Source organism: Chelonia mydas, chromosome 2 (genome assembly GCF_015237465.2).
Source record: "Chelonia mydas isolate rCheMyd1 chromosome 2, rCheMyd1.pri.v2, whole genome shotgun sequence".
Lineage (NCBI taxonomy): Eukaryota > Metazoa > Chordata > Testudines > Cheloniidae > Chelonia > Chelonia mydas.
This window is the reverse complement of record NC_057850.1, coordinates 172972412-173115758: the sequence shown is the minus strand read 5'-3', so window position 1 is coordinate 173115758 and position 143347 is coordinate 172972412. Positions and strand designations below refer to the sequence as shown.

General features: G+C 40.3%; 3 protein-coding genes and 2 gene segments (V, D, J or C); all 5 read right to left on the bottom strand.

The window, feature by feature from the left end:
- Positions 1-1650: 1650 nt before the first annotated feature.
- Positions 1651-16767, bottom strand: LOC102946119 (T-cell receptor gamma chain C region DFL12). Of its 3 annotated transcripts, none has more exons than XM_037890040.2 (4): positions 15954-16767; positions 4621-4926; positions 3064-3117; positions 1651-2243 (listed from the first exon to the last, which is right to left on the bottom strand). In XM_037890040.2, the coding sequence occupies exons 1-4, from the start codon at positions 16021-16023 to the stop codon at positions 2110-2112; spliced, it is 564 nt and encodes a 187-aa protein (XP_037745968.1). In that variant the 5' UTR covers positions 16024-16767; the 3' UTR covers positions 1651-2109. The 3 variants fall into 3 exon arrangements, with proteins under 3 accessions (XP_037745968.1, XP_043396516.1, XP_037745967.1); XM_043540581.1 differs by lacking the exon at positions 15954-16767 and adding an exon at positions 12195-12977 and having other exon boundaries at positions 4621-4957; XM_037890039.2 differs by lacking the exon at positions 15954-16767 and adding an exon at positions 8720-8845.
- Positions 16768-39342: 22575 nt separating this feature from the next.
- On the bottom strand, positions 39343-49735 carry LOC102943842. The segment is given in 3 exon segments: positions 39343-40053; positions 41050-41355; positions 48733-49735. Coding segments are annotated over 3 exon segments (519 nt in total).
- Positions 49736-54581: 4846 nt separating this feature from the next.
- Positions 54582-126749, bottom strand: LOC102935213 (immunoglobulin kappa light chain-like). 3 transcript variants are annotated; one of them, XM_043540571.1, is made up of 6 exons: positions 126572-126749; positions 126137-126453; positions 119317-119362; positions 57727-58032; positions 56487-56558; positions 54582-55273 (listed from the first exon to the last, which is right to left on the bottom strand). In XM_043540571.1, the coding sequence occupies exons 1-6, from the start codon at positions 126612-126614 to the stop codon at positions 55131-55133; spliced, it is 927 nt and encodes a 308-aa protein (XP_043396506.1). In that variant the 5' UTR covers positions 126615-126749; the 3' UTR covers positions 54582-55130. The 3 variants fall into 3 exon arrangements, with proteins under 3 accessions (XP_043396506.1, XP_043396505.1, XP_043396507.1); XM_043540570.1 differs by lacking the exon at positions 119317-119362 and adding an exon at positions 120463-120517 and having other exon boundaries at positions 126146-126453; positions 126572-126713; XM_043540572.1 differs by lacking the exons at positions 119317-119362; positions 126137-126453; positions 126572-126749 and adding an exon at positions 64184-67666.
- Positions 74904-131657, bottom strand: LOC114021475 (immunoglobulin kappa light chain-like). Its single transcript, XM_043540569.1, has 6 exons — positions 131505-131657; positions 131082-131401; positions 93443-93488; positions 78454-78759; positions 77200-77271; positions 74904-76019 (listed from the first exon to the last, which is right to left on the bottom strand). Exons 1-6 carry the CDS (start codon positions 131545-131547, stop codon positions 75877-75879), a joined length of 930 nt encoding a protein of 309 aa, XP_043396504.1. The 5' UTR covers positions 131548-131657; the 3' UTR covers positions 74904-75876.
- Positions 131658-133846: 2189 nt separating this feature from the next.
- Positions 133847-134579, bottom strand: LOC122464642. The segment is given in 2 exon segments: positions 133847-134265; positions 134522-134579. Coding segments are annotated over 2 exon segments (462 nt in total).
- Positions 134580-143347: the final 8768 nt, after the last annotated feature.

Here is a 143347-nt window from a genome sequence, read left to right as displayed (position 1 = left end):
TTCTGCTCATGGCTATGAACGTAGCTCCCATAAAAACAAACAGAGAGGGCAGAATCAGCACTACAAATCTAATTAATTTTTAAAAGTTTCCCCTCTTCCTGCTATCATGTTCAGGGTGTTGTGCAAACAAAATGAAATCATAGTAAAAAATAAGTCGCAACGGTAAGTATTTTTGGTAAATATTTTTCTTTAAAACCCAGGCCTGATTCTGAGCTGAAGAGCTATGATGATTTACATCAGCTGAGGATCTGCTCTGGTCAGAGCAAACTTGGCTTATTAACGTTAGTGGATTGTGCTGTGTCTTCTTGTGTTCTGGACTGCAACAGCAGCAATAGGGGTGTGTTTCGTTTTTTCTCCAAAATATAAATGTGTACTAGAGTCCATCGTAATTGTATATAAAATATTTAGTCCAAAGATAGCTTTGTAGGTATTTATTTTCACTTAAGCAGGCCAAGCTAGCCAATTTAAATACCAGTATGTTTGAAAAGTTTCAAGGCTAAGACATTACCTACTGAATAAGGGCCAGACTTATATTGAACAGTACATAGTATCCTAATCTATAACTAATCCTGTTGATTTCATTGGGCAAATTACTCTAAAATGAGTGGGAATGGCAGAATTTGGTGCAAAGTACTTAGTTTTCCTGCAAATGTTGTCATCCTTTGAAAACAGAAGTATTTTAGTTACAGTATGTTTTACCCACTTCCCTGTTCCATAGGAAACTTTTTTATTAAATTGTTTTGTTGGTTAAGTAATGGAAAACACATCCTATGTATGATTCGGGAAATAACACAGTTGTTTTCTTTAAAGAATTTTAACCTCTTCAGAAGTAAATACAAGTATGCAGAACCTGTCTAATCTTCATACAGGATGTGGGAATACTAAGAACATAGCTGCACAGGCTATTAAAGATATACTGCTAATTGTGTATATATGTAAAATACAGCTAATATGATTTTTCCTATATGGATACTGCAAGCATTCAGGGCCCAATGTGGTTGTACTTATGCCAATAATTTGCCCAGACTTGGATAAAAATTTTAGGACAGATTAATATTAAAGAAAATAAGGACTTGCAGAGTTTGGAGACGCGGAAAAGTTCAGAGTGATATCTGAGAACTCTTGCCTTTATTTATTGGTTTAAAATGAACTGTTTGAGCTTAAAGTATGCATTAAAGAGAGTATTTCACTTTTTGAAATTCTTTAGGCATGTACTGAAGAGGGTATATCCAGTTAAGATTGTATTTCATTCATTATAACTTGTATGTTGTTAAAAGATATAATATGGAAGTTTGCCATGTATAAGGCAGGTGTGCGTGTTTAGCTTTACCATTCTCTTCCAGACTTCCAATCATAGAATATCAGAGTTGGAAGGGACCTCAGGAGATCATCTAGTCCAACCCCCTGCTCAAAGCAGGACCAATCTCCAATTGTTTTTGCTCCAAATCCTTAAATGGCCCCCTCAAGGATTGAACTTGTGTATGTCTGCCTTGAAAAAACTGTTTAAAAAGTGTTTAGATTTCCTTTAAATAAATAAACAAACTGGACAGAATATTTTGTAATGCTGAATTTTATTTAAAATACATTAATCTTTCAATTTTTTAAAACAATTACTCATATTTCAAAGCCTTATTTTGTTTTATAAAGGAAATAAATGAAATTAATAGAAATGAAATGACAAATCATTTTAAATTACAGATTGGGACTCTAGCCCTGCAAATATTTATGGGACGAGTCTTCCCATTGACTTTGCTGAATGCAGTTGGCCTATCCACATCCAAAAAGTTCTTTGTGTGCACAAGTGTTTTTGCAGGATAAGAGCCTAAGAAACTGATCCTGCACTGCTTTGTGATGCAAAATTCCCATTGAAATCAAGGAGCCCTTTAAGTTCCACAGTTACAAAATTAAAATAATAAAATAGAAAAAATGAACACGTAAAACTGTGCGCTCTTAAGCAGAAGAAGCCATCTGTGCAGAGAAATAACCAACAAAATCAAATTGAAATGCATGTCTTAATATTTAGAGCAAGGTGTTTCATATGAACAGGCTTATTTCAAAGCAAAGTAAATTTCAGACACAAATGCTGAGGTTGGAAGGTGTAGGAGAAGTTTAAGGTTTCTTTCCCTGGCGCTTGATTGGACTTTGCATTCTGTATATGAAGAAGAGTACGATGACGTAGTACATGGTGCTTTTCAGGAGTAGGACAATGTATATTACATACGCCGTCCTGTGCATGAAACTCACTGTAATAGCAACACAAGATTTAAAAAAAACCCAGTTAATGGTGCATATTCTACAGCCTCAAAATAAAAAAAGTATAAAACCATGTGTCTGATAGTGGAAGGTCTATACAGTAATCAATTGCAGTAACTATATTGGCTAAACAGACTATGCATAAATGAGTGTGTCTGCTAACCAGGTCTACATTCCGAATATACCTGCTCATTCAGCAGAACTGGTAGAAAAGAGGCACTCTCAATGCTGGTATCGCTACTATCTGCTAAGGAGTAGGCATGATGCTAGTGCTTCTGGCACTGACAGTTTACAGTAGGGTGTTGCCATGATTTTAGGCCAAAATTTTCAAACCTGGATGCTTAAGTTTCTTCTAAGTCCATATTCAAGCAGCTAAATAAAAGTGGTTTGATTTTAAGACTTCCTGGTCACCCACAAATTACACTGAAATCAGTTGGGTCATCAAGCATTCAGCACCTTTACACACCATTTGAAAATTTTGGCCTTGGATACTTTTTATAATTTAACATGTTAAGTATTAGATTAAAGAACAGTTGCATGTGTCGGCTAAAGAAGAATGACACACGTGGCATGTTAACAGAGCACAACAAATCCCACCGAAACGTGTTTCGGCAGAACCTCTACAGTGTTTCACCTGAGCTGCCCATGGGCATTAGTTACTGGACACACTGCAAATGTTAACTTTCGGCAGTGAGGATAAATATGTGTGGACTATTTTAAAGAGAATATTTTCATTTTTGTCTGAACCATATGAAATAGTGCTTAATTCTTAACTATATTGTAGAGAGAATGAGAATTGGACACGATTACCTGTGAAAAGTCTGTTGGTACAGCCTGCTGTGGTTTGAGTCACTACGGAGGTGTCTGCAAGGGTAGAAGCATAACATGTAAAGAGGCTTTCATTGTCAAACGGGATTCTTGTTGAAAATTAACACACCCATTTCTTGACAGAAGTTCAAAGGAAAAAAAGATGGTAAAAGTATTATAACTACAGTGACTCAAATATGGAAAGTTAATATTTTAAAAAATGAGCACCGAGATTCCATCCAGAGTAAATGCTCTGTAGCACGTAGCTGATGTACAAAACCAACTAGAGATAAAACAGGAAAAATGCATATGCTCCTGCAAGTGAGTACTTGTATGCCTTATATCAAGATTTAGGTACTGATGTTGTAATCAGATCAGTCAGTGCAAACCTCTGTGCCTGTTAGGAGCTCACTTGAAGTCTTTGGCATTTGCATGGGTGCAGAGGTCTGGACTAGCCGATCTGATCGCAGGTTCTGGACGTTGGCCCTTCTGTGTATGCAAGTTTCTGTTCATGTCGAGCCAGATGCATTTTGTCCCACCAAATTACTCAGTTGTGTTTGCCCCTTTGGAATGTGTACGTATACTTGGGGGATAAAAACCTGGCCTCCTGAGGCAGCCTGAGATTGTTGGCATTCTGGGAAGGGGTGATGTTGTTTAATAGCTGTACAAGAGACAGAAGAAAATAATCCTGATCAGCATACGGTCTAAGGCCCATGTTTTAGGCATTTTGGATGTGCAAGGGGGGGGGGGGGGTCAATAAGCCTATTTTTCCATTGTATTTGAAATAGATAAATTTGTATATGCTCTTATTAATTGCCTCCATGCTGACTGAGACCTGGGGGTAAGATACATACTGCAAATCAATAAATAACCTTAAAATATATTTTTATCAGATGGCACTTTGAGAACTGAAATGTAAGGATAATAGGCCAGATTCTGAGCTAATATCAATTGGCCTGGCTCTATTAACTTGACTAGAGCTATGCCAGTTTACACCATCTGAGAATCTAGCTATCTGTGAACAGAAGTTGGAAAAATACCTATCCAATCAAAACAATGGAGAAAGATTTTGTTCTTAAAGATCTGAGATCTGGTATAGATAAGAACCAAACAGAAGTTACTTCTCTTATTTTCTCTTTCTCCTGCATTATCTTTTTCATTTTGGTTTGTGTAATTCTTCTGGTCTGCTGTAACAAGTTAGATGCTGTGTGTGTTATTACTTTTGTTGCAATATGTATCACTTGTTCAAAACCAAACACTGTAGGCCGGGTCCAGAGCTCCATTGACGTCAGTGGAGTTTTGATGCTTTACACTAGCTGAGGAGCTCAGCCAACATTTTCAGTCATTATAGAAAGATTTTAAATTGGGGGAGAGGAGCCAAAACTGAGCTTTGGATGGAGAAGCTTCAGTGACAGCCAGCTTATGGAGAGATGGAAACTAATAGTGACCTGGAGAGCGCAAACCCTTTCAGGAACAGTAATACATTTTACTCTTTTATTGTAAAGAAACAGTGAACTCTTTAAATATATATAGCAGTAGTTTTCATAATATAGTATATACCTGGAGATTCGATAGGGACAAAACCTTCTTTGCTTTCATGTTGATATTTGCAGTGATAATTCTTGCCGCTATTTTTATCTACGGTCAGCCAGCTGCTTATTGAGTATGAAAGTTGATTGTCATCAGGGGGCCAAATTTCCCCATGCACTGCATTTTCCTCTGCACTCTTCATGCCGTCTTCCCAAGTCACCTTAATGACATTTGGGTAAAAATCCTCAATGAGGCATATGTGTGTTACTTTCCCATCTTGTTCAGTAGAAGGAGGCAGGACCTGGATCTTCTTGGGATCGAGTTTTGCTTCTGTCTCTGGAATCATTTTAGAGAGAGAAATGAATGTGTTAGAAATTAAGTAAATTCAGAATTGCAGTATACATGGTATGCTGTGCTTTTGAAACAATAAAGAATTCACAGATTTGAAAGCGGAAGAGAGGCAATTTCATTTCTTGCATCCAATTCCTCCAACTTGCACTCAAGCCCACAATCTTAACTCTGAGTTCAGCATGGGAACGATATTCTGTTGCCAAATGTATTTGAACTATTTAAGTCTATAATATATTGTTACTGCCTATTAAATTGTGAAGATAGGAGTAAATTATCCACTTATGGGTTACAGCTTTAGGGAGCTGGAATTGCAGAAGTTTACGTGCTTGAATGCAGGTTTTTGTGGAACAGAAAACTGCCTACTAACTTAGCTTCCAAACTCAAAATGTATTAAACACTTTTTGAATGAATGCTGAGTACAGCTTTATGTTCTGGTTCATTTCAAAACATCTGTGACTTTGAAAATCTCCCCTTTATTTACCCAAAATGTGTATGTAAAAGACACCGTGATAATGAGAGGAAGGGTACAGCTACACCACAGTAAAAGACCCGCGGCACGACCACAACTGGCCCAAGTCTCCTGATTCTGACTTGCAGGACTGGGGTTGTGCTGCTAAAAATGGCAGTGTAGATGTTTAGGCTTGAGCTGGAGCACAAGCTCTGAAACCCAGCAAGGGAGGTGGCCTAAGAGCCCAGGCTCCAGTCAGAGCCTGAATGTCTGCACTGCAGTTTTTAGCACCAAAGCCTGAGCCCCACGAGCCCAAGTCAATTGACCCAGCCTCAGAGACTTGGTGTTACGGGATTTTTATTACAGTGTAGATGTACCTGAAGGGAAGGGTATTAAAGATTCCACAAACCTTTAATAAGGCCTCTCTCTTTAAGAATCACTAGAATATTCTATCAGGAGATACATTTGCCCTGAACTATCTGCATTTACTATTTAAGAACCTGGGTTAGCACCTTTCAAAAGAGAGAAAAGTAATCTTTACGCCTTTTCCACACTAAGAAACTGAACCTTTGTGAAAACATTTTTTATCAATTTTTCACCTTAAAATGATATAAGAACATACAAGATATATTGTAGTGCAGACCCAGCCGATACAACTTCGGGGAAACTGTTGCTGAACGCCATTTTGGGGAATTACAGTAAATACATTAACCTGTATCCCTCAATGACAAATATCAATTACGAAATTAGCAAGAATGATACGTCCTGAAATGACTTTGTTCATGTATTTGGCCAGTGTCATGGAGTATTATGCATATTGCTCAACACTTCTGAAAATCAAGAAACTTAAATGCCCAAATAAGTATTTAGGAGCCTAACTTTAGTCAACCACTTTTGAAAATCTTGATTATGAAGCATTATTAACAATGGAGCTCTCAACAGAACTCAGCGATCAAATCTTTGCTGAGGAATAGAGCTGTGGCTCTCAAACTGGTGACCCCTTTCACATAGCAAGCCTCTGAATGAAACCCCCCTCCCTTATCAATTAAAAACACTTTTTATATATTTAACATCATTATAAATACGGGAGGCAAAGCAGGGTTTGGGGTGGAAGTTGACAGCTTGCGACCCCCCCCCCATGTAATAACCTCGTGACCCCCTGAGGAGTCCCGACCCCCAGTTTGAGAACCCCTGGAATAGAGGGAATGTTGAATTTTATTTCATCCACGAGTTAGTGTAAGTGCATGAAATAAGACTGAACCAGGTCAGAAAAGACTTCCCTACCAAAATCATGATCTGTCTACTGCTGCTAATTTCTGTCTCCTATTTGTCACTGTGGGATACAACCAAGAGAATAAGGTTCCCAACCCAGCTAACTGCCAAAGAAGTTCTCTGCAGAACGAGGCAACATTCTCATGTTATAAATGTGCACCAAAAGGAAGAAACGGAAGGTTGTTGATATTTCAATAGTGTCAAAGGTCCCCAAATGGGCACCATGTATTCTGTGCATTTTCTATTTGTTCCAATACTTAATTGCAAGTGAAAAATTGGAGGCCATTTAACAAAATAGTTGGCCTATATTCCACAACACATTTAGTTGGAATTTTTAAAGGCAGTAAGAAGGGATTTAGGTGCCCAAATCCCTTTCAAATTCAGGTTCCTTTGATAATGTCAGCCATTGTCTTTAGTCAACTGAGACACAAATAGATTAGGCGCTGCTCCCACAAAGTCTTACACATGTGCTTAATTTTATGCTTTGTGAGTAGTCCCCCTGATGTCAAAGCTTGTGAAGGTTCCTTTTCTAAAATGGTTTCAGCTTATTTTTGTGCTGTCTGGCTATTCTAGAGTTTTCTGAAACTATTTGGAACTGAACCAGACTATAACCTTGTAATTAGGGTTGTGTCAAAAAGGATTTAAAATATCTTGAAATTAGAAGGAAATAGATAGCTGAAATGTAAGACTACCTAACCAAGAAAAATCTCTTCATTAAAGAACTCCCTCATTTTGGAAATTGTCACCAACTTAGGGAATTGATTTTTCTGTTCTTTTCAATTTCGATCCTCATGCTCCAGCACTAATTAGTTCAACATTTGAGGTTCAATCTTACATTCCATATAAACCATAAGCACCCAGGAATAAAGGATTGGGCTTGACCAGTAGGTTTACCAAATGATTTACTCACTCAAGTCTTGTATGTATTCAAAAAACCTTTACATAGCTTCCTGCCCAATGATGTTGTGCTTTGCAAAAACGAATGATTATTTCTGGCATTTCTCATTAGATGTTTTTAGAAATTGGAGTCACGTTTACATGTTGATACTTCTGCAAACATGTAGTTTTTTGTATTTGTACCTGGTTAGATGGGTGTCTATCCAATATAAAATCTGAATTTTGTACATATATAAGCAGCATGTGTGCGCGCATAAGTGGGCAAAATCTGTTTTAAGTATCTCGCCTCATTTTAGGCGAGATATAAAACCCCTTAAGGCCAATGGGCTTTTTTCCTTTGGCTTCAATGGGCTTTGCATAAGACACTTTAAGAAGATAAGACTCTTAATTTCCAAGTCAATTATAGTTTCCAGTGTGGAGCTACTTGTTGTTTTGGTCCAATTTAACTTTTCAAAACACCTCGCTTGTCTAAGTTATTTAAGTGGAATTTTTAACAAGGAAGGCATGCTGTAAAAGAATATACGTGATATATTCTTACTACTTTAAGTATCACTTCTCTTTTTTAAGATGGCAATTTACTTTGGGCCCTTTGGCTTCCCTCCTTGCTCAAAGGAAATTCCTATTAGTTTCAATGGGAGGTTTTCTAAAGGGAGAATTGCAGGGTTAAGTTGTAATTGACTCAGTGCTACCTCTTTTTGTGTGTGTTTGCAATCTGCATGCCACTTACAGGTAAACTATCATACGTAAATAACGCTGACGTACTATTTGAGAACAAAGTCCATTATGCCGTCAGAATTTATGAAAAAATAAGTAAATGGCATGCTTGTAATTTTAATTTTGCATTACGTGCTTGGTCCAGCAAAGTGCTGAATGCTCCTATGAAGTTCTGAACGCTTCTCATTTCCCACTGAAGCCAACGGACATTGAGGGTGCTCAGCACCTGGTATTATTTACACCCAAAAGAGAAAAGGATTGTTACGACATTTCTCTGTTGCTAGCCAGTGACTTTTGGTTTCATTAACATTAGTGTTGTTAATAAATTATTACACTCATAATAAAATTTTAGCCAGTGTACATTCTTGCATTGAGATAAATGATTGAGCTTAAGTTGATGGATTTTGCCATTATGAAACGTTTAAAATAGTTTGTCTGAAAACTTACTAGTTACGACAAGTTTTGTGCCAGTTCCAAAGATTTTCGCAGCTCCCACAGTGTTACAACTTACAACAAAAACTGCCCAAGACATGTCCATTCCGAGGGATCAGATCTGAACAAATATTGCTAAATAGGCACAACTGAGAGCCAGTTAATTCAAACAAGGAAATGGTGGAAATTTGAATACATAGAGCTTACACTGGTATTTTCAAATACTATATATTAATATTAATCAATACAGGGTGAGCTTACATTGGTGTTTTCAAATACTGTATATTAATATTAATTTGGTAGCTTTTAAATTCTGTTTAAACGAAAATCATTCATTTCACTGACAGAGAGGATCTGTTTGACATTTGAGACCTAATGTTGGACTTGTACCTATTTTCTCTTGCCTAGTGGATTGATGGAAAAGGGTATTTCAGTTAAGTTCTGCTGGATGCTCAGTGTTTTTGTCCCTGTACTGCCAGAGTGGTCAAATGGGGGCATTTTAAAAATGCTAATATAAATAAACATATCATTAGAAAAAATACTCATTTTACAGTACACTGTGACCTATCTCCTTTTCACAAGACATTGTCATGACATCTTTCCACCCACTAACTTCTTACATCTGCTGACTAATATGTACTTGTGATATGAGATGCTAAATCCTGGTCACCGCACTAAGCTGAGTAAAGGGGGTTTCTCTAGGAGAGCTACATGATGGATGGGAAGATGAAATCTTTCCCCCAACCTAGCTAGAGCATCATAGCCCAGGAGCTTCAGTAAAGTCCATGCAGTTGGCCACCCACTGAGCAGGTGGTTTGGCCAGTTGATTTCACTTGTGTCAGACCCACTGGCCATTCCATGCCCTCACCACTCCCCTACCCCCGATCCCCACTGTTCTTTGGTTTACAGGGGTACCCTAGTATTGCCTCTTTGGCTTGCACCCTGCACTGGATGGTACTGTGGATGTTCTCCTGGTCTGGGGCATTGACCCCTACACAGGAGAACAACCCAGCTTTGACTCAGGATGAGTAAAATACCCCTCTATATCAATAATTGTCAATGTGATCACTCATCTGTTTCACTCTCAACTCTGTACATTAACCTTATATTTCGATAGTAAAGACATTCATTCTTCTACTGTAGATTGCATATCACGTTTCCATTGTCCGTTATCCTTTTTGAATAAATTGTGCTCTGCAGTCTCTAATTTTATATTATCACATGTAATTTTTTCTCTATGCTACCATAGAACTTACTTGAAACAACGAGCTTTGTGCCAGAGCCGAAGACTTTGATATAATTATTGTCACTGTGTTCATGTGCTTTGCAAAAACTCATGGGCCAGATCATCAGCTGCTGGAAATCAAAGGTGCTCCACTGAGGATCTGGCCCATATAGCTTCCATATGGTCCAATATAGCTTCATATTATTTGATGTGCAATTGTGAACAGAAGTTGATAGAATCACTTTAATATACTAGGCTTGTGATTTAAATGGCTTTTCCTTACAAAATGGCAAATGCTTAATCCAGTGCAATCTATTGGAGTTTGGGGTGTCAGAGGAATACAGGATGTTTGGAGTACTTCAGGAGTGGACATGCGAAATAAGACAAAAACTTCAAATGCATTAGAATTTCCTCAGGCTGGGATCCCTCAGCATCACTTGAAAGTTCGATTTTTCTTCTAAACTGAATTTAGCACTTGTGAAAGGTGCCAAACTGACAGCACTGGAAACGGCCTACATTGAAAATACTTCAGCATTCTTCAACAGTAGCCCAGTGCTTAGTCATGCCGTTGTAAAATGTGATGGGTGATTTTGCACCATTGCTGGAGAATCTGTTTTATTTCATGCTGGATTTCTCACCTGGTCCTAACAGTGTATTTGAAACCTGTTTGCAAAGGTCACCTTTAAAGGATGAGATGGTAAATTATTCTTAATATCCCTTAAATTCTTGGTATTTCTGCTAAAAGTGCCAGCAACAGTGCCTATCGTGATGAAGTTTTTTCAGGTGGACACTTGTCCTCTGAAGATTCTTTGCTCACAACTGCACATCACTTTCTGCCATACATTTGGATTTGGTCTTTTAGGGCCAATGGGATTTAGATCAGATACTTCTATATTTTTTCTATAAAGAGTTTGTTATATTCAGTCAGTAAAGTCAAAAATCAATACCTAGAACTGTTTCAAAAGGCAGGAAACCAATTAAAACCAACCTTAGACTGCTTGAGAATCTTATCACCAAAATAATTATCAGTAATGGTAGCTCCTTTGTACTTTATAACTAATGATCTGCACTGATCACTCTGTTCTTAATGCACTTTGTTTTACAAAAACCCAAGAAACTTCCGTCATATAATGTCAGATATGTTCTTTTAATTAATTAATTACCTTTTAATAAGCATTCCAAATATTTTTGCATTTATTTCTTTCACAAAACTTAATGTAAAGTTTTGGTGAATTTTTTTTTCTTATTTTCAAATAAAATGACCGAGTGCTTCTGAAAGTTGCCATATACATAGCATTATAGCCTGAATCCCTTTCTACACAGGAGAGATACAACACAGGCAGGTACAAGGGAAGCTTCTTCACACCATCCCACCAAACCATGTCAATTTTGTCCTGGAAGGACAACCTCTAGGGCTGAGAGGGGACAGTTCAGTCTCCACATTCAATTCAGTGTTTGGCTTCTGCACTGAGCCTGCCATTAGTACCAGGTTTTTTCTAGAATATTACGTTCAGAAGAATCCAGTTATACCATTTTAATGTAAACTTCTTTCGTGATGACTAGATGCACTTTAATGGATATAATATGAGAAGCACCATTATTCCTATGTCAGGCTTGTTGACAGCACCAAGCTTGGTTCTGTTTTCAAATCTTTTTACTCATCTATTCCACTAAGCAAGAATTCTGAAGAATTCTGGTAGGTATTGACCCTGCTCTCACTTACACCGGTGTAAATCTGGAGTAGCTCAATTTTAAATGAATGGAGGGAAGTCAGTTTAAAAAGAGGAATGACTAGTGTGAGAGCCAAATCAGGACTCCTAAATATATATGACTTTAAAGGCAATTTCTGCTTCTTCAGTATCCTTGTAAATAATGTTGTCCCTGCTAAGAACTATGCTTATACAACATGGGTAAAATCCTAGCCCCAAAGTCATTGCCATTGAGTTCTGTGGAGTCAGAATTTCACCTTATGTTCTTAGAATGGAAAAGCCCCGATTCCCGTAATTCTGGAGTCAAATTCAGCCCTGGCACAAACAGCCACAATTTCTTTTGATTTTACTTAGAATTGTGCCGGGATCTGAATTTCTCCATGATCTTAGATTTTTTCTTTTCTCAGGAGGAACTTCCTTAGCCAATATTTGATATTTCTCTTTGAGAAGATATTTTATTACTGAAACGTTAGATTGTATCCTACAGGTTTAATACACTAATAAATCAAGTGAGCAATCTTAGCTCTTCATGCTGTAATAAATAATCTACACATATCACAGACCTGCTTCTCCATTCCTTACACAGTCAAAACAGCTGGTAAAGCTATGGGAGTTTTGCCTGTCAAAGAGTGCAGGATCTTATACAGCTAAGAGGATTTAGGAAAACCATCCATTTTAAACTATAATGCTAACTAAATTGTATCTACATTCTTAATACCACAGAATATTCACTGAAAGCAACATTCTGATCCTGCTCTGATATTTTTAGAATTAATTATGGTAGTGTATGTATTTTAATTGGCAGCATTAGAGCAATTTACCTTTAGTTGAGAGCTATAGGGGTACTAAGGTAAACTTGATTGTGAATTCAGGTTTAAAAATAGACTGACTGCTCTAGTTGATTTATATAAATGTGCAGAGCATGATTCTGTGACAGTAAGGACCTGATTTTCCTTTGTCCTGTGTTTGTGCAGTCAGTTATACCAACGCAAACTGGGGGTAACATGCAACTTAATCAGAATGGTAGCACTTCCCATCGACTTTTCATGAGCGTAAATGGCTTCCAAGAGCAGGGCAAAGAAGACTCAATCCCCAAGTATATATATTATATAATTGCAAGTGTCAGTTTGCCTGCAATGCCAAGGTACGTCACACAAGAGGACGATCTCTAGGGCCAAATTCTTTCACTTACACTGGTGTAACTACAACGTTTCTGCTATGAAGATACTGAGTACTGCAGAGATCGCTTCTTTTGTTTTAAATGAGAAGCATGATGTTGCTTCTTTCAGAGTTGTTTAATTTTATGCATATTTTTTGTATAAATGAATTAGAGTAATATCAAAGCTAAGACAAATTTTTGCAACTGGACAAAGAACCAGCATGGTTATGGTGGCACATCCTCTGAAAAATGACATTTAATAGCTGAAATATTAGAAATATTTATTTCCTTGAAAAAAATCTACTTTAAATCCCTCAGTAAATATTGCAGGTTTGCTGGGGTTGAAAAGCTGATGTATTTGGAATCAAATCATACCAGGTGCTAACACCCCTGACCTGCACTGAAGTCTACAGGAACTGATAGTGTTCAGCACCTCACATTAAGTGCTCAGTACTTCACAAGATCGAGCTAACAATTGTTGACCTTACCTGTAATAAAAAGATTTTCAATGATCACAATAAGTCTCTTTAGCTTTGCATTACTGTAATTACCACCAAACTTACCTGTTACAATGAGCTTGGTACCAGAGCCAAATACTTTGATGAGAACACCACTAGAAGTATCACAGTGAGCAAATCCTTTGCAAAATACTGTACAGATCTAGTATCTTTATATTGATGAACCAGTCGTTGTTGCTTTAAAAAAAATCTGATATGCTATTTAAATTGCTTTCTGGCCTTGCAATAAAATAGTAAATAAGGAGAGGGCATGTAAAATAATGTGAAAGCTGTGGAGGCGATTTTCAAAGGGGCAAAAGAAATTGAGATATGGTGAAGTTAGATGTACCATTGACAATCTGTCCCTAAAATTAATCTGATTCAATATGGTTTAGATTAGCTGTTACTAATAATTTGTGGAAAGGAACAAATTACTTTTAAAATTAGGGTCCACAGGCTGAGGTTATAAAATTAAGCCTGCATACTGCCATCATTCCATGATGGTGCACCTAATGATAACGATAGATTGAGGGTAGAATATAGCTCTTAAATTGGGTATATTCATGACAATTATTTTGGCTAACTTCTGCCATTTGGTGTAATCAGAAATATTCCCCAACAGAAAACATTTGCTCTTCAGAAATATTTGTTTGTCTCAAGGACTAGGCACCCAGCAAGGACCATTTAGCAGTATCTGGAGGGAAGAATAAACCTAATTAAAGACACAGAATTCTCTCAATCCCATGAAATCCAAACATGGCTGAAACATTTTAACAACTGGAAATTATCTTTAAAAAATTGAGGATTGTATTATTGGAACAATTATCGTATTTTGTTTAAAGGATTACTCTATCATGTATACCTTCTGTTTATGTAAAAAATAAGCACACCTCTTTATTCCCCATCAGTATCTGGAATCAACATGATTTACTGCATTTTGGCCTTGTTTTGGCCTTTAATTAAGCGCAAGCTTAAATACGTTGCTGAATATGAATGAAAATATGCTTAAGTGCCTTTCTGAACTGGAGCTTTTTTTAGGAAAGAAAACTCAATTGCATTAAGATATTCCGACTATAAGTACTTTTAATGCTACCTAATGCCCAGATCCTCCAAGTGCTGATCATCCTCAACTCCTATTTAAATGAATGAGCTTTAAAGAAGCTCAGCAACTGATATGACGGGGTGCTAAATATACGGTATTGTACAAAACCCATCAGTTCTACATTTCACATTCACTGCTAACAATGAGTGGTTCCACTTCAGAATATTTTTGCATAATCATCTCACAGCGTGACAATACCGAGCAAGCTCTCCAAACAATTTACCTCATTCTCATTGATTAAGCAAGCGTAACTAGTTCGTTCTGAATTAGAGAGACTAGAATGGGTGAAATCCTGACCCCAATGAAATCAACTGGAGTTTTGCCCTTGACTTTAGTGGGATCAGGATTTCACCCAGTATATTTATGAATAGCTTGATTTTGTCCTGGATAACAACCATAGTAAACACCCAGAGTAAATGAATGCTTTGAAAACATCTTGAGAAACTTACTTGAAACCAACAGTTTGGTGCCGGAGCCAAAGTACTTTTCTCCATACCCACATCACTGAAATCCTCTACAAAAACAAATGAATGCTCAAGGTATGAATTTCACTGAAGTGAAATTCTGACGTTCCTATTTTAAATACAAAGTCCACAGTCTAAACAAGGCTTGCTATCGGCGACTTAATTGTGGGAGTATTAAATTGAGTTTATGCACTTTGTGAATTCCTGTGCCACCTTCTACCAAAAATGTTTTTTGTTCCTTGAAATACAACTCGGCATGGAAAATTGAGTGGGGTGAATTGCTGGTCACCACACACTTTCATTAATTTCAGTGGATGAGCAGGATTTAGTCCTATGATCTTCAATGTGCCTGGATAGGAGGGATGGTCTTGTGGTTAAAGCACCATAGTGAGACTCAGGAGATTTGCCTTTTTTTCTGGCTCTCTCTTTCTGTCCTTTGTCAAATCACAATCTCTGTGTTTCACTTTACATTTTAACATGCTCTTAGTGTATAGTTTAGAAAATGACATTTGCTAAACAATGGATTATAAATACTGTTATGTACTCAACATTAACTAGCACTTGCATTATTGATTGGACTGTTTCTGTAGCTTTAATCCAATAAAGAACATTATACACAAAAGGGAAAAGATACTTTCAGTAAAACCACTTTCTGAGCACCTGAAGACTGTTGCACCTTCGGCAATTTTCCTCCGTTAATCATCGTACTAGGACTGATTTAGTCCTAACAATAACAAACTTTTTAATAATCCCGCACTTGCTAAATTGAAACCTGTGCTGTGAATTTTACACTTGCTGGCATTTGGACATTATTTTAAATTTAAATCTCTCCATTTCCCTCCTTCCCGATTCTTAACAGCTATTCAGTAAATATTCCAGCCTTTTACCCTTGTACTCACTTTACTCATTAGGATCATAAACTGCCCTCAGCGAACCCATTGGTGTGCGTGGGAGTTCCATACACAGGTCAAGAGCAATACATGGATTATGTGCAAATTCCTTTTTTAATATTCATTTATTAGGTCCAATGTTTTTGTCCGTTCCCTTGATTCTATTTACCAAAAGAAAAACAATCAAGAATAAAAATACTTACCCGAAACAACTAGTTTGGTTCCTGTGCCAAAGTACTTGATCCAGCTTGAAGTGTCACGTTGACTTTTCATTTTACAAGAAGCTGTGGTACTTTACTTATGGTGCTGTGTCCTTGCTCAAATATCCAGGCAGGCTAACCAGCAGCTGGGAAAATACTTCTTATGAAGCATTCCTGGTTTCTGGACTGCTTGGAGAATTTAATGAATTCACATTTTTGTGCCCTCATAAAGCTGATACAAATAGAATCACTGGAAAGAGAATTTATGTATGTCCTTGCAGCTTTTCTGTTAATGAATCCTCACTCCTTAAAATGGAAACTAGACTGTGGCTTCTATTTGATTTTAATGTTGTAAATAGACTGTTGGATCAGGCGGTTCTCAAACATTTTCACTGTGTGGTCCACATACTAAAAGAGAGTATGTCTCATGGACTACAACCCCTTTTCCGTTCCCAATAGCATTGACCATCTCCTCTTCCTCGCATCCGCAATCACATCACATCTCTGTAGTAATTGCTTACATGGAAAAATGATACCTGAGAGAGAATTTCATTCTTAGCTGTATTACTGAAATTTAATAGATGGTAATGAGGAGGAACCAGCATTATGTGATCATAGAGCTCTCTAGAGACACACACAAAGAAGTCTATGGACTGCAGCTGGGAGCCTGTACACCAGATACATATTTTGCTGTATGTTGGGATTGTTGCAGTTTGTGTTACCAATTTACTGGTATCTTTTCATATGGCTGCTGGGGAGGGGAAAAATATTTTCCTCTGCATACACAGACATTTTAGAACAGAACAGAGATAACGTCTGAGAAAGCCCACCTCATTTCAGACAAAAGGGGTGGATGACAATCTAGCAGTTGTAAGGGAACTAACCAGAGTATTTGATCTCTCTCACAGACACAGACACGGCCACCCCCAGCTCACTCACCTGCAGAATAATTCTGGGAAATAACTGACAGTGGGTAAGAAAAATAGAAAAGGAACATACAGTGAGAGGTTCCTCTCAAATGTACAGTGGTTGTGTCAAAGGGCTTGTCTACTACCCAAGAGTTTATTGGGAATATCTCCCAGCATTGCAATCATGCTGGTGAATCTTCCCTGGTGATCCCTGGGAGAACTGGTGTAGTGAGGGCAATAGCCTTCACTGGCATGTTACCACCGTGTCTTGTAGACCTGCTCTGAGCAGGGTTAAGTGACACCATCATAAAAACCAGCACTAACACTGCTGCACTTGGTGTCCTTGGTGGGGCTCTACTGACGTTAGTGCAACAGCGGGAGGTTTCACAAAATACATCCATTGTTGCCCCTCTACCTAGCAAATATACCAAGTCATGGTCACACATTATATAACATGGTAGTTGTAACATGATTTGGTCCTGCTGGTATGGAGAGAGCAAGACTGAATTTTAGCCATGGTCTAATCATCATGCATAATAACTTGCACTGGTGTTGTACTTTCTATCCAAGAATTTCAATGTACTTCAATGCATTAAGCTTCAATGTCTATGTGTGGCAGGTATTATTCACAGCAGGAGAAACTGTAACCCAGAGAGGATAAGTGACTTGGTCATGCAAGAAAGGGTGCGGAGGTGCAGAGGGCAGAGTCTTGGGAGAAAGAGGAGGAGGAGAAGAGGTTGGGGTCACAGTCCTGGTGCCAGCCGCCCCCCAGTTTCACACAGGTTCCAACACCTCTGTAGGGGCTCCCAAATTGGCCCTGGCCCTGGGCATGGGCTCCATGGGGCCATGCGTTAATCCACTACTGACTAGAGCAGAAGAATTGCTTATCACACGCCTGCTAATACACGGAAGAATGACATTCACTTTTCTCGCAACAGTGTTACATTGTTGACTCGTATTTAACTTGAGAGTCACTATGAGCCCAGATCCCTTTCCACAGTACTCCTTCCTAGGCAGTTATTTCCCATTTTGTATGTGTGCATTGATTGTTCCTTCCTCAGTGGAGTACTTTGCATTTGTTCTTATTGAATTTCATCCTATTTCCTTCAGACTATTTCTCCAGTTTCTCCAGATCTTTTAGAATTTTAATCCTATTCTCCAAAACACTTGCAACAGCAGGAAGGGAAGCTGTTTAACACCATTCCTTTTGTAGCAGCTTAAATAACCCTTGCTCATACCAACTGGGATCACCCTAATGCATCACCACTCTGACACTTCAGTGATGAGCGATAAATAACAATATAAAATAAGACATTGAAGGCTATAGACTACCAATGGTTTCTTTGCTAGGTTGTAAGGACTGGTCAAAATCTCCTCACTTCTAGGACCCAGAAGCAGTGAATAAAAGAGAAATAGAAGAATCATCCTCTCTCCTCCTCCTGTTGCTGACTTTTTCTATTTTAAATGTGTGACCATAATTATACATTAACATAGATGTTTACATTTAATAAAAATGGGTTTGTTGTAGGTGGATGAAGTGGTAAGAGACAGATACTGGCAGGGCCTGGATTTCAAGGTGCGTGATATAGACAAACATTTTAATTATAGATGGCACACTTTAGTGATAGTGTAGTTGGGTGGCTGCCCCACTCCTGCAGAACAGGGAATAAAAGCATCCCTGGAGAGGGCTGTGGCTGGGGAAAAGGAGTGAAATCAGGAAACAGCCACAGCTGTGGCTAGCTCACTTAGGGCCCAGCTGGCCCTGAGAAGAGGACTGTGGGCCAGGAGCTGAAGAGGAGGCTCACTCTAGCTCTGGAGGGAGAAGGGCTGTCTGCCTGGGAGCTGAAGATGCGGGAGCTGAGCTGGGGCAAGGGCAAGGGCAAGAGGAGCAGGAGCAGGAGCAGGAGCTCGAGCTCGAGCTCCAGAACTCCCCAAATCTTGGCGTTTGTGTGACTGTCCTTTGACCCCCACATTCCCCTGTTTGCCTCAGGCCCCACACCAAGTGGCATCGTGTCCTAGCACATGGGGTCATGGCACTACTTAGGTTTGGCTCATCGGCCCCTCCATCTCCATCGCCCAGTTTAGCCCTGGAAAGGTTGGGACTTATGTACTGGAGTGCTGTGGGGAGGAGGGGAAGAGTGTGGAAGGAGCAGTGTCACCAACCTCAGTGATTTTGGGGGCTACTTTTTACGTGTTTGCCAAAACCTCAAGTTTTGAGGCTAACAACACTGTTGCTGCTGCAGGCCACTTTAGCACCAGATGTGAGAGCAAGGACCCGCTCTCTTCTGTGTGATCAGTGCCTCCCCACCCCCGCCACTAGCACCCAGGGGATGAAGAGGTGGAGGAAGCAGCCTGACTGAGATTGCAGAGGGGTGAGGACTGTCTGTTTGTGTGTGTGTGCGGGGGGGGGGGGGTAACACAGGGAGAGACAGGTGCAGGAGCCAGAGTGTGAGAAGAAGCAGAGTGGGAGGGGGGAATGGTTGGCAGAAGTGGGGGGAAGCAGTGGGGTACAGGAAACAGTGCAGTGAGGAGGGGACAGGTGGGACAGCAGAGGAGGAAATGGACTGAGTTAACGGGTGGTGAATCAGACTAGAGGGAGCGGCAGAGGGAGGCATATCGGTGTGTATAGGCATGGATGTGGGGGAGGATAGGAGCTGAAGGGGAGGGGTGGATATGAGAGACCTGGATATGGATATGAGAGGGGGACAGAGACAGATTTGGTGCTGAAGGGAGGAGGCATGGTCTAGTGCTTAGTGCTAGCCTGGGACCTGGGAGACGCGGGTTTAATTCTCTCTTCTGCCACAGGCTTTCCATGTGGCTTTGGGCAAGTCACTTAGTCTCTACAGACTTCAGTTCTCCATCTGTAATATGGGCATAATAGTACTTCCTTATCTCACAGCAGTGTTGTGTGGATAAATGCATTAGAGATTGTGAGGCATTCAGATACTACCGTGGTAAAAGCTAGATAAATATGTTACATGGTTGGGTGCAGGGGATGAAAGAAATGGGTCTCTGACCACTGGGGAATCCTCCCCTGCAGTTCCTAGAATTGATTTCCTTTTGAGAAATAAATACTGGACAGAATTCTGCAATAATGAATTTTATTTAAAATCCATTAATGTTTCAGTTAAAAAAATTAGTCATATTTCAGAAGACTCTTTTTGTTTTATAGAGCAAATAAGTGTAATTAGTAGAAAGAAATGACAAATAATTTTACATTCTAGATTAGGACTCCACACCTGCAAATATTTATGAGACAAGTTTTCCCATTGACTTTACTGAATGCAGTTGGCCTTTCCACAACCAAAAAGTTCTTTGTGTTTTTGCAGGATAAGGGCCTAAGAGACTGGTTCTGCAATACTTTGTGATGCAAAATTACTATTGAAATCAAGGAGTGTAGCCTCAGCCCTGGAAGTTCCAGTTACAAAATTAAAATAAAAAAATAGGAAATATGGTCACATATAAAACTGTTCGCTCTCAAGCAGAAGAAGCCATCTGCGCTAATTAGAGAAATAACCAACCAAATCAAATTGAAATGCATGTCTTAATATTTAGAGCAAGGTGTTTCATATGAACAGGCTTATGGCAAAGCAAAGTAAATTTCAGACACAAATGCTGACGTTGGAAGTTGTAAGGAGAAATTTAAGGTTTCTTTCCCCGGTGCTTGACTGGACTTTGCATCCTGTATATGAAGAAGAGTACGATGATGTAGTACATGGTGCTTTTCAGGAGTAGGACAATGTATATTAAATACGCCGTCCTGTGCATGAAACTGTCTGTAATATCTACAACAAAATATAACAACAACAAGAACAAGTGGTTAATGTTGCATATTCTATAGCCACAAAGAAAAATAACTATAAAACCATGTGTGATAGTGTAAGGTATACATGATATATGATTGGAAATGCACTGAATGCATCTGATGAAGTGAGCTGTAGCTCACGAAAGCTTATGCTCAAATAAATTTCTTAGTCTCTAAGGTGCCACAAGTACTCCTTTTCTTTTTGCGAATACAGACTAACACGGCTGCTACGCTGAAACCTACATTTGTTCTGAATCTGTATCCAAGCAGCTGATCAGTGAAGTGGTCTGGTTTTCAGAAGTACTGAAATTACACTGAAATCAGTTGAGTCTTCAAGCTTTCAGCACCTTTACGCACCATTTGAAAAGTTTGGCTTTGAATACTTTTTGACATTTAACATGTTAAATGTTAGATTAAGGACCAGTGGCACGTGTAGGTTAAGGAACAATGACCCATGTGGCATGTTAACAAAGCACAGCAAATCCCACCAAAACATGTATTTCGGCAGGACTGCTACAACGTCTAACCTGAGCTGCCCGTGGGGATTAGGTTTTGGACCCTTTTGGTAACCCACAGCAGATGTTAACTTATAGCGACAGGTGCCGACTTTCTCCTTTCCAGGTGGGTGCTCCACCCCACTCCATTGCTTCCCCTATGGTCCCACACTGGCTCCGCCTCTTCTCCTCCCTGCTCTGCCCTCTTCCCCATGGCCCAGCATCTGCCCCACCTCTTCCCACCATGCTCTGCCCCCTCCCCTGAGCGCGCCCTGCCGTCACCCCACTTCTTCCTCCCCCCCGGCTCCGGCCCCTCGCCCAATGCCCCCCACTAAACAGCTGATCGGCAGGTGGCTGGTGGGTACTTAGCACCCACTATTTTTTGTCCATGGGTGCTCCAGCCCCAGAGCACCCCCAGAGTTGGAGTCTATCCACATCTAGAGTAATGATGTTTGGAGCTTTTAGAAAGAGAGAATATTTTCACTTTTGTCTTAACCATGTCAAATAGTGCTCAATTCTTAACTGTATTGTATAAAAAATGAGAATTACCTGTGGAAATCGTGGTGCTGTTTTCAGCATTCTTGATACAACCTCCCGTGGTTTGAGGCACTACAGTGGTGTCTGCAAAGGTGTCTGATAAAAGCATAACATGTAAAGAGAGCTTTAATTGTCAAATGGGATTCTTGTTGAAAATGAAGGCATACTTTTCTTGATAGAAGTTCAAAGAGAAAGATGGTGAAAATATTATAACTACAGTGACTCAAATATGGGAAGTTTATATTTTAATACATGAGCACTGAGATTCCATCCACAGAGTAAATGCTCAATAGCACGTAACTGGTGTGCAAAACCAACTAGAGATAAAACAGGAAAAATGCATATGCTCCTGCAAGTGAGTACTTGTATGCCTTATATTGAGATTTAGGTACTGATGTTGCAATGAGATCAGTCAGTGCAAACCTCTGTGCCTGTTAGGAGCTCACTTGAAGTCCTTGGCATTTGCATGGGTGCAGAGGTCTGGACTAGCCGATCTGATTGCAGGTTCTGGACATTGGCCCTTCTGTGTATGCAAGTTTCTGTTCATGTCGAGCCAAATGCATTTTGTCCCACCAAACTACTCAGTTGTGTTTGCCCCTTTGCAATGTGTACGTATGCTCGTTAGATAAAAACCTGGCCGCCTGGTTTTGTCTCGAGCCTGAGGCAGCCTGAGATTGTTGGCATTCCGGGTAGTGGTAATGTTGTCTAATAGCTGTACAAGAGACAGAAGAAAATAATCCTGATGAGGATACAGTCTAAGGCCCATCTCTTAGGTATTTTTGATGTGCAAGAGGGGGATGGTCAATAAACCCCTTTTTTCCATTACGTTTGAAAGAGATACAATAAATTAATTACAGCAGTTTGTGTGTGTGTGGGGGGGGGGCGGAGGGTGAGAAAACCTGGATTTGTGCTGGAAATGGCCCAACTTGATGATCACTTTAGATGAGCTATTACCAGCAGGAGAGTGGGGTGGGAGGAGGTACTGTTTCATGGTCTCTGTGCATATAATGTCTTCTGCAGTTTCCACAGTATGCATCCGATGAAGTGAGCTGTAGCTCACGAAAGTTCATGCTCAAATAAATTGGTTAGTCTCTAAGGTGCCACAAGTACTCCTTTTCTTTTAGCAGATAAAAATGTATCTCAGATAAGAACCAAACAGAAATTACTTCTCTTAATGCAAGAGAAAAGGTATTATCTTTTTGATTTTGTTTTGTGTAATTCTTCTGGTCTGTTTTAATAAGCTAGGTGCTGTGTGTGTTATTACTTTTGTTGCAATATGTATCCCTTGTTCAAAACCAAACACTGTAGGCCAGGTCCGTGGCTGGTGTAAATCTACAGAGCTCCATTGACTTCAGTGGAGTTTTGCTGCTTTACACTAGCTGAGGAGCTCAGCCAACATTTTCAGTCATTATAGAAAGATTTTAAATTGGGGGAGAGGAGACAAAACTGAGCTTTTGACGGAGAAGCTTCAGTGACAGCCAGCTTATGGAGAGATGGAAACTAATAGTGGCCTGGAGAGCGCAAACCCTTTCAGGAACAGTTATACATTTTACTTTTTTATTGTAAAGAAACAGTGAACTCTCTGAATATATATATATAGAGAGTAAATATATATATATAGCACTAGTTCTCATAATATAGTATATACCTGGAGATTTGATGGGGACAAAACCTTCTTCGCTTTCATGTTGATATTTGCAGTGATAATTCTTGCCGCTATTTTTATCTACGGTCAGCCAGCTGCTTATTGAGTATGAAGGTTGATTGTCATCAGGGGGCCAAATTTCCCCATACACTGCATTATCCTTTGCATTCTTCTTGTCGTCTTCCCAAGTCACCTTAATGACATTTGGGTAAAAATCCTCAATGAGGCATATGTGTGTTACTTTCCCATCTTGTTCAGTAGAAGGAGGCAGGACCTGGATCTTCTTGGGATCGAGTTTTGCTTGTGTCTCTGGATTCATTTTAGAGAGAGAAATGAATGTGTTAGAAATTAAGTAAATTCAGAATTGCAGTATACATGGTATGCTGTGCTTTTGAAACAATAAAGAATTCACAGATTTGAAAGCGGAAGAGAGGCAATTTCATTTCTTGCATCCAATTCGTCCAACTTGCACTCAAGCCCACAATCTTAACTCTGAGTTCAGCATGGGAACGATATTCTGTTGCCAAATGTATTTGAACTATTTAAGTCTATAATATATTGTTACTGCCTATTAAATTGTGAAGATAGGAGTAAATTATCCACTTATGGGTTACAGCTTTAGGGAGCTGGAATTGCAGAAGTTTACGTGCTTGAATTGAATGCAGGTTTTTGTGGAACAGAAAACTGCCTACTAACTTAGCTTCCAAACTCAAAATGTATTAAACACTTTTTGAATGAATGCTGAGTACAGCTTTATGTTCTGGTTCATTTCAAAACATCTGTGACTTTGAAAATCTCCCCTTTATTTACCCAAAATGTGTATGTAAAAGACACCGTGATAATGAGAGGAAGGGTACAGCTACACCACAGTAAAAGACCCGCGGCACGACCACAACTGGCCCAAGTCTCCTGATTCTGACTTGCAGGACTGGGGTTGTGCTGCTAAAAATGGCAGTGTAGATGTTTAGGCTTGAGCTGGAGCACAAGCTCTGAAACCCAGCAAGGGAGGTGGCCTAAGAGCCCAGGCTCCAGTCAGAGCCTGAATGTCTGCACTGCAGTTTTTAGCACCAAAGCCTGAGCCCCACGAGCCCAAGTCAATTGACCCAGCCTCAGAGACTTGGTGTTACGGGATTTTTATTACAGTGTAGATGTACCTGAAGGGAAGGGTATTAAAGATTCCACAAACCTTTAATAAGGCCTCTCTCTTTAAGAATCACTAGAATATTCTATCAGGAGATACATTTGCCCTGAACTATCTGCATTTACTATTTAAGAACCTGGGTTAGCACCTTTCAAAAGAGAGAAAAGTAATCTTTACGCCTTTTCCACACTAAGAAACTGAACCTTTGTGAAAACATTTTTTATCAATTTTTCACCTTAAAATGATATAAGAACATACAAGATATATTGTAGTGCAGACCCAGCCGATACAACTTCGGGGAAACTGTTGCTGAACGCCATTTTGGGAAATTACAGTAAATACATTAACCTGTAATCCTCAATGACAAATATCAATTACGAAATTAGGATGATGATGATACATCCTGAAATGACTTTGTTCATGTATTTGGCCAGTGTCATGGAGTGTTATGCATATTGCTCAACACTTCTGAAAATCAAGAAACTTAAATGCCCAAATAAGTATTTAGGAGCCTAACTTTAGTCAACCACTTTTGAAAATCTTGATTATGAAGCATTATTAACAATGGAGCTCTCAACAGAACTCAGCGATCAAATCTTTGCTGAGGAATAGAGCTGTGGCTCTCAAACTGGTGACCCCTTTCACATAGCAAGCCTCTGAATGAACCCCCCCCCTTATCAATTAAAAACACTTTTTATATATTTAACATCATTATAAATACGGGAGGCAAAGCAGGGTTTGGGGTGGAAGTTGGCAGCTTGAGACCCCCCCCCATGTAATAACCTCGTGACCCCCTGAGGAGTCCCGACCCCCAGTTTGAGAACCCCTGGAATAGAGGGAATGTTGAATTTTATTTCATCCCCGAGTTAGTGTAAGTGCATGAAATAAGACTGAACCAGGTCAGAAAAGATTTCCCTACCAAAATCATGATCTGTCTGCTCCTGCTATATGGCTGACAGTAAACGATACATTTTTTAAACAGTATATTGAATTTAGTAGTTATCACAAGAAGTGAGCAGGTTGAAAACACATCTACTGCTGCTAATTTCTGTCTCCTATTTGTCACTGTGGGATACAACTAAGAGAATAAGGTTCCCAACCCAACTAACTGCCAAAGAAGTATTTTCTGCAGAACGAGGCAATGTTCTCATGTTATAAATGTGCACCACAAAGAAGAAACGGAAGGTTGTTGATATTTCAGTAGTGTCAAAGGCCCCAAATGGGCACCATGTATTCTGTGCATTTTCTATTTGTTCCAACACTTAATTGCAGGTGAAAAATTGGAGGCCATTTAACAAAATAGTTGGCCTATATTCCACAAAACATTTAGTTGGAATTTTTAAAGGCAGTAAGAAGGGATTTAGGTGCCCAAATCCCTTTCAAATTCAGGCTCATTTGATAATGTCAGCCATTGTCTTTAGTCAACTGAGACACAAATAGATTAGGCACTGCTCCCACAAAGTCTTACACATGTGCTTAATTTTATGCTTTGTGAGTAGTCCTCCTGATGTCAAAGCTTGTGAAGGTTCCTTTTCTAAAATGGTTTCAGCTTATTTTTGTGCTGTCTGGCTATTCTAGAGTTTTCCGAAACTATTTGGAACTGAACCAGACTATAACCTTGTAATTAGGGTTGTGTCAAAAAGGATTTAAAATATCTTGAAATTAGAAGGAAATAGATAGCTGAAATGTAAGACTACCTAACCAAGAAAAATCTCTTCATTAAAGAACTCCCTCATTTTGGAAATTGTCACCAACTTAGGGAATTGATTTTTCTGTTCTTTTCAATTTCGATCCTCATGCTCCAGCACTAATTAGTTCAACATTTGAGGCTCAATCTTACATTCCATATAAACCATAAGCACCCAGGAATACAGGATTGGGCTTGACCAGTAGGTTTACCAAATGATATACTCACTCAAGTCTTGTATGTATTCAAAAAACTTTTACATAGCTTCCTGCCCAGTGATGTTGTGCTTTGCAAAAACGAATGATTATTTCTGGCATTTCTCATTAGATGTTTTTAGAAATTGGAGTCACGTTTACATGTTGATACTTCTGCAAGCACGTAATTTTTTGTATTTGTACATGGTTAGATGGGTGTCTATCCAATATAAAATCTGAATTTTGTACATATATAAGCAGCATGTGTGCGCGCATAAGTGGGCAAAATCTGTTTTAAGTATCTCGCCTCATTTTAGGCGAGATATAAAACCCCTTAAGGCCAATGGGCTTTTTTCCTTTGGCTTCAATGGGCTTTGCATAAGACACTTTAAGAAGATAAGACTCTTAATTTCCAAGTCAATTATAGTTTCCAGTGTGGAGCTACTTGTTGTTTTGGTCCAATTTAACTTTTCAAAACACCTCGTTTGTCTAATTTATTTAAGTGGAATTTTTAACAAGGAAGGCATGCTGTAAAAGAATATACGTGATATATTCTTACTACTTTAAGTATCACTTCTCTTTTTTAAGATGGCAATTTACTTTGGGCCCTTTGGCTTCCCTCCTTGCTCAAAGGAAATTCCTATTAGTTTCAATGGGAGGTTTTCTAAAGGGAGAATTGCAGGGTTAAGTTGTAATTGACTCAGTGCTACCTCTTTTTGTGTGTGTTTGCAATCTGCATGCCACTTATAGGTAAACTAGGGGTACTCTAGTATTGCCTCTTTGGCTTGCACCCTGCACTGGATGGTACTGTGGATGTCCTCCTGGTCTGGGGCATTGACCCCTACACAGGAGAACAACCCAGCTTTGACTCAGGATGAGTAAAATACCCCTCTATATCAATAATTGTCAATGTGATCACACATCTGTTTTACTCTCAACTCTGTACATTAACCTTATATTTCGATAGTAAAGACATTCATTCTTCTACTGTAGATTGCATATCACGTTTCCATTGTCCGTTATCCTTTTTGAATAAATTGTGCTCTGCAGTCTCTAATTTTATATTATCACATGTAATTTTTTCTCTATTCTACCATAGAACTTACTTGAAACAACGAGCTTTGTGCCAGAGCCGAAGACTTTGATATAATTGTTGTCACTGTGTTCATGTGCTTTGCAAAAACTCATGGGCCAGATCGTCAGCTGCTGGAAATCAAAGGTGCTCCACTGAGGATCTGGCCCATATAGCTTCCATATGGTCCAATATAGCTTCATATTATTTGATGTGCAATTGTGAACAGAAGTTGATAGAATCACTTTAATATACTAGGCTTGTGATTTAAATGGCTTTTCCTTACAAAATGGCAAATGCTTGATCCTGTATTCCTCTGACACCCCAAACTCCAATAGATTGCACTGGATGTTTGGAGTACTTCAGGAGTGGACATGCAAAATAATACAAAAACTTCAAATGCATTAGAATTTCCTCAGGCTGGGATCCCTCAGCATCACTTGAAAGTTCGATTTTTCTTCTAAACTGAATTTAGTGCTTGTGAAAGGTGCCAAACTGACAGCACTGGAAACGGCCTACATTGAAAATACTTCAGCATTCTACAACAGTAGCCCAGTGCTTAGTCATGCCATTGTAAAATGTGATGGGTGATTTTGCACCATTGCTGGAGAATCTGTTTTATTTCATGCTGGATTTCTCACCTGGTCCTAACAGTGTATTTGAAACCTGTTTGCAAAGGTCACCTTTAAAGGATGAGATGGTAAATTATTCTTAATATCCCTTAAATTCTTGGTATTTCTGCTAAAAGTGCCAGCAACAGTGCCTATCGTGATGAAGTTTTTTCAGGTGGACACTTGTCCTCTGAAGATTCTTTGCTCACAACTGCACATCGCTTTCTGCCATAAATTTGGATTTGGTCTTTTAGGGCCAATGGGATTTAGATCAGATACTTTTATATTTTTTCTATAAAGAGTTTGTTATATTCAGTCGGTAATGTCAAAAATCAATTCCTAGAAGTGTTTCAAAAGGCAGCAAACCAGTTTAAATCAACCCTAGACTACTTGAGAATCTTATCATCAAAATAATTATCAGTAATGGTAGCTCCTTTGTACTTTATAACTAATGATCTGCACTGATCACTCTGTTCTTAATGCACTTTGTTTTACAAAAACCCAAGAAACTTCCGTCATATAATGTCAGATATGTTCTTTGGACTACCTTTTAATAAGCATTCCAAATATTTTTGCATTTATTTCTTCTATGAAACATAATGTATAGTTTTGGTGAATTATTTTTCTTATTTTCAAATAAAATGACCGAGTGCTCCTGAAAGTTGCCATATACATAGCGTTATAGCCTGAATCCCTTTCTACACAGGAGAGATACAACACAGGCAGGTACAAGGGAAGCTTCTTCACACCATCCCACCAAACCATGTCAATTTTGTCCTGGAAGGACAACCTCTAGGGCTGAGAGGGGACAGTTCAGTCTCCACATTCAATTCAGTGTTTGGCTTCTGCACTGAGCCTGCCATTAGTACCAGGTTTTTTCTAGAATATTACGTTCAGAAGAATCCAGTTATACCATTTTAATGTAAACTTCTTTCGTGATGACTAGATGCACTTTAATGGATATAATATGAGAAGCACCATTATTCCTATGTCAGGCTTGTTGACAGCACCAAGCTTGGTTCTGTTTTCAAATCTTTTTACTCATCTATTCCACTAAGCAAGAATTCTGAAGAATTCTGGTAGGTATTGACCCTGCTCTCACTTACACTGGTGTAAATCTGGAGTAGCTCAATTTTAAATGAATGGAGGGAAGTCAGTTTAAAAAGAGGAATGACTAGTGTGAGAGCCAAATCAGGACTCCTAAATATATATGACTTTAAAGGCAATTTCTGCTTCTTCAGTATCCTTGTAAATAATGTTGTCCCTGCTAAGAACTATGCTTATACAACATGGGTAAAATCCTAGCCCCAAAGTCATTGCCATTGAGTTCTGTGGAGTCAGAATTTCACCTTATGTTCTTAGAATGGAAAAGCCCCGATTCCTGTAATTCTGGAGTCAAATTCAGCCCTGGCACAAACAGCCACAATTTCTTTTGATTTTACTTAGAATTGTGCCGGGATCTGAATTTCTCCATGATCTTAGATTTTTTCTTTTCTCAGGAGGAACTTCCTTAGCCAATATTTGATATTTCTCTTTGAGAAGATATTTTATTACTGAAACGTTAGATTGTATCCTACAGGTTTAATACACTAATAAATCAAGTGAGCAATCTTAGCTCTTCATGCTGTAATAAATAATCTACACATAACACAGACCTGCTTCTCCATTCCTTACACAGTCAAAACAGCTGGTAAAGCTATGGGAGTTTTGCCTGTCAAAGAGTGCAGGATCTTATACAGCTAAGAGGATTTAGGAAAACCATCCATTTTAAACTATAATGCTAACTAAACTGTATCTACATTCTTAATACCACAGAATATTCACTGAAAGCAACATGCTGATCTTGATCTGATATTTTTAGAATTAATTATGGTAGTGTATGTATTTTAATTGGCAGCATTAGAGCAATTTACCTTTAGTTGAGAGCTATAGTGTTACTAAGGTAAACTTGATTGTGAATTCAGGTTTAAAATAGACTGACTGCTCTAGTTGATTTATATAAATGTGCAGAGCATGATTCTGTGACAGTAAGGACCTGATTTTCCTTTGTCCTGTGTTTGTGCAGTCAGTTATACCAACGCAAACTGGGGGTAACATGCAACTTAATCAGAATGGTAGCACTTCCCATCGACTTTTCATGAGCGTAAATGGCTTCCAAGAGCAGGGCAAAGAAGACTCAATCCCCAAGTATATATATTATATAATTGCAAGTGTCAGTTTGCCTGCAATGCCAAGGTACGTCACACAAGAGGACGATCTCTAGGGCCAAATTCTTTCACTTACACTGGTGTAACTACAACATTTCTGCTATGAAGATACTGAGTACTGCAGAGATCGCTTCTTTTGTTTTAAATGAGAAGCATGATGTTGCTTCTTTCAGAGTTGTTTAATTTTATGCATATTTTTTGTATAAATGAATCAGAGTAATATCAAAGCTAAGACAAATTTTTGCAACTGGACCAAGAACCAGCATGCTTATGGTGGCACATCCTCTGAAAAATGACATTTAATAGCTGAAATATTAGAAATATTTATTTTCTTGAAAAAAATCTACTTTAAATCCCTCAGTAAATATTGCAGGTTTGCTCTGGGGTTGAAAAGTTGATGTATTTGGAATCAAATCATACCAGGTGCTAACACCCCTGACCTGCACTGAAGTCTACAGGAATTGATAGTGTTCAGCACCTCACATTAAGTGCTCAGTACTTCACAAGATCAAGCTAACAATTGTTGACCTTACCTGTAATAAAAAGATTTTCAATGATCACAATAAGTCTCTTTAGCTTTGCATTACTGTAATTACCACCAAACTTACCTGTTACAATGACCTTGGTACCAGAGCCAAATACTTTGATATAGCCACTAGAAGTATCACAGTGAACAAATCCTTTGCAAAATACTGTACAGATCTAGTATCTTTATATTGATGAACCAGTCGTTGTTGCTTTAAAAAAAATCTGATTTGCTATTTAAATTGCTTTCTGGCCTTGCAATAAAATAGTAAATAAGGAGAGGGCATGTAAAATAATGTGAAAGCTGTGGAGGCGATTTTCAAAGGGGCAAAATAAATTGAGATATGGTGAAGTTAGATGTGCCATTGACAATCTGTCCCTAAAATTAATCTGATTCAATATGGTTTAGATTAGCTGTTACTAATAATTTGTGGAAAGGAACAAATTACTTTTAAAATTAGGGTCCACAGGCTGAGGTTATAAAATTAAGCCTGCATGCTGCCATCATTCCATGATGGTGCTCCTAATGATAACGATAGATTGAGGGTAGAATATAGCTCTTAAATTGGGTATATTCATGACAATTATTTTGGCTAACTTCTGCCATTTGGTGTAATCAGAAATATTCCCCAACAGAAAACATTTGCTCTTCAGAAATATTTGTTTGTCTCAAGGACTAGGCACCCAGAAGGACCATTTAGCAGTATCTGGAGGGAAGAATAAACCTAATTAAAGACACAGAATTCTTTCAATCCCATGAAATCCAAACATGGCTGAAACATTTTAACAACTGGAAATTATCTTTAAAAAATTGAGAATTGTATTCTTGGATCAATTATCGTATTTTTTTTAAAGGATTACTCTATCATGTATACCTTCTGTTTATGTAAAAAATAAGCACACCTCTTTATTCCCCATCACTATCTGGAATCAACACGATTTACTGCATTTTGGCCTTGTTTTGGCATTTAATTAAGCGCAAGCTTAAATACGTTGCTGAATACGAATGGAAACATGTTTAAGTGCCTTTCTGAACTGGAGCTTTTTTTAGGAAAGAAAACTCAATTGCATTAAGATATTCCGACTATAAATGTACCTTTTAATGCTACCTAATGCCCAGATCCTCCAAGTGCTGATCATCCTCAACTCCTATTTAAATGAATGAGCATTAAAGAAGCTCAGCAACTGATATGACGGGGTGCTAAATATACGGTATTGTACAAAACCCATCAGTTCTACATTTCACATTCACTGCTAACAATGAGTGGTTCCACTTCAGAATATTTTTGCATAATCATCTCACAGCGTGACAATACCGAGCAAGCTCTCCAAACAATTTACCTCATTCTCATTGATTACGCAAGCGTAACTGGTTCGTTCTGAATTAGAGAGACTAGAATGTGTGAAATCCTGACCCCAATGAAATCAATTGGAGTTTTGCCCTTGACTTTAGTGGGATCAGGATTTCACCCAGTATATTTATGAATAGCTTGATTTTGTCCTGGATAACAAGCATAGTAAACACCCAGAGTAAGTGTATGCTTTGAAAACATCTTGAGAAACTTACTTGAAACCAACAGTTTGGTGCCGGAGCCAAAGTACTTTACTCCATACTCACATCATTGAAATCCTCTACAAAAACTAATGAATCATGAAGGTATGAATTTCACTGAATTCAGATTCTGACGTTCATATTTTGAATACAAAGTCCACAGTCTAAGCAAGGCTTGCTATCGGCGACTTAATTGTGGGAGTATTAAATTGAGTTTATGCACTTTGTGAATTCCTGTGCCACCTTCTACCAAAAATGTTTCTTGTTCCTTGAAATACATCTCGGCATGGAAAATTGAGTGGGGTGAATTGCTGGTCACCACACACTTTCATTAATTTCAGTGGATGAGCAGGATTTAGTCCTATGATCTCCAATGTGCCTGGATAGGAGGGATGGTCTTGTGGTTAAAGCACCATAGTGAGACTCAGGAGATTTGCCTTTTTTTTCTGGCTCTCCCTCTCTGCCCTTTGTCAAATCACAATCTCTGTGTTTCACTTTACATTTTAACATGCTGTTAATGTATAGTTTAGAAAATGACATTTGCTAAACAATGGATTATAAATACTGTTATGTACTCAACATTAACTAGCACTTGCATTATTGATTGGACTGTTTCTGTAGCTTTAATCAGATAAAAATTATTGTACACAAAAGGGAAAAGATACTTTCAGTAAAACCACTTTCTGAGAACCTGCAGACTGTTGCACCTCCGGCAATTTTCCTTCGTTAATCATCGTACACTGATTTAGTCCTAACAATAACAAACTTTTTAATAATCCCACACTTGCTAAATTGAAACCTGTGCTGTGAATTTTACACTTGCTGGCATTTGGACATTATTTTAAATTTAAATCTCTCCATTTCCCTCCTTTCCGATTCTTAACAGCTATTCAGTAAATATTCCAGCCTTTTACCCTTGTACTCGCTTTACTCATTAGGATCATAAACTGCCCTCAGCGAACCCATTGGTGTGCGTGGGAGTTCCATACACAGGTCAAGAGCAATACACGGATTATGTGCAAATTCTTTTTTTTATATTCATTTATTAGGTCCAATTTTTTTGTCTGTTCCCTTGATTCTATTTACCAAAAGAAAAACAATCAAGAATAAAAATACTTACCCGAAACAACTAGTTTGGTTCCTGTGCCAAAGTACTTGATCCAGCTTGAAGTGTCACGTTGACTTTTCATTTTACAAGAAGCTGTGGTAACTTTATTTATGGTGCTGTGTCCTTGCTCAAATATCCAGGCACCCTAACCAGCAGCTGGGAAAATACTTCTAATGAAGCATTCCTGGTTTCTGGACTGCTTGGAGAATTTAATGAATTCACATTTTTGTGCCCTCATAAAGCTGATACAAATAGAATCACTGGAAAGAGAATTTATGTGTGTCCTTGCAGCTTTTCTGTTAATGAATCCTCACTCCTTAAAATGGAAACTAGACGGTGGCTTCTATTTGATTTTAATGTTGTAAATAGACTGTTGGATCAGGCGGTTCTCAAACATTTTCACTGTGTGGTCTCATGGACTACAACCCCTCTCCCGTTCCCAATAGCATTGACCATCTCCTCCTCCTCGCATCCGCAATCACATCATATCTCTGTAGCAACTGCTTACATGGAAAAATAATACCTGAGAGAGAATTTCATTCTTAGCTGTATTACTGAAATTTAATAGATGGTAATGAGGAGGAATCAGCATTATGTGATCATAGAGCTCTCTAGAGATGAACACAAAGAAGTCTATGGACTGCAGCTGGGAGCCTGTACACCAGATACATATTTTGCTGTATGTTGGGATTGTTGCAGTTTGTGTTACCAATTTACTGGTATCTTTTCACATGGCTGCTGGGGAGGGGAAAAATATTTTCCTCTGCATACACAGACATTATAGAACAGAACAGAGATAACATCTGAGAAAGCCCACCTCATTTCAGACAAAAGGGGTGGATGACAATCTAGCAGTTGTAAGGGAACTAACCAGAGTATTTGATCTCTCTCACAGACACGGCCACCCCCAGCTCACTCACCTGCAGAATAATTCTGGGAAATAACTGACAGTGGGTAAGAAAAATAGAAAAGGAACATACAGTGAGAGGTTCCTCTCAAATGTACAGTGGTTGTGTCAAAGGGCTTGTCTACTACCCAAGAGTTTATTGGGAATATCTCCCAGCATTGCAATCGTGCTGGTGAATCTTCCCTGGTGATCCCTGGGAGAACTGGTGTAGTGAGGGCAACAGCATTCACTGGCATGTTACCACCATGTCTTGTAGACCTGCTCTGAGCAGGGTTAAATGACACCATCATAAAAACACCAGCACTAACACTGCTGCACTTGGTGTCCTTGGTGGGGCTCTACTGATGTTAGTGCAACAGTGGGAGGTTTCACAAAATACATCCATTGTTGCCCCTCTACCTAGCAAATATACCAAGTCATGGTCACACATTATATAGCACGGTAGTTGTAGTATGATTTGGTTTTGCAAGTATGGAGAGAGCAAAACTGAATTTTAGCCATAGTCTAGTCATCATGCATAACTTGATGCATAACTTGATAACATCATCCATCAACTTGCACTGGTGTTGCATTTTCTATCCTAGAATTTCAATGTACTTCAATGCATTAAGCTTCAATGTCTATGTGAGGCAGGTATTATTCACAGCAGGAGAAACTGAAACCCAGAGAGGATAAGTGACTTGGTCATGCAAGAAAGGGTGCGGAGGTGCAGGGGGCAGAGACTTGGGAGAAAGAGGAGGAGGAGAAGAGGTTGGGGTCACAGTGCTGGTGCCAGTCGCCCCCCAGTTCCACACAGGTTCCAGCACCCCTGTAGGGGCTCCCAAATTGGCCCCGGCCCTGGGCATGGGCTCCATGGGGCCATGCGTTAATCCACTACTGAGTAGAGCAGAAGAATTGCTTATCACACGCCTGCTAATACACGGAAGAATGACATTCACTTTTCTCGCAACAGTGTTACATTGTTGACTCGTATTTAACCTGAGAGTCACTATGAGCCCAGATCCCTTTCCACAGTACTCCTTCCTAGGCAGTTATTTCCCATTTTGTATGTGTGCAATTGATTGTTCCTTCCTCAGTGGATTACTTTGCATTTGTTCTTATTGAACTTCGTCCTATTTCCTTCAGACCTTTCTCCAGATCTTTTAGAATTTTAATCCTATTCTCCAAAACACTTGCAACAGCAGGAAGGGAAGCTGTTTAACACCATTCCTTTTGTAGTAGCCTAGATAACCCTTGCTCATACCAACTGGGATCACTCTAATGCATCACCACTCCGACACTTCAGTGATGAGCGATAAATAACAATATAAAATAAGACATTGAAGGCTATAGACTACCAATGGTTTCTTTGATAGGTTGTAAGGACTGGTCAAAATCTCCTCACTTCTAGGACCCAGAAGCAGTGAATAAAAGAGAAATAGAAGAATCATCCTCTCTCCTCCTCCAGTTGCTGACTTTTTCTATTTTAAATGTGTGACCATAATTATACGTTAACATAGATGTTTACATTTAATAAAAATGGGTTTGTTGTAGGTGGATGAAGTGGTAAGAGACAGATACTGGCAGGGCCTGGATTTCAAGGTGCGTGATATAGACAAACATTTTAACTATAGATGGCACACTTTAGTGATAGTGTAGTTGGGTGGCTGCCCCACTCCTGCAGAACAGGGAATAAAAGCATCCCTGGAGAGGGCTGTGGCTGGGGAAAAGGAGTGAAAGCAGGAAACCTAGGCTGTTTGGGGAAACAGCCACAGCTGTGGCCAGCTCAGTTAGGGCCCAGCTGGTCCTGAGAAGAGGGCTGTGGGCCAGGAGCTGAAGAGGAGGCTCACTCTAGCTCTGGAGGGAGAAGGGCTGTCTGCCTGGGAGCTGAAGATGCGGGACCTGAGCTGGGGCAAGGGCAAGGGCAAGGGCAAGGGCAAGGGGAGCAGGAGCAGGAGCAGGAGCTCGAGCTCCTGGCTGGTAAACCCCCAGGCTGCAGGCCTTGCTGAAGGCCTGCACAGGTACTGGGGTTGCAGAGGTAGCTGGCCCTACCCCCTTGCCTGTGATTACTGGCCATTACAGACTGCAGTCTTCCCTACTGAGTGGGGGCTAGATGATGACTGGCAGTAGCCACTGAGGCAAGGTGGGTTTAGCGGGTTGGGGGTTCCCCTGGGAGGGGAGACCCAGAGTGTGGTGGCGTACTGCTGGGGCAGCACCCCAAGGTAAAGCACACCGGGGTCTGGGAGGGACATGGGGCCTGCAGAGGGTGCTCCATACTCTGGAAAAGAGCTAATTCCCAGATGACCAGCAGGAGGTGCCACGCTGGTGAGTCGTTGCCTTGCTAGAGATAGATGCCTGTAAGTTAACATTGGCTGAAACTTCCCATTGCAAGACTGTTTTCAGTTGCTTATACCTTTGCCAAACTTAAACTGTTCTGGCTGAACCTTTCCATGCCAGCTTTCTGCTTTAGGCTGATGTTAAAAAAATTAGTTTTGGCAAAATGGTGCAGCCATTTGTAGAAGTGGATTTCAGGGAAATCCATTTTTTGCCCACATCAAAATAATTCTTACACCTGTGTTGTTTACAATTCCGGTGGGAAAAATGCCCAAATTTGGCCACAGTTATCAGCCTTTGAAAAAATCTCAGTTTGCACATGTCAGGAGACACTTTGAAGTTTGGCAGCTCCAGTCCCTGAAGACTCCATCTGCAATAAGCACGCTCTAGCGCCCTCCCAGTTCAGACGTGTGGTCAGTCTGCCCATGTGACATCCCCACAAAGCTTCTGAGCTGGTGCTTCGGGGGCTGAGCAGGACTTTCCTTGTAATTGCTGCTCAGTGTTGCCAACCTCGGCAATTTTTCACTGACTTGGCAACTTTTGAAAGGCCTCAGCAGGAAACCTCCCCCCACAACCCAAGAACCCTTTAGCTGGCGACAGATGACCCTTTGGGTGATCTCTGGGTGTTTCAGATGGGCCCTGTCCCTGCTGCCACAGGTGGCCTTTGTGCATGAGCAGCCACCTAAGCGCGTGCGCAGCTGGGTGGGGATGTGGGGGAGGGGTCTAAACCCCGAATTGTCCCACATGCGAGTGAGCTGCGGCTGCTGCCATGACGCCTCCACGGAGCGCACAGGGGCAACAGCTCCCAGCGCCTGTTTCATCCAGCGGGTGGTGGCACCTTTGCCCTCCTGCCACCTGGAGCTATTTCCTCTGCTGCTTGTGCCCCTCCCCCCATGCAGCACAGCACCAGCTAGTAAGGGGAGAGGCTGAGTAGCTGCAGCCCCCAGTCCCAACGGTGCCTCCTCTCTGTGGTATGGGGGGAATGGCTGCAGGTAGAGCCCAGGGCGGGGCCAGGCCTGGTGTTTGCAGCTGGCTCACGGAAAGCAGCCGGGTCTGAGCCGGCACAGGAGCCGTGAGTTGAGGCCTCATTGTGAGGTCCGTTTTGCACACACAGTGGTGGGTGGCGTGGAGTCTCAGCGGGCAGAGCCAGGGGAACGGCCGCCTGCCCATAGCCACTGCCATGATCCTAGGTACAATTTTATCCCAGTAAATTTATGCGTGGCAGCAGGGCAAGGTCATATAACAGCAAAAGTTCTCGCGTCCATGACAGTGGTGACAAGCGTGACAGAGCTGTATCCTTAGCCACCACATTTGTTTGCTTTCAATACGTGTGCAGTAGAGGAGGAGGCGGGAGGTGGGGTGACCAGGAAACAGAGAGCCAGGCAGGCAGTGGAGCGAGCAGTGTGAGAAGGGGATGCTGCAGGCACAGGTACGGGGAGGAGCAGGGAGAACAGCACCCCGTGTGTGTACATCCCTTGGGGGTTACTGTGGGGGCGGGGATGCGACGATATTCCCAGAACTCCCCAAATCTTGGCGTTTGCGTGACTGTCCTTTGACCCCACAGTCCCCTGTTTGCCCCAGGCCCCACACCAAGTGGCATCGTGACCTAGTGCAGGGGTCATGGCACTACTTAGGTCTGGCTCATCGGCCCCTCCATCTCCATCGCCCACTTTAGCCACTGGAAAGGTTGGGACTTATGTACTGGAGTGCTGTGGGGAGGAGGGGAAGAGTGTTACTGCTGGGGGAGGGGGAGTGTGGAAGGAGCAGTGTCACCAACCTCAGTGATTTTGGGGGCTACTTTTTACACCTGTTTGCCAACACCTCAAGTTTTGAGGCTGACAACACTGTTGCTGCTGCAGGCCACTTTAGCACCAGATGTGAGAGCAAGGACCCGCTCTCTTCTGTGTTATCAGCGCCTCCCCACCCCCGCCACTAGCACCCAGGGGATGAAGAGGTGGAGGAAGCAGCCTGACTGAGAATGCAGAGGGGTGAGGAGTGTGTTTGTGTGTGTGTGTGCGGGGGGGTGGTAACACAGGGAGAGACAGGTACAGGAGCCAGAGTGTGAGAAGAAGGAGAGTGGGAGGGGGGAATGGTTGGCAGAAGTGGGGGGAAGCAGTGGGGTACAGGAAACAGTGCGGGGAGGAGGGGACAGGTGGGACAGCAGAGGAGGAAATGGACTGGAGTTAATGGGTGGTGGATCAGACTAGAGGGAGAGGCAGAGGGAGGCATATCGGTGTGTATAGGCATAGATGAGGGGGAGGATAGGAGCTGAAAGGGAGGGGTGGATATGAGAGACCTGGACATGGATATGAGAGGGGGACAGAGACAGGTTTGGGGCTGAAGGGAGGAGGCATGGTCTAGTGCTTAGTGCTAGCCTGGGAGTTGGGAGACCCTGGTTTAATTCTCTCTTCTGCCACAGGCTTTCCATGTGGCTTTGGGCAAGTCACTTAGTCTCTACAGACTTCAGTTCTCCATCTGTAATATGGGCATAATAGTACTTCCTTATCTCACAGCAGTGTTGTGTGGATAAATGCATTAGAGATTGTGAGGCATTCAGATACTACTGTGGTAAAAGCTAGATAAATATGTTACATGGTTGGGTGCAGGGGATGAAAGAAATGGGCCTCTGACCACTAGTGAATCCTCCCTTGTAGTTCCTAGAATTGATTTCCTTGAAAGAAAGAAATAATGTACAGAACTCTGCAATGCTGAATTTTATTTAAAATCCATTAATGTTTCAGTTAAAAAAATTAGTCATATTTCAGAAGCCTGTTTTTGTTTTTAAGCAACTAAGTGTAATTAGTAGAAAGAAATGAAAATATTTTTAAATTCTAGATTAGGACTCCACACCTGCAAATATTTATGGGACGAGTTTTCCCATTGACTTCACTGAATGCAGTTGGCCTTTCCACAACCAAAAAGTTCTTTGTGTTTTTGCAGGATAAGGGCCTAAGAGACTGGTTCTGCACTACTTTGTGATGCAAAATTCCTGTTGAAATCAAGAGTGTAGCCTCAGCCCTTGAAGTTCCACAGTTACAAAATTAAAATAATAAAATAGGAAATATGGTCACATATAAAACTGTTTGCTCTCAAGCAGAAGAAGCCATCTGCGCTAATTAGAGAAATAGCCAACCAAATCAAATTGAAATGCATGTCTTAATATTTAGAGCAAGGTGTTTCATATGAACAGGCTTATGGCAAAGCAAAGCAAATTTCAGACACAAATGCTGACGTTGGAAGTTGTAAGGAGAAGTTTAAGGTTTCTTTCCCCGGTGCTTGATTGGACTTTGCATCCTGTATACGAAGAAGAGTACGATGACGTAATACATGGTGCTTTTCAGGAGTAGGACAATGTATATTAAATACGCCGTCCTGTGCATGAAACTGTCTGTAATATCTACAACAAAATACAACAACAAGAAGAACAACAAGTGGTTAATGTTGCATATTCTATAGCCGCAAAGAAAAATAACTATAAAACCATGTGTGATAGCGTAAGGTATACATGGTATATGATTGCAGTAATTATAACACCTAATCATACTATGCATAAATCAGTATCTGATTGTGCCCTCTAAAGAGGTCTACATTCTGATCAGACCTTCCCATCCAGCAGAACTGAGAGAAACAAAGAGGCACTCTCAGTGCTGGCATTGTTGGTGTCTGCTAAGGAGTAAGCAGAATGCTAGTGCTTCTTTTAATAGTCTGTTGCCACAATTTTAGGCCAAAATTTTCAGACGTGGGTGTCTCCGTTTGTTCTGAGTCTGTATCTAAGCAGCTGATCAATCAAGTGGTCTGATTTTCAGAAGTACTGAAATTACACTGAAATCAGTTGGGTCTTCAAGCTTTCAGCACCTTTACGCCCCATTTGAAAAGTTTGGCTTTGAATACTTTTTGTGATTTAACGTGTTAAATGTTCAATGAAGGACCAGTGGCACGTGTAGGTTAAAGAACAATGACCCATGAGGCATGTTAACATGTTGGTTTGTGTAATTATTCTGGTCTGCTGTAATAAGTTAGATGCTGTGTGTGTTATTACTTTTGTTGCAATATGTATCACTTGTTCAAAACCAAACACTGTAGGCCGGGTCCGTGCCTGGTGTAAATCTACAGAGCTCCATTGACTTCAGTGGAGTTTTGCTGCTTTACACTAGCTGAGGAGCTTAGCCAACATTTTCAGTCATTATAGAAAGATTTTAAATTGGGGGAGAGGAGTGGAGCCAAAACTGAGCTTTTGGTGGAGAAGCTTCAGCTTATGGAGAGATGGAAGCTAATATTGGACTGGAGAGCACAGACCCTTTTAGGAACAGTAATAGATTTTATTCTTTTATTGTAAAGAAACAGTGAACTCTCTAAATATATATAGAACTAGTTTTAATAATATAGTATATACCTGGAGATTCGATAGGGACAAAACCTTCTTTGCTTTCATGTTGATATTTGCAGCGATAATTCTTGTTGCTATTTTTATCTACGGCCAGCCAGCTGCTTATTGAGTATGAAGGTTGATTGTCACCAGGGGGCCAAATTTCCTCCTGCACTGCATTTTCCTCTGCACTCTTCGTGCCGTCTTCCCAAGTCACCTTAATAACATTTGGGTAAAAATCCTCAATGAGGCATATGTGTGTTACTTTCCCATCTTGTTCAGTAGAAGGAGGCAGGACCTGCATCTTGCTGGGATCAAGTTTTGCTTGTATGTCTGGATTCATTTTGGAGAGAGAAATGAATTTGTTAGGAATTAAGTAAATTCAGAATTGCATTATACATTGCATGCATTGCTTATGAAACCATAAAGAAAGAATTCACAGATTTGAAAGTGAAGCGAGAGGTAATTTCATTTCTTGCATCCAATTCCTCCAACTTGCACTCAAGCACACAATCTTAACTCTGAGTTTAGCATGAGAACAATACCTCGTTGCCGAACGTATTTTAACTATTTTGTGTCTATAATATATTGTTAGTGGCTATTAAATTCTGAAGATGGGAGTAAACTGTCCACTTAAGGGTTACAGCTTTAGGGAGTTGGAATTGCAGAAATTTACGTGCTTAAATTGAATGCAGGTTTTTGAATTTGGAAAATTCCTTGTTTTATGACCACAGTATTTCAATATGTCAGGGAAGAAACCTGTTCCCCTATGCAGTGTGACTAAATAAGTCAAGAACTGACAGGGACTCCGATCCCGAGGAGCCTCAATGGCAGATCAGAACCTTTCAGGACTGGGCTCTCAATGCATGTTACAGGCTCAGTCCTGCACTTATTAAAAATATGGGGAATTTTGATGCTGAATCAGGCCCTTTTATTCCTGCACCCCTCCACTCTTATGTGATGGCATTTATGTTTTAGTATGAATTTGAATTGACTTTGTGCAATAGAAAATTACAATACTAATCTAAAATGCTCATGTCAGTAATGACCTATACAATATTTGTGAATACTGTAATTCTTGTTTCCAGTGCACATCCTTTCGCCTGCTCCTACACTCTTAACAAGAGAGGAAAAAATAGGATGAATTCGGGGCTCCATCCAAGTCAATGTCAAAACTCTCATTGACATCAACAGGGCCAGGATTTCACCCGTAACCGTCTTAAGTCTCCTGACTAATACGTACTTGTGATTTGAGAGGCTAAATCTTGGTTACCGCACTAAAGAGAATAAAGAGGGTTTCTCTCGGAGAGCTACATGATGAATGGGAAGATGAAATCTTCCCCCAACCTAGCTTGAGCATCATAGGCCGGGAACTTTAATAATGTCCATGCAGTTGCCCCAACGACTGAGCAGGGATTTTGGCCAGTTGATCTCCTTAGTCACAGAGCCACTGGCCATTCCATGCCCTCAGCACTCCCCTACCCCCAATCCCCACTGTTCTTTGGTGCACAGGGGTCCCCTAGGAGTGCACCCCGCACTGGATGGAACTGTGGATGTTCTCCTGGTCTGGAGTATTGACCCCTACAGAAAAGAACAACCCAGCTTTGACAAAAGGTGAGCAAAAAAATTCTATGTCGATAATTAATTGTCATTGTGATCACTAATCCGTTTTACTTTGAATTCTGTACATTAACCTCACATTTGGATACATTCATTCTTCTACTGTAGATTGCATATCACGTTATCAGTCTGTTATCTTTTTTGAATAAATTGTGCTCTGCAGTTTCTAATTTTATATTATCACAAGTAACTTTTTCTCTATGCCACTGTAGAACTTACTTGAAACAACGAGCTTTGTGCCAGAGCCAAAGACTTTGATATCATTGTTGTCACTGTGTTCATGTGCTTTGCAAAATCTCATGGGCCAGATCTTCAGCTGCTGGAAATCAAAGGAGTTCCATTGAAGATCTGGCCCATATAGCTTCATACTATTTGCTGTGCAATTGTGAACTGAAATTGATAGAATCACATTAATATACTAGACTTGTGATTTAAATGGCTTTTCCTTACAAAATGGCAAATGCTTGATCCTGTATTCCTCTGACACCCCAAACTCCAATAGATTGTACTGGATGTTTGGAGTACTTTAGGGGCAGACATGCAAAATAAGTCAAAAACTTCAAATGCATTAGAATTTCCTCAGGCCGGGATCCCTCAGTATCACTTGAAATTTTGATTTTTTTCTAAAGTGAATTTAGTGCTTGTGAAAGGTGCCAAACTGACAGCACTAGAAACTACCTACATTGAAAATACTTCAGCATTCTACAGCATTGGTCCAGTGCTTAGTAATGCCATTGTAAAATGTGATGGGTGATTTTGGACCATCGCTGGAGAATCTTTTCTTTAATGCTGGATTTCTCACCTGGCCCTAACAGTGCATTTGAAACCTGTTTGCAAAGGTCACCTTTAAAGGATGAGATGGTAAATTATTCTTAATATCCCTTAAATTCTTGGTATTTCTGCTAAAAATGCCAGCAACAGTGCCTATCGTGATGAAATTTTTTCAGGTGGACACCTGTCCTCTGAAGATTCTTTGCTCACAACTGCACATTGCTTTCTGCCATAAATTTGGATTTGGTCTTTTAGGGCCAATGGGATTTAGATCAGATACTTTAATATTTTTTCTATAAAGAGTTTGTTATATTCAGTCGGTAATGTCAAAAATCAATTCCTAGAACTGTTTCAAAAGGCAGCAAACCAGTTTAAACCAACCCTAGACTACTTGAGAATCTTATCAAAATAAATATCAGCAATTAGTAGCTTCTTTGTTCTTAATGCACTCTTTTTTACCAGATCCCAAGTAAGTTCCATCATATAATGGACAACCTTTTAATAAGCATTCCAAATATTTTTGCATTTATTTCTACTACGAAACTAAATGTAAAATTTTGGTGAATTTTTTTTCTTATTTTAAATAAAATGACTAAGTACTTGTGAAAGTTGTCAGATAGCATTGTAGACGGAATCCCTTCTTCATGGGATAGATACAACACAGGCAGGGACAGGGGAAACTTCTTCACACCGTCCCACCAAGCCATGTCAGTTTTGTCCTGGAAGGACAACCTCTAGAGATGAGAGGGGACAGTTCAGTCTCCATATTGAATTCAAACTTTGGTTTCTGCACTGAGCCTGCCATTAGTACCAGGTTTTTTCTAGAATATTACGTTCAGAAGAATCCAGTTATACCATTTTAATGTAAACTTCTTTTGTGATGACTAGGTGAACTCCCTGAATAGATACAATAAGAGAAGCACCATTCTTCCAATGTCATGCTTGTAGTCCTCACGAAGCTTGGTTCTGTTTCCAAATCTTTTTACTCATCTATTCCACTAAGCAAGAATTCTGAAGAATTCTGGTAGGTATTGACACTGCTCTCATTTACACTGGTGTAAATCTGGAGTAGCTCCATTTTAAATGAATGGAGGGAAGTCAGTTTAAAAAGAGGAATGTCTAGTGTGAGGGCCAAATCAGGACTGCTAACTATATAGGACTTTAAAAGCAATTACTGCTTCTTCAGTAACCTTGTAAATAATGTTGTCCCTGCTAAGAAGTACACTTATACAACATGGGTAATTTCCTGGCCCCAAAGTCATTGTCATTGAGTTCTGTGGAGTCGGGATTTCACCTCATGTTCTTAGAATGGAAAAGCCCTGATTCCCATAATTCTGGAGTCAAATTCAGCCCTGGCACAAACAGCCACAATTTCTTTTGATTTTACTTAGAATTGTGCCAGGATCTGAATTTCTCCATGATTTTAGGTGTTTTCCTTTCTCAGGAGGAACTTACTTAGCCAATATTTGATATTTCTCTCTGAAAAGATATTTTATTACTAAAAGGTTTGATTGTATCCTACAGGTTTAATACACTAATAAATCAAGTGAGCAATCTTAGGTCTTCATTCTGTAATAAATAATCAACACCTATCACAGACCTGCTTCTCCATTCCTTACACAGTCAAAACAGTTGGTAAAGCTATGGGAGTTTCACCTGTCAGAGTGCTGGACTTTATACAGGTAAGAGGATTTATAAAACTGTCTATTGTAAACTATAATGCTAACTAAATTGTATCTACATTCTTAATACCACAGAATATTCACTGAAAGCAACATGCTGATCCTGCTCTGATATTTTTAGAATTAATTATGGTAGTGTATGTATTTTAATTGGCAGCATTAGAGCAATTTACCTTTAGTTGAGAGCTATAGGGATACTAAGGTAAATTTGATTGTGAATTCAGGTTTAAAATAGACTGACCGTTCTAGTTGATTTATATAAATGTGCAGAGAGTGATTCTAAGAGAGTAAGGAGCTGATTTTCCTTTGTCCTGTGTTTGTGCAGTCAGTTATACCAATGCAAACTGGGGGTAACATGCAACTTAATCAGAATGGTAGCACTTCCCATCGACTTTTCATGAGCGTAAATGGCTTCCAAGAGCAGGGCAAAGAAGACTCACGCCCCAAGTATATATTGTGAAACACTATTAAGTATAATTGCAAGTGTCAGTTTGCCTGCAATGCCAACGTACTTCACACAAGATGACAATCTCTTGGTCCAGATTCTTTCACTTACACTGCTGTAACTACAAGTATTCAGCTGTGAAGATACTGACTACTTCAGAGGTTGCTTCCTTTGTTTTAATTGAGAAGCATGATATTGTTACTTCTTTCAGAGTTGTTTAATTGTATGCATGTGTACGAATTTTAGTTAAAGAAATTTGAATAATAACAAAGCTAAGATAAATTTTTGCAGTTGGGCCAAGGACCCGCATTCTCAGGCCAGCAAATCCTCTGAAAAATGACATTTAACAGCTGATCTTTAGAAATATTCATAAATTTAAAGTAGATTTTTTTGAGTTCATCAGTAAAAATTGCAGGTTTGCTCTGAGATTGAAAAGTTGATGTATTTGGGATCAGATCCCACCAGGTGCTAACAACCCTAACTTGCACTGAAGTCTACAGGAACTGATGGTGTTTCACACCTCACATTAAGTGCTCACTACTTCAGAAGATCGAGCTTACAATTCTTGACGTTACCTGTGATAAAAATATTTTCAATGATCACAATAAGCCTCTTTATCTTTGCGTTACTGTAATTACCACATAACTTACCTGTTACAATGAGCTTGGTACCAAATACTTTGACGATATAGCCTCTAGAAGTATCACAGCGAGCAAATCCTTTGCAAAGTACTGTACAGATTTTCAAATGGGTAAAAGACACTCACACATCTAACTATCATTCCTGGCACCTGCGTGCCATTGAAAATCTGCCCCTAAAATAAATCTGATAAAACATGGTTATGATTAAGCATGAAGAAATTACTTTTTAAATTAGACTCCACAGGCTGATATAAAAAAATTAAACCTGCATGCTGCCATCATTCCATCATGGTGCTCCGAATGATAACGATAGATTGAGGGTAGAATATAGCTCTTAAATTGGGCATATTCATGAGAATAATTTTGGCTAACTTCTGCCATTTGGTATAACCAGAAATATTCCCCAACAGAAAACATTTGCTCTTCAGAAATATTTGTTTGTCTCAGGTACCAGGCACCCAGCAAAGACGATTTAGCAGTATCTGGAGGAGTATCACTGGAGTATCATTGTATTGATGAACCAGTAGTTGTTGCTTTAAAAAAAAATTGCTTTCTGGCCTTGCAGTAAAATAGTGAACAGTATCTGGAGGGAAGAATAAGCTTAATTAAAGACACACAATTCTCTCAATCCCATTAAATCCAAACATAGCTAAAACATTAACAATTGGAAATCATCTTTAAAAATAAAAGTGAGAATTATATTATTAGATCAATTATTGTATTTTATTCAGATGATTACTCTGTCACATATACCTTGTGTTTATGTAAAAAAAAGCACACCTTTTTATTCCCCATTATCATGTGGAATCAACAAGATTTACTGCAATTTGGCCTTTGTTTTGGCCTTTAATTAAGCTCAAGCTTAAATACGTTGCTGAATACGAATGGAAACATGCTTAAGTGCCCTCCGGAACTGGAGCTTTTTTTAGGAAAGAAAACTGAATTGCATTAAGATATTCCTACTATAAATGTACCTTTTAATGCTACCTAATGGCCAGATCCTCCAAGTGCTGATCATCCTCAACTCCTATTTAAATGAATGAGCATTAAAGAAGCTCAACAACTGATATGACGGGGTGCTAAATACATGGTATTGTACAAAAACCATAGGTTCTACATTTCACATTCACTGCTAAAAATGAGTGGTTCCACTTCAGAATATTTTTGCATAATCATCTCACAGTGTGACAATACCAAACAAGATCTCCAAACAGTTTACATCATTCTCACTGATTACGCAAGCGTAACTGGTTCGTTCTGAATTAGAGAGACTAGAATGGGTGAAATCCTGACCCCAATGAAATCAATTGCAGTTTTGCCCTTGATTTTAGTGGGATCCGGATTTCACCCAGTATATTTATGAATAGCTTGATTTTGTCCTGGATAACAAGCATAGTAAATACCCAGAGTAAATGTATGCTTTGAAAACATCTTGAGAAACTTACTTGAAACCAACAGTTTGGTGCCGGAGCCAAAGTACTTTACTCCATACTCACATCATTGAAATCCTCTACAAAAACTAATGAATCATGAAGGTATGAATTTCACTGAATTCAAATTCTGACATTCATATTTTAAATACAAAGTCCACAGTCTAAACAAGGCTTGCTATCGGCGACTTAATTGTGGGAGTATTAAATTGAGTTTATGCACTTTGTGAATTCCTGTGCCACCTTCTACCAAAAATGTTTCTTGTTCCTTGAAATACATCTCGGCATGGAAAATTGAGTGGGGTGAATTGCTGGTCACCACACACTTTCATTAATTTCAGTGGATGAGCAGGATTTAGTCCTGTGATCTCCAGTGTGCCTGGATAGGAGGGATGGTCTTGTGGTTAAAGCACCAGAGTGAGACTCAGGAGATTTGCCTTTTTTTTTCTGGCTCTCCCTCTCTGCCCTTTGTCAAATCACAATCTCTGTGTTTCACTTTACATTTTAACATGCTGTTAATGTATAGTTTAGAAAATGACATTTGCTAAACAATGGATTATAAATACTGTTATGTACTCAACATTAACTAGCACTTGCATTATTGATTGGACTGTTTCTGTAGCTTTAATCAGATAAAAATTATTGTGCACAAAAGGGAAAAGATACTTTCAGTAAAACCACTTTCTGAGAACCTGCAGACTGTTGCACCTCCGGCAATTTTCCTTCGTTAATCATCGTACACTGATATAGTCCTAACAATAACAAACTTTTTAATAATCCCACACCTGCTAAATTGAAACCTGTGCTGTGAATTTTACATTTGCTGGCATTTGGACATTATTTTAAATTTAAATCTCTCCATTTCCCTCCTTCCCGATTCTTAACAGCTATTCAGTAAATATTCCAGCCTTTTACCCTTGTACTCACTTTACTCATTAGGATCATAAACTGCCCTCAGCGAACCCATTGGTGTATGTGGGAGTTCCATACACAGGTCAAGAGCAATACATGGATTATGTGCACATTCCTTTTTTAATATTCATTTATCAGGTCCAATTTTTTTGTCCATTCCCTTGATTCTATTTACCAAAAGAAAAACAATCAAGAATAAAAATACTTACCCGAAACAACTAGTTTGGTTCCTGTGCCAAAGTACTTGATCCAGCTTGAAGTGTCACGTTGACTTTTCATTTTACAAGAAGCTGTGGTACTTTACTTATGGTGCTATGTCCTTGCTCAAATATCCAGGCACTCTAACCAGTAGCTGGGAAAATACTTCTAATGAAGCATTCCTGGTTTCTTGACTGCTTGGAGAATTTAATGAATTCACATTTTTGTGCCCTCATAAAGCTGATACAAATAGAATCACTGGAAAGAGAATTTATGTATGTCCTTGCAGCTTTTCTGTTAATGAATCCTCACTCCTTAAAATGGAAACTAGACTGTGGCTTCTATTTGATTTTAATGTTGTAAATAGACTGTTGGATCAGGCGGTTCTCAAACATTTTCACTGTGTGGTCTCATGGACTACAACCCCTCTCCCGTTCCCAATAGCATTGACCATCTCCTCCTCCTCGCATCTGCAATCACATCACATCTCTGTAGCAACTGCTTACATGGAAAAATAATACCTGAGAGAGAATTTCATTCTTAGCTGTATTACTGAAATTTAATAGATGGTAGTGAGGAGGAACCAGCGTTATGTGATCATAGAGCTCTCTAGAGATGAACACAAAGAAGTCTATGGACTGCAGCTGGGAGCCTGTACACCAGATACATATTTTGCTGTATGTTGGGATTGTTGCAGTTTGTGTTACCAGTTTACTGGTATCTTTTCACATGGCTGCTGGGGAGGGGAAAAATATTTTCCTCTCCATACACAGACATTATAGAACAGAACAGAGATAACGTCTGAGAAAGCCCACCTCATTTCAGACAAAAGGGGTGGATGACAATCTAGCAGTTGTAAGGGAACTAACCAGAGTATTTGATCTCTCTCACAGACACAGACACGGCCACCCCCAGCTCACTCACCTGCAGAATAATTCTGGGAAATAACTGACAGTGGATTAGAAAAGGAACATACAGTGAGAGGTTCCTCTCAAATGTACAGGTGGTTGTGTCAAAGGGCTTGTCTACTACCCAAGAGTTTATTGGGAATATCTCCCAGCATTGCAATCGTGCTGGTGAATCTTCCCTGGTGATCCCTGGGAGAACTGGTGTAGTGAGGGCAACAGCCTTCACTGGCATGTTACCACCATGTCTTCTAGACCTGCTCTGAGCAAGGTTAATTGACACCATCATAAAAACGCCAGCACTAACACTGCTGCACTTGGTGTCCTTGGTGGGGCTCTACTGATGTTAGTGCAACAGCGGGAGGTTTCGCAGAATACATCCATTGTTGCCCCTCTACCTAGCAAACATACCAAGTCATGGTCACACATTATATAGCATGGTAGTTGTAGTATGATTTGGTCTTGCAAGTATGGAGAGAGCAAAACTGAATTTTAGCCATAGTCTAGTCATCATGCATAATAACTTGCACTGATGTTGCGTTTTCTATCCTAGAATTTCAATGTACTTCAATGCATTAAGCTTGATTGTCTATGTGAGGCAGGTATTATTCACTGAAATCCAGAGAGGATAAGTGACTTGTTCATGCAAGAAAGGGTGCAGAGGTGCAGGGGGCAGAGACTTGGGAGAAAGAGGAGGAGGAGAAGAGGTTGGGGTCACAGTGCTGGTGCCAGTCGCCCCCCAGTTCCACACAGGTTCCAGCACCCCTGTAGGGGCTCCCAAATTGGCCCCGGCCCTGGGCATGGGCTCCATGGGGCCCATGCGTTAATCCACTACTGACTAGAGCAGAAGAATTGCTTATCACACGCCTGCTAATACACGGAAGAATGACATTCACTTTTCTCGCAACAGTGTTACATTGTTGACTCGTATTTAACTTGAGAGTCACTATGAGCCCAGATCCCTTTCCACAGTACTCCTTCCTAGGCAGTTATTTCCCATTTTGTATGTGTGCAATTGATTGTTCCTTCCTCAGTGGAGTACTTTGCATTTGTTCTTATTGAATTTCATCCTATTTCCTTCAGACCTTTCTCCAGATCTTTTAGAATTTTAATCCTATTCTCCAAAACACTTGCAACAGCAGGAAGGGAAGCTGTTTAACACCATTCCTTTTGTAGTAGCCTAGATAACCCTTGCTCATACCAACTGGGATCACTCTAATGCATCACCACTCTGACACTTCAGTGATGAGCGATAAATAACAATATAAAATAAGACATTGAAGGCTATAGACTACCAATGGTTTCTTTGCTAGGTTGTAAGGACTGGTCAAAATCTCCTCACTTCTAGGACCCAGAAGCAGTGAATAAAAGAGAAATAGAAGAATCATCCTCTCTCCTCCTCCAGTTGCTGACTTTTTCTATTTTAAATGTGTGACCATAATTATACGTTAACATAGATGTTTACATTTAATAAAAATGGGTTTGTTGTAGGTGGATGAAGTGGTAAGAGACAGATACTGGCAGGGCCTGGATTTCAAGGTGCGTGATATAGACAAACATTTTAACTATAGATGGCACACTTTAGTGATAGTGTAGTTGGGTGGCTGCCCCACTCCTGCAGAACAGGGAATAAAAGCATCCCTGGAGAGGGCTGTGGCTGGGGAAAAGGAGTGAAAGCAGGAAACCTAGGCTGTTTGGGGAAACAGCCACAGCTGTGGCCAGCTCAGTTAGGGCCCAGCTGGTCCTGAGAAGAGGGCTGTGGGCCAGGAGCTGAAGAGGAGGCTCACTCTAGCTCTGGAGGGAGAAGGGCTGTCTGCCTGGGAGCTGAAGATGCGGGACCTGAGCTGGGGCAAGGGCAAGGGCAAGGGCAAGGGCAAGGGGAGCAGGAGCTCGAGCTCCTGGCTGGTAAACCCCCAGGCTGCAGGCCTTGCTGAAGGCCTGCACAGGTACTGGGGTTGCAGAGGTAGCTGGCCCTACCCCCTTGCCTGTGATTACTGGCCATTACAGACTGCAGTCTTCCCTACTGAGTGGGGGCTAGATGATGACTGGCAGTAGCCACTGAGGCAAGGTGGGTTTAGCGGGTTGGGGGTTCCCCTGGGAGGGGAGACCCAGAGTGTGGTGGCGTACTGCTGGGGCAGCACCCCAAGGTAAAGCACACCGGGGTCTGGGAGGGACATGGGGCCTGCAGAGGGTGCTCCATACTCTGGAAAAGAGCTAATTCCCAGATGACCAGCAGGAGGTGCCACGCTGGTGAGTCGTTGCCTTGCTAGAGATAGATGCCTGTAAGTTAACATTGGCTGAAACTTCCCATTGCAAGACTGTTTTCAGTTGCTTATACCTTTGCCAAACTTAAACTGTTCTGGCTGAACCTTTCCATGCCAGCTTTCTGCTTTAGGCTGATGTTAAAAAAATTAGTTTTGGCAAAATGGTGCAGCCATTTGTAGAAGTGGATTTCAGGGAAATCCATTTTTTGCCCACATCAAAATAATTCTTACACCTGTGTTGTTTACAATTCCGGTGGGAAAAATGCCCAAATTTGGCCACAGTTATCAGCCTTTGAAAAAAATCTCAGTTTGCACATGTCAGGAGACACTTTGAAGTTTGGCAGCTCCAGTCCCTGAAGACTCCATCTGCAATAAGCACGCTCTAGCGCCCTCCCAGTTCAGACGTGTGGTCAGTCTGCCCATCCCCACAAAGCTTCTGAGCTGGTGCTTCGGGGGCTGAGCAGGACTTTCCTTGTAATTGCTGCTCAGTGTTGCCAACCTCGGCAATTTTTCACTGACTTGGCAACTTTTGAAAGGCCTCAGCAGGAAACCTCCCCCCACAACCCAAGAACCCTTTAGCTGGCGACAGGTGACCCTTTGGGTGATCTCTGGGTGATTCAGAAGGGGCCTGTCCCTGCTGCCACGGGTGGCCTTTGTGCATGAGCAGCCACCACGGCGCGTGCGCAGCTGGGTGGGGATGTGGGGGAGGGGTCTAAACCCCGAATTGTCCCACATGCGAGTGAGCTGCGGCTGCTGCCATGACGCCTCCACGGAGCGCACAGGGGCAACAGCTCCCAGCGCCTGTTTCATCCAGCGGGTGGTGGCACCTTTGCCCTCCTCCCACCTGGAGCTATTTCCTCTGCTGCTTTGTGCCCCTCCCCCCATGCAGCACAGCACCAGCTAGTAAGGGGAGAGGCTGAGTAGCTGCAGCCCCCAGTCCCAACGGTGCCTCCTCTCTGTGGTATGGGGGGAATGGCTGCAGGGAGAGTCCAGGGCAGAGCCAGGCCTGGTGTTTGCAGCTGGCTCACGGAAAGCAGCCGGGTCTGAGCCGGCACAGGAGCCGTGAGTTGAGGCCTCATTGTGAGGTCCGTTTTGCACACACAGTGGTGGGTGGCGTGGAGTCTCAGCGGGCAGAGCCAGGGGAACGGCCGCCTGCCCATAGCCATTGCCATGATCCTAGGTACAATTTTATCCCAGTAAATTTATGCGTGGCAGCAGGGCAAGGTCATATAACAGCAAAAGTTCTCGTGTCCATGACAGTGGTGACAAGCGTGACAGAGCTGTATCCTTAGCCACCACATTTGTTTGCTTTCAATACGTGTGCAGTAGAGGAGGAGGCGGGAGGTGGGGTGACCAGGAAACAGAGAGCCAGGCAGGCAGTGGAGCGAGCAGTGTGAGAAGGGGATGCTGCAGCCACAGGTACGGGGAGGAGCAGGGAGAACAGCACCCCGTGTGTGTACATCCCTTGGGGGTTACTGTGGGGGCGGGGATGCGATGATATTCCCAGAACTCCCCAAATCTTGGCGTTTGCTGACTGTCCTTTGACCCCCACAGTCCCCTGTTTGCCCCAGGCCCCACACCAAGTGGCATCGTGACCTAGTGCAGGGGTCATGGCACTACTTAGGTCTGGCTCATCGGCCCCTCCATCTCCATCGCCCACTTTAGCCACTGGAAAGGTTGGGACTTATGTACTGGAGTGCTGTGGGGAGGAGGGGAAGAGTGTTACTGCTGGGGGAGGGGGAGTGTGGAAGGAGCAGTGTCACCAACCTCAGTGATTTTGGGGGCTACTTTTTACACCTGTTTGCCAACACCTCAAGTTTTGAGGCTGACAACACTGTTGCTGCTGCAGGCCACTTTAGCACCAGATGTGAGAGCAAGGACCCGCTCTCTTCTGTGTTATCAGTGCCTCCCCACCCCCGCCACTAGCACCCAGGGGATGAAGAGGTGGAGGAAGCAGCCTGACTGAGAATGCAGAGGGGTGAGGAGTGTGTTTGTGTGTGTGTGTGCGGGGGGGTGGTAACACAGGGAGAGACAGGTGCAGGAGCCAGAGTGTGAGAAGAAGGAGAGTGGGAGGGGGGAATGGTTGGCAGAAGTGGGGGGAAGCAGTGGGGTACAGGAAACAGTGCGGGGAGGAGGGGACAGGTGGGACAGCAGAGGAGGAAATGGACTGGAGTTAATGGGTGGTGGATCAGACTAGAGGGAGAGGCAGAGGGAGGCATATCGGTGTGTATAGTTATAGATGAGGGGGAGGATAGGAGCTGAAAGGGAGGGGTGGATATGAGAGACCTGGACATGGATATGAGAGGGGGACAGAGACAGGTTTGGGGCTGAAGGGAGGAGGCATGGTCTAGTGCTTAGTGCTAGCCTGGGACCTGGGAGACGCGGGTTTAATTCTCTCTTCTGCCACAGGCTTTCCATGTGGCTTTGGGCAAGTCACTTAGTCTCTACAGACTTCAGTTCTCCATCTGTAATATGGGCATAATAGTACTTCCTTATCTCACAGCAGTGTTGTGTGGATAAATGCATTAGAGATTGTGAGGCATTCAGATACTACTGTGGTAAAAGCTAGATAAATATGTTACATGGTTGGGTGCAGGGGATGAAAGAAATGGGCCTCTGACCACTAGGGAATCCTCCCTTGCAGTTCCTAGAATTGATTTCCTTGAAAGAAATAAATACTGGACAGAATTCTGCCATGCTGAATTTTATTTAAAATCCATTAATGTTTCAGTTAAAAAAAATTAGTCATATTTCAGAAGACTCTTTTTGTTTTATAGAGCAAATAAGTGTAATTAATAGAAAGAAATGAAAATATTTTTAAATTCTAGATTAGGACTCCACACCTGCAAATATTTATGGGACGAGTTTTCCCATTGACTTCACTGAATGCAGTTGGCCTATCCACAACCAAAAAGTTCTTTGTGTTTTTGCAGGGTAAGGGCCTAAGAGACTGGTTCTGCACTACTTTGTGATGCAAAATTCCTATTGAAATCAAGGAGTGTAGCCTCAGCCCTTGAAGTTCCACAGTTACAAAATTAAAATAATAAAATAGGAAATGTGGTCACATATAAAACTGTTCGCTCTCAAGCAGAAGAAGCCATCTGTGCTAATTAGAGAAATAGCCAACCAAATCAAATTGAAATGCATGTCTTAATATTTAGAGCAAGGTGTTTCTTATGACAGGCAAAGCAAAGCAAATTTCAGACACAAATGCTGACGTTGGAAGTTGTAAGGAGAAGTTTAAGGTTTCTTTCCCCGGTGCTTGATTGGACTTTGCATCCTGTATATGAAGAAGAGTACGATGACGTAGTACGTGGTGCTTTTAAGGAGTAGGACAATATATATTAAATACGCCGTCCTGTGCATGAAACTGTCTGTAATATCTACAACAAAATACAACAACAAGAAGAACAACAAGTGGTTAATGTTGCATATTCTATAGCCGCAAAGAATAATAACTATAAAACCATGTGTGATAGTGTAAGGTATACATGGTATATGATTGCAGTAATTATAACACCTAATCATACTATGCATAAATCAGTATCTGATTGTGCCCTCTAAAGAGGTCTACATTCTGATCAGATCTTCCCATCCAGCAGAACTGAGAGAAACCAAGAGGCACTCTCAGTGCTGGCATCGTTGGTATCTGCTAAGGAGAAAGCAGAATGCTAGTGCTTCTTTTAATAGTCTGTTGCCACAATTTTAGGCCAAAATTTTCAGACGAGGGTGTCTCCGTTTGTTTTGAGTCTGTATCTAAGCAGCTGATCAATCAAGTGGTCTAATTTTCAGAAGTACTGAAATTACACTGAAATCAGTTGGGTCTTCAAGCTTTCAGCACCTTTACGCACCATTTGAAAAGTTTGGCTTTGAATACTTTTTGTAATTTAACGTGTTAAATGTTCGATGAAGGACCAGTGGCACGTGTAGTTTAAAGAACAATGACCCATGAGGCATGTTAAGAAAGAACAACAAATCCCACCAAAACATGTATTTCAGCAGGACTGCTACAGCATGTAATCTGAGCTGCCCGTGGGGATTAGGTTTTGGACCCTTTTGGTAACCCACAGCAGATGTTAACTTACAGCGACAGGTGCCGACTTTCTTCTTTCCGGGTGGGTGCTCCACCCCACTCCACTGCTTCCCCTAAGGTCCCACCCTGGCTCCGCCTCTTCTCCTCCCTGCTCTGCCCTCTTCCCCATGGCCCAGCATCTGCCCCACCTCTTCCCACCATGCTCTGCCCCCTCCCCTGAGGGCACCCTGCCCTCACCCAACCTCTACCTCCCCCCTCTCTCCGGCTCCTCCCCCCAATGCCTCCCACCTGCCGCCAAGCAGCTGATTGGCTGGGCCCACCAAACAGCTGATAAGCAGGTGGCTGGTGGGTACTCAGCACCCACTATTTTTTGTCCATGGGTGCTCCAGCCCCTGAGCACCCACAGACTCGGGGCCTATGCTTACAGCAGTGTTCCACATCTAGAGTAATTATGTCTGGACATTTTAAAAAGAGAGAATATTTTCATTTTTGTCTTAACCATGTCAAATGGTGCTTAATTCTTAACTGTATTGTATAGAAAATGAGAATTGGGACAGAATTACCTGTGGAAAGCGTGGTGCCATTTTCAGGTTTGTTGATACAACTTTCTGTGGTTTGAGACACTACGGAGGTGTCTGAAAGGATAAAAGCATAACATGTAAAGAGGACTTTAATTGTCAAATGGGATTGTTGTTGAAAATGAAGGCATACTTTTCTTGATAGAAGTTCAAAGAGAAAGATGGTGAAAGTATTATAACTACAGTGACTCAAATATGGAAAGTTTATATTTTAAAAAATGAGCACCGAGATTCCATCCACAGAATAAATGCTCAGTAGCACATAACTGATTTGCAAAGCCAACTAGAGATAAAACAGGGAAAAATGCATATGCTCAGGCAGTGCAGAGCCCTGTGCCTGTTAGGAGCCCGCTTGAAATCTTGGCATTTGCATGGGAGCCAGAGTCTGGACTAGCAGATCTAATTGCAGGGTCTGGACGTTGGCTCTTCTGTGTATGCAAGTTTTTGTTTATGTCGAGCCAGATGCATTTTGTCCCACCCAATTACTCAGTTGAGTTTGCCCCTTTGGAATGTGTATGTATACTAGGGGGATAAAAACCTGGCCGTCCGATTTTGTCTCGAGCCTGAGGCAGCCTGAGATTGTTGGCATTCCGGGTAGTGGTAATGTTGTCTATTAGCTGTACAAGAGACAGAAGAAAATAATCCTGATGAGGATACAGTCTAAGGCCCATCTCTTAGGTATTTTTGATGTGCAAGAGGGGGATGGTCAATAAACCCCTTTTTTCCATTATGTTTGAAAGAGAGACATTTTTATCTGCTGTAATTAATTTATTGTATCTCAGATAAGAACCAAACAGAAATTACTTCTCTTAATGCAAGAGAAAAGGGATTATGTTTTTGATTTTGTTTTGTGTAATTCTTCTGGTCTGTTTTAATAAGCTAGGTGCTGTGTGTGTTATTACTTTTGTTGCAATATGTATCCCTTGTTCAAAACCAAACACTGTAGGCCAGGTCCGTGGCTGGTGTAAATCTACAGAGCTCCATTGACTTCAGTGGAGTTTTGCTGTTTTGCACTAGCTGAGGATCTCAGCCAACATTTTCATTCATTATAGAAAGATTTTAAACTGGGGGAGAGGAGCCAAAACTGAGCTTTTGATGGAGAAGCTTTAGCTTATGGAGAGCGCAAATTCTTTTAGGAACAGTAATAGATTTTATTTTTTTATTGTAAAGAAACAGTGAACTCTCTAAATATGTCTAGAACTAGTTTTAATAATATAGTATATACCTGGAGATTCAATTGGGCGAGAACCTTCTTTGCTTTCATGTTGATATTTGCAACGATAATTCTTGTTGCTATTTTTATCTACGGTCAGCCAGCTGCTCATTGAGTATAATTGTTGATTGGTATCAGGGTCCCAAATTTCCTCATGCACTGCATTTTCTTCTACATTCTTCTTGTCGACTTCCCAAGTCACCTTAATAACATTTGGGTAAAAATCTTGAATGAGGCACATGTATGATACTTTCCCATCTTGTTCAGTAGAAGGAGGCAGGACCTGTATCTTTGTGGAATCGAATTTTGCTTGTATGTCTGGATTCATTTTGGAGAGAGAAATGAATTTGTTAGGAATTAAGTAAATTCAGAATTGCATTATACTTTGCATACTTTGCTTTTGAAACAATAAAGAAAGAATTCACAGATTTGAAAGCGGAAGAGAGGCAATTTCATTTCTTGCATCCAATTCGTCCAAATTGCACTCAAGCACACAATCTTAACTCTGAGTTCAGCATGAGAACTTTACCTCGTTGCCAAATGTATTTTAACTACTTTGTGTCTATAATATATTGTTAGTGGCTATTAAATTCTGAAGATAGGAGTAAATTGTCCACTTATGAATGGACAATTGTCCACTTTAGGGAGTTAGAATTGCAGAAGTTTACATGCTTGAATTGAATGCAGGTTTTTGTGGAACAGTAGAATCTGTGAGAGTGCCTACTAACTTAGCTTCCAAACACAAAATATATTAAACACTTGTTGAATGAATGCTGAGTACAGCTTTATGTTCTGGTTCATTTCAAAACATTTGTGACTTTGAAAATCTCCCCTTTATTTACCCAAAATTTGTGTATAAAAGACACCGTGATAATGAGAGGAAGGGTACATCTACACTGCAATAAAAGACCCATGGCACGACCACAACTGGCCTAAGTCTCCTGATTCTGACTTGCAGGGCTGGGGCTGTGCTGCTAAAAATTGCAGTGTAGATATTTAGGCTTGAGCTGGAGCGCAAGCTCTGAAACCCAACAACGGAGGTGGCCTAAGAGCCCAGGCTCCAGTCAGAGCCTGAATGTCTGCACTGCAGTTTTTAGCACCAAAGCCTGAGCCCCACGAGCCCAAGTCAATTGACCCAGGCTCAGAGACTTGGTGTTACGGGATTTTTATTACAGTGTAGATGTACCTGAAGGGGAGGATATTAAAGGTTCCACAAACCTTTAATAAGGCCTCTTTTTAAAAATCACTAGAATATACTAACAGGAGATAATTTGCCCTGAACTAACTGTGTATACTATTTAAGAACCTGGGTTAGCACCTTTAAAATGAGAGTTAGAAAAGTAATCTTTAAGCCTTTTCCACACTAAGAAACGGAACCATTTTGAAATTTTTTTTATCAATTATTCACCTTAAAATGATATAAGAACATACAAGATATATTCTATTGTAGACCCAGCCGATACAACTTCGGGGGAAATGTTGCTGAATGCTGTTTTGGGAAATTACAGTAAATATCTTAACATGTATCCCTCAATGACAAATATCAATTCCAAAATTAGCAAGGATGATGCATCCTGAAATGACTTTGTTCATGTATTTGGCCAATGTATTGGAGCGTTATGCTTAAGGCTCAACACTTCTGAAAATCACGCCACTTAAATGCCCCAATAAGTATTTAGGAGCCTAACTTTAGTCAACCACTTCTGAAAATCTTGATTCTGAAGCATTATTAATAATGGAGCTCTCAACAGAACTCAGCGATCAAATCTTGCTGAGGAATAGAGAGAATTTTGCTGCTCGTGTCCAAATCCCGAAACTGATGAGCAAAGTGCCAATTAGTGAAGTTCTGGTGTATCTCCTGAATTATTTTTAAATAATTCTGCCACAGTATTAAATTTGTCACTCTTGGAATAGAGCTGATCAAAAAAAAATTGCAAAAAATCACTTCATGAAATTTATAAAAATTGATGGCTGCTATAAATGGGTAAAACAGAACCAAAATATTTTTATTAAAATCTGAACTAGAAAGGATAAAAATATTATTTGATCCCTGAATTTGTGCAAGCGCCTGAAATAATAAATACTGAAGTAGACCAAAAAAGACTTCTCTACTGAAATCGCTATCTGTCTGCTCGTTTCATATGGGTGACAGTAAATGATACATTTTTTTTAAACAGTATATTGAATGTACTAGTTATCACAAGAAGTGAACAGGTTGAAAACACATCTACTGCCATTAATCTCTGTCTCCTGTTTGTCACTGTGGGATACAACCAAGAGAATAAGGTTCCTAACCCAGCGAACTGCCAAAGAAGTGTTCTCTGCAGAACGAGGCAAGATTCTCATGTTATAAATGTCCATCACAAAGAAGAAAGGGAAGGTTGTCGATATTTCAGTCGTGTCAAAGGTCCCCAAATGGGCACCATGTATCTTGTGCATTCTCCATTTGTTCCAACACTTAATTAGAGGTGAAAAATTAGAGCCCATTTAACAAAATAATTGGCCTATTTGCCACAAAACATTTTGATTGGAAATTTTAAAGGCAGTAAGAAGGGATTTAGGTGCCCAAATCCCTTTCAAATTCAGGCTCCTTTGATAATGTCAGCCATTGTCTTTAGTCAACTGAGACACAAATAGATTAATAAATACTAAGGCCCTGCTCCCACAAAGTCTTACACATGTGCTCAATATTATGCTTTGTGAGTAGTCCCACTGATGTCAAAGCTTGTGAAGGTTCCTTTTCTAAAATGATTCCAGCTTATTTTTGTGCTGTCTGGCTATTCTAGAGTTTTCTGAGACTATTTGGAACTGAACCAAACAATAACTCTGTAACTAGGGTTGTGTCAAAAAGTATTTTAAATATCTAAAAATTTAGAAGCAAATGAAAATAGCTGAGATGTAAGACTACCTAACCAAGAAAAATTCCTTCATTAAAGAACTCCCTCATTTTGGAAATTGTCACCAATTAAGGGAATTGATTTTTCAGTTCTTTTCAATTTAGATGCTCATGCTCCGGCACAAATTAGTTCAACATTTGGAGCTCAATCTTACATTCCATATGCCCCAAAACCACCCAGGAATACAGGATAGGGCTTGAACTGTAGGTTTACCAAATGATTTACTCACTCAAGTCTCGTATGTATTCAAAAAACCTTTACATAGCTTCCTGCCCAGTGATGTTGTGCTTTGCAAAAACGAATGATTATTTCTGGCATTTCTCATTTGATGTTTTTAGAAATTGGAGTCACATTTACATGTTGACAGTTTTGCAAACACATGTATTTTTTTTTGTATTTGTACCTGGTTAGATGGGTGTCTATCCAATATAAAATCTGAATTTTGTACATATATAAGCAGCTTGCATGTTTGCATAAGTGGCTGTGCAGATGCATTAGCAAAATCAGTTTTAAATTTCTGTCCTCAGTTTAGATTTCTGGCTTCACTGCTCTAAAATCCCTTGAGGCTGATGAGATTTTTCTCCTTTGGCTTCAATGGGCTTTGCATAAGACACTTGAAGAAGATCAGACCCTTAATTTCCAAGTCAAATATAGTTTCCAGTGTGGAGCTACTTGTTGTTTTGGTCCAACTTAACTTTTCAAAACACCTTGCTTGTCTAATTTATTTAAGTGGAACTTTTAACAAGGAAGGCATGTAGTAAAAGGATAGAATGTGATATATTATTATTTTAAGTATCACTTCACTTTTTTTGTAAGATAGCAATTGACTTTGGGCCCTTTGGCTTCACTCCTTGCTCAAAAGAAATTCCTATTATTTTCAATGGGAGGTTTTCTAAAGTGAGGATTGCAGGGTTAAGTTGTGAGTGACTCACTGCTTACTATTTTTGTGTGTGTTTGCAATTTGCATGTCATTTATAGGTAAACTATCATACTTAAATAACGCTGATGTACTAGTTGAGAACAAAGGCCTTTATGCCATCAGCATTTTTTAAAAAATAAGTTAATGGCATGCTTGTAATTTTAATTTTGCATTATGTGCTTGGTCCACCAAAGTGCCGAATGTGCCTTTGAAGTTCTGAACGCTTCTCATTTCCCACTGAAGCCAACGGACGTTGGGGATGCTCAGCACCTGGTATTATTTACACCCAAAAGAGCAAAGGATTGTTATGACATTTCTCTATTGCGAGCCAGTGACTTATGATTTCATTAACATTAGTGTTCTTAATAAATTATTACACTCGTAATAACATTTTAGCCTCTTTACATTCTTGCATTGAGATAAATGATTGAGCTTAATTTGATAGATTTTTGTCATTATGAAACATTTAAAATAGTTTGTCTGAAAACTTACTCGTTATGACAAGTTTTGTGCCAGTTCCAAAGATTTTCGCAGCTCCCACAGTGTTGCAACTTACTACAAAATCTGCCCAAGACATTTCTATTCAGAGGGATCAGATCTGAACAAATATTGCAAATAGGCACAACTGAGAGCCAATGGTGGAAATTTCAATGTATTTTTCAGGGTGAGCTTACATTGGTATTTTCAAATACTGTATATTAATATTAATTTGGTAGCTATTAAATTCTGTTAACCGGAAAATCATTCATTTCATTGACAGAGAGTATCTCGTTGACATTTGAGACCTATTGTTAGACTTGTATTTTCTCTTGCCTGGTGGATTGATGGAAAAGGATGTTTCAGTTAAATTCTGCTGGGTGCTTCATGGTTTTGTCCCTCTACTGTCAGAGTGGTCGAATAGTCGAATGGGTACATTTTAAAAATATCAATATAAATAAACATATAATTAGAAAAAAAATTTACAGTACACTGTGACCTATCCCCTTTTCTCAAGATGTTTCATGACATCTTTCCACCCACCAAACACTATTTTGAATGATTTCCTGAATGGTTTCAAATGTAAAACTGTCTAATACAATTTTGCTTTCCTGTGCAGTATAATTAAAAGGAATTGTAAAAGGCCAGTAGGCTTGGGGATTGGTTATATTCCTATTGAAGTCTCAATGACAAAGAAGAGAGATACTTTGAGATGCATATTTTAGCAACCTAAATGTAGCTGGCCCTATGGAACATTATGCAACAAGGGCCAAATCCTAGTTCGACTTTCTATAGCACATGTTGCGTAGAGTCTCGCTGATATAGACAGGCTACAAAATATGTTGGGCCAAATTCTCGACAGAGCAGAGATAGAGTTGTACTGATGTAATGAGAGGAGAATTTGATTCAGACTATAGTATATCTTCCTTCATATTGCTTGTGTTTGTTGTTGAGAACAATCACTCATTTAATTGTTGCAAAATTTGGAAAATTCCGTGTCTTATGACAACAGTATTTCAATATGTTGGGGAAGAAACCCGCTGTACCATGCAGTGTGCCTAAATTAGTCAAGAACTGACAGGGACTCTGATCCTGAGGTACTGAGTTGCCTCAACTCCCATCGAAGTCAGTGGCAGATCAGAACCTCTCAGGACTGGGCTCACAATGCATGTTACGGGCTCAATCCTATACTTATTAAAATATGGGGAATTTTAATGCTGGATCAGACCCTTTTTATTCCTGCACCCTTCCACTCTTTTGTGATGGCATTTATGTTTTAGTATGAATTTGAACTGATTTTGTGCAATAGAAAATTACAATACTAATCTAAAATGCTCATGTCAGTAATCACATATACAGTATTCACAAATATTGGCTCTCTTGATTCCAGTGCTCATCCTTTCTCCCTAACCTTTCACCTGCCCCTACGCCCTTAACAAGAGAGGAAAAAAATTAGGATGAAATCCGGGCTCCATCCTAGTCAATTGCAAAACTCCCATTGACATCAACGGTGCCGGGATTTCACTCCTAACATCTTACATCTCCTGACTAATACATACTTGTGATACAAGAGGCTAAATCCTGGTCACCACACTAAGCAGAGGAAAGGGGGTTTCTCTAAGAGAGCTACATGATGGACAGGAAGATGAAATTTTTCGCCCAACCTAGCTAGAGCATCATAGCCCAGGAGCTTATGTAATGTCCATGCAGTTGCCCACCCACTGAGCAGGCATTTTGGCCAGTTGATCTCACTAGTCACAGACCCACTAGCCATTCCATGCCCTCGCCACTCACCTATCCCTGATCCCCACAGTTCTTTGGTGCACAGGGGTACCCTAGTATAGTCTCTTTGGCTTGCTCCCCCACAGAGGATGGAACTATGGATGTTCTCCTGGTCTGGGGTACTGACCCCTACACAAGAGAACAACCCAGCTTTGACTCAGGATTAGTAAAAAACCCCTCTATATCAATAATTGTCAATGTGATCATTCATCTGTTTTACTCTCAACTCTGTACATTAACCTCACATTTAGATAGTAAAGACATTCATTCCTCCACTGTAAATTGCATATCACGTTTCCATTGTCTGTTATCCTTTTTGAATAAATTATGCTCTGCAGTCTCTAATTTTATACTACCACAAGTAACATTTTCTCTACGCTACCATAGAACTTACTTGAAACAATGAGCTTTGTGCCAGATCTGAAGACTTTGAAATAACTGTTGTCACTGTGTTCATGTGCTTTGCAAAAATTCGTGGGCCAGATCTTCAGCTGCTGGAAATCAAAGACGCTCCATTGAGGATCTGGCCCACAGAGCTTCCATATGGCCCAATATAGCTTCATATAATTTGATGTGTAATTGTGAACAGAAGTTGATAGAATCACTTTAATATACGAGACTTGTGATTTAAATGGCTTTTCCTTACAAAATGGCAAATGCTTGATCCTGTATTCCTCTGACACCCCCAAACTCCAATAGATTGCACTGGATGTTTGGAGTATTTTAGGAGCGGAGATGCAAAATAAGTCAAAAACTTCAAATGCATTCGACATACCAAAGGCTTAGAATTTCTTCGGGCTGGGATCCCTCAGCATCACTTGACATTCCTATTTTTCTTTTAAAGTGAATTTAGTGCTTGTGAAAGGTGCCATATTGACAGCACTTGAAACTACCTATATTGAAAATACTTCAGCATTCTACAGTATGCTGTCCCGTTCTTAATAATGTTATTGTAAATTGTGATGGGTGATTTTTGACCATTACTGGAGAATCTTTTATTTCATGCTGGATTTCTCACCTGTCCTAACAATGCATTTGAAATCTGTTTGCAAAGATCACCTTTAAAGGATGAGATGGTAAATTATTCTTAATATCCCTTAAATTCTTGGTATTTCTACTAAAAGTGCCAGCAACAGTGCCTATCGTGATGACGTTTTTTCAGGTGGACACCTGTCCTCTGAAGATTCTTTGCTCACAACTGCACATCACTTTCTGTCATAAATTTGGATTTGGTCTTTTAGGGCCAGTGGGGTTTGTTATATTCAGTTAGTAATGTCAAAAATCAATTCCTAGAACTGTTTCAAAAGGCAGCAAACCAGTTTAAACCAACCTTAGACTACTTGAGAATCTTATCAAAACAAATATCAGTAATAGTAGCTCCTTTGTACTTTATAACTAATCTGCACTGATCACTCTGTTCTTAATGCACTCTGTTTTACCAAATCCCAAGTAAGTTCCATCATATAATGGACAACCTTTTAATAAGCATGCCAAATATTTTTGCATTTATTTCTTCTACGAAACTTAATATAAAGTTTTGGTGAATTTTTTTTCTTATTTTAAATAAAATGACTAAGTACTTGTGAAAGTTGTCAGATAGCATTGTAGACTGAATCCCTTCTTCATGGGATAGATACAACACAGGTAGGGACAGGGGAAACTTCTTCACACCATCCCACCAAGCCATGTCAATTTTGTCTTGGAAGGACAACCTCTAGAGATGAAAGGGGACAGTTTAGTCTCCACATTCAATTCAATCTTTGGCTTCTGCAGTGAGCCTGCCATTAGTACCAGGTTTTTTCTAGAATATTACGTTCAGAAGAATCCAGTTATACCATTTTAATGTTAATGTCTTCAGTGATGACTAGATGGACTTCAATGGATACAATAAGAGAAGCACCATTATTCCTGTGTCATGCTTGTTGACAGCGCCAAGCTTGGTTCTGTTTCCAAATCTTTTTACTCATCTATTCCACGAAGCAAGTATTCTGAAGAATTCTGGTAGGTCCTGACCCTGTTCTCACTTACACTGGTGTAAATCTGGAGTAGCTCCATTTTGAATGAATAAATGGAGGAAGTCAGTTTAAAAAGAGGAATAACTAGTGTGAGAGCAAAATCAGGACTGCTAACTACATATGACTTTAAAAGCAATTTCTGCTTCTTTAGTATACTTGTGAATAATTTTGTCCCTGCTAAGAAGTACGGTTATACAACATGGGTAAAATCCTGGCCCCAAAGTCATTGCCATTGAGTTCAGTGGAGTCAAATTCAGCCCTGGGCACAAATGGCCACAATTTCATTTGTATATTACTTAGAATTGTGCAAGGGTCTGAATTTCTCCCTGATCTTAGGTGTTTTATTTTTTTTTCTGAGGAACTTACTTAGCCAATATTTGATATTTCTCTTTGAGAAGATATTTTGTTACTAAAATATTTTATTGTATCCTACAAGTTTAATACACTAATAAATCAAGTGAGCAATCTTAGCTCTTCATGCTGTAATAAATCTACACATATCACAGACATGCTTCTCCATTCCTTACTCAGTCAAAACAGCTGGTAAAGCTATGGAAGTTTTGCCTGTCAAAGAGTGCAGGATCTTATACAGATAAGAGGATTTAGGAAAACTGTCCATTGTAAACTATAATGCTAACCAAATTGTATCTACATTCTTAATACCATACAATATTCACTTAAAGCAACATGCTGATCCTGAACTGATATTTTTAGAATTAATTATGACCATGTATTTATTTTAATCAGGTAATCACATACACAATATTCACAAATATTGGCTCTCTTGATTTCAGTGCACATTCTTTCTCCCAAACCTTTCACCTGCCCCTACTAGCTTAACAAGAGAGAAAAAAATTAGGATGAAATCCAGGCTCCATCCTAGACAATATAATCGTAAGGTTTTGGTTTTTTGATATAATTTAAGTTGATACACCATGACTAATGATACACCATGACTATGTGCTTTGAGCACAGATGCTAGAATATGTTCAACTTAAATGACCCTGTCCCACATCACCAGGATAACTAGGGGTACTAAGGTAAACTTGATTGTGAATTGAGCTTTAAAATAGACTGCCCGTTCTAGTTGATTTATATAAATGTGCAGAACATGATTCTGAGAGAGTAAGGACCTGATTTTCCTTTGTCCTGTGTTTGTGCAGTCAGTTATTCCAATGCAAACTGGGTGTAACATGCAACTTAATCAGAATGGTAGCATTTCCCACTGACTTTTCAGGAGCGTAAATGGCTTACAAGAGAAAGGCAAAGAAGACTCAGACCCCAAGTATATATTGTGAAACACTATTAAGAATACTTGGAAGCGTCAGTTTGCCTGTAATGCCAAGGTACTTCACACAAGACCATAATCTCTTGGGCCGAATTATTTCGCTTATATTGGTGTAACTGCAAGAATTCAGCTATGAAGATACTGACTACTTCAGAGATCGCTTCTTTTGTTTTAATTGAGAAGCATGCTGTTGCTTCTTTCAGAGTTGTTTAATTTTATGCATGTTAAAGAATTTGAGTAATATCAAAGCTAAGATAAATTTTTGCAATTGGACCAAGGACCAGCATCCTTATGGCGGCACATCCTCTGAAAAATGACATTTAACAGCTGATCTTTAGAAATATTAATTAACTTGAAAAAATCTACTTTAAATTTATCAGTAAAAATTGCATGTTTGCTCTGGGATTGAAAAGTTGATGTATTTGGGATCAGATCCTACGAGGTGCTAACAACCCTAACTTGCACTGAAGTCTACAGGAACTGATGGTATTTAGCACCTCACATTAAGTGCTCACTACTTCACAAGATCAAGCGTACAATTGTTGACCTTACCTATGATAAAAATATTTTTAATGATCACAATAAGCCTCTTTATCTTTGCATTACTGTAATTACCACATAACTTACCTGTTACAATGACCTTGGTACCAGAGCCAAATACTTTGAAGATATAGCCACTAGAAGTATCACAGTGAGCAAATCCTTTGCAAAATACTGTACAGATCTAGTATCTTTATATTGACGAACCAGTAGTTGTAGCTTTAAAAAAAATCCGATTTGCTATTTAAATTGCTTTCTGGCCTTGCAATAAAATAGTAAATAAGGAGAGGTTTCAGAGTAGCAGCCGTGTTAGTCTGTATTCACAAAAAGAAAAGGAGTACTTGTGGCACCTTAGAGACTAACAAATTTATTTGATCATAAGCTTTCGTGAGCTACAGCTCACTTCATCGGATGCAACTTCATCCGATGAAGTGAGCTGTAGCTCACGAGAGCTTATGATCAGATAAATTTGTTAGTCTCTAAGGTGCCACAAGTACTCCTTTTCTTTTTGTAAATAAGGAGAGTGCATGTAAAATAATGTGAAAACTGTGGAGGCGATTTTCAAATGGGTAAAAGACACTTAGACATCTAACTATCGTTCCTGGGCACCTGCGTGCCATTGAAAATCTGCCCCTAAAATAAATCTGATAAAACATGGTTAAGATTGGGCATGTCAAATAAGTTGTGGAAAGGAACAAATTACTTTTTACATTAGGGTCCACATGCTCACCTGCATATTGCCATCATTCCACCATTGTACTCCTAATGATAAAGATAGATTGAGGGTAGAATATAGCTCTTAAATTAGGTATATTCATGACAATTATTTTGGCTAACTTCTGCCATTTGGTGTAAACAGAAATATTACCCAACAGAAAACATTTGCTCGTCAGAAATATTTGTTTGTCTCAAGGACTAGGCACCCAGCAAGGTCGATTTAGCAGTATCTGGAGGGAAGAATAAGCTTAATTAAAGACCCAGAATTCTTTCAATCCCATTAAATCCAAACACGGCTAAAACATTTTAATAATTGGAAATCATTTTTAAAAAATTGAGAATCATATTATTGGATCAATTATCATATTTCATTAAAAGGATTACTCTATCATGTATGCCTTGTGTTTGTGTAAAAAATAAACAAGATTTACTGCATTTTGGCCTTGATTTGGCCTTTAATTAAGTGCCTGCTTAAATACATTGCTGAATATGAATGGAAACATGCTTAAGTGCCTTCCTGAACTGGAGCTTTTTTTAGGAATGAAAACACAATTGCATTAAGATATTACGACTATAAAGGTACCTTTTAATGCTACCTAATGGCCAGATCCTCCAAGTGCTGACCATCCTCAACTCCTATTTAAATGAATGATCATTAAAGAAGCTCAACAACTGATATGACTGGGTGCTAAATATACGGTATTGTATAAAAAACATAAGTTCTACATTTCACATTTACTGCTAACAATGAGTGGTTCCACTTCAGAATATTTTTGCATAATCATCTCACAGTGTGACAATACTAAACAAGTTCTCCAAACAGTTTACATCATTCTCATAGATTATGCAAGTGTAACTGGTTCGTTCTGAATTAGAGAGACTACTATGGGTGATATTCTGACCCCAGTGAAATCAGTTGGAGTTTTGCCCTTGCCTTTAGTGGAAGCAGGATTTCACCCAGTATATTTATGAATAACTTGATTTTGTCCCGGATAATGAGCATGGAAAACATCTTGAGAAACTTACTTGAAATCACCGACTTGGTGCCCGAGCCAAAGAACTTTACTCTATATTCAAATCATTGAAATCCTCTACAAAAACAAATGAATTATCAAGTTATGAATTTTATCATACTAAAATTCTGAAGTTCATATTTTTAATTCAGTGCCCACAATCTAAACAAGGCTTGCTGTCAGCCACTTAATTGTGTGAGTGTTAAATTCCTGTGCCTTCTTCTACCAAAAATGTTTTTCTCCTTGACATATATCACAGCAGGGCAAATTGAGTGGGGTGAATTCCTGGTTACCACACACTTTCATTAATTTCAGTGGATGAGCAGGATTTAGTCCTGTGATCTCCAATGTGCCTGGATAGGAAGGATGATCTTGTGATTAAAGCACCAGAGTGGGACTCAGGAGATTTGCCTTTTTTTCTGGCTCTCCCTCTCTGCCCTTTGTCAAATCACAATCTCTGTACTTCACTTTACATTTTAACATGCTCTTAACATATAGTTTAGAAAATGACATTTCCTAGACAATGTCATTATAAACACTGTTATGTACTGAACATAAACTAGCACTTATATTATTGATTGGACTGTTTCTGTAGCTTTAATCCGATAAAGAATATTATACACAAAACGGAAAAGATACTTTCAGTAAAACCACTTACTGAGAACCTGCAGACTGTTGCACCTCAGGCAATTTTCCTCCGTTAATCATCGTACACTGATATAGTCCTAACAGTAACAAACTTTTTAAGAATCCCACACCTGCTAAATTGAAACCTGTGCTGTGAATTTTACACTTGCTGGCATTTGGACTCTTTCAATGGAGTTGCACGAGAAACGAACTTAGCCCAATATTTTAAATGTAAAACTCTACATTTCCCTCCTTCCCGATTCTTAACAGCTATTCAGTAAATATTCCAGCTTTTACTCTTGTATTCGCTTTACTCATTAGGATCATATACTGCCCTCAGTGAACCCATTGGTGTACGTGGGAGTTCCATACTCAGGTCAAGAGCAATACACGGATTATGTGCAAATTCCTTGTTTAATATTAATTTATTCGGTCCAATTTTTTTGTCCCTTGATTCTATTTACCAAAAGAAAAACAAGAATAAAAATACTTACCCGAAATAACTAGTTTGGTTCCTGTGCCAAAGTACTTGATCCAGCTTGAAGTATCACATTGACTTTTCATTTTACAAGAAGCTGTGGTTCTTCACTTATGCTGTTGTGTCCTTGCTCAAATAACCAGGCATTCTGACCAGTTGCTGGGAAAATACTTCTAATGAAGTATTCCTGGTTCCTTGACTGCTTGGAGAATTTAATGAATTCACATTTTTGTGTCCTCATAAAGCTGATACATAAATTCTCTTCCCAGTGACTCTATTTGCATTTCCTTGCAGCTTTCTGTTAATGAATCCTCACTCCTTAAAATGGCAACTAGATGACAGCTTCCATTTGATTTTAACGTTGTAAATAGACTGTTGGATCAGGCCCTTCTCAAACATTTTCACTGTGTGGTCCACATATTAAAAGAGAAACTGTCTCATGGCCTACAACACCTCTCCCATTCCCAATAGTACTGACCACCTCCTCCCTCTCTCATCCGCAATCACATCACATCTCTGTAGCAATTGCTTAGGTGGAAAAATAATACCTTGAGAGAATTTCATTCTTAGCTGTATTACTGAAATTTAATAGATGGTAATGAGGAGGAACCAGCATTATGTGATCAGCCAGCTCTCTACAGACCAGCACAAAGAGCTCCATAGACTGTAGCTGGGAGCGTGTACCCCAGATACATATTTTGCTGTATGTTGGGATTGTTGTAGTTTGTGGGTTACCAATTTACTGGTATCGTTTTACATGGCTGCTGGGGCGGGGAAAATATTTTCCTCTGCATACACAGACGTTTTAAAGTGGAACAGAGATAACATCTGAGAGAGCCCACCTCATTTCAAACAAAAGGGGTGGATGACACTCTAGCAATTGGAAGGGAACAACCCAGAGTTTTTGATCTCTCTCACAGACGCAGACACGGCCACCCCCACCTCACTATCGTGCAGAATGATTCTGGGAAGTAACTGACAGTGGGTATGAAAAATGGAAAAGGAACATACAGTGAGAGGTTCCTCCCAAATGTACAGGTGGTTGTGTGAAAGAGCTTGTCTACTCAAGACTTTATTGGGAATATCTCCCAGCATTGCAATAGTGCTGGTGAATCTTCCCTGGTGATCCCTGGGAGAACTGGTGTAGTGAGGGCAATAGCCTTCACTGACATGTTACCACCATGTCTTGTAGACCTGCTCTGAGCTGGGTTAAGTGACACCATCATTAAAAACGCCAGCACTAACACTGCTGCACTTGGTGTCCTTGGTGGGGCTCTACTGACGTTAGTGCCACAGCGGGAGGTTGTGACGTTCCCCTCTGGTGTGATCTGGACCAGTGATCTGCTAGGTCGCGCCAATCCTTGCTCTGCTGTGAGAACCCCTACTCCTGGGCTGTTCACGTGCAGCCTGTGCCATATAAACTGCTCCTTGGATTGTGCCATGGTCTAATCATCATGCATAATCACTTGCACTGGTATTGCACTTTCCATCCAAGAATTTCAATGTACTTTAATGCATTAAGCTTCAATGTCTATGTGAGGCAGGTATTATTCACAGTGGGAGAAACTGAAAGCCAGAGAGGATAAGTGACTTGGTCGTGCAAGAAAGGGTGCGGAGGTGCAGGGGGTAAAAACTCAGGAGAAAGAAGAGGAGCTGGGGCAGGGTCACAGTCCCAGTGCCAGTCGCCCCCCCACTTCTGCAGAGGTTCCAGCACCCCTGTGGGGGCCCCCAAATTGGACAGGGCCCTGGGCATGGGGCCCATGGGCCCATGCATTAATCCACTACTGAGTAGAGCAGAAGAATTACATCTCATGTTTGCTTACCACACTCCTGCTAATACACACAAGAATAACGTTCACTTTTTTTATAACAGTGTTACACTGTTGACTCGTATTTAACTTGAGATTCACTAAGAGCCCAAATCACTTTCCACAGTACTCCTTCCTAGGCAGTTGTTTCCCATTTTGTGTGTGTGCAATGGATTGTTCCTTCCTCAGTGGAGTACTTTGCATTTGTCCTTATTGAATTTCATCCTATTTACTTCAGACAATTTCTCCAGTTTGTCCAGATTATTTTGAATTTTAATCCTATCCTCCAAAGCACTTGCAACAGCAGGAAGGGAAGCTGTTTAACACCATTCCTTTTGTGGTAGCCTAGATAACCCTTGCTCATACCAACTGGGATCACCCTAATGCATCACCACTCCGACACTTCAGTGATGAGCGATAAATAACAGTATAAAATAGGATATGGAAATCTATAGACTACCAGTGGTTTCTTTGCTAGGTTGTAAGGACTGGTCAAAATCTCCTCACTTCTAGGACCCAGGAGCATTGAATAAAAGAGAAATAGAAGAATCATCCTCTCTCCTCCTCCTGTTGCTTTCAAGTTTGGCAGCTCCAGTCCCTGAAGACTCCATCTGCAATAAGCACGCTCTAGCGCCCTCCCAGTTCAGATGTGTGGACAGCTCCCATTGCCTGTTTCATCCAGCGGGTGGTGGCACCTTTGCCCTCCTCCCACCTGGAGCTATTTCCTCTGCTGCTTTGTGCCCCCCCCCCATGCAGCACAGCACCAGCGAGCGAGGGGAGGGGCTGAGTAGCTGCAGCCCCCAGTCCCAACGGTGCCTCCTCTCTGTGATATGGGGGGAATGGCTGCAGGTAGAGCCCAGGGCGGGGCCAGGCCTGGTGTTTGCAGCTGGGCCTGAGCCGGCACAGGAACCGTGAGTTGAGGCCTCATTGTGAGGTCTGTTTTGCACACGCAATGGTGGGTGGCGTGGAGTCTCAGAGGGCAGAGCCAGGGGCCAGGGCTGCGGCCTGCCCATAGCCACTGCCATGATTCTAGGCACGATTTTATCCCGGTAAAATTATGCATAATTCACAGCACAGTCGTGGTAAAAACAGATCAAGTCACTCCATGGTCATAGGTCTCGGCCACCTTTGGACCCACTGGCTCAAAGTGAAGTCACGAACTGTTCATGTGTGGCAAGTGATCAAAGTGACCTAACTGTCTGACGCTGCGTGGTAGCAGGGGCTGTGTAATGGGCAAAGTTCCCGGCCCATAACAGTGGTGACAACAGTGACATAGCTGTATCCTTAGCCATCACGCTTGTTTGCTTTCAATAAAAGTGAGGAAGAGGAGGAGGCGGGAGGTGGGGGGGGACCAGGAAACAAAGAGCCAGGCAGGCAGTGGAGAGACTACATTACCAGAACTCCCAAAAGTCCTGGATTTTGTGGGACTGTGCTTTGACCCCCCACAATCCTCTCTTTGCCCCAGGCCCCCCACCAAGTGGCATCGTGACCTAGCACATGGGGTCATGACCCCTCTTAGGTTTGGCTCATCTGTCCCTCCGTCTCCATAGCCCACTTTAGCCACTGGAAAGGTTTGGATGTATGCACTAGAGCGCTGTGGGGAGGAGGGGAAGAGTGTTACTGCTGGGGGAGGGGGAGTGTGGAAGGAGCAGTGTCACCAACCTGGGTGATTTTGGGGGCTACATTTCACACGTGTTTGCCAAAAACCTCAAGTTTTGAGGCTGACAACAGTGTTGCTGCTGCAGGCCACTTTAGCACCAGATGTGAGAGCAAGGACCCGCTCTCTTCTGTGTGATCAGTGCCTCCCCACCCCCGCCGCTAGCACCCAGGGGATGAGGAGGACGAGGAGGAGGAAGCAGCCTGACTGAGAATGCAGAGGGGTGAGGAGTGTGTGTGTGTGTGAGGGGGAGGACGGGGGACACACAGGGAGAGACAGGAGCAGGAGCCAGAGTGTGAGAAGAAGCAGAGTGGGAGGGGGGAATGGTTGGCAGAAGTGGGGGGAAGCAGTGGGGCACAGGAAACAGTGCGGGGAGGAGGGGACACTAGCGACAGCAGAGGAGGAAATGGACTGGAGTTAACAGGTGGTGGATTGGACTAGAGGGAGTGGCAGGGGAGGCATATCGGTGTATATAGGCATGGGGGGAGGATATAGGATGTGGGGGAGGATAGGGGAAGAAGGGGATGGGGCAGAAGATGGATGTGGGGGAGGATAGGAGCTGAAGGGGAGGGGTGGATATGAGAGATGGGGACAGAGGCAGGATTGGGGCTGAAGGGAGGAGGCATGGTCTAGTGCTTAGTGCTAGCCTGGGACTTGGGAGACCCTGGTTTAATTCTCTCTTCTACCACAGGCTTTCCTTGGGGCTTTGGGCAAGCCACTTAGTTTCTACAGACCTCAGTTCTCCCTCTGTATTATGGGCATAATAGTACGTCCTTATCTCACAGCGGTGTTGTGTGGATAAATGCATTAGAGATTGTGAGGCATTCAGATACTACCGTGGTAAAAGCCATATAAATATGTTTCATGGTTGGGTGCAGGGGATAAAAGAAATGGGTCTCTGACCAATAAAGAACCCTTCCTTGCAGTTCCTAGAATTGATTTCCTTTAAAGAAATAAACTGGACAGAATTCTGCAATGCTGAATTTTATTTAAAATCCATTAATCTTTCAATTAAAAAATTAGTCATATTTCAGAAGCCTGTTTTTGTTTTGCAAATAAATGCAATTAGTAGAAATGAAGTGTCAAATCATTTTAAGTTACAGATGAGGACTCCACCCCTGCAAATATTTATGGGACGAGTTTTCCCATTGACTTCACTGAATGCAGTTGGCCTATCCACATCCAAAAAGTTCTTTTTGTGCACATGTTTTTTTGCAGGATAAGGGTTTTTTTGCAGGTGCCGACTTTCTTCTTTCTGGGTGGGTGCTCCACCCCACTCCACTGCTTCCCCTAAGGTCCCACCCTGGCTCCGCCTCTTCTCCTCCCTGCTCTGCCCCCTTCCCCATGGCCCAGTATCTGCCCCACCTCTTCCCACCATGCTCTGCCCCCTCCCCTGAGCACGCCCTGCCCTCACCCCACCTCTACCTCTCCCCTCTCTCCGGCCCCTCCCCCCAATGCCTCCCACCTTCCGCCAAGCAGCTGATCGGCAGGATAAGCTCTATGTCAACAGAAGAGCGTCTCCTGTGGACACAGTGACTGCCTCTCCAGCAGGTGGAGTAACTATGCCAACAGGAGAAGCTCTTCACTAAAGAGCTACAGCTTTTTAAGTGTAGAGCTGTCCTTTATTGTACTGCTAAATCCTCTGGGTCTGCACTACTTTGTGATGCAAAATTCCCATTGAAATCAAGGAGTGTAGCCTCAGCCCTGGAAGTTCCACAGTTACAAGTAAAATTAAAATAATAAAATAGGAAATATGGTCACATATAAAACTCTTTGCTCTCAAGCAGAAGAAGCCATCTGTGCTAATTAGAGAAATGAACAACAAAATCAAATTGAAATGCATGTCTTAATATTTAGAGCAAGGTGTTTCTTATGAACAGGCTTATGGCAAAGCAAAGTAAATTTCAGACACAAATGCTGACATTGGAAGTTGTAAGGAGAAGTTTAAGGTTTCTTTCCCCGGTGCTTGATTGGACTTTGCATCCTGTATATGAAGAAGAGTACGATGACGTAGTACATGGTGCTTTTCAGGAGTAGGACAATGTATATTAAATATGCTGTCCTGTGCATGAAACTGTCTGTAATGTCTACAACAAAAAAACAACAACAAGAAGAACAACAAGTGGTTAATGTTGCATATTCTATAGCCGCAAAGAAAAATAACTATGAAACCATGTGTGATAGCGTAAGGTATACATGGTATATGATTGCCGTAATTATACCACCTAATCAGACTATGCATAAATCAATATCTGATTGTGTCCTCTAAAGAGGTCTACATTCTGATCAGACCTTCCCATGGTATGGTAGAGCTGAGGGAAACAAAGAGGCACTCTCGGTGTTAGTATCGCTGGTGTCTGCTAAGGAGTAAGCAGAATGCTAGTGCTTCTTATAAATAGACTGTTGCCACAATTTTATGCCAAAATTTTCAGACCTGGGTGCCTAAGTTTGTTCTGAGTCTGTATCTAAGCAGCTGATCAATGAAGTGGTCTGATTTTCAGAAGTACTGAAATTACACTGAAATCAGTTGGGTCTTCAAGCTTTCAGCACCTTTACGCACCATTTGAAAAGTTTGGCTTTGAATACTTTTTGTAATTTAACATGTTAAATGTTAGATTAAGGACCAGTGGCATGTGTAGTTTAAAGAACAATGATCCATGAGGCATGTTAACAAAGAACAACAAATCCCACCAAAACATGTATTTCAGCAGGACTGCTACAGCATGTAATCTGAGCTGCCTGTGGGGATTAAGTTTTGGACCCTTTTGGTAACCCACAGCAGATGTTAACTTACAGCGACAGGTGCCGACTTTCTTCTTTCCGGGTGGGTGCTCCACCCCACTCCACTGCTTCCCCTAAGGTCCCACCCTGGCTCCGCCTCTTCTCCTCCCTACTCTGCCCTCTTCCCCATGGCCCAGCATCTGCCCCACCTCTTCCCACCATGCTCTGCCCCCTCCCCTGAGCGCACCCTGCCCTCACCCCACCTCTACCTCCCCCCCCCTCGGCCCCTCCCCCCAATGCCTCCCACCTGCCGCCAAGCAGCTGATCGGCTGGGCCCACTAAACAGCCGATCCACTATTTTTTGTCCATGGGTGCTCCAGCACCCACAGAGTCGGGGCCTATGCTTACAGCAGTGTTCCACATCTAGAGTAATTATGTCTGGACATTTTAAAAAGAGAGAATATTTTCATTTTTGTCTTAACCATGTCAAATGGTGCTTAATTCTTAACTATATTGTATAGAAAATGAGAATTGGGACAGAATTACCTGTGGAAAGCGTGGTGCCATTTTCAGGTTTGTTGATACAACTTTCTGTGGTTTGAGACACTACGGAGGTGTCTGAAAGGATAAAAGCATAACATGTAAAGAGGACTTTAATTGTGAAATGGGATTCTTGTTGAAAATGAAGGCATACTTTTCTTGATAGAAGTTCAAAGAGAAAGATGGTGAAAGTATTATAACTACAGTGACTCAAATATGGAAAGTTTATATTTTAAAAAATGAGCACCGAGATTCCATCCACAGAATAAATGCTCAGTAGCACATAACTGATTTGCAAAGCCAACTAGAGATAAAACAGGGAAAAATGCATATGCTCAGGCAGTGCAGAGCCCTGTGCCTGTTAGGAGCCCTCTTGAAATCTTTGGCATTTGCATGGGAGCCAGAGTCTGGACTAGCAGATCTGATTGCAGGTTCTGGACGTTGGCTCTTCTGTGTATGCAAGTTTTTGTTTATGTCGAGCCAGATGCATTTTGTCCCACCCAATTACTCAGTTGAGTTTGCCCCTTTGCAATGTGTATGTATACTCGGGGGATGAAAACCTGGCCGCCTGATTTTGTCTTGAGCCTGAGGCAGCCTGAGATTGTTGGCATTCCGGGTAGTGGTAATGTTGTCTATTAGCTGTACAAGAGACAGAAGAAAATAATCCTGATGAGGATACAGTCTAAGGCCCATCTCTTAGGTATTTTTGATGTTCAAGAGGGGGATGGTCAATAAACCCCTTTTTTCCATTACGTTTGAAAGAGAGACATTTTTATCTGCTGTAATTAATTTATTGTGTCTCAGATAAGAACCAAACAGAAATTAATGCAAGAGAAAAGTCTTTTTTATTTTGGTTTCTGTAATTCTTCTGGTCTGCTGTAATAAGTTAGGTGCTGTGTGTGTTATTACTTTTGTTGAAATATGTATCATTTGTTCAAAGCCAAACACTGTAGGCCAGGTCCGTGGCTGGTGTAAATCTACAGAGCTCCATTGACTTCAGTGGAGTTTTGCTGTTTTGCACTACCTGAGGATCTCAGCCAACATTTTCATTCATTATAGAAAGATTTTAAACTGGAGGAAAGAAGTCAAAACTGAGCTTTTGATGGAGAAGCTTCAGCTTATGGAGAGATGGAAATTAATATTGGACTGGAGAGCACAAATCCTTTTAGGAACAGTAATAGATTTTATTCTTTTATTGTAAAGAAACCGTGAACTCTCTAAATATATATAGAACTAGTTTTAATAATATAGTGTATATACCTGGAGTTTTGATAGGGACAAAATCGTCTTTGCGTTCATGTTGATATTTGCAGCGATAATTCTTGCTGCTATTTTTATCTACGGTCAGCCAGCTGCTTATTGAGTATGAAGTTCGATTGTCCTCAGGGGGCCAAATTTCCCCAAGCACTGCATTTTCCTCTTCATTATTCTCGTCGTCTTCCCAAGTCACCTTAATGACATTTGGGTAAAAATCCTGAATGAGGCACATGTATGATACTTTCCCATCTTGTTCAGTAGAAGGAGGTAGGACCTGCGTGTTGTTGGATTGGAGTTTTGCTTCTGTATCTGGAATCATTTTAGAGAGAGAAATGAATGTGTTAGAAATTAAGTAAATTCAGAATTGCAATATACATGGTATGCTGTGCTTTTGAAACAATAAAGAATTCACAGATTTGAAAGCGGAAGAGAGGCAATTTCATTTCTTGCATCCAATTCGTCCAAATTGCACTCAAGCCCACAATCTTAACTCTGAGTTCAGCATGAGAACTTTACCTCGTTGCCAAATGTATTTTAACTACTTTATGTCTATAATATATTGTTACTGCATATTAAATTCTGAAAATAGGAGTAAATTGTCCACTTATGAGTTAGAGCTTTAGGGAGTTAGAGTTGCAGAAGTTTACATGCTTGAATTGAATGCAGGTTTTTGTGGAACAGTAGAATCTGTGAGAGTGCCTACTAACTTAGCTTCCAAACATAAAATATATTAAACACTTGTTGAATGAATGCTGAGTACAGCTTTATGTTCTGGTTCATTTCAAAACATTTGTGACTTTGAAAATCTCCCCTTTATTTACCCAAAATTTGTGTATAAAAGACACCGTGATAATGAGAGGAAGGGTACAGCTACACTGCAATAAAAGACCCGTGGCACGACCACAACTGGCCCAAGTCTCCTGATTCTGACTTGCAGGGCTGGGGTTGTGCTGCTAAAAATTGCAGTGTAGATGTTTAGGCTTGAGCTGGAGCGCAAGCTCTGAAACCCAACAACGGAGGTGGCCTAAGAGCCCAGGCTCCAGTCAGAGCCTGAATGTCTGCCCTGCAGTTTTTAGCACCAAAGCCTGAGCCCCACGAGCCCAAGTCAGTTGACCCAGGCTCAGAGACTTGGTGTTACGGGATTTTTATTACAGTGTAGATGTACCTGAAGGGGAGGATATTAAAGATTCCACAAACCTTTTAATGAGGCCTCTTTTTAAAAATCACTTGAATATACTATCAGGAAATTAATTTGCCCTGAACTAACTGTGTATACTATTTAAGAACCTGGGTTAGCACCTTTAAAATGAGAGTTAGAAAAGTAATCTTTAAGCCTTTTCCACACTAAGAAACGGAACCATTTTGAAATTTTTTTTATCAATTATTCACCTTAAAATGATATAAGAACATACAAGATATATTCTATTGTAGACCCGGCCGATACAACTTCGGGGGAAATGTTGCTGAAATTTTTGGGAAATTACAGTAAATTTTGGGAAATTACAGTAAATACATGAACATGTTTCCCTCAGTGAGAAATATCAGTTATGAAATTAGCAACGATGATGCGTCCTGAAATGCATTGTTCATGTATTTGGCATATGTAATGGAGTGTTCTGCATAATGCTCAACACTTCTGAAAATCAAGTCACTTAAATGCCCCAATAAGTATTTAGGAGCCTAACTTTAGTCAACCACTTCTGAAAATCTTGATTCTGAAGCATTACTAATAATGGAGCTCTCAACAGAACTCAGCGATCAAATCTGCTGAGGAATAGAGGGAAGGTTGCTGTTTGTGTCCAAATCCTGGAGTGGATTAGCAAAGTGCCAATTAGTGAAGTTTTGGTGTATCTCCTGAATTATTTTTAAATAATTCTGCCACAGTATTAAATTTGTCACTCTTGGAATAGAGCTGATCAAAAAAAATTGCAAAAATCATCAATTTTTGTCACTTCATAAAATTGGGCTTGACCAGTAGGTTTACCAAATGATTTACTCACTCAAGTCTTGTTTGTATTCAAAAAACCTTTACATAGCTTCCTGCCCATTGATGTTGTGCTTTGCAAAAACTAATGATGATTTCTGGCATTTCTCATTAGATGCTTTTAAAAATTGGAGTCACATTTATATGCTGACACTTTTGCAAACACATATCGTTTTTTGTATTTGTACATGGTTAGATGGGTGTCTATCCAATATAAAATCTGAATTTTGTACATATATAAGCAGAATGTGTGTTTGCCTAAGTGACTGTGCAGATGCATGAGCAAAATCAGTTTTAAATTTCTGGCCTCACTTTAGGTCTGATCTAAAATCCCTTGAGGCCAATGGGATTTTCTCCTTTGGCTTCAATGGGCTTTGCATAAGACACTTTAAGAAGATCAGATCCTTAATTTCCAAGTCAATTATAGTTTCCAGTGTGGAGCTACTTGTTGTTTTGGTCCAACTTAACTTTTCAAAACACCTTGCTTATCTAAAAGAAAAGGAGTACTTGTGGCACCTTAGAGACTAACAAATTTATTAGAGCATAAACTTTCATGAGCTACAGCTCACTTCATTGGGTGCACAGAGTGGAAAATATAGTGGGGAGATTTTATATACACAGAGAACATGAAACAATAGGTGTTACCATACAGACTGTAACAAGAGTGACCAGGAAAGGTGAGCTATGACCAGCAGGAGAGCGGGGGAGGGGGGAACCTTTTGGAGTGATAATCAAGGTGGGTCATTTCCAGCACTTTACAAGAACAGTAGGAGAGGAAATAAACAAGGAGAAATAGTTTTACTTTGTGTAATGACACATCCACTCCCAGTCTTTATTCAAGCCTAAGTTAATTGTACCCAGTTTGCAAATTAATTCCAACTCAGCAGTCTCTCCTTGGAGTCTGTTTTTGAAGTTTTTTTGTTGAAGAATTGCCACTTTTAGGTCTGTAATCGAATGACCAAAGAGATTGAAGTGTTCTCTGACTGGTTTTGGAATGTTACAATTTGATGTTACACCATCACAGGGCCTAATCACATCAGCCACACTATCAGAGGCTCGTTCACCTGCGCATCTACCAATGTGATATATACCATCATGTGCCAGCAATGCCCCTCTGCCATGTACATTGGTCAAACTGGACAGTCTCTACATAAAAGAATAAATGAACACAAATCAGACGTCAAGAATTGAACATTCAAAAACCAGTTGGAGAACGCTTACTACAAAATCTGCCCAAGACATTTTTATTCAGAGGGATCAGATCTGAACAAATATAGCTAAATAGTTACAACTGAGAGCCAGTTAATTCAAGCAAAGAAATGGTGGAAATTTCAATGTATTTTTCAGGGTGAGCTTACATTGGTGTTTTCAAATACTGTATATTAATATTAATTTGGTAGCTTTTAAATTCTGTTTAACAGAAAATCATTCATTTAACTGACAGAGGATCTGTTTGACATTTGAGACCTAATGTTGGACTTTGAAATCTGTACATTAACCTCACAAATAGTAAAGACATTCATTCTTCTACTGTAGATTGCATATCACATTTCCATTGTCTGTTATCCTTTTTGAATAAATTGTGCTCTGTAGTCTCTAATTTTATCTTCTCACATGTAACTTTTCTCTATGCTACCATAGAATTTACTTGAAACAATGAGCTTTGTGCCAGAGCTGAAGACTTTGATATCATTGTTCTCACTGTGTTCATGTGCTTTGTAAAAAACTCGTGGGCCAGATCTCCAGCTGCTGGAAATCAAAGGCGCTCCATTGAGGATCTGGCCCATAGCTTCCATATGGCCCAATATAGCTTCATATTATTTGATGTGCAATTATGAACAGAAGTTGATAGAATCACTTTAATATACGAGACTTGTGATTTAAATGGCTTTTCCTTACAAAAGGGCAAATGCTTGATCCTGTATTCCTCTGACACCCCAAACTCCAATAGATTGCACGGGATGTTTGGAGCACTTTAGGAGCAGACATGCAAAATAAGTCAAAAACTTCAAATGCATTCGACATACCAAAGGCCTAGAATTTCCTCAGGCTGGGATCCCTCAGCATCGCTTGAAATTTCTATTTTTCTTTTAATGTGAATTTAGAGTTTGTGAAAGGTGCCAAATTGACAGCACTGGAAACTGCCTATATTGAAAATACTTCAGCATTCTACAACAGTGGTCCAGTGCTTAGTAATGCCATTGTAAATTGTGATGGGTGATTTTGGACCATTGCTGGAGAATCTCTTTTATTTCATGCTGGATTTCTCACCTGGTCCTAACAGTGCATTTGAAATCTGTTTGCAAAGGTCACCTTTAAAGGATGAGATGGTAAATTATTCTTAATAACCCTTAAATTCTTGGTATTTCTGCTAAAAGTGCCAGCAACAGTGCCTATCGTAATGAAGTTTTTTCAGGTGGACACCTGTCCTCTGAAGATTCTTTGCTCACAACTGCACATCACTTTCTGCCATACATTTGGATTTGGTCTTTTAGGGCCAATGGGTTTTGGATCAGATACTTATATATTTTTTCTATAAAGAGTTTGTTATATTCAGTCGATAATGTCAAAAATCAATACCTAGAAGTGTTTCAAAAGGCAGCAAACCAATTTAAACCAACCCCAGACTACTTGAGAATCTTATCATCAAAATAATTATCAGTAATAGTAGCTCCTTTGTACTTTATAACTAAAGATCTACACTGATCACTGTGTTCTTAATGCGCTCTGTTTTATAAAAAAACCAAGTAACTTCCATCTTATAATGTGACATATGATCTTTGGGTCTATCTTTTAATAAGCATGCCAAATACTTTTACATTTATTTCTTCTATGAAACTTCATGTAAAGTTTTGGTGAATTAATTTTCTTATTTTAAAATAAAATGACCAAGTGCTTCTGAAACTTGCCAAAGAGATAGCATTGTAGACTGAATCCCTTTCTACACAGGAGAGATACAACACATGCAGGGACAGAGGAAGCTGCTTCACACCATCCCAGCAAGCCATGTCAATTTTGTCCTGAAAGGACAACCTTTAGAGAGGAGAGGGGATAGTTCAGTCTCCACATTCAGTTCAATCTTTGGCTTCTGCACTGAGGCTGCCAGTTTTTTTCTAGAATATTGTGTTTGGCAGAATCTAGTTATACCATTTTAATGTAAGCTTCTTTAATGATGACTCGATGCACTTTAATGGATACAATAAGAGAAGCACCATTATTCCTATTTCATGCTCGTTGAAAGCAGTAAGCTTGGTTCTGTTTCCAAATCTTTTTACTCATCTATTCCACTAAGCAAAAATTCTGAAGAATCCTGGTAGGTCCCAACTTTCACTTGCACTGGTGTAAATCTAGAGTAGCTCCATTTTAAATGAATGGAGGGAAGTCAGTTTAAAAAGAGGAATGACTAGTGTGAGAGCAAAATCAGGACTGCTCACTATATAGGACTTTAAAAGTAATTTCTGCTTCTTTAGTATACTTGTGAATAATGTTGTCCCTGCTAAGAAGTACGTTTACACAACTTGGGTAAAATCCTGGCCCAAAAGTCATTGTCATTGAGTTCTGTGGAGTCAGGATTTCACCTCATGTTCTTAGAACAGAAATGCCGCAACTCTCATAAATCTGTAATCAAATTCATTCCTGGCACAAACAGCCACAATTCCTACTGATTTTACTTAGAATTCTGCCAAGGTCTGAATATCTCCATGATCTTAGGGTTATTTTTTTCTTCGGAGGAATTTACTTACCCAGTATTTGATATTTCCATACTAAAGCATGTTATTGTATACAGTTTATATACACTAATAAATCAAGTGTGCAATCTTAGGTCTTCATGCTGTAATAGACAATCTACACATATCACAGACTTGCTTCTCCATTCCTTACGCAGTCAAAACACCTGGTAAATCTATGGGAGTTTTGTCCATAGAATGTTCACTTAAAGCAACCTGCTGACCCTGATCTGATATGCTTAGAATTAATTATGATAGCGTATTCATTTTAGTAGGCAGCATTACAACAATTTATCTTTAGTTGAGAGCTATAGGGCTACTGAGGTAACTTGATTGTGAATTAAGGTTTAAAGTAGACTGACTGTTCTAGCTGATTTATATAAATGGGCAGAGCATGATTTTGAAACAGTAAGGACCTGATTTTCCTTTGTCCTGTGTTTGTGCAGTCAGTTATACCAGTGGAACTCAGGTGTAACATGCAAGTTAATCAGAATAGTAGCATTTCCCACTGACTTTTCAGGAGCGTAAATGACTTCCAAGAATAAGGCAAAGAAGACTCCGGCCCCAAGTATATATTGTTAAACACTATTAAGAATACTTGCCACCGCCAGTTTGCCTGCAATGCCAAGGTACCTCACACAAGATGACAATCTCTAGGGCCAAATTCTTTCACTTATACTGACTACTTCAGAGATTGCTTCTTTTGTTTTAATTGAGAAGCACGACGTTACGTATTTTACAGTTTAATTTTATGCATGTTTATGAATTTTAGTTAAAGAATTTGAGTAATATCAAAGCTAACATAAAAACAACAAGGAGTCCAGTGGCACCTTAAAAACTAGGACTTATTTGGGCATAAGCTTTTCGCAAAGCTAACATAAGTTTTTGCATCTGGACCAAGGACCAGCCTGCTTATGGCGGCACATCCTCTGAAAAATGTCATTAAACAGCTGATCTTTAGAAATATTAATTAACGTGAAAAAAATCTACTTTACATCTATTAGTAAATACTGCAGGTTGGGATTGAAAAGGTGATGTATTTGGGATCAGATCCTACGAGGAGCTAACAGCCTTAACTTGCACTGAAGTCTACAGGAATGGATGGTGTTCAGCACCTCACATTAAGTGCTCAGTACTTCACAGGATTGATCTTACAATCGTTGACCTTACCTGTGATAAAAAGTTTTTCTATGATCACAATAAGCCTCTTTATCTTTGCATTACTGTAATTACCACATAACTTACCTGTTACAATGACCTTGGTACCAGAGCCAAATACTTTGAAGCTATAGCCACTAGAAGTATCACAGTGAGCAAATCCTTTACAAAATACTGTACAGATCTAGTATCATTATATTGATGGACCAGTAGTTGTTGCTTTAAAAAAAAAATCTGATTTGCTATTTAAATTGCTTTCCGGTTTTGCAATAAAATAGTAAATAAGGAGAGCACATGTAAAATAATGTGAAAATGGTGGGGAAGATTTTCAAAAGGGCAAAAGGCACTTAGATATCTAGCTATCATTCCTGGACACCTACATGCCATTGAAATTCTGTCCCTAAAATTAATCTGATTCAATATGGTGTAGATTAGCTCTTTCTAATAATTTTTGGAAAGAACAAATTACTTTTTAAATTAGGGTCCACAGGCTGAGATTATAAAATTAAGCCTGCATGCTACCATCGTTCCATGATAGTGCTCTTAATGATAATGATAGATTGAGGGAAGAATATAGCTCTTAAATTGTGTATATTCAGGAGAATAATTTTGGTTAATTTCTGCCATTTGGTATAATTAGAAATATTGCCCAACAGAAAACATTTGCTTTACAGAAATATTTGTTTGTCTCAGGGACTAGGCACCCAGCAAGTACCATTTAGCGGTATCTAGAGGGAAGAATAGCTTAATTAAAGACACAGAATTCTCTCGATCCCCTTAAATCCAAACATGGCTAATCCATTTTAATAATTGGAAATCATCTTTAAAAACAAATTTGAGAATCATGTTATTGGATCAATTATCGTAGTTTATTAAAAGGATTACGTCTATTATAGATACACCTTATGTTTATGTAAAAAATAAGCAAATCTTTATTTCTCATTACTGTATGGAAACAAGAAGATTTACTGCATTTTGGCTTTGTTTTTGGCCTTAAAGTTAAGCACATGCTTAAATGCCTTGCTGAATAGGAATGGACACGTGCTTAAGTGCCTTCCTGAAGTGGAGCCTTTTTTAGAAAAGAAAAGACATTTGCATGATTGTTACTATAAATGTACCCTTTCGTGCTAGCTAAGGGCCAGATCCTCCAAGAGCTGATCACCCTCAATTCTTATTTAAATTAATGAGCATGGAAGAAGCTCAACAACTCATGTGACGGGGTGCTAAATATACGGCATTGTATAAAAAAACATAAATTCTACATTTCACATTTACTGCTAACAATAAGTGGTTCCACTTCTGAATATTTTTGCATAATCATGTCAGTGTTACAATGCTAAACAAGATCTCCAGACAATTTATATTATTCTCATTTATTACACAAGTGTAACTGGTTCTTTCTCAATTAGAGAGACTATCATGGGTGAAATTCTGACCCCATTGAAGTCAATTGGAGTTTTGTCTTCAGTGGAATCAGGATTTTACCTCATATATTTATGATTCGCTTGCTTTTTGTCCTGGATAACAAGGATAGGAAATGCCCAGAGTAAATGTATGGTTTGAAAACATCTTGAGAAACTTACTTGAAACCACCAATTTGGTGCCTGAGCTAAAGTACTTTACTATTCCATACTCACATCATTGAAATCCTCTACAAAAACTAATGAATAATCAAGTTATGAATTTTATCAGACTAAAATTCTGAAGTTCATATTTTAAATACAAAGTACACAGTCTGAACAAGACTTGCTGTTGGCCAGTTAATTGTGTGAGTATTAAACTGAGTTTATGCACTTTGTGAATTCCTGTTCCTTTTTGCTACCAAAAATGTTTTTTGCTCCTTCACATACATCAGTGCATGGCAAATTGAGTGGAGTGAATTGCTGGTAAGCAAGCAGTTCCATTAATTTTAGTGGATGAGCAGGATTTAGTCCTCCAATCTCAAATGTGGATGGGAAGGATGGTCTTGTGGTTAAATCACCGGAGTGAGATTTGTTTTTGTTTCTGGCTCTCCCTGTGTGACCTTGGGCAAATCACAACCTCTTTGCTTCGCTTTACATTTTAACATGCTCTTAATATATAGTTTAGAAAATGACATTTCCTAGACAATGTGCAGTATTATAAATACTGTACTCAACATTAACTAGCACTTACAGTATTGATTGGACTGTTTCGGTAGCTTTAATCTGATAAAGAACATTACACGCAAAAGGGAAAAGATACTTTCAGTAAAACCACTTACTGAGAATCTGAAGATTGTTGCACCTCAAGCAATTTTCCTTCATTAATCAACATACACTGATATAGCGCTAAAAATAACAAACTCACGCATGCTAAATTGAAACCTGTGCTGTGAATTTTACACTTGCTGGCATTTGGACTCTTTCAATGGAGTGGCACGAGAGACTAATTTGGCCCAATATTTTAAATTTAAAGCTCTCCATTTCCCTCCTTCCTGATTCTTAACAGCTATTCAGTAAATATTCCAGCCTTTTACACAGTTTACTCATTAGGACCCAAACTCCCGTCAGTCAATCCATTCGTGTCCTTGGCAGTTCCACATTCTGATCAAGAGCAATACATGGCTTATGTGCAAATTCCTTTTTTTATATTCAATTATTCAGTACAATTTTTCTGTCCTTTGTTTTTCTTTTGCGAAATAGAATCAATCAAGAATAAAAATACTTACTGGAAACAACTAGCTTGGTTCCTGTGCCAAAGTACTTGATCCAGCCTGAAGTATCACGCTGACTTTTCGTTTTACAAGAAGCTGTGGTATTTTACTTATGCTGCTGTGTCCCTTCTCAAATAACCAGCACTCTGACCAGTAGCTGGGAAAATACTTCTAATGAAGTATTCCTGGTTTCTTGACTGGTTGGAGAATTTAACAAATTTCACATTTCTGTGCCACCATAAAACTGGTACATAAATTCTCTTCCCAGAGTCTAATTGCATGTCCTTGCAACTTTTCCATTAACAAATCCTCACTCCTTAAAACGGAAACTAGATGAGAGTTTCTATTGATTTTAATGCTGTAAATAGACTGTTGGATCAGGCGGTTCTCAAACATTTTTATTGTGTGGTCCACATATGAAAAGAGAAATAGTCTCTTGGACAACCTTCCCAATAGCATTGACCACCTCCTCCTTCTCCCATCGCAATCACATCACATCTCTGTAGCAATTGCTTACATGGAAAAAGGATACCTGGAAAGAATTTCATTCTTCGGCGTGTTACTGAAATTGAATAGATGGTAATGAGGAGGAACCAGCATTACGTGATCAGCCAGCTCTCTACAGACCAGCACAAAGAGCTCCATAGACTGCACCTGGGAGCCTGAACCCTAGATATATATTTTGCTGTATGTTGGGATTATTGTAGTTGGTGTGTTACCAATTTACTGGTGTCTTTTTACATGGCTGCTGGTGGGGGGGGGCGATGGGGGGATATTGTCCTCTGCATACACAGACATTTTAAAATAGAACAGAGATAACATCTGAGAAAGCCCACCTCATTTCAGACAAAAGGTGTGGATGACAATCTAGCAGTTGTAAGGGAACTAACCAGAGTATTTGATCTCTCTCACAGACACGGAGACTGCCACCTCCACCTCACTGCAGAATAATTCTGGGAAATAACTGACAGTGGGTAAGAAAAAATGAAAAGGAACATATAGAGAGAGATTCCTCCCAAATGTACAGGTGGTTGTGTCAAAGGGCTTGTCTACTACCCAAGAGTTTATTGGGAATATCTCCCAGCATTGCAATAGTGCTGGTGAATCTTCCCTGGTGATCCCTGGGAGAACTGGTGTAGTGAGGGCAAAAGCATTCACTGGCTTGTTACCACAATGTCTTGTAGACCTGCTCTGAGCAGGGTTAAGTGACACCATCATAAAAACCAGCACTAACACTGCTGCACTTGGTGTCCTTGGTGGGGCTCTACTGATGTTAGTGCAACAGCGGGAGGTTTCACAAAATACATCCATTGTTGCCCCTCTACCTAGCAAATGTACCAAGTCATGGTCACACATTATATAGCACGGTAGTTGTAGTATGATTTGATCTTGCAAGTATGGAGAGAGCAAAACTGAATTTTAGCCATAGTCTAGTCATCATGCGTAATAACTTGCACTGGTGTTGCATTTTCTATCCTAGAATTTCAATGTACTTCAATGCATTAAGCTTGATTGTCTATGTGTGGCAGGATTGTTCACAGCAGGAGAAACTGAAACCCAGAGAGGACAAGTGACTTGGTCATGCAGGAAGTGTGTAAAAGAGAGCCAGGCATTGAATCCAGATCTCCTGAGGCCCAATCCTGTTCTTTAACCAGGAGCTGGGCAGTAATAAGAGCCACCAGGGAGCCCAGGTGGCTCTGGGGAGCCTCTGATCCTCTGCCTCACCCTGGGTGGTGTTCCCCAGAGGTGCGGGGATGCAGGGGGCAGAGCCTTGGACTTTTTGAATTGATCCTAAGTATACTGCAATAAAAGACCCCGGCTGGTCCAGGTCTCCTGACTCAAACTTGCAGGGCTGTGGCTGAAGGGCTAAAATTGCAGTGTAGACATTTGGGCTTGAGCTGGAGTGTGGGCTCTGAAACCCAGTGAGGCGGTGGGTGTCAGAGCCCGAGCTCCAGCCTGAGCCTGAATGCCTACACTGCAGTTTTTAGCTGCACAACCCAAGCCCCACAAGCCCAAGCCAATGGACTCAGGGTTTGAGACGAGGTGCCATGGGACTTTTAATGCAGTGTAGCCGTACCCAAGGGGAAGGGAAATAAAGGTTCCAGATACCTTTTAATGAGTCTTCTTTTCAAAAATCACGAGCATATTTCGTCAGGAGATATATTTGTCCTGAACTAAGTGTGTATACAACTTAAGAACTTTGGTTAGCACCTTTAAAAAGAGAGTTAGAAAAGCAATCTTTAAGCCTTGTTCACTCTGAAAAACTTAACCATTGCTGACAATATTTTTCTTCAATGATTCACCTTAAAATGATATAGGGAAAGACCTATGTTCTATTGAGGACCCCCACTTCAGGGGGAACTTTTGCTGAAAACCATTTTGAGAAATTACAGAAAATACATTAACATGTATCATCCAATGACAAATATCAATTAAGAAATTAGCAAGGATGATACATCCTGAAATGACTTTGTTCATTTATTTGACAAATGTAATGCAGTGTTATGCATAACACTCAGCACTTCTGAAAATCACGCCACTTAAATACCCAATTAAGTATTTAGGAGCCTCTCTATAGTCAACCACTTCTGAAAATCTTGATTCTGAAGCATTACTAATAATGGAGCTCTCATCAGAACTCAGCGATCAAATCTTTGCTGAGGAATAGAGGGACTGTTGCCTGTTGTGTCCAAATCCCGAAACTGATGAGCAAAGTGCCAATTAGTGAACTTCTGCTGAATCTGCTGAATTATTTTTAAATAATTCTGCCACAGTATTAATGTTGTCACTCTAGAAATAGAACTGATCTAAACATATTTTTTTCACTTTATGCAATTTTTAAAAATTATCACATGCTATAGAGTTGGATAAAACACAACCACGCTTTTTTTATTAAAAGTTTGAATTAGAAAGGATGAAAATATCCTCATTTTATCACTGAGCTTCTGTACGTGCATGAAATAACAAACACTAAATCAGGTTGAAAAAGAATTCTATACCAAAATCATTATCCATCCGCTCGTTTCACACGGCTGACTGCAAGTGATACATTTTTTTAAACAGTATATTGAATGTACGAGTTATTGCAAGAAATGAGCAGGTTCAAACACTTTTACTGCAGCTAATCTCTGTCCCCTGAGAATAAGGTTCCCAACCCAGCTAACTGCCAAAGAAGTATTCTCTGCAGAAAGAGGCAACGTTCTCATGTTATAAATGTGCATCACAAAAAAGAGACGGAAGGTTGTTGATATTTCAGTAGTGTCAAAGGGGTACTGGGTGTAACATGCTACTTAATCAGAATGTTAGCATTTCCCATTGACTTTGCATGAGCGTAAATGGCTTCACAAGAGCAGGGCAAAGAAGACTCAGGCCCTAAGTATATATTGTTAAACACTATTAAGAATACATGCAACCACTAGTTTTCCTGCAATGCCAAGGTACTTCACACAAGACGACAATCTCTAGGGCCGAATTCTTTCACTTACACTGGTGTAAGTGCAGGAATTCAGCTATGAAGATACTGACTACTTCGGAGATTAATTCCTCTGTTTTGATTGAGAAGTATGACATTGTTACTTATTTCACAGTTGTTTAATTTTATGCATCTTTATGAATTTTAGTTAAAGAATTAGAGTAATATCAGCTAACGCAAATTTTTGCAACTGTGCCAAGGACCCGCAAGCTTATGGTGGCACGTCCTCTGAAAAATGTCATTAAACAGCTGATCTTTAGAAATATTCGTTAACTTGAAAAAAATCTACTTTACATCTATCAGTAAAAATTGCAGGTTTGCTCTGGGATTGAAAAGTTGGTGTTTTCAGGGTCAGATCCTACGAGGTGCTGACAGCCCTTAACTGCCATCGAAGTCTACAGGAATTGTCTGTTTTCAGCACCACACTGAAAGTGCTCTGTACTTCACAAGATTGAGCTTACAACTGTTGACATTACTTGTGATAAAAAGCTTTTCTATTGTCACAATAAGCCTCTTTATCTTTGCATTACTGTAATTACCACATAACTTACCTGTTACAATGAGCTTGGTACCGGAGCCAAATACTTTGATGTAAACACCACTAGTAGTATCACAGTGAGCAAATCCTTTGCAAAAATCTATACAGAGCAGGTATCTTTTTGCTGATGAACAACCATTTGTTGCTTTAAAATAAATCTGATTTGCTATATAAATTCCTTTCAGACGTTACAATAAAATAGTAAATAAGGAGCGTACCCGTAAAATAATGTGAAAACTGTGGGGGAGATTGACAAAGGCACAAAAGGCATTTTGGTGTCTAACAAGCATTGAATTTCAATGGGCATTGGGCACATAAATGCCATTGATAAAATGGGTTAGATTAAGGGTGTTGAATATTTTGTGGAAAGGAACAAATTACATTTTAGTTTGTGGTGCACTGGCTGAGCTTATAAAATTAAACCTGTACACTACCATCATTCCACAATGGATCTCCCAATGATAACAATAGATTGAGGGTAGAATATAGCCTTTAAAATGGGTATATTCATGGGGAAATTTCTGGCTAATTCCTGCCATGTGGTGTAATCAGGCATATTACCAACAGAAAACATTTTCTCTTCAGCAATATTTGTACAACACAGGGATTAGGCACTCAGCAATGATGATTTAGCAGGATCGAGAGGGAAGAATATGCTTAAAGACACAGAATGCTCTGAACCTCCTTAAATCCAAACATGACAAAAATATTTGAACAATTGAAAATATCTTTTAAAATATCTGTCTCCCTCTATCACGTACCTGGTCTTTATGTAAAAAATAAGCAAAGCTCTTTATTCCCTATTACTGTATGGAATCAAGAAGATTTTACTGCATTTTGGCCTTAAAGTTAAACACATACTCAAATCCTTTGCTGAATAGGAATAGAAACATGCTTAAGTGCCTTACTGAACTGGAGTCTTTATTAGGAAAGAAAACACAATTGCATAAATGTATTGTTACTATTAATGTACTCCTTAATGCTATCTAAGGGCCACATTCTGCAAATGTTGAATGTCCTCAACTCCCATTTAAATTAATGAGCATTGAAGTACCTCAATACCTCATAGGACTGGGTGCTAAATATACTATATTGCATAAAGAACATAAATTCTACATTTCACATTTACTGCTAACAATAGGCTTAGTTCCACTTCTGAATAGTTTTGCATAATCATCTCACAGTCTTACAATGCTAGACAAGATCTCCAAACAGTTTACATTGTTCTCAGTGAAGTGTAACTGGTTCTTTTTGATTTAGAGAGACTAGTATGGGTGAAATCCTGACCCCAATGAAGTTAATTGGAGTTTTGCCTTTGCCTTCAGTGGAATCAGGATTTCACCCAGTATATTTATGAATAGCTTGATTTGTCCTGGATAACAAGCATAGTAAATGCCCAGAGTAAATGTATGCTTTGAAAACATCTTGAGAAACTTACTTGAAACCAACAGTTTGGTGCCGGAGCCAAAGTACTTTATTCCATACTCACATCATTGAAATCCTCTACAAAAACTAATGAATCACCAAGGTATGAATTTCACTGAATTCGGATTCTGACGTTCGTATTTTAAATACAAAGTGCACAATCTTAACAAGACTTGCTATAGGCCAGGATGTTATGTGAGTATTAAACTGAGTTTTTGCACTTTGTGAATTCCTGTGCCTTTTTCTACCAAAAATGTTTTCTGCTCCTTGACATACATCACTCCATGGCAAATTGATTGGGGTGAATTGGTGGTCACCATGCAATTCCATTAATTTCAGTGGATGAGCAGTATTTAGTTCTTTGATCTCCAAAGTGCCTGGATAGGAAGGATGGTCTTGTGGTTAAAGCACCAGAGTGGGACTTAGGAGATTTGTCTTTGTTTCTGGCTCTCCCTGTGTGACCTGCGGAAAATCACTACCTCTGTGCTTCACTTTACTTTTTAACATGCTCTTAATGTATTGTTTAGAAAAATAAATACATTTCTTGGCAATGTATTATAAATATATTTTTTGTACTCAACATTGTTAACACACTTATATTATTGATTGGACTGTTTCTGTGGCTTAAATACTATAAAAAGAATATTATACATAAAAGGGAAAATTACTTTCATAAAACCACTTACTGAGAGCCTGAACACTGTTTCATCTCAGAGAATTTTCCTTCATTAGTCATCATACTCTGATTTTACCCTAAAAATAACAAAAGTTTTAAAAATCTCACACCTGCTAAATTGAAACCTGTGCTGTGAATTATACACTTGCTGACATTTGGACTCTTTCAATGGAGTTGCACGAGAGATGAACTTGGCCCAATATTTTAAATTTAAAGCTCTCCATTTCCCTCCTTCCTGATTCTTAACAGCTATTCAGTTAATATTCCAGCCTTTTACACTTGTATTCACTTTACTCATTAGGACCAAATACTCCCCTCAGTCAATCCATTGGTGTCCTTGGGAGTTCCACATTCTGATCAAGAGCAATACATGGCTTATGTGCAAATTCCTTGTCTTATATTCACTTATTTGGTACAATTTTTTTTGGTCCTTTGATTCTGTTTACCAAAAGAAAAACAATCAAGAATAAAAATACTTACCAGAAATAACTAATTTGGTTCCTGTGCCAAAGAACTTGATCCTGCTTGAAGTATCACGTTGACTTTTTGTTTTACAATAAGCTGTGGTTCTTTACTTATGCTGCTGTGTCCTTGCTCAAATAACCAGGCACTCTGACCAGTAGCTGGGAAAATACTTCTAATTAAATATTCCTGGTTTCTTGACTGCTTGGAGAATTTAACTAATTTCACATTTGTGTGCCATCATAAAGCTGATACATAAATTCTCTTCACAGTGATTCTATTTCCATGTCCTTGCAAATGAATCCTCATTCCTTAAATGAATCATCTTTCCTTAAAATGGAAACTAGACAACAGCTGTATTTGATAATGGTTTAAATAACCCTTGGATTAGGCGGTTCTCAAACATTTTCATTGTATGGTCCATATACTAAAAAAGAGATTGTGTCATAGACTACAGTATCCCATTCACAATAACATTCACCACCTCCTCACTCTGTAATCACATCACATTGCTGTGGCAACTGTAGCAATTGCTTACATGGAAAAATAATACCTGGAAAGTATTTCATTCTTACCTGTATTACTGAAATTTAATAGATGGAAATGTGGAGGAACCAGCATTATGTGATCTGCCAGCTCTCTACAGACCAGCACAAAGCGTTCCATGAACTGCTGCTGGGAACCTATATCCTAGATACATATTTTGCTACCCAACTTTATGTTGTTCTAGATTCTGTATTAACAATTTACTGCTATCTTTTTATATGGCTGCTGGGGAGTAGAAAAAATATTTTCCTCTGCATAAACAGTCCCTTTAAAACAGAACAGAGATAACATCTGAAGAAACCCACCTGGAAGATGATTTAGCAAGTGTAAGGAAACGAACGAGAATATTTGTTCTCTCTCTCTCTTTCTCACAGACACCCACACCTGCAACCCCATTCCCCTTAAGAATAATTCTGGGAAATCACTGACTGTGTATGAAAAATTGAAAAGGAACACATATAGAGATGGCCCTCAAAAATGTACAGGTGGTTGTGTCAAAGGGGTTGTCTACCCAAGACTTTTTTGGGATCTCTCCCAGCATTGCAATAGTGCTGGTGAATCTTCACAGGTCAGCACTGGGAGAACTGGTGTAGTGAGAACAATGGTGTTCACTGACATTTTGTCACCAGGTCTTCTAGACGTGCTCTGAGCAGGGTTAAGTGACACCATCATAAAAATGCCGGCACTAGCAGTGCTGCTGTGCTGTCATTGGCCGGGTTGTACTGATATTAGCACAACAGCGGGAGATTTCACAACATAAGTCCATTGTTGCCCCTCTACCAAGCAAATATACCAACTCACAACTGTACATTATAGTTGTTATAATATGATTGGTCTTGCCGATATGGAGAAAGCAAAACAGAGTTTAGCCATATTGTAGTCATCACACATAATAACTTAAAAAGAAAAGGAGTACTTGTGGCACCTTAGAGACTAACAAATTTATTTGAGCATAAGCTTTAGTGAGCTTATGCTCTAATAAATTTGTTTAGTCTCTAAGGTGCCACAAGTACTCCTTTTCTTTTTACGGATACAGACTAACATGGCTGCTACTCTGAAACCTGACATAATAGCTTGCACTCTTGTAGCACTTTCCATCCAAAAATTTCAACGAACTTTAATGCATTAAGCTTCAATGCCTATGTGAGGTAGGTATTATTCACAGCAGGGGAAACTGAAACCCAGGGAGATTAAGTGACTTGGTCACGCAAGAAGTGTGTGAAAGAGAGCCAGGCATCAAATCCAGATCTCCTGAGGCCTTATCTTGTACTTTAACCATAAGACCATCCTTCTTCTCCCAAAATGCAGACACACACCTTCCTAAGACTGAAAGAGCAACTGAGATCAGAAAGAATGGATGATCCAGTCTCTCAAGAATTTGTTCTCTAAGAAGAAGTAAGTTCCCCAAATCCAATAAATACTCTAGGCTATGTTGCTGATCTCAATAAATAACAAAAGAAAAGGTTTCACGCAGCCTGATCTCCCTTTTGAACTGAGATATAGAAATCTTTGCCAATGACATCTAAAGTTCTATCTCCTGACATGCATCTGTGTAGAGCTAGTACAGTTTATCACCAATAAAAAGAGAGCAAATAATAGGTAAAAAATTCAATAGTACTTAAAATGAACTAGGAGTCCAAACCATTAAATTTCATGATTGTTGGACTCCTAATTCATTTTAAGTATTTTTGAAAATTTAACCTGATATCTGCAGGAACTTTAATGTGATCCAGTTTGCCTCATTCACAAAAGCACCACTTCAAACTGCTCTGATGAGATTCTGAAAAACATTTGACCAACCGGAATGACCCTTCCTCATTTTTACCCTAAGGAAATAGGATTGGAAACTTATTCCTGTATATGGGCATATGCTGTCGAGAGGAATCCACAGCCTACTCTTCGAGTAAATGGCTAAGAAGGATTTCTCGCTCAAGAACCATGAGCTGTTTAATGTCATTCCTTTTGTAGCAACTTGGGTAACCCTGGCTCATAGCAACTGGGATTGCCTTAATGCATCCTCACTCAGACACTGCAGTGATGAGTGATAAATAACAATATAAAATAGCCATGGAAGGCTACAGACTACCTGTGGAATCTGGGTTAGGTTGTAAGGACTGGCCAAAATCTCCCCACTTCTAGGCCCCAGGAACAGTGAATAGAAGGATGATCATCTCTCCTTCTCCTCTTGCTGATTATTTCTATTTTAAATGTGCAACCATATTTATACATTCACATAGGGGGTTTAGATTTAATAAAAATGACTTTTTTAGGTAGATGAAGTGATAAGAGAGAGACACTGGCAGGGCTTGGATTTCAAGGTGTGTGGTATAGACAAACATTTTAATTAAAGGTGGCACACTTTAATTATAGATGTCTGCAAGTTAAGGTTGCCTGAATCTTCCCATTAAAAGACACTCTTTTCAGTTGCTTTTATCTTTACCAAACTTAAATTGTTCTGATTCAAACTTTCCATGCCAGTTTTCTGCTTAAGGCTGATTTTTTTAAAAAAAAATTTTAGCAACAGTGGTGCAGCCTGTTGTGAGAACTAGATTTCAGGAAAATACCTAGTTTTTCCCATATTAAATAATTTTTACTACTGTTTCTTTGAGAATCTCTAGCATTCCCATATTTGCAGCAGGGACTTGAAATTTGTGAAGAGGGTGGCCTTTGTGTCAGGGATGTGTTGTTTATTATTCCTGTGGAAAAAATGCCCATATTTGGCCAAAGTTATGAGCCTTTGAAAAAATCTCACTTTGCACATGTCAGTAGTAATTTGTTTGAGTCTGGCAGCTCTAGTCAGCAGAAGCAGAGTTGGAGGGGGGATGGTTGCCAGAAGTGGGGGTGTGCGTGGGGGGAAGCTGTGGAAGACAGGAAACAGTGGTTAGGTGGGGACAGCAGAGGAGGAAAGGGACTAAAAGTAATGGGTGGTGGATAAGAATAGAGGGAGGGGAAGGGGCGACATTTGGGTGTGTATAGACATGGATACGGGGGACGATAGGAGCAAAAGGGAAGAGGGCAGAAGATGGAGTATGGGGGGTGATAGGAGCAGAAGGGAGAGGTGAAGATGGGGCGGGGGTCAGAGACAGTGTTGGGCAGGAAGGAGGAGGCATGGTCTAGTGCTTAGTGCTAGCCTTGGACTTGGGAGACCTGGGTTTAATTCCGTCTTCTGCCACAGGCTTTCTATGAACCTCAGTTCCTCATCTGTAAAATGGGGGTAATAATACTTCATTACCTCACATCCGTGTTGTGAGGATAAATGCATTAGAGATTGTGAGGCACTCAGATACTGTGGTAACTTAGATAGTTGGGTGCGGGGGATGAAACAGAAGGGTCTCTAACCACTAGAGAGTCCCCCCATGCAGTTCCTAAAATTAAACCCAGGAATCCTGAGTTTCAGTATTTCCCTTCTTTCAGCAAATACCTGTGAAACCCATTGGCAAAATGTGTGTCATCCCCCTTTAGTGCCTGATCCACATAGAGGATAACAGCCTAGTAGTGATACCAGTTACTCTGTTAGTTGAAGTGACAGAGGTCTATGAATGGAACCTCTATTTTTGTTTCTGTTTTTTAAATTAGGACACTGTATAAAAAAAGACTACTTTAATAGACTATTAAGGTTGCAAAACCAAGCACTCAGAAGTTAGCAAATGCCAGATTTAATGTTGGCCAGGCAATCTTAATTTGATCCCCTTATATACATGTGTTACGTTACAGTCTTTAATTACATGATCACACACTTTTTCTTCCGCAGGAGTCTTGTTTCATTTTGTGCACAGGGTGGTTTGTGCTCTGGGGTTGAATCAGGGTTGTGTAATGAAGGAGGCTGTTGTATGTAGCACCCTGGACTCATCTGTTGCAGAATTTAGAAGGTGTCTGGTGGATGAGGGAGGGGGTTGCAGGAAAGGGAAGGCTGGTCTCATGATAAAGGCAGTTGGGTGCCAACAGGGATAATTGGATTCTATCCCTGCCTGTGCCTCAGAGTTCCTGTGTGATGCTGGGCAAGTCACTTAAACTAAAATATTCACAGCTGGACACACATTATGTGCGCCTCCTTTCTGGGTGGCCACCTGGGTCCTGATTTGCAGAAGCTCTGAGCGCTCATGACTGCAACTGAAGTTGGTCAGAGCAGTGCTTTGAACATATCAAGTGCTATAAAAATGTGAAATACAGTGGAAAATCAGGCAGTAGATGTCTCAGGTTGAGCACCCAAAATTAGTGGACACTTTTGACAATTTTGGCCACAATCCTTCTGTGCCTCAGTTCCCCACAGTAAAATGGGGTTAATAACACCATTTAATATCACAGGGCTGTTGTGAAAAGAAATTCATTAATGTTTTTTAAGTACCCAGATAGTACAGTGACAGCACCATAGAAATGCCCATGTTTGGATGGTCTGCGTTAAATAAGCTTGGGGCCACATCATGGGTGTGGAAGATAAAGAGAAATAGTGAATAACTACTGATTCACTGTGTGAGGTAGGGGTCCTATACAAAAATAGCATGTGATCATGTAAGTAAAGACTATCAGAATACCAGGGTAGTTGTAATATGATTTGGTCTTGCCAGTATGGACATAGCAAAAATGAATTTTAGCCATAATCTAATCATCATGCATAATAACTTGCACTGGTGTTGCACTTTCCATCCAAGACATTAAGCTTCAACGTCTATGTGAAGCAGGTATTGTTCACAGCAGGAGAAACTGAAACCCAGAGAGGATAAGTGACTTGGTCATGCAGGAAGTGTGTAAAAGAGAGCCAGGCATTGAATCCAGATCTTCTGAGGCCCAATCCTGTTCTTTAACCAGGAGCTGGGCAGTAATAAGAGCCACCAGGGAGCCCAGGCGGCTCTGGGGAGCCGCAGACTCTCTGCCTCACCCTGGGTGGTGTTCCCCAGAGGTGCGGGGATGCAGGGGGCAGAGCTTTGTACTTTTTGAATCGATCCTAAGTACAGGTTTACATTCTGGTTCATTTCAAAACAATTCCAGGAATACTCAGAAATGGAGTATGGACACAATATTTTAACTTTTTAAAGAGAGCTAAGATATGGTGTTTTGTTTTGGCACACTCTCAAAATTCAAAATCAGCCAAATGGATTTGGCTCAAATTTTCCAAAATTGTTTATCTTTAATTGCTGGGTTACACAGATGCTGTTTCAGTCTTGAGAATAATCAGTTTAAACTCCGATGCTATCCCATAAAAAAGCACTTCACTAATGTAAATAAAGGTGCATTTCCTGACAGTGTAATCAATAACTATCAAGGAAATCAAAGTGAAGGCAACCTGACCATCCAAACCACTCTCAATTCACTTACCTAACCACTGAGCATTTAATAAACTAGGGGAGATTTTGAGAGGCACATATGGTAGGTAAAGACCTACTTTGAAAATCTCTCCTTTAGTTAACCAAAACTTGCAGATTAAAAAACACAATGCTAATGTGAGGAAGGGTATGTCTACACTGCCATCAAAGACCCTGCTGGTCCAGATCTCCTGACTCAGACTTGCAGGGCTGAGGTTGAAGGGCTAAAATTGCAGTGTAGACATTTGGGCTTGAGCTGGAGTGTGGGCTCTGAAACCCAGCGAAGCAGTGGGTGTCAGAGCCCAGACTGCAGCCCGAGCCTGAATGCCTACACTGCAGGGTCTGAGACGAGGCGCCATGGGATTTTTAATGCAGTGTAGCTGTACCCAAGAGGAAGGGAAATAAAGGTTCCAGATACCTTTTAATGAGTCTTCTTTTCAAAAATCACTAGCATATTTCATCAGGAGATATATTTGCCCTGAATTAAGTGTGTATACTACTTAAGAACTTTGGTTAGCACCTTTAAAAAGAGAGTTAGAAAAGCAATCTTTAAGCCTTGTCCACACTGAAAAACTTAACCATTGCTGACAATATTTTTCTTCAATGATTCACCTTAAAATGATATAGGGAATGACCTATGTTCTATTGAGGACCCCCACCTCAGGGGGAACTTTTGCTGAAAGCCATTTTGGGAAATTACAGTAAATACATGAACATGTTTCCCTCAATGAGAAATATCAATTCCGAAATTAGCAAGGATGATGCAGCCTGAAATGCATTGTTCAGGTATTTGGCAAATGTAATGGAGTGTTATGCATAATGCTCAACACTTCTGAAAATCAAGTCACTCAAATGCCCCAATAAGTATTTAGGAGCCTAGCTTTAGTCAACCACTTCTGCAAATCTTGATTCTGAAGCATTACTAATAATAGAGCTCTCAGCAGAACTCAGCGATCAAATCTTTGCTGAGGAATAGAGGGAAGGTTGCTGTTTGTGTCCAAATCCTGGAGTGGATGAGCAAACTGCCAATGAGTGAACTTCTGCTGTATCTCCTGAATTATTTTTAAATAATTCTGCCACAGTATTAATTTAGTCACTCTTGGAATAGAGCTGATAAAAAAAAATTGCAAAAATCATCAATTTTTGTCACTTCATAAAATTTTTAAAAATTGCTGCCTGCTATAAATTGGATAAAACAGAACCAAAAATATTTTTATGAAAATTCTGAACTAGAAAGGATAAAAATATTATTTGATCCCTGAATTTCTGTAAGTACATGAAAAAATAAATTCTGAACTAGACCAAAAAAGACTTCCATACTAAAATCGCTATCTGTCTGCTGATTTCATATGGCTGACAGTAAACAATACATTTTTTTAAACAGTATATTTACCAGTTATCACAATAAGTGAGCAGGTTCAAAACACTTTTACTGCCTCTAATTTCTGTCTCCTGTTTGTCACTGTGGGATACAACCAAGAGAATAAGGTTCCCAACCCAGCTAACTGCCAAAGAAGTGTTCTCTGCAGAATGAGGCAACATTCTCATGTTATAAATGTCCATCACAAAGAAGAAACGGAAGGTTGTCGATATTTCAGTTTTGTAGTAGGTCCCCAAATGGGCACCATGTATCTTGTGCATTCTCCATTTGTTCCAACACTTAATTAGAGGTGAAAAATTAGAGCCCATCTAACAAAATAGTTGGCCTATACTCCACAAAATATATTGGTTGGAATTTTTAAAGGCAGCAAGAAGGGATTTAGGTGCCCAAATCCCTTTCAAATACAGGCTCCTTTAATAATGTCAGCCATTGTCTTTAGCCAACTGAGACTCAAATATTAATAAATACTAAGGCCCTGCTCCCACAAAGTCTTACACATGTGCTTAATTTTATGCTTTGTGAGTAGTCCCCCTGATGTCAAAGCTTGTGAATGTTCCTTTTCTAAAATGATTTCAGCTTATTTTTGTGCTGTCTGGCTATTCTAGAGTTTTCTGAAACTATTTGTAACGGAACCAAACAATAACCCTGTAACTAGGTTGTGTCAAAAAGTATTTAAAATATCTAAAAATTTAGAAGCAAATGAAGACAGCTGAGATGTAAGACTACCTAACCGAGAAAAATTCCTTCATTAAAGAACTTTCCGCATTTTGGAAATTGTCACCAATTTAGGGAATTGATTTTTCTGTTCTTTTCAATTTTGATCCTCATGCTCTGGCACTAATTAGTTCAACATTTGGAGCTCAATCTTACATTCCATATGCACCCAAACCACCCAGGAATACAGGATTGGTCTTGACCAGTAGGTTTACCAAATGATTTACTCACTCAAGTCTTGTTTGTATTCAAAAAACCTTTACATAGCTTCCTGCCCATTGATGTTGTGCTTTGCAAAAACTAATGATGATTTCTGGCATTTCTCATTTGATGTTTTTAAAAATTGGAGTCACATTTATATGCTGACACTTTTGCAAACACATATCGTTTTTTGTATTTGCACATTGTTAGATAGGTGTCTATCCAATATAAAATCTGAATTTTGTACATATATAAGCAGAATGTGTGTTTGCATAAGTGGCTGTGCAGATGCATGAGCAAAATCAGTTTTAAATTTCTGGCCTCACTTTAGGTCTGATCTAAAATCCCTTGAGGCCAATGGGATTTTCTCCTTTGGCTTCAATGGACTTTGCATAAGACACTTGAAGAAGATCAGACCCTTAATTTCCAAGTCAAATATAGTTTCCAGTGTGGAGCTACTTGTTGTTTTGGTCCAACTTAACTTTTTAAAACACCTTGCTTGTCTAATTTATTTAAGTGGAACTTTTAACAAGGAAGGCATGTTGTAAGAGAATATACTTGATATATTTTTATTATTTTAAGTATCATTTCTCTTTTTTAAGATGACAGTTGAATCTGGGCCCTTTGGTTTCACTCCTTGCTCAAAAGAAATTCCTATTAGTGTCCATGGGAGGTTTTCTAAAGTGAGGATTGCAGGGTTAAGTTGTGAGTGACTCACTGCTAACTATTTTTGTGTGTGTTTGCAATCTGCATGCCACTTATAGGCAAACTATCATACGTAAATAATGTTGATGTACTAATTGAGAACAAAGTCCGTTATGCAGTCAGAATTTATTTTTAAAAAAGGAAATGGTATGCTTGTAATTTTAATTTTGCATTATGTGCTTGGTCCAGCTTCTCATTTCCCACTGAAACCAATGGATATTGAGCGTGCTCAGCACCTGGTATTATTTATACCCAGGAGAGAAACGGGTTGTTACGACATTTCTCTATTGCGAGCCAGTGACTTATGATTTCATTAACATTAGTGTTGTTAATAAATTATTACACTCGTAATAACAATTTAGACTCTTTACATTCTTGCATTGAGATAAATGATTGAGCTTAATTTGATAGATTTTTGCCATTATGAAACATTTAAAATAGTTTGTCTGAAAACTTACTCGTTATGACAAGTTTTGTGCCAGTTCCAAAGATTTTCGCAGCTCCCACAGTGTTGCAACTTTCTACAAAAACTGCCCAAGACATTTCTATTCAGAGGGATCAGATCTGAACAAATATTGCTAAATAGGCACAACTGAGAGCAGTTAATTCAAGCAAAGAAATCGTGGAAATTTCAATGTATTTTTCAGGGTGAGCTTACATTGGTATTTTCAGATATTGTATATTAATATTAATTTGGTAGCTTTTAATTTCTGTTTAACAGAAAATCATTCACTTCATTGACAGAGAGGATCTCGTTGACATTTGATACCTATTGTTAGACTTGTATTTTCTCTTGCCTTGTGGATTGATGGAAAAGGATATTTCAGTTAAATTCTGCTGGATGCTTAGTGGTTTTTTCCCTCTACTGTCAGAGCGGTCGAATGGTCGAATGGGTGCATTTTAAAAATATCAATATAAATAAACATATAATTAGAAAAAAAATTTATAGTACACTGTGACCTATCCCCTTTTCTCAAGATGTTTCATGACATCTTTCCACCCACCAAACACTATTTTGAATGATTTCCTGAATGGTTTCAAATGTAAAACTGTCTAATACAATTTTGCTTTCCTGTGCAGTATAATTAAAAGGAATCGTAAAAGGCCAGTAGGCTTGGGGATTGATTATATTCCTATTGAAGTCTCAATGACAAAGAAGAGAGATACTTTGAGATGCATATTTTAGCAACCTAAATGTAGCTGGCCCTATGGAACATTATGCAACAAGGGCCAAATCCTAGTTCGACTTTCTATAGCACGTGTTGCATAGAGTCTCGCTGATATAGACAGGCTACAAAATATGTTGGGCCAAATTCTCGACAGTGCAGAGGTAGAGTTGTACTGATGTAATGAGAGGAGCATTTGATTCAGACTATAGTTTATCTTCATTCATATTGCTTGTGTTTGTTGTTGAGAACTATCAGTCATTTAATTGTTGCAAAATTTGGAAAATTCCGTGTCTTATGACAACAGTATTTCAATATGTTGGGGAAGAAACCCGCTGTACCATGCAGTGTGCCTAAAATAGTCAAGAACTGACAGGGACTCTGATCCTGAGGTACTGAGTTGCCTCAACTCCCATCAAAGTCAGTGGCAGATCAGAACCTCTCAGGACTGGGCTCACAATGCAGGTTACAGGCTCAATCCTATACTTATTAAAAATATGGAAAATTTTAATGCTGGATCAGATCCTATTATTCCTGCATCCCTCCACTCTTCTGTGATGGCATTTATGTTTTAGTTTGAATTTGAATTGATATTGTGCAATAGAAAATTACAATACTAATCTAAAATGCTCATGTCAGTAATCGCATATACAATATTCACAGATATTGGCTCTCTTGGTTCCAGTGCACATCCTTTCTCCTAGACCTTTAACCTGGTCCTATGCAGAGAGAAAAAATTAGGATGAAATCCAGACTCCATCCAAGTGAATGTCAAAACTCCCATTGACATCAACAGGGCCAGGATTTCACCCCTAACGTCTTACATCTCCTGACTAATGCATACTTGTGATACGAGGGGCTAAATCCTGGTTACCACACTAAACAGAGTAAAGGGGGTTTCTTTAGGAGAGCTACTGATGGATGGGAAGATGAAATCTTTCCCCCAAACTAGCTTGAGCATCATAGGCTGAGAGCTTTAATAATGTCCATGCAGTTGCCCCCGCACTGAGCAGGGATTTTGGCCAGTTGATCTCCGTAGTCACAGAGCCACTGGCCATTCCATGCCATCGCCACTCACCTACCCCCGTTTCCTCTGTTCTTTGGTGCACAGAGGTCCCCTAGAATTGCCTTTTTGGCTTGCATCCCGCACTGGATGGAACTGTGTATGTTCTCCTGCTCTGGGGCATTGACCGCTACACAAGAGAACAACACAGCTTTGACTCAGGGTGAGCAAAAAAAATTCTATGTCAATAATTAATTGTCAATGTGATTACCAATCCGTTTTACTTTGAATTCTGTACATTAACCTCACATTCATTCTTCTGCTGTAGATTGAATATCACGTTTCCATTGTATGTTAACCTTTTTGAATAAATTGTGCTCTGCAGTCTCTAATTTTATATTATCGCATGTAACTTTTTCTCTATGCTACCATAGAACTTACTTGAAACAACGAGCTTTGTGCCAGATCCGAAGACTATGATATCACTGTTCTCACTGTGTTCATGTGCTTTGCAAAAACTCATGGGCCAGATCTTCAGCTGCTGGAAATCAAAGGTGCTCCAATGAGGATCTGGCCCATATAGCTTCCATATGGTCCAATATAGCTTCATAATATTCGATGTGCAATTGTGAACAGAAGTTGATAGAATCACTTTAATATACGAGACTTGTGATTTAAATGGCTTTTCCTTACAAAAGGGCAAATGCTTGATCCTGTATTCCTCTGACACCCCAAACTCCAATAGATTGCACGGGATGTTTGGAGCACTTTAGGAGCAGACATGCAAAATAAGTCAAAAACTTCAAATGCATTCGACATACCAAAGGCCTAGAATTTCCTCAGGCTGGGATCCCTCAGCATCGCTTGAAATTTCTATTTTTCTTTTAATGTGAATTTAGAGTTTGTGAAAGGTGCCAAATTGACAGCACTGGAAACTGCCTATATTGAAAATACTTCAGCATTCTACAACAGTGGTCCAGTGCTTAGTAATGCCATTGTAAATTGTGATGGGTGATTTTGGACCATTGCTGGAGAATCTCTTTTATTTCATGCTGGATTTCTCACCTGGTCCTAACAGTGCATTTGAAATCTGTTTGCAAAGGTCACCTTTAAAGGATGAGATGGTAAATTATTCTTAATAACCCTTAAATTCTTGGTATTTCTGCTAAAAGTGCCAGCAACAGTGCCTATCGTAATGAAGTTTTTTCAGGTGGACACCTGTCCTCTGAAGATTCTTTGCTCACAACTGCACATCACTTTCTGCCATACATTTGGATTTGGTCTTTTAGGGCCAATGGGTTTTGGATCAGATACTTATATATTTTTTCTATAAAGAGTTTGTTATATTCAGTCGATAATGTCAAAAATCAATACCTAGAAGTGTTTCAAAAGGCAGCAAACCAATTTAAACCAACCCCAGACTACTTGAGAATCTTATCATCAAAATAATTATCAGTAATAGTAGCTCCTTTGTACTTTATAACTAAAGATCTACACTGATCACTGTGTTCTTAATGCGCTCTGTTTTATAAAAAAACCAAGTAACTTCCATCTTATAATGTGACATATGATCTTTGGGTCTATCTTTTAATAAGCATGCCAAATACTTTTACATTTATTTCTTCTATGAAACTTCATGTAAAGTTTTGGTGAATTAATTTTCTTATTTTAAAATAAAATGACCAAGTGCTTCTGAAACTTGCCAAAGAGATAGCATTGTAGACTGAATCCCTTTCTACACAGGAGAGATACAACACATGCAGGGACAGAGGAAGCTGCTTCACACCATCCCAGCAAGCCATGTCAATTTTGTCCTGAAAGGACAACCTTTAGAGAGGAGAGGGGATAGTTCAGTCTCCACATTCAGTTCAATCTTTGGCTTCTGCACTGAGGCTGCCAGTTTTTTTCTAGAATATTGTGTTCGGCAGAATCTAGTTATACCATTTTAATGTAAGCTTCTTTAATGATGACTCGATGCACTTTAATGGATACAATAAGAGAAGCACCATTATTCCTATGTCATGCTCCTTGAAAGCAGTAAGCTTGGTTCTGTTTCCAAATCTTTTTACTCATCTATTGCACTAAGCAAAAATTCTGAAGAATCCTGGTAGGTCCCAACTTTCACTTGCACTGGTGTAAATCTAGAGTAGCTCCATTTTAAATGAATGGAGGGAAGTCAGTTTAAAAAGAGGAATGACTAGTGTGAGAGCAAAATCAGGACTGCTCACTATATAGGACTTTAAAAGCAATTTCTGCTTCTTCAGTATACTTGTGAATAATGTCGTCCCTGCTAAGAAGTACGTTTACATAACATGGGTAAAATCCTGGCCCAAAAGTCATCGTCATTGAGTTCTGTGGAGTCAGGATTTCACCTCATCTTCTTAGAACAGACAAGCTCCGACTCTCATAATTCTGTAATCAAATTCATCCCTGGCACAAACAGCCACAATTCCTACTGATTTTACTTAGAATTGTGCCAAGGTCTGAATTTTTTCATGATCTTAGGGTTATTTTTTTCTTCGGAGGAAATTACTTACCCAATATTTGATATTTCTCTTTGAGAAGATATTTGGTTACTAAAACATTTTATTGTATCCTACAGTTTTAATACACTAATAAATCAAGTGTGCTATCTTAGGTCTTCATGCTGTAATAAATAATCTACACATATCACAGACCTGCTTCTCCATTCCTTACACAGTCAAAACAGCTGGTAAAGCTGTGGGAGTTTTGCCTGTCAAAGAGTGCAAGCTCTTATAAAGGTAAGAGGATTCAGGAAAGCTGTCCAACTAAATTGTATCTACATTCTTAATACCATAAAATATTCACTTAAAGCAACATGCTGATCCTGATCTAATATTTTTAGAATTAATTATGACCGTGTATTTATTTTAATTGGCAGTATTACAAAAATTTACCGTTTGTTGGGAGCTATAGGGGTATTGAGGTAAACTTGATTGTGAATTAAGGTTTAAAATAGACTGACCGTTCTCGTTGATTTATATAAATGTGCAGAGCATGATTCTGAAGAGTAAGGACCTGATTTTCCTTTGTCCTGTGTTTGTGCAGTCAGTTATACCAACGCAAACTGGGTGAAACATGCAACTTAATCAGAATGGTAGCATTTCCCCATTGACTTTTCATGAGTGTAAATGACTTCCAAGAGCAAGGCAAAGAAGACTCAGACCCCAAGTATATATTGTTAAACAGTATTAAGAATACTTGCCACCCCCAGTTGGCCTGCAATGCCAATGTACTTCATACAAGATGGCAATCTCTCGGGCCAAATTCTTTCATTTACATTGATATTGCTACAGGAATTCAGCTATGAAGTTGCTGACAAGATTGCTTCTTTTCTTTTAATTGAGAAGCATGATGTTACATATTTTACAGTTTAGTTTTATGCATGTTTATGAATTTTAGTGAAAGAATTTGAGTAATATCAAAGCTAACATGAATTTTTGCCTCTGGACCAAGGACCAGCATGCTTATGGTGGCACATCCTCTGAAAAATGACATTTAACAGCTGATCTTTAGAAATATTAATTAACTTGAAAAAAATCTAATTTAAATCTATCAGTAATTATTGCAAGTTTGCTCTGGGGTTGAAAAGTTGATGTATTTGGGATCAGATCCTACGAGGTGCTAACAACCCTGACTTGCACTGAAGTCTACAGGAATGGATGGTGTTCAGCACCTCACATTCAACGCTCAGTACTTCACAAGATCAATCTTACAATCGTTGACCTTACCTGTGATAAAAAGCTTTTCTATGATCACAATAAGCCTCTTCATCTTTGCATTACTGTAATTACCACATAACTTACCTGTTACAATGACCTTGGTACCAGAGCCAAATACTTTGAAGATATAGCCACTAGAAGTATCACAGTGAGCAAATCCTTTACAAAATACTGTACAGATCTAGTATCATTATATTGATGGACCAGTAGTTGTTGCTTTAAAAAAAATCTGATTTGCTATTTAAATTGCTTTCTGGTTTTGCAATAAAATAGTAAATAAGGAGAGCGCATGTAAAATAATGTGAAAACGGTGGGGAAGATTTTCAAAGGGGCAAGAGACACTTAGACATCTAACTATCATTCCTGGGCACCTACGTGCCATTGAAATTCTGTCCCTAAAATTAATCTGATTCAATATGGTGTAGATTAGCTCTTTCTAATAATTTGTGGAAAGGAACAAATGACTTTTTAAATTAGGGTCCACAAGTTGAGATTATAAAATTAAGCCTGCATGCTGCCATCGTTCCATGATAGTGCTCTTAATGATAATGATAGATTGAGGGAAGAATATAGCTCTTAAATTGTGTATATTCAGGAGAATAATTTTGGTTAATTTCTGCCATTTGGTGTAATTAGAAATATTGCCCAACAGAAAACATTTGCTTTACAGAAATATTTATTTGTCTCAGGGACTAGGCACCCAGCAAGGACCATTTAGCAGTATCTAGAGGGAAGAATAAGCTTAATTAAAGACATAGAATTCTCTCAATCCCCTTAAATCCAAACATGGCTAATCCATTTTAATAATTGGAAATCATCTTTAAAAACAAATTTGAGAATCATGTTATTGGATCAATTATCGTAGTTTATTAAAAGGATTACGTCTATTATAGATACACCTTATGTTTATGTAAAAAATAAGCAAATCTTTATTTCTCATTACTGTATGGAAACAAGAAGATTTACTGCATTTTGGCTTTGTTTTTGGCCTTAAAGTTAAGCACATGCTTAAATGCCTTGCTGAATAGGAATGGACACGTGCTTAAGTGCCTTCCTGAAGTGGAGCCTTTTTCAGAAAAGAAAAGACAAGACATTTGCATGATTGTTACTATAAATGTACCCTTTCGTGCTAGCTAAGGACCAGATCCTCCAAGTGCTGATCATCCTCAATTCTTATTTAAATGAATGAGCATTGAAGAAGCTCAACAACTCATGTGACGGGGTGCTAAATATACGGCATTGTATAAAAAAAACATAAATTCTACATTTCACATTTACTGCTAACAATAAGTGGTTCCACTTCTGCATATTTTTACATAATCATCTCAGTGTTACAATGCTAAACAAGATCTCCAAATAATTTACATTATTCTCATTGATTACGCAAGTGTAACTGAGTCTCTCTAATTCAGAAAGAACATCATGGGTGAAATCCTGACCCCACTGAAGTCAATTGGAGTTTTGCCTTTGACTTCAGTGGAATCAGGATTTTACCTTATATATTTATGATTAGCTTGCTTTTTGTCTTGGATAACAAGGATAGTAAATGCCCAGAGTAAATGTATGCTTTGAAAACGTCTTGAGAAACTTACTTGAAACCACCAGTTTGGTGCCCAAGCCAAAGTACTTTACTATTCATGCTACAGTTCATATTTTAAATACAAGTTCACAGTCTGTACAAGACTTGCTATTGGCCACTTAATTGTGAGAGTATTCAACCGAGTTTATGCACTTTGAGAATTCCTGTTCCTTTTTGCTACCAAAAATGTTTTTTGCTCCTTCACAAAAATCAGTGCATGGCAAATTGAGTGGAGTGAATTGCTGGTAAGCAAGCAGTTCCATTAATTTTAGTGGATGAGCAGGATTTAGTCCTCCAATCTCAAATGTGGATGGGAAGGATGGTCTTGTGGTTAAGGCACTGAAGTGGGACTCAGGAGATTTGCCTTTGTTTCCTGCTCTCCCTATGTGACAATGGGCAAATCACAACCTCTGTGCTTCACTTTACGTTTTAACATGATCTTAATATATAGTTTAGAAAATGACATTTTCTAGACAATGTATTATAAATACTGTTACATACTCAAGATTAACTAGCACTTATTGTATTGATTGGATTGTTTCGGTAGCTTTAATCTGATAAAGAACATTATACACAAAAGGGAAAAGATACTTTCTGTAAAACCACTTACTGAGAACCTGAAGACTACTGCAATTTTCCTTCATTAATCAAGGTACACTGATATAGCACTAACAATAACTCACTCATACCTGCTGAACTCAAACCTGTGCTGTGAATTTTACACTTGCTGGCATTTGGACTCTTTCAGTAGAGTGCACGAGAGATTAATTTGGCCCAATATTTTAAATTTAAGGCTCTCCATTTCCCTCCTTCCTGATTCTTAACAGCTATTTAGTAAATATTCCAGCCTTTTACCCTTGTACTCACTTTACTCATTAGGACCTTTGCAATTTACTCATTGTCCTTGGCAATTCCACCTTCAGATCAAGAGTAATACATGGTTTATGTTCAAATTCCTTGGCTTATATGCAATTATTCAGTGCAATTTTTCTATCCTTTGTTTTTCTTTTGGTAAATAGAATCAATCAAGAATAAAAATACTTACCGGAAACAACTAGTTTGGTTCCTGTGCCAAAGTACTTGATCCAGCTTGAAGTATCACGCTGACTTTTCGTTTTACAAGAAGCTGTGGTACTTTGCTTATGCTGCTGTGTCCTTGCTCAAATAACCAGCACTCTGACCAGTAGCTGGGAAAATACTTCTGATGAAGTATTCCTGGTTTCGTGACTGCTTGGAGAATTTAACAAATTTCACATTTCTGTGCCACCATAAAGCTGATACATAAATTCTCTTCCCAGTGATTCCATTTGCATGTCCTTGCAACTTTTCCGTTAATGAATCCTCACTCTTTAAAATGGCAACTAGATGATGGCTCCTATTTCATTTTAATGTTGTAAATAGACTGTTGGATCAGGTGGTTCTCAAACATTTTCATTGTGTGGTCCACATCTTAAAAGAGAAATTGTCTCATGGACTACAACCCCTCTCCCGTTCCCAATAGCACTGACCACTGCTTCCTTCTCCTGTCGCAATCACATCACATCTCTGTAGCAATTGCTTACATGGAAAAATGATACCCGGAAAGAATTTCATTCTTAGCTGTATTACTGAAATTTAATAGATGGTAATGAGGAGGAACCAGCATTATGTGATCAGCCAGCTCTCTACAGACCAGCACAAAGAGCTCCATAGACTGCAGCTGGGAGCTTCTACCCTAGATACCTATTTTTCTGTATGTTGGGATTATTGTAGTTTGTGTGTTACCACTTTACTGGTATCTTTTCACATGGCTGCTGGGGAGGGGAAATAATTTTTCTTCTGCATACACAGACGTTTTAAAACAGAACAGAGATAACATCTGAGAGAGCCCACCTCATTTCAGACAAAAGGGGTGGATGACACTCTGGCAATTGCAAGGGAACTAACCAGAGTATTTGATCTCTCTCACAGCCACAGCCACGGCCACCCCTACCTCACTCACTTGCAGAATAATTCTGGGAAATAACTGACAGTGGGTAAGAAAAATTGAAAAGGAACATACAGAGCGAGGTTCCTCTCAATGTACAGGTGGTTGTGTGAAAGGGCTTGTCTACTGCCCAAGAGTTTATTGGGAATATCTCCCAGCATTGCAATAGTGCTGGTGAATCTTCCCTGGTGATCCCTGGGAGAACTGGTGTAGTGAGGGCAATAGCCTTCACTGGCATGTTACCACCATGTCTTGTAGACCTGCTCTGAGCAGGGTTAAATGGCACCATCATAAAAACACCAGCACTAACACTGCTGCACTTGGTGTCCTTGGTGGGGCTCTACTGATGTTAGTGCAACAGCGGGAGGTTTCACAAAATACATCCATTGTTGCCCCTCTACCTAGCAAATATACCAAGTCATGGTCACACATTATATAGCGCGGTAGTTGCAGTATGATTTGGTCTTGCAAGTATGGAGACAGCAAAACTGAATTTTAGCCATAGTCTAGTCATCATGCGTAATAACTTGCACTGGTGTTGCATTTTCTATCCAAGAATTTCATTAAGCTTCAATGTCTATGTGAGGCAGGTATTATTCACAGCAGGAGAAACTGAAATCCAGAGAGGATAAGTGACTTGGTCATGCAGAAAGCGTGTAAAAGAGAGCCAGGCATTGAATCCAGATCTCCTGAGGCCCAATCCTATAGTTTAACCAGGAGCTGGACAGTAATAAGAGCCAGCAGAGAGCCCAGGTGGCTTTGGGGAGCCCCAGAACTTCTACCTCACCCTGCATCCGATGAAGTGAGCTGTAGCTCACAAAAGCTTATGCTCAAATAAATTGGTTAGTCTCTAAGGTGCCACACATATTCCTTTTCTTTTTGCAAATACAGACTAACACGGCTGCTACTCTGAAACTTGTCACCCTGGGTGGTGTGCCCCAGAGGTGTGGGGCTGCTGGGGCAGAGCCTTGTACTTTTTGAATCGATCCTAAGTACAGGTTTACATTCCGGTTCATTTCAAAACAACTCCAGAAGTACTCAGAAATGGAGTGTGTAGACAATATTTTAACTTTTTTAAGAGAGCTAAGATACGGTGTTTTGTTTTGGCACACTCTCAGAATTCAAAATCAACCAAATGGATTTAGCTCAAATTTTCCAAAATTGTTTATCTTTAATTGCTGGGTTACACAGATGCTGTTTCAGTCTTGAGAATAATCAGTTTAAACTCTGATGCTATCCCATAGAAAAGCACTTCACTAATGTAAATAAAGGTGCATTTCCTGACAGTGTAATCAATAACTATCAAGGAAATCAAAGTGAAGGCAACCTTACCATCCACACCGCTCTCAATTCACTTACCTAACCAGTGAGCATTTAATAAACTAGGGGAGATTTTGAAAGGCACATATGGTAGGTAAAGACCTACTTTGAAAATCTCTCCTTTAGTTAACCAAAACTTGCAGATTAAAAAACACAATGCTAATGTGAGGAAGGGTATGTCTACAGTGCAATCAAAGACTCCGCATGGTCCAGGTCTCCTGACTCAGACTTGCAGGGCTGGGGCTGAAGGGCTAAAATTGCAGTGTAGACGTTTGGGCTTGAGCTGGAGCGCGGGCTCGGAGGACGCAGTTAATATACCTTCAGGGGGAAATTTTCTGAAAGCCATTTTGAGAAATTACAGAAAATACATTAACATGTATAACTCAGCACTTCTGAAAATCAAGCCACTTAAATACCCAATTAAGTATGTAGGAGCCTCACTATAGTCAACCACTTCTGAAAATCTTGATTCTGAAGCATTACTAATAATGGAGCTCTCATCAGAACTCAGCGATCAAATCTTTGCTGAGGAATAGAGGGACTCTTGCCTGTTGTGTCCAAATCCCGAAACTGATGAGCAAAGTGCCAATTAGTGAACTTCTTCTGTATCTCCTGAATTATTTTTAAATAATTCTGCCACAGTATTAATGTTGTCACTCTAGAAATAGAGCTGATCTAAACATATTTTTTTCACTTTATGCAACTTTTAAAAATTATCACATGCTATAGAGTTGGATAAAACACAACCACGCTTTTTTTTATTTAAAGTTTGAATTAGAAAGGATGAAAATATCCTCATTTTATTACTGAGTTTCTGTACATGCATGAAATAAGAAACACTAAATCGGGTTGAAAAATAATTCTATACCAAAATCATTATCCATCCACTCGTTTCACTCGGCTGACTGCAAGTGATACATTTTTTAAACAGTATATTGAATGTACGAGTTATCGCAAGAAATGAGCAGGTTCAAACACTTTTACCGCAGCTAATCTCTGTCTCCTGTTTCTTATTGTGGGATACAACCCAGAGAATAAGGTTCCCAACCCAGCTAACTGCCAAAGAAGTATTCTCTGCAGAAAGAGGCAACATTCTCATGTTATAAATGTGCATCACAAAGAAGAAACGGAAGGTTGTCGATATTTCAGTTTTGTAGTAGGTCCCCAAATGGGCACCATGTATCTTGTGCATTCTCCATTTGTTCCAACACTTAATTAGAGGTGAAAAATTGGAGGCCATTTAGTTGGCCTATACTCCACAAAATATATTAGTTGGAATTTTTAAAGGCTGCAAGAAGGGATTTAGGTGCCCAAATCCCTTTGAAATTCAGGCTCCTTTGATAATGTCAGCCATTGTCTTTTGTCAACTGAGACAAAAATAGATTAATGAATACTAAGGCCCTAATCCCTCAAAGTCTTACACATATGCTTAACTTTATGCATTGTGAGTAGTCCCACTGATGTCAAAGCTTGTGAAGGTTCTTTTGCTAAAATGATTCCATCTTATTTTTGTGCTGTCTGGCTAGTCTAGATTTTTCTGAAACTATTTGGAACAGAACCAAACAATAACCCTGTAACTGGGGTTGAGTCAAAAGGTATTTAAAATATTTTGAGTTTCGAAGCAAATAAAGACAGCTGAGATGGAAGAAATCCTAACCAAGAAAAATCCCTTCGTTAAAGAACTTTCCCTCATTTTGGAGATTGTCACCAAATAAAGAGGATTGATTTTTCTGTTCTTTAAAATTCAGATCCTCATGCTCCAGCACTAATTGGTTCAACATTTGGGGCTCAATCTTGCATTCCATATGCACTGAAAACACCCAGGAATGCAGGATTGGGCTGAACAGTCTGTTTACATTACAGTAGGTTTACCAAATGATTTACTCACTCAAGTCTCGTATGTATTTAAGAGACTTTTACAAAGCTTCCTGCCCAGTGATGTTGTGATTTGCAAAAGATAATGATTATATCTGGCATTTCTCTTAGATGTTAAGAGCCTGTTTTTTTAGAAATTGGAGTCACATTTACATGCTGAGTTTTGCAAGCACATGTCCAGATTGGGGATTATTGTATATGCACATGGAATGCAAGATGGAATGAGTGTCTATCCAAAATAAATTCTGAATTGTGTACATAAATAATCAGTAAGTGTGTGTGCAGAAATGGATATGTTGATACATGAGCAAAATCAGTTTTAAATGTGTGGCTTCACTTTAGTCCAGAACTAAAACACATTCTGGTCTATGGGATTCTTTCTCTTGGCTTCAATGGGCTCAGGATAAGACAGATTTCTGGGAAGATCAGATCTTAATTTCTAATGGTTTCCAATGTGGAAGTACTTCTTATAAGATCTGAATTTCTCCATGATCTTAGGTGTGTTGTTGGTTTTTTTAGGAGAAACTTACTTATCCAATATTTGATATTTCTCTTTGAGAAGATATTTTATTACTAAAACATTTTATTGTATCCTTTAGTTTTAATACTTAATAAATCAAGTGAGCAATCTCAGGGTCTTCATGCTGTATTAAATAGCCTACACATATCATAGACTTGCTTCTCCATTCTTTACACAGCCAAAATATCTGGTAAATCTATGGGAGTCTTGCATATGCAAAGAGTACAGGAAACTTGTCAATTGTAAATTGTAATGCTGAGTAAATTGTAACTATGTTGTTAATACCACAGAATATTCACTTACAGCAACACACTGATCCTGATCTGATATGTTTAGAATTAATTATGATAGTGTATTCATTTTTATGGGCAGCATTACAAAAATGTAACTTTAGCTGAGAGCTATAATATATTAAGGTAAACTTGATTGTGAATTAAGGTTTAAAATAGACAGACAGTCTAGTTGATTTATATAAATGTGAATAGCATGATTCTGAGAGAGAAAGCACCTGGTTTTCCTTTCTCCTGTGTTTGTGCTGTCAGTTATACCAATGCAAATTGGGCGTAACATGCTACTTAATCAGAATGTTAGGATTTCCCATTGACTTTGGTAAATGGCTTCACAAGAGCAGGGCAAAGAAGACTCAGGCCCTAAGTATATATTGTTAAACACTATTAGGAATACATGCAAACACTTGTTTGCCTCCAATGCCAAGCTACTTCACACAAGACGACAATCTCTCGGGCAGAATTATTTCACTTACACTGATATAGCTGAAAGAATTCAGCTATGAAGACACTGACTACTTCAGAGATTGCTTCTTTTGTTTTAACTGAGAAGTATGACGTTACTTATTTCACAGTTTAATTTTATGCATCTTTATGAATTTTAGTTAAAGAATTAGAGTAATATCAAAGCTAAGACAAATTTTTGCAACTGTGCCAAAGACCCGCATGTTTATGGTGGCACATCCTCTGAAAAATGTCATTAAACAGCTGATCTTTAGAAATATTCATTAACTTGAAAAAAATCTACTTTACGTCTATCAGTAAAAATTGCAGGTTTGCTCTGGGGTTGAAAAGTTGATGTATTTGGGATCAGATCCTACGAGGTGCTAACAACCCTAACTTGCACTGAAGTCTACAGGAATTATCGGTTTTCAGTAGCACGCTGTAAGTGCTCTGTACTTCACAAGATCGAGCTTACAATTGTTGACCTTAATTGTGATAAAAAGCTTTTCTATGATCACAATAAGCCTCTTTATCTTTGCATTACTGTAATTACCACATAACTTACCTGTTACAATGAGCTTGGTACCGGAGCCAAATACTTTGATGAGAACACCACTAGTAGTACTAAGTATCACAGTGAGCAAATCCTTTGAAAAAATCTATACAGAGCGGGTATCTTTTTGTTGGTGAACAAGTAGTTGTTGCTTTAAAATAAATCTGATTTGCTATATAAATTCCTTTCAGACGTTACAATAAAATAGTAAATAAGGAGAGTAACTGTAAAATAATGTGAAAACTGTGGGGGAGATTGACAAAGGCACAAAAGGCATTTTGGTGTCTAACTATCATTGAATTTCAATGGGCATTGGGCACATAAATGCCTTTGATAAAATGGGTTAGATTAAGGGTGTTGAATATTTTGTGGAAAGGAACAAATTACATTTTAGTTTGTGGTGCACTGGCTGAGTTTATAAAATTAAGCCTGTACACTACCATCATTCCACAATGGATCTCCCAATGATAACAATAGATTGAGGGTAGAATATAGCCTTTAAAATGGGTATATTCATGGGGAAATTTCTGGCTAATTCCTGCCATGTGGTGTAATCAGGCATATTACCAACAGAAAACTTTTTCTCTTCAGCAATATTTGTACAACACAGGGATAAGGCACTCAGCAAGGATGATTTAGCAGGATCTAGAGAGAAGAATATGCTTAAAGACACAGAATACTCTGAACCTCCTTAAATCCAAACATGACTAAAATATTTGAACAATTGAAAATATCTTTTAAAATATCTGTCTCCCTCTATCACGTACCTGGTCTTTATGTAAAAAATAAGCAAAGCTCTTTATTCCCCATTACTGTATGGAATCAAGAAGATTTTACTGCATTTTGGCCTTAAAGTTAAACACATACTCAAATCCTTTGCTGAATAGGAATAGAAACATGCTTAAGTGCCTTACTGAACTGGAGTCTTTATTAGGAAAGAAAACACAATTGCATAAATGTATTGTTACTATAAATGTACTTCTTAATGCTATATAAGGGCCACATTCTGCAAGTGCTGAACATCCTCAACTCCCATTTAAATTAATGAGCATTGAAGTACCTCAATACCTCATAGGACTGGGTGCTAAATATACTATATTGCATAAAGAACATAAATTCTACATTTCCCATTTACTGCTAACATTAGGCTTAGTTCCACTTCTGAATAGTTTTGCATAATCATCTCACAGTCTTACAATGCTAAACAAGATCTCCAAACGCTTTACATTGTTCTCAGTGAAGTGTAACTGGTTCTTTCTGATTTAAAGAGACTAGTATGGGTGACATCCTGACCCCAATGAAGTTAATTGGAGTTTTTGCCTTTGCCTTCAGTGGAATCAGGATATCACCCAGTATATTTATGAATAGCTTGATTGTGTCCTGGATAACAAGCATAGTAAACGCCCAGAGTAAGTGTGTGCTTTGGAAACGTCTTGAGAAACTTACTTGAAACCACCAGTTTGGTGCCGGAGCCAAAGTACTTTACTCCATACTCACATCACTGAAATCCTCTACAAAAACGAATGAATCACCAAGGTATGAATTTCACTGAATTTGGGTTCTGACGTTCATATTTTAAATACAAAGTGCACAATCTTAACAAGACTTGCTATCGGCCAGGATGTTATGTGAGTATTAAACTGAGTTTTTGCACTTTGTGAATTCCTGTGCCTTTTTCTACCAAAAATGTTTTCTGCTCCTTGACATACATCACTCCATGGCAAATTGATTGGGGTGAATTGGTGGTCACCATGCAATTCCATTAATTTCAGTGGATGAGCAGGTTTTAGTTCTTTGATCTCCAAAGTGCCTGGATAGGAAGGATGGTCTTGTGGTTAAAGCACCAGAGTGGGACTTAGGAGATTTGTCTTTGTTTCTGGCTCTCTCTGTGTGACCTGCGGAAAATCACTATCTCTGTGCTTCACTTTACTTTTTAACATGCTCTTAATGTATTGTTTAGAAAATATAAGACATTTCTTGGCAACGTATTATAAATATTTTTATATGTACTCAACATTGTTAACTCACACTTATATTATTGACTGGACTGTTTCTGTGGCTCAAATACTATAAAAAGAATATTATACATAAAACGGAAAAATTACGTTCATAAAACCAAGTACTGAGAGCCTGAACACTGTTTCATCTCAGACAATTTTCCTTCATTAGTCATCAAACACTGATATAGTCCTAACAATAACAAACTTTTTAATAATATCACACCTGCTTAACTGAAACCTGTGCTGTGAATTATACACTTGCTGGCATTTGGACTCTTTCAATGTAGTTGCACAAGAGATGAACTTGGCCCAATATTTTAAATTTAAAGCTCTCCATTTCCCTCCTTCCCGATTCTTAACAGCTATTAAGTAAATATTCCAGACTTTTACTCTTGTATTCAATTTACTCATTATGATCCAATACTCCCCTCAGTCAATCCATTGGTGTCCTTGGGAGTTCCACATTCTGATCAAGAGCAATACATGGCTTATGTGCAAATTCCTTGTCTTATATTAATTTATTCGGTACAATTTTTTTTGTCCTTTGATTCTATTTACCAAAAGAAAAACAATCAAGAATAAAAATACTTACCAGAAACAACTAGTTTGGTTCCTGTGCCAAAGTACTTGATCCCACTTGAAGTATCACGTTGACTTTTCGTTTTACAATAAGCTGTGGTTCTTTACTTATGCTGCTGTGTCCTTGCTCAAATAACCAGGCATTCTGACCAGTTGCTGGGAAAATACTTCTAATGAAGTATTCCTGGTTTCTTGACTGCTTGGAGAGTTTTAATAATTTCACTTTTTTGTGACATCATAAAGCTGATACATAAATTCTCTCCACAGTGATTCTATTTGCATGTCCTTGCAAATGAATCCTCATTCCTTAAATGAATCCTTATTCCTTAAAATGGAAACTAGATGACAGCTTCTGTTTGATAATGGTTTAAATAACCCTTGGATCAGGCAGTTCTCAAACATTTTCATTGTGTGGTCCACAGATGAAAAGAGAGATTGTCTCTTGGACTACAACTCCTCTCCCTTTCCCAATAGCATTGACCACCTCCTCCTTCTCCCATTGCATCACATCACATCTCTGTAGCAATTGCTTACATGGAAAAATGATACCTGAGAGAGAATTTCATTCTTAGCTGTATTACTGAAATTCGATAGATGGTAATGAGGAGGAACCAGCATTATGTGATCTGCCAGCCCTCTACAGACCAGCACAAAGCGTTCCATGAACTGCTGCTGGGAACCTATATCCTAGATATATATTTTGCTACCCAACTGTATGTTATTCTGGATTCTGTATTACCCATTTACTGGTATCTTTTTACATGGCTGCTGGGGAGGGAAAAATATTTTCCTCTGCATACACAGACACTTTAAAACAGAACAGAGATCTGAGGAAACCCACCTGGAAGATGATTTAGCAAGTGTAAGGAAACGAACGAGAATATTTGTTCTCTCTCTCTCTTTCTCACAGACACCCACACCTGCAACCCCATTCCCCTGAAGAATAATTCTGGGAAATCACTGACTGTGTCTGAAAAATTGAAAAGGAACACATATAGAGAGGGCCCTCAAAAATGTACAGTTGGTTTGTCAAAGGGGTTGTCTACCCAAGACTTTTTTGGGATCTCTCCCAGCACTGCAATAGTGCTGGTGAATCTTCACAGGTCAGCACTGGGAGAACTGGTGTAGTGAGAACAATGGTGTTCACTGGCATTTTGTCACCAGGTCTTCTAGATGTGCTCTGAGCAGGGTTAAGTGACACCATCTTAAAAATGCCGGCACTAGCAGTGCTGCTGTGCTGTCATTGGCCGGGTTGTACTGATATTAGCACAACAGTGGGAGGTTTCACAACATAAGTCCATTGTTGCCCCTCTACCAAGCAAATATACCAACTCACAACTGTACATTATAGTTGTTATAATATGATTGGTCTTGCCGATATGGAGAAAGCAAAACAGAGTTTAGCCATATTGTAGTCATCACACATAACAGCTTGCACTCTTGTAGCACTTTCCATCCAAGAATTTCAATGAACTTTAATGCATTAAGCTTCAATGCCTATGTGAGGTAGGTATTATTCACAGCAGGGGAAACTGAAACCCAGGGAGGTTAAGTGCCTTGGTCACGCAAGAAGTGTGTGAAAGAGAGCCAGGCATCAAATCCAGATCTCCTGAGGCCTTATCTTGTACTTTAACCATAAGACCATCCTTCTTCTCCCACAATGCAGACACACACCTTCCTAAGACTGAAAGAGCAACTGAGATCAGAAAGAATGGATGATCCAGTCTCTCAAGAAGAATTTATTCTCGAGGAAGAAGTAAGTTCCCCAGATCCTATGAAGACTCTGTAGACTACGGTGCTGATCTCAATAAGTGACAAAAGTAAAGGTAAAGTCAGAGTGGACTGTGTTTCATGCAGCTTGGTCTCCCTTTTGAACTGAGATATAGAAATCTTTGGCAATGACATCTAGAGTTCTAGCTCCTGACATTTATCTGTGTAGAGCTAGTATGGGTGAGCTAGTTTATGATCAAGAAAAAGAGAGCAAATAATAGGTAAAAAATTCAAAAGCACCTAAACAAATTAGGAATCCAGTCCCATTAAATTTCATGATTGTTGGACTCCTGATTCATTTTAAGTACTTTTGAAAATTTAACCTGATATCTGCAGGAACTTTAATGTGATCCAGTGTGCCTCATTCACAAAAGCACCACTTCAAACTGCTCTGACTAGGTGCTGAAAAGCATTTGACCAACCGGAATGACCCTTCCTCATCTTTACCCTAAGGAAATAGGATTGGAAACTTATTCCTGTATATGGGCATATGCTGTCGAGAGGAATCCACAGGCTACTCTTCTAGTCAGTGGCTAAGAAGGATTTGTCACTCAAGAACCATGAGGAAGGGAAGCTGTTTAATGTCATTCCTTTTGTAGCAACTTGGGTAACCCTGGCTCATAGCAACTGGGATCGCCTTAATGTGTCACCACTCAGACACTGCAGCGATGAGTGATAAATAACAATATAAAATTGCCATGGAAGGCTACAGACTACCTGCAGAATCTGGGTTAGGTTGTAAGGACTGGCCAAAATCTCCCCACTTCTAGGCCCCAGGAACAGTGAATAGAAGGATGATCATCTCTCCTTCTCCTCTTGCTGACTATTTCTATTTTAAATGTGCAACCATAGTTATACATTCACATAGGGGGTTTAGATTTAATAAAAATGACTTTATTTAGGTGGATGAAGTGATGAGAGAGAGACACTGGCAGGGCTTGGATTTCAAGGTGTGTGGTATAGACAAGCATTTTAATTAAAGGTGGCACACTTTAATTATAGATGTCTGCAAGTTAAGGTTGCCTGAATCTTCCCATTAAAAGACACTCTTTTCAGTTGCTTTTATCTTTACCAAACTTAAACTGTTCTGACTCAAACTTTCCATGCCAGGTTTCTGCTTAAGGCTGATTTAAAAAAAAAAAAAAGTTTTAGCAACTGTGATCCAGCCTTTTGTGAGAACTAGATTTCAGGAAAATACCTAGTTTTTCCCATATTAAATCATTTTTACTACTGTTTCTTTGAGAATCTCTAGCATTCCCATATTTGCAGCAGGGACTTGAAATTTGTGAAGAGGGTGGCCTTTGTGTCAGGGATGTGTTGTTTACTATTCCTGTGGGAAAAATGCCCAAATTTGGCCAAAGTTATCAGCCTTTGAAAAAATCTCACTTTGCACATGTCAGTAGTAACTTGTTTGAGTCTGGCAGCTCTAGTTAGCAGAAGCAGTTTGGGAGGGGGGATGGTTGCCAAAAGTGGGGGTGTGCGTGGGGGGAAGCTGTGGAAGACAGGAAACAGTGGTTAGGTGGGGACAGCAGAGGAGGAAAGGGACTAGAAATAACTGGTGGTGGATAAGAATAGAGGGAGGGGAAGGGGCAACATTTGGATGTGTATAGGCATCAATACGGGGGACGATTGGATTAAAAAGGAAGCGGGCAGAAGATGGAGGATGGGGGGTGATAGGAGCAGAAGGGAGAAGTGAAGAAGGGAGAGGGGACAGAGTCAGTGTTGGGGAGGAGGCATGGTCTAGTGCTTAGTGCTAGCCTTGGACTTGGGAGACCTGGGTTTAATTCCATCTTCTGCCACAGGCTTTCTATGTACTTGAGTTCCCCATCTGTAAAATGGGGATAATAATACTTCCTTACCTTTGAGCTGTGTTGTGAAGATAAACGCATTAGAGATTGTGAGGCACTCAGATACTGTGGTAACTTAGATGGTTGGGTGCGGGGGATGAAACAGAAGGGTCTCTAACCACTAGAGAATCCCACCTTGTAGTTCCTAGAATTAAACCCAGGAATCCTGAGTTTCAGTATTTCCCTTCTTTCAGCAAATACCTGTGAAATGTGTATATCATCCCCCTTTAGTGCCTGATCCACATAGAGGATAACAGCCTAGTAGTGATACCAGTTACTCTGTTAGTAGAAGTGACAGAGGTCTATGAATGGAACCTCTATTTTTGTTTCTGTTTTTTAAATTAGGACACTGTATAAAAAAAGACTACTTTAATAGACAATTAAGGTTGCAAAATCAAGCACTCAGAAGTTAGCTAATGCCAGACTTAATGTTGCCCAGGCAACCTTAATTTGGTCCCCTTATGTATATGTGTTACGATACAGTCTTTAATTTCATGATCACACACTTTCTCTTCTGCAGGACTCCTGTTTCATTTTGTGCACAGGGTGGTTGGTGCTCTGGGGTTGAATCCGGGTTGTGTACTGAAGGAGGCTGTTGTATGTAGGACCCTGGACTCATTTGCTGCAGAATTTGGAAGGAGTCTGGTGGGTGAGGGAGGGGCTTGCAGGAAAGGGAAGGCTGGTCTCATGATAAAGGCAGTTGGGTGCCAACAGGGATAATTGGATTCTATCCCTGCCTGTGCCTCAGAGTTCCTGTGTGATGCTGGGCAAGTCACTTAAACTAAAATATTCACAGCTGGACACACATTATGTGCGCCTCCTTTTCTGGGTGGCCTCCTGGGACCTGATTTGCAGAAGCTCTGAGCGCTCATGACTGCAACTGAAGTTGGTCGGAGCAGTGCTTTGAACATATCAAGTGCTACAAATATGTGAAGTACAGTGGAAAATCAGGCAGTAGATGTCTCAGGTTGAGCACCCAAAATTAGTGGACACCTATGACAATTTTGGCCACAATCCTTCTGTGCCTCAGTTCCCCCACAGTAAAATGGGGTTAATAACACCATGTAATCTCACAGGGCTGTTGTGAAAAAAAATTCATTAATGTTTGTTAAGTACCCAGATAGTACAGTGACCGCACCATAGAAATGCCCATGTTTGGATGGTCTGCGTTAAATAAGGCTTGGGGCCACATCATGGATGTGGAGGATAAAGAGAAATAGTGAATAACTACTGTTTCACTGCATGATGTAGGGGTCCTATGCAAAAATAATATGTGGTCTATCATAATATTTGACTTTATCATAATACCAGGAAGAGGCAAGCGTATATTTCATATCACCAGCAGGGATTTTACAGCTAATTGTCTGGGAGGGTGTTCATAAACAGGGGCTACCCCCCCGCTTCATTTATCGCAATTGTCAAGTGTGGGGTCAGGTCTACAGTACCGCTTAAGTCGATCTAACCTATGTTGCTCGGGGTGTGAAAAAGCCAGCCCCCTGAGCGACGCAAGTTACAGCTACCTAAATGTTGTCTACACCAGCACTATGTCAGCAGGAGATGCTCTACCGCCGACATCGCTTTCGCCTCTCGCAGAGGGGAGTAATTATGTTTTATTTTGGGGAGGATTTTACCTTTTTGGTGTTTTTCAAAATAAATCTGACTAAATTTCAGAACAAAATGTTTCGAAATGAAAAGTCAAAATGTTTCATTTTGAAAATGTTGAAATGAAATTTCAACATTAAAAAAATCATTTTTTTCAGCGACACTATTGGTAAATTCAACCCAAATTTGCAAATAGTTTTGGTCAAACTGAAATTGCATTTTTGGGGGGGAATAAACTATCTGTCAAAACAAATTTGACCTGCTCTAATCTGATTGATTTGTAACAAAATGTAGTTCAAAGCTGCAGTTCTGTGCTGTTGTTCTTCCTGTCATATTGCAGAAACCAGTCAGGAGTTTGTGCTGTTGGTTCTAAGTTGAGAGGAAGGACAAGGGATGTGTCTGGTTTCATATACTTGGCTCAGAGTGCAGAGTAGGTTTTTGTACAGGCTGTCTATGGCTTTCTAGTACTGTGCGATCCCAGGCGGCACAGTAATAGGTTGCAGCATCCTCTCGGGTTAGTTGGTGTACTCTGAGATTAGAGGTGGATGTAGAATCATCATTAACAGCTTCAAACCTTTTGCTATCAAAGCCTGTATCCATAGTAACTGATGCTAATCTAACATACAGAATCCTCTCTGGAGCTGCCCCAGGGCTCTGTCGATACCAGTGTATATAATTACTGTTAAAATCAAAACCAGAAATTTTACAGCTCATACGTGCACTTTTAGATACCGGTCTGGTGACAGACAATGGAGTTTGTAGCAGAGTTATTTGCGAATATCCATCTAGAAAGAAAAAAGGAGAAATGATACTATAAACCTGAAGCCGAAGGAATTTGGAAAGTGTCTGGTAGCTGAAGGAATGTATACATGTGGGAAAGAACAGAATGGAAAAATGACTTACAAGACCATGTCGAAGTCACAATAAGAACCTGCAGCAGTAACATTCTCACTGGCTGGGTTGAACTTGAAACAGACGACTATGAAATAACCCTTTAGATGGAGAGACACGGAGAGAGGTGCAGCTGGGGAGAGGAAATGGGTTGTTTAAGCCGTATCCAATAATAGTTCTCCTGGCTGCAGATGTGTGGGGTAAGTTTTCAGAAGAGTCAAACTATGTATGTAGTCAGGTGGTCAGAAGCTAAAATCCCGGGGGGGGAGGGGCTGAAGTCTCATCTTTTTTCATAAACCAACTGGAGGGGTAAAAATGCTTGCAAATCAAGGATTGTATCCTCCAGATAATGCAGCCACACATTCTAAAGCAGAAGTGAAGGCAAGTATGGTAAAACTTGTGTAGTTGTTTGCATAGAATCCCATCTGATTTCCATCTGTCAGGGGCTTTATTTTTGGTTTGTTTTACAGGCACAGGAAGCAGGGGCATGCACAGGAATTTAAATTTGACCTTTTGGATGGGCACATTAGAGCAGTGGCCGGGGGTCGGGGAATGGAGCAGGGGGCGGGTCAGGGTCCAGGGCAGGGGCTGGAGCAGTGCATGGCCAAGGCTCGGGCAGTGAACGGTGGTCAGCCGCCAGTGCTGGAGTAGCGGCCAGACCTGGGGCCGGAGCTAGAGCAGAAATGTGTATTTTTTTAGAAGAATACTGGGGGTGGGAACGTGCCCCTGCTTGCCCCCACTTGTGCATGCCCCTGGGCACAAGCATATTAGGAGAGCATGTAAAGTGGTTATGAGCACGCTTAATTGCTGCTAGTGGTGCCTGAATCTGTGCTCAGTTGCTCAAGTGGGCCAGCACCGATGTCCATGCTGGCTGGGCAGGAGCACGCTCCCTCCATTACAAATCTGAGTCTGCGTCTTCTCTCAGGCGTACACATAGTCACTGGGCTGCAAACCGGCCATTGTCAGGTCAGTTGTGTGCCATTGGTGCCCTCTACTGAGATATGACACGTGCTCGTGTACATTAATAACGGACCTTATCCTGTCTTCCAAAAAAGGCCATTTGTACACTTAACTGCTGGTATGTAATTTTGCTTCAAATGTGTAGGTAAAATGTTGCCACAAGGTTTCATTTTAAAGATATAATATAAGCACATACCTATGAGATATTAAATGGCACATGTGATGGTGTGTGTATCACACACTGGCAAAGAAAGAGTTAATCTGGGACCCTGCCAGACAGCAATTAGTGCATCCAGTTGCATCTGGAGGGTGGGCCAGGCCTAATTTAGAATTATGCTCAGCTGGGTAGGTCAGGGTGGGTGAATTAAGGATGAATGCTAGCTGGGAGGAGTAGGCTGTTTATAGCTGCTTGCTACAGGGTTCTTTAATTGAAACCCAGAGTAGAGGGAAGGCCTGCCTGATTGCCCATGTTTCCCTACTGGCTGCCAAGGAAGGTGAGATAAGGGTTACCGAGCCCCAAGTTGGGCTGAAGATCTGTCATAAGGTCATTGGACTGTTCTGTGTGACTCTCTGTAACTCTGGAAGAGGTGGAAGTGAATGTGACCTGGTGGAGGGCTGAGGCACAAGGAGTAGACCACAGCAGGGCTGGAGTGGCTGTTGGCAGGAGGCACACTAACCTACAAAGAGTTGTTGGGAAGGGGGTTCTGGAGACTGAGTATAGAACTGATCAGAGTTGGTAGTGGAGGGGACTGTGGGGATAGGTTTGGAGCTGGTAAGGGAACCTGTCCCTCCTGGGCAGGATGGCTAATGTACAGTGAATTACTTTCATCTCTTAGTATTCTCCTAACCAACTCAAACCCATCCTCAAATCCTTACACCCTCTGTTATAAAACTCCAAATGCACAATAGCTTTCCTCCAAGAAACTCCTTTATCTGCTAATGAGTTACAAAAAAATCTGTACAGGGACTGGGTAGCAGTTTGTCTATTGAAACAGCCTGTTTTGGAAAGTGTCATCTCTGGCTCCGCTTGACCTTTAATTCTGCTTGATTGCACTTGCACAAATTATTGACTGGTGCTACTGGGCCACCAGACTGTGGTATGAGAGTCAGGATTTTCCTTCTCTGTATTCCTCCAAATGTTCTTAAAAGCCCTTGATAGATACTGTGATACCCTGATTAGTGTATATGTGCAAAGAACAAGGATGGTTCCCCAAATGTTCAGCTATGTGGCATAAACCCAGTCCTGCTCACAGCTAAAGAAAACTCTTCTTCAGCCCAAGTGGAGGGGGCTGGGCTATGGGATAGAAGGATCTGAAATGTATCCCTGCTGCTGCCAGGGAGTGCCAAGGCCACAGTGAGTAGCATCGCGACAATTTCAGTGGTCATGGATTTCTTTCTTTTCATTAAATGATGGAATGGAACTTCCACATGGCTCTGCCTGCGACACTTTCCAAATGTCAGTTAGCCTCATCTGTCTACACTAGACTTTTTTTCCCTAAAATTTCTCTCAGTTTCTACCCCGGGTCCGTTCCACTGGTGGAAGCAAGTACGGGAAGGCTGCTGTAGAAAGGTGCCTATGGCTGCCAGCAGATTTGTCTTTCAGGGTGTGTTGTCACTCTAGATTTACGTTGGCTCTTACCCTGGTTTTAGCCAAAACCCCTCTCTCCTCCTCTCACAAAACCCTTATGCCCAGGCTTGTGTGTGTTTTGAACCTGGTCTTTCTTGCCTGGCTGGGAGTGTAGATTTACAGCCTGGGTTTTGCTCCATGGTAAGACCGAAGCTGCCCACGTTTCAGTGCGGATGCAGCTGAATGCCAGGTTGTGGAGCTCAGGTTTGATAGTCCGCTAATGCCATCCCAGAATTCCCCGGGGCTGTATTTTCTGGCCTTCTACCTACAGTACTAACTTCCCATTCACCTCGACTGGCTTTTATACCAAGTCAGCATTTAACCCCTTGTTTCATCCAGCCTGCTCCACCTCTGCCCTGCTCAGCTCAGTCGAACAGCTTGAGAAGATCCTGTCCCGGCAGGTCCTAACTGGTCAAAGCATCAGGGTTCTCGTTGCTCTCTGGTGTGAGCATGGCAAAGAACATGATTTTGGGAGGTGCACCTGAAACCAGCATCTGTGCGAGAGCATCTGCAAAAGGCTGGCAGAAGAGGGGATCCAGCAGATGGCTCTCCAGTGTTGGGAGTGAATCCGTGGCTCATCTACCTGCCCTTACTCCAAGGAGATTAAGTGGGTGTTCACCACCACCCTGAGTATGGATCCCTCCCTTCTTGCATAACTGGCTTTTTGAGCTGGGACAGTGTGAGTTCTAGACTGGTGCAGAGGGGATGAGGATAGCACCACAGGGTTCTCTGGTGGCAGAGGAGCAGGAAAGAGCCCAGACCTGGACTAGACCCTGGAACAGACTTTGTGGCCAGCTGGGCTGGGGAATGTCCTAGGTCTATGTTCTGAGGATCTGTCTGGGCTCAGGGAATATGGTGGAGAGGAAGCACCAATGGAGCCAGAGCTGCAGCTGGGAAGTAGCCACTACTGCCACTTTTGTTGTTACTATGGTGGAAAATCCCAGCAGAAGTGGGACAGATCTCTGAGTTACAAGCAATGAAACTATTGTTATGGAGGATATTTATGTGCTATAGGGTGGCCTTAGCTTCAGTTGCGGATGGAAGCCATGCCGGTTCCCTCGTCCCCCTTCCTTCAACCTCCCCACCATGTGTGATCCAATTGGGGGGTAGAATCTAAATGTACAACTATTGATTTATTCTAGCAACTGTTGCATTGGTGGTGGGAGGGAATCTGATCTGGGACTACCGGCTTAGCAAGCTTAAATACATGTTTCCACATATTCTTCTTTCAAAAGCTGTCACACTGTAGTGCAGTTATTCCAATACTAGTAATACAGCGCTATGGAAGGAAGACTGCATTATAATATATCCCAGTGGCTGTACCATGTGACAACGTCTCCTGGTGACAATGGCATTGTGGTGTTGTGCATGCGTGGCACAATGTCTGGGGCGTTGGGGGATGTGTGGAGGCACTTCCATTGTCAGCAAGTTTCTGCACTCTAGTTCAGAAGCCTGGTAATGTTTGTCTGAATTTTTTTCCCACTCCTAGTTTGTGATTTTTCTCCTCTATTAAAAAATCCTTAGGCTTAAAGACGGTCAGGGATATTCCTGGACAGGGCAAACATCCAGCAATCACCCTGGGGGTGCTGGAACAATTTGTATATAGTCAGGGTGCTGAGAGCCATTAAACCAAACTGTAAAGCCTGCATATAACAGAAACCACTTCAAGACAGGGGGTGCAGCAGCATCCCTAGTTCCAGCACCTATGACCACTCCCGGTAGCTTACTAGCCCTCTCCTTTCATTGATTTGCTGTTCAGTCAGCAGGGGGAAAAATGTCATCATCTTGATAAATGGCCTTCTATCACAGGCTTGGAAAAGCTGCTTTCTCTTCCAATCAGGGTCCAAGTTGAGAGATAGGATAAGGGCTGTGTCTAGTTTCATACACTTGGCTCAGAGTGGGTTTTTGTACAGGCTGTCTATGGCTTTCTAACACTGTGCGATCCCAATAGGCACAATAATAGGTAGCTCCATCGTTAGGAGCTATTTCATATACTACTAGGGTAGAGATGGGCTGGTCAGGCTTCTTTTCACAATTAAACTTGTTCTTATCGGAGTCTTTGTCAAAGACAGGTTTTTCAGATGAGATGTACAGAATCCGCTCTGGAGCTTCACCAGGTCTGTGTCGGTACCAGTGTATATAAGCATTCCCGAAGTCCTGAATGCCAGAAGCCTCACAGTCTATACGTGCAGTTTTACCTTCTTTCCTGGTAACGGACAACTGAGCTTGTTTCAGATGTATTTGTGCACATCCGTCTAGAAAGAGAACAAGAAAAGAAAACCAGAAATTAACGTGAATCTGGAGCATGGTAAGTTGTGACTCAGTAATGTGTAGAAAATGGATAAAAAAGAAACTTACAAGACAAAATCGAAGTCAGAATAACTACCTGAAGTAGTAACATTTTACAGGTTTTGCTCGGTCCTGCATCTATGAGAAATGTGACTGCTGGGATGGACAGAGTGGTGCCTTTGGGGACAGGAAGTGACTCATTTAGTTAACACGGGATGAGGTTCTGCTGGCTGCATATGCTAATTTAAGATAAGATAGAGTTATGGCTGAAACTCATGCAAAGTTACTTTTATCAAAGAGGGTTATCTGGCATAAAGCAAACTCTTCCGCTATCATTAGACCAGTGTAGATTGCATCATGGAAGTATGGGTAATGAAGGATTGGTCTTTGAATTATTTATATTACAGTGTTTTCCAGAGGCCTCTGTCCGGATGGTGTCCCCATTGTGTGAGGTACTACACATAGCAATATATAGAGTGACTGTCCCAAAGATCTTCAGTCTAAAAGTGTATTTGCACCAGCAGAGAATTTTTGGTACTTAATATTTAAATATACCATATCCCCCTGCACTCCCCAACCAGAGTTGTCATTTGCCAGCAGATTTCTTGTAGGAGTCGCAGCAGGAGTGGGTCTTGAGAGGGATTCGAAGGAGAAGAGGCTAGTGGTTTAGGGATTCAGGTGGGTGGGGGGGGCATTCCACACAAGTGCTGGAAGAAAGCACCAAGATGTTTGTGGGCAGGGATGCAAACTTGCTTGTTGGATTGTACAGTGCCCTGTGCAGTGTGGACCAGATCTGTGACTGGGGTTCCTAGCTATGCCTGTAACTAATACAAAGATGAAGGGACTGGCAGAGCCTTGTTGATGTCACAGTGAAGACTAATTTTCTCGGGGGTTATTTTCTTTCCCTGTTGAAGATGGGAGGTGCTGCCCTGAGGGTTGTGCTGTTGCCGGTACAGCACTCGGAACCCTTCTGAAGATATTAAGCACTTCCGGGAAACTCAGCGAGAGCAGGATCCTGGGATGTGCAATATCACTTCCTACTTCAGTGTGAGACTATCCCTGTGCTCTATAAATAGAGTGATGTACAGACAGTGGCTATTATATCTGTGTGCTAATGCCCTCTATTGATATAGGATGGATCTGCAATTGTACATTTGCAGTCAATTTTGTCCTACTTCTGAAAAAGGGCCAACTCTACACTGATGTTGTTTTTGTCAAATTAATTTACGAGTAACCTTATGTTTTCTTAAACACTTCTTTGTGTCCTTGTGATGAGAGCTAATCCGATCCATGATGTCTTTTCTATATTGTAGCTCCATTAGTGTTCTTGTGTCTTTCTAGCATCATTCAATAAGCGATACTTCCACTTCTGCCCTTCTTTCCAGTATCATCTGCAATCACACGCTTTCCCCAGGGGTTCTGAAGAACCTGACTCCATTTATCCCCATTGCTCTAGTAACCCTCCTTAGACTATAAAATCCCTGGGGCAGGGAATCTTATTCTGTAAAGTTCCCTGAACGTTCATGCGAAGATTGCTTGGACTGATATTATGCTGTAGAACTTCAGAGTGTGGCCTGCTGTCACACCATGTGTTTTCTGCTGAACTGGCTTCAGAGACTAAAGATAGGCTGGTCCTTCAGAACAGAACTCTGTGGTTTTTATAAAGTGAACAATAAGCTCTTTGTGTTTCAGGGCTAATTAAACAGCAGAAAAGCAACCAAAATAAACTTACTCCTGTTTCCATCGGAGTAATATCAAAACGTAAAGTGGCCAGGCTGGTTTGCAGTGCCATTAGGTGACTTGTGGTCTGATCCAAAGCCCATTGAGGTCAATGGAAAGACACTTAGGGCTTGACCCAATGGCCACTGAGCTCCACAACTGGAATCTCTAGACAGTAACATGAGGCTCTGTACCTGGGGAGGATACTATGCAGGATGAGCCCCAGTTCCTGGGGAGTTATGAGGAGGTACATTGTTGCACCTGCACACTGGGTCCAACGCTCCTGTTTTACTTTCACTTGCTTCCTGATTCAGCAGATGAATGACGTCTGGATTGGGAGACTGTGGTGTCAGGCAGTTTTGGGGTGAAAGTCTGGCCCCATTTCCTTCTCTAGAGCCAGATTTTTCACCCCAAGTGTTCTGCTTCTCTAGACTGATGACAAGTCTCCACCCAGTCAGCCCATGATAACCCCCACAGACAACTACTGACTGTCGGCTTCACCTAATATTCAGTGGGAAGATTTTTGTTTTGTGTTTTTTTTTTTTTTTTTTTTACAGGGCAAGGGGCAGCTAAACACACAACTCCCATTGACTTGTAACGAGATTGGGTGCCTAACTCCCTTGTGTGCCCTAGGTGACCTCCTGTTCTGCTAGACCTGACCCGGTCTTAGTGATTTATTTGGAAAATACGCACTAAATCAGCAGTTGCTGTTCATATCTAGCTGCAGAAGCCAATGAAGGCTGTGGCTCAGAATGCAGAGTGGGTTTATGTACAGGCTGTCTACAGTTTTCTAACACTGTGCGATCCCAATAGGCACAATAGTAAGTAGAAATGTCACTGGAGGTTTTGTTTATGGTCACTCTAAGTGTACACTGACCAAACTTCTTTTCAGCATTAAACTTTCCTTTCTCCAAGCCTCCATCTGAGGCAGATAGCACTGAGATGAACAGAATCCGCTCTGGAGCTGCACCGGGTCTCTGTCTATACCAGTGTATAGGATCCTTGCCAAAATCCTCAGATAGAGAAACATGACAGTCAATTCGTAAGGTTTTATTTCCTTCCCTAGTGATGGACAGCTGAGGTTGGGTCAGACGCACCTGCGAGGAGCCATCTATGGAGAAACAAAGATAAAATATAAAAATAAAACTGAAATAATGTGAAGACTCTCCAGCAGCTGCTGTCATGTACCAATGTATGCGGAGAGCAGTGTGAATAGGGTGACCAGATTTCCTGATTTTTTTTTTTTTTTTAATAGGGACAGTCCTTATATTCAGGGCTTTGTCTTATATAGGTGCCTTAACCCCTCCCCCTGTCCCAATTTTTCACACTTGCTATCTTGTCACCCAAAGTGCAGGCAACACACTTACAGGAGCAAACCGTAGCCAGAACAAAAATCTTTAACAGCAACATTCTTGCTGCCCTTGTTGGAACTCCAGCCAAGGAATGTAAATGACGGTCTTGAATGGAGAGAGACATGTAGATGGGGAGAGGAAGTGACTCATTTAGATAACCTCCAGTTAAGTGGTACTAGCTGTAGAAGATTTATTGCAAGGTGAGGTAGAGTTACTGCTGCTCAGTATGACAACTTTGACCTTGAGTGAGTGTCAACCCTAGCACTGGCGTCAAATAGATTCCTTGGGTGTGTTTCAGGATCAGTATTCATGATTATTATTACTGTCGTTTATTACTTATATTACTGTAGCAACCTGAGATACTGTGCTGGATCTGGGCCCCAGAGTGAAAACAAAGAGGTAAAGTCCTGCCTCACACTGCTGACAGCCTAAAAATACGAGTGACCTCTCAAGCTTGTGGGAAAGGGAAACGTCAAAATACCTTTATTTTTAGTTTTTCCATGTTATTGTTTATGCAGAAATACACTGGTTTTGTTTTCTCCTCGCTCACCCCTAAAGCTCAGTCATTGTGTGTGAGCAGATTTCTTAAACATCCTGTGGAATAGAAATCTTGCAGAGGAGAAGGTAGCGATGTTCTCTATGACATGAGGGCCCTTTTCCATGAGTATGCGGCAGTATGGAAGAAAGCACAAATGAATTTGTTGGAAAATGTAATAGGCAGGTGGTGGACAAGAGGGGGGAAGGGAAGAGAAGAGCTGCTGACCGTGCAGTTAAAACTGTAGTTGTCTGTCTGTCATCCACTTATCACTTGCCCAGGGAAGCTGCTGAACCTTTCCTGATGAAGAGACTGAGTCAGTGCCCTCAGATCGCATGGATACCAGTGGAATTTGATGGTGTTCACGACTTTTCTGGAGACACTGAGCATCTGGCAGAATAGAACTGTAGTGTATTTTTCAGTCTTGAATTCTTCAGTTTTTCTCCTACTTAATTGTGATACTTGGCCATTTTACATCTCACTACTCATAACAGTGCTAATACATCTGTATGCTAATGCCCTCGACTGAAATAGATGGCCTTGTTCATGGACACTTCATTTCATCCCAGCTCTGAAAAAGGGCCAGTTTATACCTGAAGGTGTCGCACAATTGATTTACAAGCAACTTCTTTCTTTTATTCAATATTAATTTTTATTGTCTTGCAGTGAGGACTAATCCACTGCAGAGAATTCTACTTTAAGTAGAGAAGAACTCTGTTCAGCTCTCATTTAGTGATCAAAGGGCCACCAAGAAAGTGGTGGTCTGTATATTTCAAAAGCCATTTTTGTGAACAGACAATTCATTTCTCTATTAAACACAGAATAAAACAGCATGATCCCCCACAAAGGAATTTGTTTAGCTGTATAGGGCCTATGTCACATGACTGAGCAAATCTGGAACCATCCACTGGAGGGTAGTGTGGGTGTGTGCGACACACACAGAGCCTCCAATTCATTAGAGCCTATGACAATTGCTTTTAATGTTCTACACTATAGCACTACTAATTTACATTTATACGACTATACTTTCCACGCTATCCAAAGAAACGTAGCAACAAATATACCATATTTCAAAAGCAGAGTGACGAAGTATATAGATGGAGTGCTACCTCTTATAACCTTTCTTTGAACAGATCTAGCTGGTGAAAGGGAGTTAGGGCCAGATCGCTAAAGGAATTTAGGAGCCTGAACTTGGTCAACTGGAGAAACTTGGTCTGAATTCCATGGATTTAAAAATCAGTTTGTACACAAGCAGCCATTTTCTAATCATAAGACCAGGAATGATCTCACAAAGAGGGCTGTACTGGATGTGGATGAGTGTGGATGTTTAAATGAGACTGAAAGCTTCCCACTGGAATTCTTGATGATGAGAATTGTCTGAGCCCTGCCTCGTTAATTAAGGGCTGACTTACCTCTGACTCTTATGGGGATGTACAAGGGAGAGGAAGGTTTTGAGTAAGTTGACTCACATTAATAGTCTCATTGATTCAACTCGGTTTATTCAAGATAGATGGTTGTTTTCAAAATGGACTCCTCAGGTAGTCTCATAATCCTCCATCTTCCACTAGCTCAGTTATATTGAAACAAGAAAATTCAATTAGAGTAATTCATTTGCTGTGTTCTTATTTTCATACACATTTATATCCTGTTAAATGGCCTTTGTGATAAAAAAAAATCGATAGGGTTCTCTGGTTTTAATTTTACCGTTTAGTTTATATGGAAGCATACAGTTCTAGGATGGAAACGCTGTAATGACTGCTGTAAATATACAATATTCCTGATCAAACAATCTTGCCTCTGAAGAATCAACATCATCCCTCTCCTTGACATCTGAAGAGAGCCCCTTTACAGAAGGTCTAGTTCAGTAGTTCCACTGAAGGGTGAGTGACGGTCTCCAGGGGGTATGTTGTTGATGTCTGGGCGCCTGATCCAAAGGTCATTGAAGTGGCTGGGAGTTCTTCTACTGACTTCACTGGACTCTGGATGAAACTTGAAAAGGCCTGTCCTGTAAGGTGCTGAGCACCTGCATCTCCCATTACAGGAACTCACAAGGCCAGGGCCTTATGGCTTTAAATCCCACCAAAAGTAAAATGAAAATCCCATTCCTAGTACTAAAATGTGGGGAAAGATTCTTCTGAGTGTACTTGGGGTGTTTTTTGTTTTTTTTTACCAAAAATCTCATTACAATAATGGTGAAGTAATTGGAATCCAAACCTGCTAGATATTTAAACAGTAATTTGTTGGTTTCCTGTCTTAATGATGAAGTAGCTGAAAACTGACACATCCTGTTTTGTTAAAAGGATGTTTGTGGTATGGGGACGGGGGAGGAAATTCAATATTAATTCAGTAAAATATTGTGTCACTGTATCACTTTCTCCCTTCACCATTTGCTCCATGTTACAGAAAGGAGCACATTCTGAAAAAGGTAGACTTAAGAAATCTCAGCTGCTAATGCCTAGGTCAATGTTCCAGATCTTGCTACAGCCCTTCGAAAATTCTGGGTTTTTGGGGGGGAACACAGTGGGATAACTTTGCATTGAGGACTGGGTCATAACTTTTTAAAATGTACATAATTGCTGGTACAATGATCAAGGGACTAGAAGGAAAAGAGTCTCCCAACTCAAGTATAAAATCTTATTATGACTTGATTGAATTCCATACATAAGTCTGAGAACTACTGAAAATAAACTGAACACTTTGCTCATACAGAGCTTATTCTCTTAAAGTGCTAAGTGACCCTGGAAGTGGTGAGGTCTCACCTCTCATTAGTGCCTACAGATGATGATGATGATGAGAGCACCCGCTACCTTTTGGAAATAGCTCAGTATCTTGCAGGATAGAGCACCTTTCATTTGGAGATTAGAAAGCGCTTTAATCAATCTTTAATACAGGAAAAAAGAAATGCCAAACATCTTCCTTACTGATGCAGAGGATGGCGTGAAGAATACACTTACAAAACTTGCATAGGATTAAAAATAGGGTTGAGTTGCAGACACCAGTGAGGACAGAGGAAAATATGAAAAGCTTTCAGAATATCAGGAAAACTTACTGACATTGATCTCAATCAGGCATGGAATCATCTCTCAAAGGAGGAGATGGAAGCCCCATTTTGGAGACCTTTAAAACTAGACTAGACAAAACATTAGAAAATACTTTGTAGGGAATAGTTCTGCCTTGGCAGGAAGATGGACTGGACGCTGTAAGAGGTCTTCCATTTCAAACCTCTGATTTTATGAACCTTAAATACATGTAAATGAATTCTTTGGAAATAAATATGTAAAGTTCCACACTCCTGTAAATGTCCCATGTTCATGATTTGTTGTGGACCAAATGGTTTCCTTAACATATGTGCCAAGAACTTGAATGGATATTAATCTATATTGGATATCCTGAACGGTATCTGTAAGTGACATGCATATGTATTACTCACTCACATACAATTTAGAGAGTACCATATAAAATCCATTGATATTAACAGGAGCCCCACATGTCCATCAACAATACAATAGCCAGTTTCCTTTGCTCATTTGTAATGATGATAAAAAGTTCTCAGTCAAAGGTGATTGATGGTGAAATGAGCTATCAGAGGACATAAGTGTGAGCCAAAAACCTATCCATTCTCAGGAGCGGCTGGAATTCCTGGAACCTAGGATAAGGTATTCCATTTCCACTCTGCTGTAATGGACATGGCTAGAGGGAGGTACTGCATTACTGTGATCCCTAACTCCCACAATGGCTCCTTAGGGCCATTCCTAGCAGGGCACAACTAAATGTGCTAAGGTGTAGTGGGAGCAAAACTAGCCACTAGCTGACCCCGGCACTATGGCAGCACAGAGATGGCATCCAGCCACCTTTGTCACCAAGCTCAGTCTTGCATCGAGTGCAGTGCAGATGAATATGAGGATTGGGCCCTTTTCCAGGGGAAGGAAGCCCCCCAGGATTTCCTGTGCCCTTCTCACATTTACAATGAAGAGCTTGTAAGCTATATATTCTGCTACTGTTCTTGTGTTAGCTCCTTCAGTGTAGCACATGTGCACTCAGAGGTGCCAAGTTAGTTTATTTTATATTTGGCCACTGAAACTGAGTAGAAAACTTCTGTATTCTGTGTACACTACAGCTCCAGCCATGGAGATGTGCTGAAAATTCCTAGTGGAGATGCAAACTGCTGTTTGTTCCCTCCTAAAAAATGTCTACCCCTCAAATTCCCTATTCACTTTTACACCCCCGTCCCTCACCTGTCCCCAGTTATTGATTATCCCCACCCCATTCTCCCTCATTCGCTCACTCCACAGTGTCTCTGGTCACCCATTGCTTTGTGAAGTCAAATGGGTAGTGACTGCTCAATCACTTGCTCTGCCTTTAGAGCTGGAGCCAGCACTGGTAGGCAGTCACTGGATGTCAGCTTTGTGCCACCCACTAGTAAACTCCCACTTCCCTGGCTCAGGCAAATCCCTATACAACTTGGGATGGCCGAACGGGAGTTCACGCTGGCTGTGGTTTATGGGACTGAGGTTCCGCCTGTTGTGTAGGCTGGTGTGCTTGGGTGGAGGGCAGACTTCAGCCTGCTCTGCTGCAGCAGTAACATGAGAGTTGAGCCCCACACACAGAGCTGTGGTGGTTTTATGTTGCAGGAAGCTTGTGGCACTGTGTAAAATCCCATGTGGCACAGTAATAGCGGCCACTGTCTGTCTCTTCCAGCTTGTGCACCACCAAGTTAGAGATGTTTTTTGTCCCATAGGCTGAGAATTTCTCCTTGGGGAAGGCTGCCTCTCGCTTTGACTCCGACCCAGAGAGAGTGAGGTACAGCAGCCTGTGTGGGGCCTCTCCAGCTGGGGCTCGGTACCAGTGGATGTAGGTAGAGTCCGATCCACCAAACACCTTGCAAGTGAATTTGGCAGAGCTGCCTTGAAGTGGCTGCTTTGTGAGAGAGATCTGCTCCTGCTCCAGGTGAATGGTCCACAGAACAGCTGGAAGGCAAAAAGAGAAAGCAACCATGAGGAGATGGCACCTAGACACATTTCCCTCTTCAGAGGGCAGTAACATATACATGGCCTTGCAACCTGCAAGTTCTTGAGGAAGGTACATGGGCTTAATTATCCATTGCCTTGCACCTTGTATAGCCGTTCATGTCTCTGTAAATGTGAGGGGGAAATGGGTAAAGCCTCTATCTCTTGTGTGAGTGGACGATCAAGTTCACTTTACACCTGGGCAAAGATGGTGTGAGCAATTACACAAGGTACAGGGCAGTGAAGAATCAGACCCTTTATCCAGTGATGAGCTGCCAAAATCTTAACAACTGGTTCTCCCTCACCCCGCGAGGGGGTCATGGCCCACCCCCACCCCCTGGGACTCCTGCCCCATCCAACCCTCCGCGTTCCTTGATGCCCCCCCTAGACTGGGCAGGAGGGTCTCGTGGGCCACCGTAGTGGGTGCCCACCCTGCCCCTAAGAGCCAGAGGGACCTGCCGAGGGGCGAGGTGGGGAGTCCCGGCGGTGCTTACCTGGGGCAGCTCCCAAGAAGCATCCAGCAGGTCCCTCTGGCTCCTTGGGGCAGGGTAGTGTAGCTGGGGGGGAGCACGTGCTTCCCCCCCACCCCACTGATCACTTCAAAAGTGATGCCTTAGGCACCAACTCCGGGGGTGCTCCGGCAGCTCACCTCCGCCCCTGAATGCGCCGCCCTGCTCTGCTTCTCCCCCCCGACCCTCCCCCCGGCTTCCCGTGAATCAGCTATTGGCGCGGGGGCTGGGGACTGAAGCAGAGGCCAGGTCAGGGGCAGAGAACAGTGATCAGTCACCAGGGCTGGAGTAGTAGCCAGGGCTGAGGCCGGAGCTAAAGCAGAAATGCAAAATTTTTTATCAGAATACTGGGGGTGGGGGCACGTGTCCCTGCTTGCCCCCACTTGTGCATGCCCCTGGGCACAGGCATATTAGGAGAATACGTAATGTGGTTATGAGCACGCTTCACTGCTCCTAGTGGGGACTGAATCTGTGCTCAGTTGCTCACGTGGGCCAGCACCGATGTCCATGCTGGCTGGGCAGGAGCACGCTCCTTCCATTACAAATCTGAGTCTGCGTCTTCTCTCAGGTGTACACATAGTCACTGGGCTGCACACCGGTTATTGTCAGTTCAGTTGTGAGCTATTGGTGACCTTTACTGAGATATAACACATGCTCGTGTACATTAATAACTGACCTTATCCTGTCTTCCAAAAAAGGCCATTTGTACGCTTAATTACTGGGATGTAATTTTGCTTCAAATGTGTAGGTAAAATGTTGCCACAAGGTTTCATTTTAAAGATATAATATAAGCACATACCTATGAGATATTAAATAGCATATGTGATGGACTGTGTACCGCACACTGGCAAAGAAAGAAAGAGTTAACCTGGGCCCCTGCCAGACAGTAATTAGTGCACCCAGTTGCATCTGGAGGGTGGGCCTAACTTAGAATTATGCTCAGGTGGGTAGGACTGGGTGTTACAGGGTTCTTGTATTGAAACCCAGAGTAGAGGGCAGCCCTACCTGTTTGCCCATGTTCCCCTACTGGCTGCCAAGGAAGGTGGCATAAAAGCCCCCTGAGATGAGGGGTACTGAACCCCCAGTTTGGGCTGAAGATCTGTCATAAGGTCATTGGACTGTTTTGTGTTACCCCTTCCTGGGTTATAGAGAACAGGGCCAGCTCTAGGCACCAGCTAAGCAAGCTGGTGCCTGGGGCGGTGCTGCTGAAGCGCTGCACTCTGGCTGTTCTTGGGACAGCACTCCAGCAGCAGCCCCGGCGGCAATTCGGCGGCAGCTCCCTCCGATGTTCCTGTTCTCTCTGGCGGCAGCGGTGTATTTGGCAGGTTTTTCCCACCCAAAAACCCTTTTTTTTGCTGCTTGGGGTGATAGAGAGTGGGACTGAATGTGACCTGGTGGAGGGCTGAGGCACAAGGAGTAGACCACAGCAGGGCTGGAGTGGCTGTTGGCAGGGGGCACCAGAGGAGACGACTTTGCCAGCCACATGGGGGCATTTTGATGGTGAGTTACCCTTTGACAGCATATTTAATTATTATTAATGTTCAGACATAGGTATACATTGCACTTTGGAGAATGTGTAAATTATTGTAATACAGTGGCCAGAGATCATCTGAAGATTCACTGTTCTCTTTTCACCCTTTGTAGCTGAAATACCAACATGAACTTCTTTCCCTACCCCACAAAGAGGTGTTGGGAAGGGGGTTCTGGAGGCTGATTATAGAACTGATCAGGGTTGGTAGTGGAGGGGATTGTGGGGATAGGTTTGGAGCTGGTAAGGGAACCTGTCCCACCTGGGTAGGGGAGCTAATACACAATGAATTACTTTAATCTCTCATTGTTCTTCTAATCAACTCAAACCCTCAAATCCTTACACCCTCTCTTATAAAACTCCAAATGCACAATAGCTTTTCTCCAAGAAACTCTTTTTACCTGCTAATGAGTTACAAAAAAACTGCACGGGACTGGGTAGCAGTTTCTGTTTTGGAAAGTGTCACCTCTGGATCCACTTGACCTTTAATTCTGCTTGATTGCACTTGCACAAATTATTGACTGGTGCTACGGGGTCACCAGACTGTGGTATGAGAGTAGGATTTTCCTTCTCTGTATTCCTCCAAATGTTCTTAAAAGCCTTGATAGATACTGTGATACCCTGATTAGTGTATATGTGCAAAGAACAAGGATGGTACCCCAAATGCTCAGCTATGTGGCATAAACCCAATCCTGCTCACAGCTAAAGAAAACTCTTCTTCAGCCCAAGTGGAGGGGACTGTGCTATGGGAGCAGAAGGATCTGAAATGTATCCCTGCTGCTGCCAGGGAGTGCCAAGGCCACAGTGAGTAGTATCGCGACAATTTCAGTGGTCATGGATTTCTGTCTTTTCATTAAATGATGGAATGGAACTTCCACTCGGCTCTTCCTGGGACACTTTCCAAATGTCAATTAGCCTCATGTGTCTACACTAGACTTTTTTCCCTAAAATTTCTCTCAGTTTCTACCCCTGGGTCAGTTCCACTGGTGGAAGCAAGTATGGGAATGCTGCTGTAGAATTATATTTTTCAGGGTGTGTTGTCACTCTAGATTTACCTTGGCTCTTACCCTGGTTTCAGCTAAAACCCCTCTCTCCTCCTCACACAAAACCCTTATGCCCAGGCTTGTGTGTTTTGAACCTGGGCTTTCTTGCCTGGCTGGGAGTGCAGATTTACAGCCTGTGTTTTTCTCTAAGGTAAGACCAAAGCTGCCCACTTTTCAGTGGGGATGCAGCTGAATCCCAGGTTGTGGAGCTCAAGTTTGA

Bases quoted from the DNA above. Each gene is read 5' to 3' on its own strand.
- LOC114021475 (XM_043540569.1), bottom strand. From the start codon at position 131,547: ATGTTACTACTTCAGGTAGTTATTCTGACTTCGATTTTGTCTT. The intron at 93,489-131,081 runs GTGTTAGAAAGC...CAATGATGTGAG, and splicing joins GTGCCTATTGGGATCGCACA to TATGGAATAAAGTACTTTGG. The intron at 78,760-93,442 runs GTAAGTTTCTCA...AAATGATTCCAG, and splicing joins CACCAAACTGTTGGTTTCAA to ATACAGAAGCAAAACTCCAA.
- LOC102935213 (XM_043540571.1), bottom strand. From the start codon at position 126,614: ATGTTACTGCTGCAGGTTCTTATTGTGACTTCGACATGGTCTT. The intron at 56,559-57,726 runs GTATATACTATA...TTATCCTTTCAG, and splicing joins TCGCCCAATTGAATCTCCAG to ACACCTCCGTAGTGTCTCAA. The intron at 55,274-56,486 runs GTAATTCTGTCC...ATTTTGTTGTAG, and splicing joins TGGCACCACGCTTTCCACAG to ATATTACAGACAGTTTCATG.
- LOC102946119 (XM_037890039.2), bottom strand. From the start codon at position 8,810: ATGGACATGTCTTGGGCAGTTTTTGTTGTAAGTTGTAACACTGTGGGA. The intron at 4,927-8,719 runs GTAAGTTTTCAG...AAATGATTCCAG, and splicing joins CACAAAACTTGTCGTAACTA to AGACAGAAGCAAAACTCGAT. The intron at 3,118-4,620 runs GTATATACTATA...CTACCCTTGCAG, and splicing joins TGTCCCTATCGAATCTCCAG to ACACCTCCGTAGTGACTCAA.